The sequence below is a fragment of the Carassius carassius genome, chromosome 8 (assembly GCF_963082965.1).
Source record: "Carassius carassius chromosome 8, fCarCar2.1, whole genome shotgun sequence".
In the NCBI taxonomy this organism is placed as follows: domain Eukaryota; kingdom Metazoa; phylum Chordata; class Actinopteri; order Cypriniformes; family Cyprinidae; genus Carassius; species Carassius carassius.
The window spans coordinates 10337056-10461479 of NC_081762.1; the positions used below are offsets into that span (position 1 = coordinate 10337056).

The 124424-nt window shown below is 38.1% G+C and overlaps 2 protein-coding genes and 4 long non-coding RNA genes across 8 annotated transcripts in view; 2 read left to right on the top strand and 4 right to left on the bottom strand.

The window, feature by feature from the left end:
• Nucleotides 1-1472: 1472 nt before the first annotated feature.
• On the top strand, nt 1473-9210 carry mbpa (myelin basic protein a). The gene is made up of 6 exons (XM_059556063.1): nt 1473-1750; nt 2763-2867; nt 3933-3959; nt 4336-4356; nt 5729-5818; nt 7710-9210. Exons 1-6 carry the CDS (start codon nt 1631-1633, stop codon nt 7758-7760), a joined length of 414 nt encoding a protein of 137 aa, XP_059412046.1. The 5' UTR covers nt 1473-1630; the 3' UTR covers nt 7761-9210.
• Nucleotides 9211-22931: 13721 nt separating this feature from the next.
• znf516 (zinc finger protein 516) lies at nt 22932-60541 on the top strand. 3 transcript variants are annotated; one of them, XM_059556062.1, is made up of 6 exons: nt 22933-23198; nt 47048-48981; nt 51818-53053; nt 54939-55043; nt 57061-57124; nt 58345-58485. In XM_059556062.1, exons 2-6 carry the CDS (start codon nt 47274-47276, stop codon nt 58346-58348), a joined length of 3117 nt encoding a protein of 1038 aa, XP_059412045.1. In that variant the 5' UTR covers nt 22933-23198; nt 47048-47273; the 3' UTR covers nt 58349-58485. The 3 variants fall into 3 exon arrangements, with proteins under 3 accessions (XP_059412043.1, XP_059412045.1, XP_059412044.1); XM_059556060.1 differs by lacking the exon at nt 57061-57124 and having other exon boundaries at nt 22932-23198; nt 58345-60541; XM_059556061.1 differs by lacking the exons at nt 22933-23198; nt 57061-57124 and adding an exon at nt 26360-26650 and having other exon boundaries at nt 58345-60541.
• LOC132144696 (uncharacterized) lies at nt 33818-35124 on the bottom strand. Its single transcript, XR_009434379.1, has 2 exons — nt 34373-35124; nt 33818-34148 (listed from the first exon to the last, which is right to left on the bottom strand). It is a non-coding gene; the product is annotated as an uncharacterized LOC132144696 (long non-coding RNA).
• Nucleotides 60542-65803: 5262 nt separating the features above from the next.
• On the bottom strand, nt 65804-96269 carry LOC132144697 (uncharacterized). Its single transcript, XR_009434380.1, has 6 exons — nt 96108-96269; nt 95867-95920; nt 85895-85992; nt 82939-83008; nt 74694-74814; nt 65804-65854 (listed from the first exon to the last, which is right to left on the bottom strand). It is a non-coding gene; the product is annotated as an uncharacterized LOC132144697 (long non-coding RNA).
• Nucleotides 96270-107068: 10799 nt separating this feature from the next.
• Nucleotides 107069-108032, bottom strand: LOC132144698 (uncharacterized). Its single transcript, XR_009434381.1, has 2 exons — nt 107896-108032; nt 107069-107724 (listed from the first exon to the last, which is right to left on the bottom strand). It is a non-coding gene; the product is annotated as an uncharacterized LOC132144698 (long non-coding RNA).
• Nucleotides 108033-121840: 13808 nt separating this feature from the next.
• The window catches only part of LOC132144699 (uncharacterized), a 44078-nt gene continuing 41494 nt past the window's right edge, over nt 121841-124424 (bottom strand). Inside the window, exon 3 of the long non-coding RNA XR_009434382.1 lies at nt 121841-122483. This is a non-coding gene — a long non-coding RNA (uncharacterized LOC132144699). The remainder of the gene's footprint in view (nt 122484-124424) is intronic.

Here is a 124424-nt window from a genome sequence, read left to right on the forward strand (position 1 = left end):
CTTCGTCGTGATCCGCATACTTCTCGTTGTTTTGGGCTCTCTCCCATGTTTGTGTCCCACAAGATCACTTCAAGAATTGTATTGTTTGTCCCTGTGTGTCTTCCACCCCTTTCTGGGCAACAAAGCCTCTTGTCTTCAACACAAGGCCACTTGCAGTGCAACCTGCCCACTCTCTGCATTCCTGCACGGATCTCTTAAAGAGCAGTGGGAGGTGTGTAGATAGCCAGCCCTTCAGCCAACAGATGAGCTTCTGTGGACTGACCACAGTGAACAAACGCAAGCTTCTAGCTCCATTTATAGAGACTCAGGGTTTGCTATAAATTGAGACTGAGAGGCCAGGCTAGATTAGTTGAATATACATCCTGTGCTTTTTCATATATGCCTCGTTATTTTAGCTTATGCCTATTTGCTCAGTAGTATTGCTGGATCTCTAGCTTGACTGAATTTCCTCTACTAATGACCTTGTGGAAAACATCTTGAGGACAAGGGAAATTGCAGCCTCACATCTGGGTGGTAGCGAAGGAAAAGCCTTCCTTTATATGATTAGAATTTTAGATTTTTTGGCAACAGATAGAACAACAACAAAAAGAGAATACATTTTTCAAAATGAATGAGTAAATAATAAAAACTGCATATTTTACTATGAAACACAGTGGCCTTTGTTCTTTGGCCAAACTCGCAGCACAAACAACTGCCGATTGTTTTAAAAATGCAGGAAAAACAGCATGCTAAAGCCAACAGTATTTTTAGCAGCACACGGATTTGTCCGTGTGTTCATAACGTTTCTCTGAAAAGCACTGTGGGCACCATGCTGAGTATCACACACAGCGGTTGGTTAATGAATTGCGAAGTCATTGAAAATGAATTAATTTGTGGATATTTCAAGATGGAAAGGGAACAGAGCAAGCAGGCGAGTGCAGATTGCACTGTTTATCCGGGATACAAATCGCAAGACTTACTTACAAGATATCAATCCAAGAACTATCTCACAGCACTTTGAAATAAAATGTATCAATGAAATAATAGAAGGCGTGCCTCCTCAGCTGTCGCATGACATCATCAGGGTGTGTCTGTGTTGTTTAAACTTCTGAAGACGTTTCATTCATATGGTAAAGCACATGGCAACACATGTCTGAAGCTAACAATTCCAAACCCCTCACGTTGCAATATACCATATGTAATTTCTCAATGTAAACTATTTGTATAATGAACATGAGTCATCACAACAATGGTTTGATTGTGCTGAAGCCATTCTTCACAGCACTCTGCTTCTTTCTCATAGATAGGCCTTGTTGTGCTCGGCCTAAGTCTAGGCAGATGTGGACTAGAACAATAGCATCTCCTTTAATCAGAGAGCAGGGTAGTGACACCCTCCGCGGGCGCACAAGGGCTCGAAAGAATGCCTGGCACCAGCCCAGATTCACTGACGCTATTACAGACCCACCTCATCTCCCGTGATGCCATGCAATGGAGGGGACGACACCTTCAAAGGCCAGCCCTTCTTCCTTAGAAGCGCCGAAGACTATCGAGAAGGTTTGCAGAGTGTCCCCAGAGCGGACTTTGGATTGATTGGAGAAGGGCATTCGTGGGCCGTACAGACTGTAGACCACCAAACAGAACAACACTTAGAATGGCCACTGCAAGCACCTCTGGACAAAGTCCCTTCGGGCTGGGCAGGAAGAAGAGGTCCCCTGGTGTCCTGGATCAGATCAGCAGGTTCTTCGGAGGAGACAAAAAGAGAAAGGGAAAGGTGGGTCACTTTTTTTTTCCAAACATTTGCATGGTCAATGACAACTTCTTGCACAAACTTTCTTGGGGAAATAATTAGACTGAATTTCAGTGTAGTTTAGTTTTGGGATTTCTTTTGTTTTAGATTCATTTGGATGTGGTTTACAGACTCACAAAGACATAAATTCAATCTAAATTTGCACTGTGAATGGGCCGCCTGTTGTCATAGTCTGATAGTCTCAATTTACAACTGCATAATTTTTTTTTTACATTTTTCTCAGTTTTGGTTGATACACATGATGGCTAACAATTTAAACCCTAGTATTTGAGGTTCTTCATAAATACTGTAAAAATAATTTACCGTTTTTAAACAACATTTAAAACAGTTAATATGTATGTCAGCGAAATTAGAAATATTTTCCAGTCTTGTTACCAGATAAGCAAAAGCTTCCCCAAATTTCATTCCATGCAGCCATTAAACAAAGAATTTGGTCTTAAATCCTGCTGATATTGAACAAATAGCTAATTTGCTGATTCGAAATAATGTTCCTTCAAAGCTCAATGTTCAAAGCCTGTTCAGTCTGCTTTAGCAGCTTATTTTTATGAGATTTGTATTTGATTTTTTTTTCAATCGTGCCATGGCGTAATAGCACAAATGTTAAAACCAATGAATTCTCACAGCATTAGCTTTGGGTACAGCTGTTTGCAGTGCAAGTGATATCATTATAGGAGTTTGCTGTTCTGCTGGTAAAGTGTGATTCAGTTAAAACCTCTAGGCAGCACTTCATCTATTCACACTCCTGCTTCAAAGCATGTCAATTTAGGTGCAAAGGTAAATTTAGATAAGCATAATATTTTTTCCCATTCTTACCTCTTTGGTTCATTTGTGGTTAAATTTTGCCACAAAAATCTAAATCAAGTGGCATTGTAGTTAAATTGTGAATCTTTCATGATTGGATTTCCAGTCTGAGAGGCAGTCATGCTAATGTATGTTGCAACTTGACTCTAGACGTTTCTCTTTCATTTATTTGAAGGGCTCATTTCGTGGTCATCTATCCTCCTCTCCACAGAGACCCCACCACTCGTCAACCCGTCGTCGTGGAGACGTCAACCCTGTGGTGCATTTCTTCAGGAGCTTTGTAAGTATCCAAGTGTGCTGGCATGGATTTTTACATGTCTCAGACTTCAAAGAGTGATGTGAAACCAACAACTGCAACCCCAGAAAAGAAATCGAAGACATTTTCACACTTCCCTTTGTCCTCATCTTTAGCTCCCACTGATCCAAAGAGTTTGTTATCGCTCTCAATGCACAGAGCAGCAGGAAAACATGACCTCAATCAATCTATAGTATCAGGTCAAATATATCAGAAGAGCTTAAGCTTGCTTTTTTTAAACCAAACTTCACTGTGACAATTGAAACATAAGGCAAGCTTTGGTCTTAGACATGCCACATTGTGTCTGGTCATTTGTCCACAGGCCAAGTTTTTCGTCATGTTCAACATGCAGCCCATGTTTTCTTTGCTACAATAGTTCAGGCTTGTTTTTCTGTGAGACAGACAACATTACACACACTTATGTCACTAGTGTTAGATTCTCTGCTATGTAGTAAAGAATGAGTCACTCTTTGAAAGTCACTGTTTCAGATGAAAATTTGAGAATGTACTCTTGTACGTGACAGAGAAGTCGATCGTTCTCCTTTAACATCACCTTCACTTTTTTTATTTCGTGATGTAAGATGTGATGTGTAAATGTGGCAAAATCCACTTTTAGATGGCATGACCTCAAACCAAACCATGCCCACCCAACCCCCCCTCCCTTTAAAACACAAAATCTGTGGAAACTAGATAGTGAATAGTGTTAAAGTGTATAGTGTTAAAGTTTCCCCATTACACATGTCCTGAATAAAATATGTTTTTCTGGGAAACACTAATTGCATAGTTGTTTCTTAGGCTTGTTCATTAAAAAGATACAGTCTCTGCCTTCATTATTCATCTGAATTGCAAGGAAGCCTAACGACCGACCCCTGTAAACATCTTTAAAATGTAAAAGTCTTTGTTCAAGGATTGCTTATCTTGTTTGTATTATGCGGGATAACAAAATGTCTTGTTATAATACTCAGGCCTCTAAATTAAAAGCTGTGGCTCTGCTTTTTGAATTCTTAAAATGTTCTTTGACTAAAAGTTTTTTAATCTGTTTCCTCAAAGGTGTCCTCTCCTCGTCCCAAGTCGAGGGTAAGTCTAAAATCCTATTTTTCTACTGGCATGCATCTAATCCCATCATTTAAATTGCTCCTGATATATGCATTTTAAGTTATTTCAGGACAATTTGCTGCGATATTCTGCTGAAAAAGTGCTTCATTCAGGATATAAATGGTGACAGAGCAAGAATGTGACATTTTTAACACTCTATTAGGGCATTGCTACCTGATTACTATTAAGCATGGGGTTACAACCACCCTCCTAAATTAATATTACAGCTGTTTCCTAGCAGATAGAATAGATTTGAACCATAACCATTTTCTATGCACTCTTGTATCCAGCAATGAAATTGTACTTCCATCTAAGAAGAAAGTTAATTATTCTACATTCTTTTTTGTTTCATTTGCAGTGGAGAGAACTTTTGGGCCTGGTATGTCATTCATCTTTGATGTGATTCACGTTTGCATTCACAGACACTCTCATAAACGATCTGATTGGATGATTGCAGGACTTTTCCCTGTCCTATGTCTTGTTTCTAATAGATCTGTCACGTTTCTTAATCGTTTGTTCTCTTCTTTGTGAATTAACCAATGCATCGCTCTAATTACAGCTGCTGAACTTTTGGCTGTGCTTCATGAGAATGGGTCTATTTTACGATCCATTATCCAAATCTCCAGATTGATCACATTTTTAGTTGTATGGAGGGCTATGAAATTTAGGCCCATGCCATTTTTAGTGGAGTTAATAAGCATTATTGCATTGTGGTTTCAATTTGGCCACATTTAATGCTTTGAATATAATTATTGCACTTTTAACTCACAATCTCATAAGATTAAATATGCAAAACACATTTTGTAATGCAAAAATGCATGAAATAGGCATTACGTAAGAAATCTGTTGTAATTTCACTCTAATGTTTCATTTGATTATGAATTTACACAGCTTTTAGCTGTGCTATAGTACATGGAAGAGTGATCTTAAGCACTGAAATGATTAGAACATTACAAGAATTTTCATGTTTTTTGCTTGTTTTTCAGTTCTTTCTTTCTTTCTACTGTATATTTTTTGCCTTGATTTTTGCGCTCTTTCTTCTCTGATGGGATTTTTCCTGAACCAGAGCGACTCTCTGCTTCTTGATGACTTTGAGACAGCAAGGCTTTTTCTGAGTCACAGCCGGTAAAGCAGCTTTCTCTCTAGGGGTCTTGGAACTGTTCACCCCCCCCCCCCCCATAAACCCATATTCCAACCAATCTACTCCCTCCCCAGGTCTTGATTCACTGACTCACCAGCGCCCCCTGTGGTTCTGTCACATGTTGTTTAACTCCACAGGCTCCAATACATAAAGGCATGCAAAAAGCTGGCATGCAGCATTAGATGTATTTGGACATTAATAACTGACACACACACACACACACACACACAAAAAAAGGTATTCTTCTTTGGCTGGCAAAACTGTTTTGTGCTTTCTATGGTCGAGCCGTTGTGTAAATAACCCATGTTATGATTGTCCTCCTATGCTGCACTCTTGTCATCTCTAAATAACCCTCTCCTATAATACTTGATATGTGGCAAACATGTAACATTCTCTGTGCTACAGCCTCCTTTTGCACTCTTTATTCATAGATGTCAGTGCAGAGATGCACTTATGCATCACCAATCAAAACATATAGCACAGAATCTATACTGCAACATTTTAAACGCCAATTTATAATAAATTTGATATAATATCACAAATAAAATAGTTTATCATTAAACAGCGGTGGGCTGGTATCCTCTCTGTGTTCATAAACTGTATGTTTTAGGCATCCCCGTCAGCACGAGGCTCGGAGAGCATTAGATCGCCTCACAGACGCAGAAGGGAACAGAATACACTCTCCAGAATCTTCAACCTGGTGAGCCTAAAACAGCAGAAAAAGACTCTCTCAAAAGAATATCATACATATTTAAGATCTTTCTCTTTTTTTCTTTTTTTTTGGGCTTTTTAAAAAAGGTTATTCTCATTTAGACGCAATTACAGTTGATTGATGCACCTTTATGTAAATGCTTACAAAGAAAGCTATTTCAACATCGAGATGTAATTAAGGCTATTAAAAATGTTCGATAGTGGGATGTTGCATAGATTATTGCTTTGAAACCATCCAGAGCTCACTTTATGTGCTTGAAGAGGCATGTGAAAGTGAATGAGAATGTCCTTGATAAGACTATTGACTGCTTCTGTTTCTGACCCAGAGTCACCTTCTGTATGCAAGTCCAATAATATCTATCTCTCTCTAAAGTAATGACAACTATCCTGTCAGTGAGGGCTGTGCAGTCTTTCAGCAGTCACTGAAGCTCTTTTATTCAGTTAAGCTTTTCAAAATCAATATTTATTTAGGTTATAAAGAAGGCATCGGTTTCAATTTTACAGTCAAAGTTGAGTCTTCTATGCGCCCTAACCTTGCTTATGTTCAGTCAGACATTGAGAGTTTCATTGTAACATAAGCATTTTGAACTTTTGCCAGGTGCAGGGCATAAAGTATTCAAATCTCTTCATGTTGATTCTCACTGATTGCTAATAAGATTTGATTTTCAGAGGATTAAGGAAACATCACCTGCTTCTAAAAAGAATCGTTCACTTTGCAGTGAAAATTCTGCTACCATTTACTGATTCCCAAACCCGTACGGGTTTCTTTCATCCATGGAAAGCAAGGATGTTAATTATCATGTCTTAAGGTGCTTTTTTCCAAACAATAAAAGAGGATGGGGACCAAGACAAGAAAAGATAATATGAGGATCAAAAAAAAAAAATAATAATAATTTGCTTGATAGCCATTGTCACCATTCGTTTTTCATTATATGAAAACAATGTAAGTAACAAAATAGGTCACTGATAAAAATAGCTTTACAGGTTTGTAATGAAATGCTTGTATGTATTTTGATAAATAAACTACCATTCAAAAGTTGCTCACCTAGTATCATTCGATCAAAAATACCATAAAAGCAATAATATTGTGAAATGTTACAATTTAAAATAACCATTTTCTATTTTAATATTTTAAACATGTATTTTTTGCCTGTGATGACAATTATTATTATTATTAGCATTTATTTAAAATAGGAAACGTTTGTGTTTATAAATGTCACTTTTGAACATTTAAGGCATCCTTAAAGGCTAAATACAAATATTAAAAAAAACTTACTGACCCCAAACAACTAAATGGTAGTATATTTATATATGTACATTTTTGCAAGTATCTGGTCCATATAATTTTTAAACAGGTACTGTTTTTAGCTTTTCAATGTGACGTTTAAGCTGAATGACATTAATGTTCACATTTAGCTCAGATCATCTACCTCATCTGCCCTTTTGCCTAATTTTGTTTTCTCCCTTCTCTTCTGCACTTTTCACACGACAATCTCTCCTGAACAGAGGACACAGAGAACACAATCAAATCAGTCTGGCTTTCCACATCCATTGTGCTGTAGAGCTAGAACGCTGAGTGCTCAGATCACTCTTTTGGAAATGTAGCATAGCTTGCAATGGCTGATAACGCTCTTACAATATGGATGACTCAACATTGCCATTTTTGTTATTAAATTCTCGAGATTTGACATTGAACATTAAGGTCCTTCACCCATTCTGCTGATTCTCTGTGCTATTTCTGTGCAAGCTGCAGCAGTAATTCTTTTGTAATGTGTTTCAGAACTAACATTGATTTTGACCTTGCTTAATCAAGCACCAATGTTGAGAAGGTTACGGAATTGGCACGTTGATGACCATACTGGTTTTCTCTCCGATCTCAGGGAGAAAGCCGATCTCGCTCTCCACCCAAACGCTGGAGCACCATCTTCTGAGCCCATCTCCGCCCAGAAAAACGCAAAGATGGAAGAGGGTGAAACGGATGAAAAGCAAAAGCTTGAGAGGGAGGATCTCTGCCCTATAGATTCACAAGTCGCAGCGAGTTTAACAGACTAACATTGGCCATCTTCGCTTCCTAGATAGAGATACAATCCAAGTATCTGTTGTTACATGCCTTCAGGGTTTTATAAGCACGTGTTGACTGTATGTGTGCAAAACTGCTGCAATAGTTTTCAATGGTCAGGAGATGCAATAGTTTCTATATTGGAAGTCTCCCTCCAAAATTCAGTTCAAAAATGTTTAACAGGATCATCATCCCTCAGAAATGCAGATTAACCAAAAGGTTTGATTATTAGTCTTCATTGAGCAAACTAGACAGAGTATTTCTCTGTTTGAACCAATAAACATAAAAGTAAGATATAACTGGCATCGAGAACCATCACTGTATAATTCTGAATTTACCTCAGATGTATCTTACACAATGGGTTGCTTGTGTGCCATCCAGCATTTGATGCCTGACATTAGTCATTGTGCTATAGTGAAGAAGCCTCTCCATGTTTGAGATCAATGTTCAGCCTCAGTGTATTTGTGGATGTTTACATTAATTGTGGTCTTTGTGTTGTGTTATATATTGGTTATTTCCTTTGTACCAAGAACTATGTATATAGGATTCTATATAGGATTGTGTTTTGAGCAATTAAAAAAAAAAAGACGACCAGTTAACATTTAATATCTAATATTCAATTTGATTTATTTGAGTAATTATTTAGCTCTTTAATTAGAAACATGCCTTAAAAGTTGTTAATCAAAGACTAAAACATGATTTTGTGGACTAGGGAATAGATTCTAAGCATATCTGACGCTTGGATTGTATGCCCTCAGATGTTGCACTGCAGTTTTTGTGTTAAAACAGCCGGTAAATGTTGTCTGCGTCATTATGTCTGCAATTTTGATGTTATTTTAGAAAGGTCTCATGTAATTACCAGGGGTAGGATTAATATTTAAATAACAGACATGCAGAAATCTAAGACGAACAGTCAGTGGGAGCATAAAGGGTATGGAACCGGCGAGGAAAAGGAAAGAAACCTGAAAGTGTACGAGGGATAATGTGAGAAATGATAATTGAGGAATTCTGAAAGAGTACGGTGGAGTTTATTCAGCTGATTTATTTTTATGTTTTTTTTCTCTCTGTGATGTTTCTCTAGTGTCTTAATAATGTTCATCGTTTCATGTCTCATAGACTCTTCCTGTATGTACTGTTTCTGAAATATTGCTGAATAAACATTAGGTCACATATTCTCCCTGTCAGCGCTGGATTTGTCTCCAAAATGGTGCTAAATTTATATAATGCACAGATATTCTGAAGTGGCCAGGTGTTCTGATGTAATATCTTTAACCATCCCTTTATTTATAAAGTAACAAAAAAAATAAAGAATCGGAAATGTATGTAGTCTGTGTTTGATTGTGCATCTGTTCATCTCTTGAGGTTATCAAAAATCTTACTAAATGTGTTTGTGCATTTTGATTTTAGTTATTTATCTATTTACCTGTATTTGGATTGGACAGTTGGAAATGCATTTTTGTCTATTCATTTTTAGCAGAGGTGGGTAGTAACGAGTTACATTTACTTCGTTACATTTACTTGAGTAATTTTTTTGGGTAACTAATACTTTTCGGAGTAGCTATATTTAAAGATGGGTACTTTATACTCTTACTTGAGTAGATTTTTGGGGAAAAATCTGTACTTTTACTTCGTTACTGTGGGCGACGCTCCTCTCGTTACTTTATCTTAATGCAATAAATGTTATAAATGCTTCAGTTTATTCCAAACGCGCCGTCTACTTTTCTCTGGGCAATGAGCGATGCCCATTCGCGAATGATTCATTCTTTTGAGTCAATTCTGTTCAAAGGCTTGATCAAACCAATTGGCAAACGAGTGAATTGGTTCATGAATCAGTTTGAATGAGTCGTTCAGTTCCCTGCCGCACGCGCTGAGCGTCTGAAGTGGTTCACTCGGAGTTGTAACGTTTAAGAACAGAAAGAGCGTTGAAAACGTGGCTGGAACTGCACTGAATTGAAATCTGCAAAAGTTATTGTTTGCTAGCGATGGAGATCCTTATTAGATGAACACCGCGTGTGCTGTCTACTGTTTAACAGGTAATAACTTGGGCTACATTCGATTACAGTACACGATACCACTGTGACATTAGTTTGTTGTACGCGTGTGGCTTATAACAGAGGGGAGTCAAGTTGAATGCAGCTTCCAAAAGACAAAAAATAGCCGATTAAGATTTTATTAATTTTAATACAATCACACCGGTGCGAGTACGTTCAGCAAGTCATATCATCAGCAGCTAAATTCAGATCTGTGATCGCTTGCTGGCGCTTAGCCAGAGATAGATGCGTTTATACAGCACTGCGCATTATAACCAATCACACATGATTCTTTTGAGCTTATTAAAGCATTGGCCAATCAGAGGCGTTCAGATGAGTCATCGCTAAAATGCCGGTGCTTCCTTCACTCGCTCACTGACTGAATACCTCTTTCTGGCGAATTCTCTCGTCAGAAACAACAAAGTGCAGATGTGTGTACGAATCTTTAATTAAGATATTGATTTCACAGTGTTAACAGTTTCAGTGATTTTAATGGGAGTTTCTGAGAGTGATTGAAATCTAGACTGTCAGTGAAAATTATCTTTAATAATGTAAATGTTATTTGCTCTCTTTCTGAACAATGAAAGATTAGTAGCAATATTTATATCACATTAACTTTCAATGTTAAATTCACATTTAACATAAAGTCAGTCGTATTAAAAATATGTTATGGCATGACACCTATATCTGTTACTTAAGTAAACAGACAGGGTTTTATAATAAATTACATAAATTGGAGTAAAGGCTGATGAAATATATACATTTATACACGCACACATACATGACATACATTTTATCTATATATCTAAATAAAAATAGGCTCAGTATATATGACCCAAAGTAACTAGTAACTAACTACTTGAGTAGATTTTTTATCCGATACTCTTTTACTCTTACTCAAGTAACTATTCAAGACTAGTACTTTTACTTTTACTTGAGTAAATATTTCTAGAAGTACTTTTACTTTTACTTGAGTACAGTTTTTGGGTACTCTACCCACCTCTGATTTTTAGTCCACACACCAGATAACGATAAAATATTTATCTAGTTTGTCAATGCATAGTGTTCATCTGCATAGATTTCTGTAAAAATGAGGAGTCACACACACACAACAATTAAAATAGCTATAACATGACACAAAAACAGATCATTTTACGATTCTGGATCAAATTTGGTTTCTTTTATGTCTAACCAATAGTAAAAAATTACTTGGCTTTTTCTTTAAAGACAGTAAAATGTTTGTGTTAAACTTAAAACACTGAAATAATAAGAGGAGAGAAAGAAAATTGTTGATTTCGGAGATTCTCAGGATTCTCTCTGAAGTAGCCTAAATGTTAGCAGAGAAATTGCCATGACCTTTTCGTGTGCTCGACCTAGTCAATTGTGAATGAGATGGACAGATACTTGGTGATTTCTTTTAAAATAGGCCTTTTGAAAACTCACTGAAAATGCCTTTAGTTTCAGAGTGTACATATTAGCCTTAAAAATAAACCTGGACTGGCCAAGAATACTACTAATATTATTTGATATAAAGATATTGCTAATAATGCACATTGCTATCTTTATATTAATGTTCTAATAACATTAAGGAAACATTCTCTTGTTCTTGGAATGTTCCAAAATAAGAATGTTACTGTATGTTGTTTAAAATTAATTTGAAAGGACATTGCAAGGAACATTGTGCTAAATGCTGGAATACACTGCATGATTTTTCCCCGATTACTTTGCCCGATTTACAGTCTGGAGCAATAGCTGCCAAAAAATCAGAAGCACTCTGAAGATTGGAGCTGACACATTTCATAGAAAATCGCATAGTGTATGATGGTAACAGACTCTGATTATTTAGCTTCAGAATATGATTTCACCAAGTTGGAGGATAACATGTTTGATATTTTGAGTCAATTTTAAGAATACATATTGTTTTCATTGTCAAGCATCTCTTAGCAACAAGGCACATATTTCTACGAGAGATTGTTGAAATAGGAATAACTTGAAAGTCTGGTAATGTGTGATCCTCAGTCGTTTACTGTATGATGACCAGTTTATCCTCTGTCACTATTACAAAGTCGGTTAGTGTATGATGCCCAGTTTTTTTGTTAATCTGTTCACATTGGTGTAGTGTATTCCAACTTTAAAGGGACAGTTCACCCAAAATCAAAAATTCTGTCATTAATTACTTGTCCTTCGAGTAGTCTGCTGTCATTATCATGTGGTGCTGCGTAGAACATGCCTGTGCTGCGCCTTGTTTACATACAGAGGAATGCATGCAAATGCGTTGTGTTATAAAAATAATTGAATAAAGTTGATATTTTTGTTCTCTTTGTGCACAAAAAGTATTCTCGTAGCTTCATAACATAATGGTTGAATCTAGGATGTCACATGGACTATTTTAACGATGTCTTTACTACGTTTCTGTGCATTGACTGTGGTAGTGCCCTTGCTGTCTATGGAGGGTCAGAGATCTTTGGGATGGGATTTCATCAAAAATATGTTATTTGTGTAACAAGATGAACAAAGGTCTCATGGATTTGGAATGACATGAATGAGAGTAATTAATGACAGAATTTTTGGGTGCACTTTCACTTTTAAATCTCTCTGTTTTAGAATGTTTTGATACCAATAAATTAGTCAGCTGAGAATATCCATACTGCACTGAAAATAATAATAATAATAATAATAATGATGATGATGTTGGGAATTCACACTTCAGCAAAAAAAAAAAATATATATATATATATATATTTCTCACCGACACACAATCCAGACTTTCTACAAGAAAAGTGCTACGCAGCATGTCTTATCATAAAATTACCAATCAGCTTTAAAGGAATGATCCATAACTTTAATAAAAACATCAGAACAGTCGATATCGATCACTGTCTACAGCGCTGGTAAGATCATGTAACTATTTCTTTAAATTCAAAATAACATATTTCATGACTTCAAACACGCTCTTGAGATCTGGAGGGTTCACAAATGCACTTTTCTTTATACACCTCAGGACCTGTCACGGAGAATTCTTTGAACATGATCCCAACACATTTTCCTCGAAGTCCAAATAAAGAGTAAAACAACGGTAAAAGAGGAGGTTGTGTCACTAGTTGCTTTGAAGAAAAAATGTTTGATCTGTTTTTGGAATATCTACATCCCTGTAACACATGAATGCTCACATAAATCCATTATTCTGTAGCGCATGGCAACAGGTGTTTGATCATATTACTATAAACCGTGAAACACTGCCCTCCTTTGGTGTAATAATGAAGCGCACATTTAAAAAAAATTTTGCATTGGTCCTCTTTATTTATGGAGCACGGTACATTTACTTGATATTGGACTTGGACTTAATTTTTTTTTTACTCTCTACTATCTTAGCCACAAATATCCATTAGTTAGTTAGTTTGTTTGCCCAAGATTCCCAGCAGTTTAGGGGAATATTTACATTAAAAAATAGGTAGGCCTCAGCAGAATTCCAAGGGGGCTCAATATCATTTTAAATACGCTAAAGTGTTAAGACAAGTAGGGCTTTCATATAAGGCAAAAATCAAGATGTAAGGTATTGTTATTCATCAATTAATTCCTCAACAACTATATATTCTTCTTCTTTTATTTTTTTCCTTTTTTTTGTTGTTGTTGTTAAGAATGAGGGTTCCCACAGTCTTGGAAAACCTGATTGAACGAGTGAATTTTAAAGGTATCATGTTATTTATGTCTAGTTATGTCTAAATTAATATTTTATTAAATATTTTATCAGGTTGAAATTGTTATTTGTAAATGCATTAACTTGTAGACATACATACATACATATTACTCCATAAGTATTGGAGTAAAGTAAAGACAAAATTGTTCTGTTTGCTTTGGAGTCAAGAAATTTGTAAATATGATTAAAACTAAGGCATATGATGAGACAAAACTACAGAATGTCACAATTTATTATTTGGTGATTCAACACAAAGATGTTTTACCAGCTAAGAAGATCAGCACTTTTAGAGTTTCATCTCCCTATCTGATGAGCATAAGTATTGGAACAGTGTCCTCAGAGCTCTTTCTAAGTGTTCAGCTGTGTCCTGTTGCATTAATTCTTCAGGAAATGTGTCTTATCAGTTATATCTATTGCTTCTGCATTCTAACTCCTGCATTTGATGATGATACACACAAACCAAGATGAAGACGCGGAAGCCGACTCTGAAAGAAAAGCAAGTAATTTGGATGCTTAAAGAAAAGAGGAAGTCAATTAGAACTATAGGAAAAACAAAGGGCATGGAGAAATCAAGAGGTTGGAAACTACCAGCGACATCAGCAACCAACGATGACCTGGGGTGCATTTCCCAAAACCATAGTTGCTAACCTGTTAGCAACTTAGTTGGTTGGCAATGGGAAATTGCATTGCAACCAACAAAGTTGCTAACCTAGTTAGCAACCATGGTTTTGGGAAACGCACCCCTGATCGGTGAGAGACAAATCATAAAAAGCTGTGAAAATAAACCCTAAAATACATGTCTGTAAAATTACCAACAACCGAAAGCTGGGTGATGCTCTGTCAATCTACAGTTCGCAGGAGAATTTGACACAGAATTACAGAAGCTACACAGCAGGATGCAAACCTCTGATCAGCACCAAAAACAGAAAGGCAAGATTCTTCACAAATGTGAGCCAGTAGTTTTGAAACTAAGTTGATGGACCGATGAGACAAAGATTAACCTTTATCTAAGTCATTGGAAAGCAAAAGTGTGGAGTAAAAAGGGAACTGCAAATGATCCTAAGCATACAACCTCATCTGTAAAGCTTGGTGGAGGTGGTATCATGGCTGTCTTTAGAACAGGACCTCTTCATTTTAATGATAACTTAATGTATGATGGCAGTAGCAGAATGAATTTAGAAGGGTACAAAATATCTTGGCTACCAATTTTCAAGAACATGCCACCAAACTTATGAGAAAGCACTTCATATTGGATTCAGGACAATTACCCAAAACAGCCTGCCAGTTTAATCAAGGACTTTTTCTGGGCAAAGAAATCTAAAGTTTTAGATTGCCCAAATCAATCTCCAGATTTAAATTCCGATTTAAGATTAATTTCACCAGGAGACTAAAGACAGAAACTCCACCAAACAAGCAACAGTTGCAATTGGCTACACGGGAAGTCGTGGCCTAGTGGTTAGAGAGTTTGACTCCTAATCCTAGGGTTGTGGGTTTGAGTCTTGGGCTGGCAATACCATGACTTAGGTGTCCTTGAGCAAGGCACCAAACCCCCAACTGCTCCCCGGGTGCCGCAGCATAGATGGCTGCCCGCTGCTCCGGGTGTGTGTTCACTGCTGTGTGTGTGCACTTTGGATGGGTTAAATGCAGAGCACAAATTCTGAGTATGGGTCACCATACTTGGCTGAATGTCACGTCATTAAAGGCTGGGAAAAGCATTTCAAAGACCAAGAGTCCGGTTATGTCTATGGGTTGCAGACTCACTGCTCTGATTGCATGCAAGGGATCTGCAACTAAATATTAGCTTTTAATCTTTTACATCTGCCTTAAATTCAACTGTTCCAATACTTATGCCCACATCAAATAGTGGGATGAACTCTAAAAGTGCTGTCCTTTTTATTTGGCAAAACATGTATGTGTCGAAAGACCTAATAATAAAATGTGACAATCTGTAATTTTGTCGCATATTCTCATATTTGCAAATGTCTTGACTCCACAGCAGTGAAAGCAATTTTGTCTTCACTGTTCTAATACTTATGGAGGGTTCGTTGTGTATTATATATATATATATATAAGCAGGAGTACCAGAAATGTCTTAGCCTACATGGGGAGCTTTTGAATATTGTCTTGGAAAATGGGAGGCATCTGGATTAAAGATTGAGAAACACTGATGCACTAACTGTTTGTCACTTTATAAGGTGGGTATCGTGACTGCAATCAGCCCGTAGAGGGCACCAGCAGCTCTAACAGAAAAAGACAAGCTCTATTTTGATATTCAGGTCAATATCCTTAGCATCCCTTTTTTAATCACCCGACTAAGCAAGCTATCTATCATCTATCTATCTGTCTGTCTGTCTATCTATCTATCTATCTATCTATCTATCTATCTATCTATCTATCTATCTATCTATCTATCTATCTATCTATCTATCTGAACCTGCATAAAACAAAGCAGATGTTAGTAGTATTGCGGAGCAGACTGACAGAGCTGTTTCTTCTCCTCTGGGGGCCTGGATTGGTGATAGCACTGAGGATCTGCCACAGGGATGGGGGGGGGGGGGGGGGGGACTGTTGTCATGACACATCTCTCCCTAGTGGAGGAGGGGTTAAGCACTGAGGGATTTCCACCGAAGCAAGACTCCACACCAGCCCGACCATCTGCCCTCGCCCCTGCTATCTCTCTCCCTGTCTCTCAGCCCTCCCTTCCTTCTCTCATTCATCCTAGATTCTCCCTCCTCCCCAAACGTCCATCTCTGAAAGAGATTGGATTCGCTGGTTATTAGGCCAGTGTAGTTGTATTGCATTAGAATGTATTAGAAATTAGTTTCTGAATTAAAACTAAGAAGCTGATACTATCATTTTTCAAAGGTGAGAACAGCTGCAAATATACAGGTATATGACATCACACACACGTACTGTAATTTTGTTGGTGTAATGTGGTTAGGAGGGACATGTTCTTTTTAACCGCCAGCTTGCAGATGAACAAAACTGCCTGTTAGACAGCTGCTGTCCACTATCAGTCACCTGCGGGCAATGTTGCATTTGAAACTCTCTGCTATAGTCTAGCATCAGCTAAAACACAACTCAGTCAAAATTCGGAGAACGTTAGCTTCTTGATCTAATGTTCTAAGTTTCTTTCAAAGTTTTGTTCATGTTCAGCAATGCACACAAAATCTCTTTAGATATAAACTTCTGTTATCAATGGAATATTGTCCACATTTTTTTTTTTTAGTACATAAAGTTTAGTACAAAAAAAGGTGAAAACATTGCCATTTTGCAACCCTGTACCAGATCAGAAAATGTAAATAAATAACTAAATAAATGTGCGTAACGTTAATAGAATGTTCATTCAGAGTAACAAGGATATAATACATTTTCTGTGTTTTTAAAAAAATTAAACACTGCAAAAATTGATTGTAAAACTAATTGTACTAGCGATTTCTAGAATATTCTTTCTATATCATTTTTTATGAACTCAAATATTTTTTCAAATTTCCTGCAAACTAGACAAATACAATAATGGACACTGAACATAATGGATATTTCATTCAGAGAACATTCAGAAAGAATGTTTTCATAACTTAACTGGCTGGACTGGAACGTTTGCAAAACATTCTTAAAACATGTTTTTGTTTGCTGGGTTACATCTGTTTTGTTGTCCGAGCCACAAAGCCATCCATGCTACTTCAGGACACATAATAAAGCCCTTTCGGCCGCTAGCGGCTGACTCCAGCCCTGGTCCTGCTCTGAGGTAATATAAACATGGCAGACTAGCATTTTCTCTATAGCCTGACAGAACGAATCTATCAGCCATTATTAGGCAGAGCTGCTGAGCAGCCATGACAAGAAAACATAAACCTCTTTATTCTATTTTTATGCTGTTTTAATAGAATCGATATCCTGTCCCAAAACTAATTACAGGTACAAAGAGACACTGCCAGATGAAAGCACCTATGCTTTGATTGATGATGAGAGGCGAAATAAATGCGATTTGTGCAGTAATGGACGACGGAAGACTTTCTGCAGCATCTCTAAGTTCTGTTTGGGAGTGTCAGTCATTGAACAAGCCTAGAATTTTAGCCAGCGAGGATCCAGGCTATGAACACAAAGGCTCAAAGGTTCAATCACAAACGAGGAGGGGCCTTGGAGAGTTAGTGAGGTCATCTTCTCGCTCAGTGCCCTTGAGGCCCTTAACCTTAAGGTGCTCCAGGGAGACCATACCTACTGTCAGCGTGCACTAAATCTCTTTAAATAAAGTATATTCTTATAACCTAATGTGGTATCCATTATGTTGTAACAATGGAATATTTTCCAAATTATTTTTTATTTTAACATAAAATAAGAAAGAGATTAAAAATGAAAGAACAAAGGTGAAATATATATATATATATATATCTGCTCACCCTCATGTGATTCCAAACCTGTATCAGTTTCTTTCCCTACTATGGAAGTCAATGGGGACCAACAACTGTTTGGTTCTTCAAAATTCTTCAGAATATCTTCTCTTCAGCATCAGAAAGAAGCATATACAGGTTTCGTATGACATAAGGATGAGTAAATGATGACAGAATTTACATTTTTGTAAATTAGTAAGTAAATTTAACATAAATTAAAGGTATGTTTCTTTTGGGAATTGCTATATTTATATATTAACACATTTTGAACTTATACAAATTTAGAATGAGTTTTTCTTTGATATATATCTTTAAAGTGAACCTCATAGTCAGTGTTAGTCAACTCTATCTCTTTTCCTGACTTATTGTTTTGTTTTGTAGAATACATACATTTTTCTAAATACTTAAACTGTATTTTTTTATTTTTTATGATTATAACCATTTCCAAATAACTGAATATGTATTTCAATATAATTGATGACTAATGATGAAATTAATTCCACTAAAATTCCACTGAGTTACAGAAACATATGGCAAAGCTTATTTTTTCTCAATTCTCTTAAATCAAGCTGATCTGTGACGAAAATAACATAGACATATATTTAACTTTTTATAAATATTTAACATCCAACAACTGTTGTAGTGATTTATTATTATTATTACTATGCTTTATTTTATTCTGAAGAGGAATACATTTAAGAAAAGTCAAGAGACTTAAAGGCAATTAACAGAAATCTTCTGAACGTTTTAATGTTCTCAAGATATAATTTGTAAACCTTTTGGTGGAATTGGAATTCATAATGTATAATACTCCAACAAACAAAAAAACAAACAACAACAAAAAACTATTTCCACAACACAATGATATTAAATGTTTTAATTTTGCATCAGTATTCTAAAAGGCAAAATAAATAAAATTAAGTGATTAGAGTCCTAAAATTTCATCTGATGAAATGTTGGTTTTTGGTTTCATTATACCATTTGGTAGCTGTTATAATTAACCATTATACCGTTTGGAGAAAAATCAGCAGGAGTGATTTGTAAACATAACACTCAAATGAGAGAACTCACAGTGAGTTGACCACGGTGCACCTTAATTGTCTCAGGACTCAGCTCCGGGTTTGCCTCTTTTTGTCTGAATAGATTAGTCCCCAGGTCAAAGTTTGGCGGGCTCCCCTTCCCCCTCCCCGCCGTGAAATATTCACCACATTCTGCTGTTGTCAAAGCAACAGGCCTGACATTGCAAATCACAAAACAAGGGATTAAAGCAGAGGGGTTAAGTATATAACATGTGGGTTTGAACCAATGAGAAAACCAAACTGCATCTGCTGGCATGACCTATTTTTAGACTTCCTTTTCCTGCAACATTTTATACAAAACTATTCATATTGCGCTCGGTACGAGAGTAACTGAGGTCGCTGATAGGCTACTATGTATATGTCCCAGATTTAAAGTAGATGCTTCCTGTTTTACTACAGTGCCGAAAGGTTGCATCAGCTACTTATGAGTACTTTTCAGATGCAACGACTCAATTTAAGTTAGAAATGAGTCAGTTGAGCTTGTTGTTCTGTTGTCTCTATAAACTGCACAGTTCGAGGTGAACAGGAAAAGCATTCTGCACTTCTCTATGGAGCCTGTGAACTCTGACCTGCTGGAAGAATATTCACGTGCATCCACCCCCACTCTTCAAACTAACTCTCAGAGTCAAAGTTGTTCCGCTCGCACTGCGGTGGAAAACAACAGGTTGCTTCTTTCAGATCATTTCACATGTTCCATAACTAGGATGCAAAAGGATCTGTAGTGCAGAGCAGAATGCAAAGACTTTCTGGAGCAGAATGCAAACGCCGCAAGAAAAAAAAAGAGAAAGTGTTCTTTGTGAAGTGTTCAAAGTGTGTCTGCAATGCAAATGCACCCGGGATAAAACACAATGGGTCGCAGACAGACTAAATGTAAATGATTTTAAACATCTTTTAAACATACTCAGGCCCAACTGTAACCCTGCTGTTTGTGCTTCTGTTAAAATATTCCACTCAAGTCACAGAGCTTCATTGTTTTTCAGATGTGATAATTTATACTCATCCTTTCCTCTTGTGTCCAGACTCCTGTTTGTGAGGATTTGTGTGTGCCTGAGAGGAATTGAGGGGTGAAAGAGTTCAGAATTGCCCTTCCCCCACAACCAAAAAATCCATCGACTCTCACTCATGGAATTCCATCTCACAAACAAGCCCTTAAAAGGCCTTAACTAGCCTTCTACCATGCTACAATCCATCACACTCCCTAAGGTCGCAAAACTCTGGACTTTTGGTAGTACATATATGTGTGTGTGTTTTTGGTAGTACCTAGGATAGCAAAGTCCACTAAAGGAGGTACAGCTTTTCCACATCTGGCTCCCTTCCTGATGATGTTCGGGGTTCAGACACTCTCTCTCTGTTTAAATCTAGATTAAAGACTCATCTCTTTGGCCTAGCATTCAAATAATGCATCTCATAATCTTGTACTGCAGTTATATCTGATCAAATGCACATTATTATTCCTTAGCTTGGGTTGAACAAATCATTTTTGCTTGGTTGGAACAGCAGCTACGCTAACTATTTCTTTCTCTGTTTCTGTCACTATGAATTACACAAGCTTCAGTCTGGATCCAGCAGATGACCGAACACCTGAGAAGATCGACTGATGCTAACAGCTGCAGTCTTTAGTCTCCTTGTTAGTGCATCCACCTCCCACGCTGGAGACTGGGGTTCGAGGCCCATTGGAGCAATAGTGAGGTGTGGTGATGAGGACCTGGGAGAGAATGGTAATATTGGTGCCGTGACCCAGATGGGAGAGAAGTTAATGGGGATGTGTGTAACGGAGGCCAGTGGTAGGTGCTGTGCAGACCCAGGTCTGAGACGCACTCGGAACAAGAACGAGGTATGGCACTGAGGACCCAGGAGAGTGGGGTTATACAAGCATACTCATAAGATGATTAGAAAGGATGAAAGATGTATTTGAATTATTATAGAAAATGTGAGAAAAAAAGTTTAAAAACAAGCATTGTTAGGCTGACAGCTGTGCCGCTCCATAATTGCGCGAATGCGTTGATTAATGATCAGAGCTGTGGGCCAGAGGTAGTGTAGCTGGTGGTTAATGACAGGGTGAGTCTGGGATTAAATATGAGATGGGTAAATGGAGATGAGGGGGTCAGGTTACATGTCTTTTCAGACCTACTGTTCATACTGGAGCATTGTGAGCTGGGAAGAGGGGGAGGCACTGGGGCCCAGCGGCAGCCACAAGCGGCAGCTGTCACAGCCTCTGGTGAGAGCCGCTAATGAACACTTTTCACATAGGTGTCCTGCAACAGCTCCAGCTAAACAGCTACTGCATTATCCACTTCTGCATGGCAGGCCTTAAAGTTATGTAATGAAGGACTGAAATTATACAATGGTGATTATGTTTGACTACTGACTTTAGATTGCACTTTTTTTAAAGAGCAAGTGTGATGAATAGAAAAAGTATATATAGCAGCTGCTTGATGAAAAGAACACTATCATGTGTTCCTATCATGTGTTCCTGGGGAATCGAACCCCCCTACCAATTGAGCTACAGTAACACTTTATATGTTTCATTTTATATCTAAATATATGCAATATATAAGCATAACATATATTTTTAAATCTATACATTATACATATTACATTTTAAATTAAAATAACAATATAACTAATACCATTAAATGCAACTCCTGTATGAAATCTTGAATAGCATGCACGCATATTCATCATGTGCCAATAATGCAGTAAGAAAAATGTGTCAATGACAAATAATATCTGTGATTATAAACCCAGTTTAAACCAAAAGTTATTATAAGTGTGATGTATTTATGTCAGTTTTATAAAAGGGGCATTTTAGAGCATTTTCTACAACAAACAAACAAACAAAACATGGAAAGGTCAAGTAACTATTTTTTTTCTTTGCACCTTTTCACAGTTGAACACGACTAAATCATTTTTTTTACTCAGCTTGACCCGCACAAAATGTGCTTCTTTGTTAAAAATATATATATATTTTTAATTACTAATCTTGACACATGATGGTCTAAAGAGGTCACATGACAACAAAATGGCTTCCACCATGTTGGTTGAGACACTTTGATTTGCCAATTCATACTCCAAAACAAAACAGGTTCAGAAACAGGCTAATGAATAACACTGACTTTTAAATAAATAATATTAATTAATCATTAAAAATAAATTAATTTCATTTAAAACATTAAATAATTATTTTAAACAAATAATATTAAGCTTTTAATTAATTCGATTTTTTATTTTATTTTCTCCAGTTCCACTAGCTACATAAAACTTAGCTGTTGTGACTGTTGTGTCAGTTTTGTATTATTTATTTGTTTATTTACTTAGTAAAATAAAATATTTTAAATAACCGAACCTAACCTTAACCTGTTTGTCAAATGCACAGACACTATTTAACTGAACAGAGATGATATCACTGAATTCAATGATGAACTGCCTTTAACTATCATTTTGCATTATTGACACACTGTTTTCCTAATGAATGTTGTTCAGTTGCTTTGACTCAATGTATTTTGTTTAAAGCGCTATATAAATAAAGGTGACTTGACATGACTAAAAGATTCAGAGAAAATAAAAAACGAGCATCTCGTCCTTGACCCACATATATATATATATATATACATATATATATATATATATATATATATATATATATATATATACATACATACATATATATACACACATACATACATTTTTTTAAGATGCTTTAATTATAATCCTTAACTGGCAATCATCATACATTATCAGGTTATATGCCAACAGACAAGAGATTGTAGCGTTACAAACGCTCTCAACACCAGACTTCTGCATCACCCAACTTTATGCTGAACAAACAATAGTCAATGAAAGAGGGAGGAACCATTGGCGCTCCAGGTGTCGCACCAAACACACGGGGCACTTCGCTGTCGATCCGTCTCGATCTGGATCAACGTCGCTCGATGTCATCACATTGTTTCCTCGATCTACAAACCTAGGAGATCTGATCGCTTCGATTTGCGATTTCAGCGCTGAAGTCGTTTGGAAACAGCGGATGCCACTCAGTTCGTCATCCTCGCGGAGTGTCACCTTGCGTTTGTGCCGCTGCTCCACAACTTCATTACGTCATTCGTATGTACCGAGGTAAGTTTCGAATCGAATTCTGAGAAGGAATCGATCATTAACAGTAGGGTCGCTAAATCTTTTGTGTTGATATTAGTTCGCTACTTTGAAGGGAGATTGGACGGGGGAGATTTCGCTCGGGTTTGCTGTCGTGATGTGAATAGGCATTGTTTCAGCGCTGGTCTAAGTGAGATTAGATTAAGATTAGAGATCATTCTATTGGCAGCACACTTGAAACGATAGTCGCACACTCAGTGATAGCTTTCTTTAGTGTAGATAGCAGTACATAAAGCCTGTCGTGTCGCACTCACACATAACCTCTGCCATAACCCATTCTGTTTGTCCAAGCGCTATTTTTAGGAAGTTTTCTCTTCTGGAGAGATTTAACCATTGAACCATCTATAGAGATGGAAATCGGAAGGAATTTATTGATTCCTATTGTTCCGACCATTGCATAATTATATTAACGATCGAGTTGACTAACTTTTGAGGAAGAAATGTGCGGAAACAAGAATATCTTGTTATAGTCTACCACACTCAGTTTGTTTGTGATGATCATTTCAGATTTCTACATAACATGTAGGCCTAGTCTATAACAAATCAGAAATAAAGTCAACACATTTCAGGCAAAGGGTGTTTTTACATAGACTTTTAATGAGTTTTCACAGACTTTTTAAGAGGTGGGAATCCACTCTGTGTCTAACATAAAATTTATAAATATATAGGCTAAAACAAACAAAACGGGGGTAACAAATGATTGTTTAATTTATTTAGCCTATGCCTATATATAAAATAGCCTAGCCTATTATGATCGCCCCAGCAAGTGTTTGTGGTTTTAGTAAAACGAGACAGATTAAAGTGCTTTTGATTCACTAAAAAGAACCGGCTCATAAGAGTCATTTGTTTAGAAATCGTAATGCATTGGTTATGCTGTATGTTTTTCTTTTCTCTCCGCTATAAAGAACCGGCTCATCTTTTCTCTCCGCTATAAAGAACCGGCTCATTAAAGAATCGTTCGCTTGACATTCGAGCTACAGTGGTTGCGTTAGTACAGTATGTTTTTGATTCATTATAAAGAACCGACTCATAAGAGAATCATTTATTCTGGATTCGGACTATGCTGGCTGCTGTTTGTTTCGCGCTGTACATTCAGTAATGTTGGTATAAACAATACTTAACACAGTCAGAACAGCTGTGCTCCGAGAATACACGTCCAAGAATCCAGTGTCGTGAAAAGCATTCGGCCGGCCTAATAGTTAAATAGCACATATTCTTAAGAACCGTTTCTCATTTTCCAACTCTATTTGTGGGAATTCAGAAATGTAAAGCTTTTGAGCTGACATACAGAGGTGTCGTCTATGTTTTAACATAACTTTTACCAAATTTAGGCTATGTACTTGAATGTTTTCTTAACATTTAGATCTACAATCGACAAATATCGACCAGCAAAATTTCTTTTCTCACTAGGCTATTTATTATTGTTAATTTAACAGTAGCCACGTCATGCATTTGGTATCGTGTAGGCTACAAGTGATTTTTTTTTTGTTCTGATCGTAGCTTTAAACCCAAAACTCATCCAGGCTCAGGGAAACCGCTGTAAATTTAAATAAACTTGTTGATGAAGTGCAACACATGATCCATCACTGAAAACCAATTATTTTAGATGGAAAAAACATGCCATGCAATTAGCATTAAATTAGGTTATCAGCTATCTTCCATCATCCTATTGATTTTTTTTTCGACATGATTAGACATGATCTAATATTAGACATTTGTACGTTTTTTTTGGGTGCAATAGGCCAGGGGTTTTCAAACTGTGGGTCGCGACCCACTCGTGGGTCACGGAATGGAACAAGGTGGGTCGCACAAAGTCACTTGGCTGCAGCTAATTTTGCGTTTCAATGACACACAGACACTAACACAGTTCAGTCTAGGGCTGCACGAATGTGACGAGTGGGGCGGGGCCTAGTGCCATGGGAACAGAGCTAGGCCGGTGGAGTGATTGGGAAATGAGCAACACTCACCGGTCTCAAGAACCACGGAGGAGATCGGAAAGATACAAAAGAGGAGCGATGACAGTGAAGGACGAGAGAGGACCAGGCCTGGGTTTTATTTTGTGTTTGTTTTTTATTTGTGCACGGCAGTCATCCGAGAGGGGCTGTCGCGCTGTTTTGTGTTTATTTGGTTATTAAAACTTTGTTTGATTGTCCGCCGGTTCCCACCTCTTTCCACGAAGGAGTCATCGAGGCGGTGGGCTGGAGTGAGTTCGCCCCCCCCCCCCCCCCCCCCCCCGGCAACTCACTCCAGCCCACCACATCGAGCACCCTCGGCGGCAGACTCCTTCGCCCTGCTCGATGGCACTGCGGATTCACCCCAGCGGCGAAGGATCTTCGGCAGCGCGCCCCTCCTTCCTCCCTGGCTTCGGCACCAGTGTAAAACATTAAAATCTTCACAATCACAGGAAGAAGGAGGCGGGAACTGGGAACCCACTCATCACAACGATATAGCCCACCAACATTAATAATGAACTGCAATATCCTTAGTGTGATTTTCAAATTGCAATTAAGTCCGTGTGCGTTGCGTGTTTTGAAGGTCTCAGAGCAATGTCATTAAAAGGTTCAATCGGTCTTTTTTTACCTATTTCACAATTATTTTAATCTCCAAACTGTTTTAGATAGTTCTGCTTTGCTTCTTATGCTTTTCTAAAAAAGTGTTGGATTGTGCTCCGTTCTCGCCGACACACACGGAAGGATCATGAATGCAACAAAACACAGCAGCGCAGATCACACTTCACTGGAGTGAGCCTGCTTCACGTTTTTATGGACACTACATATTTTAACGCCAGTAAACAAAAATTAAAACTTGTAAATTTGTAGTGAAATTTTCAGTTGTACTCTAAAATAAAATGGTTATTTTTCTTAAATACTTAATTTCTGTCATAAAAATTTTAAGTAAGATTAGGTTTAAAGTAATTTCACTCGTTGTTTTTTTTTTTTTTTTAATATTTTGGTGGGTCGTGAAATATATTACACTTGTCTAGGTGGGTCGTGGAATGGAAAAGTTTGGGAACCACTGCAATAGGCTACACAATAGCGATCAATGGCTTCGGAATGGATTGTCAAATCTAAACGCAGTGTTATTTTGAGAGCTATTACAGTCTAGGGCGGGGCTTTGGTGCTTTACTTTTTTTGTTTTGTTCAGTTTTTTTTCCTCCCCTCTCCCTGAAAGCTTGTCGGATGCTTGTCAGTTCGCATTTAGCTTACCATTATCAAGGCTCAAAGCCTTTAGGACGACGGACTGCGATTTATAGGGAATTTTTGGATAACGGTCCTGTTGAATTGGGATCTTAACTATACGGAGATAAGGAATATGTGATTGAAGCATTTGCAAAGCAGCTGGGGATGTTCGTGCTTCCTAAAGAATGTGCATGGCTGATCTTCCACATGAGGACACTTGATTAATAAAAACATATGGTAAGGCGTTTTACAGCTAAAACGTAATCAAACGAAGTATTGTGTTTACCAATTATAGTTTGTTTCTGATCATACAGTATCTGATTCTGTAATAAACTTTGATAAGTAAACGACTATGTCCAGTTTCTACAAACATCTAAAATTCAGAAACTGGTTATAATCTTAAAGCAACTATTAAAGTGTTTTATTGCTACTAGCTCCTACGGTGTTAAGTTTGCATGCTTATTTACATATTAGGAAGGTTATTGTGCTCATTAGCTTGGATAAAAACTGTTAAACTGGTTTTATTGTTTTTTGATAATGATAGTGAGGAGAATGAAGGGGAGGAGGGTGATATGTGTGTGCATTATCACAACTGTCATAGTGCCAAGGAACATCTGCTCATGTGAAGCTGAAAGTTCATGTACCAGTCAAATAAGTTGAGGGAGGTTTTGTGGTAAATGACACAACAGGCATATGCATGGCTCTCTTGTTGGGTTATTAGGGGAATTTGCTGGCATAAGGGCTGTTGGGATGGCGTCAGCACACTAGTTAATACCCCTTTTCTTTGTGATGAGGGTCTGTTTCTGACTAAAATGAACGGGTTACTTTTGTGCTTTCTTTTGGGTGTAGGAGTGTAATCATTTTCTCGCATTGCTGGTTTATGTTGCAGATGTTATAGTAGGTTTCATGTAGATAGAAGTGGAGTATTTGTGGAGTTGTTTTGTCAGGGGACCTAAAATGGTGTTTAATTTGAAAAATGTATTAAACATGCATGCATCTACTGTGGCAGAGTCTGTCTTATTAGCCACAGCCGATGCTGCTCCAGAGGCGTCGACATGACTTCACAAAAGAAGGAGGACAACATCATGCACATGTAGTTTAACTCTAAAGGAACAAACGACATGTCTTTCTAAAAAAGTTAGTGTTGATATGTGAAAATTAACTTCTCAAAGTCCCAACTGCATACTTGACTGTGTTTACTAAGTTATTGGTTGTCAAGAGGCTGCCATGGGTTAAAAAAAAAAAGACACTGAACACTACAGTTATTCTTGTGTTATGTGCGATAGACAAAAAAAACCTTACCTTGCAGCAGTGGTGGGAGATATTTGCATGGGCCTTTTGCTAAAGTCACTTCCCTTTTATGTGCATCTGCTTACTGTGCTCAGCCTCAATGAAGCAAGTTGTTTACACAGCTTCGGTTCACGCACTACACACCTTTTTGACAGTGCAAATCAAACAAACTCCAGCACGTTCATTTGGGAATGAGTGAGTGGGTGTTGTACTGCTTTGAGTTGTGAAGAGACCTAAGCGACCTATGAAATCCCAGCCGTGACTTTTCTGAGATGTAAGGAAAAGTGATAAGATGTTCTGTGCTTGTTTTGTTCTTTGTTCATCAGAAAAGGGCCAGGGGCCTTAGGTTCAACTGTTTAAATGTCGAAAAATGTGGGATTTTCGGATTTCAAGACTTTTCTGTGAATGAGAATGGAATAAAGAGCCTTTTTAAAAATGTAAATTAGTTTAAAAGAGTGATTGTGGAATTGGAACCCAAGCTGTTTATTTAAAAATAACTGTTTGCCACATTCCTAAAAAACAGGGGGCTTTTTATTGGCATTGATGGTTCCACGAAGAACCTTTAACATAGTGGAAAATGATTAAATGATTAAAATTTGTAAATGTTTTTCACATTAGCACTTCTTTGACAGTACTTCTATGATCCCACTTTGGAAACTATATTTTTAAGAACACATGGAATATTTGCGTTGCACAAAAGGTTGCTTATAATTGAAAACATTCTTAGGATTATTAAAATGTACTTTATTCAAAAAACAAAAACCTAAAAAAAGTTCTTTAAGGAACTGTTCACAGAAAGTTTCTTTTAGGAACTAAAAATGGCTCTTCTATCGCATTGCTTCAAAAAACCCCTTTTGGAACCAATATTTTAAAGAGTGTCTACCTAGAATACACAGCATGGATATTTATGCATCTTTTCAAATATACCCGAAAGATTAAATAACACTACACCAGTATCTGGTCTTAATTTGACATACCCATTTGTGGCCAGACCATTTTCACTGTGTTTGAGGTTTATGGCTTGAACTTGTGTTGACCTTGCGAAGCTGACCCTGTTCGCCCCCTTAACATTCAACTACTGTATGACTTAACAAGCGTTTTCAATGTGTCCTCTTGCAACTCCTAATAGCTCAAGATCCGCTGGCTGGAGGAAGGGTCCATTAACATTATCAGTGGCTTTGAGTACAGGCAGTGGGGAGGCTAAAACAAAAGGCACAAGGGTGGCATTGTGAAGGATCAGCAGTAGATTACTGAAATTCTTTTTCCGTGGCCTGAATAAGCTTCTAGTTCCCCAATCTGGACACATGGGAAAAGCTTACATTTGCAACTGTAATATTTTAATGCCATTGTTATACTGAAGCAATTTGAGGCTGCTTAGCCATTAGTGTCATTTGGATTCAAAAGACGTAATAACGGGCATCGCAAATGTAAGATCCTTTTGGTGAAGTGTGTGCAATAATGTTTTATGATACATTCTGTTGATTATTAAAACACTCATAGTAGGGGAAATAGATTTTATGAGTTGACTTTATTGCTACAGTATGCGTAATGTGTATTATGGCATTTCACAAAGCTGTTAAATGTCTCATTGCTGCATCAATACCTCTCATTGTTCATTAAATCAAACATACATATACAGAAGTAGATGAGAGAGAGCTGGAGGATTTGGTCATGCATACAGTATGTCATCGACGGAAGTGCAGTTCTACCTGTTGTGGATTAATTTGAATAACTGTCTGTTTGATAAACAGCTGATTGTTGTACATTCAGTCTAATAGAATCATAATCAGGAAAATGGCTTCGAGGATATACACACAGGGTTCAATTTGAGAGACAAAGTCAATTTCCATTTATCCTCGGTAGGCAATAGTTCTGAAAGGAAATATCCATAATTTCCTGAATTCTCTCTATTGTGGTCTTAATCCAGCTTTGGTTTGAATTACAGAGAGCGAGTAAAATGAAAATGTGTGGTTGTTCCCTTAAAGGGATAATTTACACACAAATTTACGTTTGTTACTTACCTTCATGTCATTTAAAATCCACTTCTTTTTTTTCCTTTAGAATTCAGGCAGAATGTCTGAGCTTCTCTTTTCCACAATGAAAGCAAATGGAGACTGGGGTTGTCAAGCTCCCTAAAAAACAAAAAAGTAGTAGAAAAGCATTTTAAAAGTAGACACATGACTTGTGCACTATATTCTAAAACCATGGAAAAACTGTAATTTAAGTCAATTTTCACTAATAAAAACTGTTCATGAGAATGATGGTGTCCGTTCCTTTCCATTGTAAGGAAAAAGGCAGCTTGGATATTCTTCAATAAGTAACATATTTAAAGTGATAGTCAACTCAAAAATAAAAATTCTGTTATCAGTTACTCTTCATCATGATATTCCAAATCTGTATAGCTTCTTCTGTGGAGCACAAAATAATTTATTTTGAAAATTTATTTTGAAATATTATGATAATCCGATAGTTTTGGGACCCATTGATTTCCATAGTATGGACAAAACATGCCAAATAAGTAAATGGGTCCCCAAAATAATGGTTACCAACACTCTTCAAACATAGTCTTTTATGTTTCACAGAAGAAAGAAATGCATGAGAGTTTGGATTGACATGAGAGTGAGTAAATGATAACAGAACTATGAATTTTGGTTGGACGTTTACTTTGTCAAACAAGCTTGGAATGGCATAACAGTGAATACATTACATTTTTTTTGGGTGAATTGTCCCTTTAAGACGCTGTTTCTACACTAAATTACTTTTATTATTGGCATAATGTTGTCAATTTGATTCAGTTATAATAATCCTATTCTTCCTTTGAACAACAATTTACATATGAAGCACATTTACATGTTACATTACATGTTAGTATCGCGCCTAAGATACTAGCATTAGATTAAAAATGACATTTACACCAGTTGTCATAGAACCTGTCATGTTCAAGTTGTCAAGTTGTGCTAAGGCAGCTAAACGTGATTATTATGGCAAGTTTGACTACATCCTAACTGACAACACAGCTGAGATGACTAATGAGTTTGCAAATAAAAGAACCTAATGAGTTGCCAAATACTTGTTAATGCGCACCCTCTAGACAGACGAGCAGACACATGCTCTCATTGAGTGGTGTGTTATGTCTTCAGTGCTCCCCTGGCCATCTGATAGGGAGCTGGCACCACGGCCCAGCAGCTCCAACACGCGTGGTCAACATGTGGGTGGTAATCCTGCTATTAGGGTAATCTGCTCAACCCACCAATCAATAACGAGCACGCCCATCCTCCATCAGAGCCCTGTAACAGGCAAAATTAGGGCTGAAGAAAAATTATTTAATCACTGGGATTAAGTGCAGCTGAGGGGGAGGAGAGACTCCACATGAAGAGTTTAATTTGCTGAGTTAAGACGTCCAGTTTAAGAGTGAACAGATGCCATCTTAAATTGGTTGATTTTTATTTGATTATATACCTATTTGTTTTTTTTTGTTTTTTTTGATTAGGCAGTAAATGGTCCGTGTTTTATATTAAATACAGAGTAAATTGCATACAGTTTCTTCAGAAAGTCTTTGGATACTTAAACCAATAATTTAAAATGTAGGAATACCATTGCTTTATGCAACACAATTTTAAACCAAGTGCCGTTATTAAAGAAAGCACTTTTCAAGCTGAACATTTCATTAAATAATTATTTGGACATGTTCAGATTGTTTACTTGGTTAAGTTAAAAGTAAATTCTCAGTCATTTGTTTGCTGCTCGGTTTGATATTTAAATATAACATGCAATCAAATGAGTATTTTAATTAATTAAATTGAAGTGTACAATTTACGTACTGTATGTAGTATAAACAATATGGAAATAAAATTAATAAGTTTTATTTTATTTATTGATAGATTATAAATAGGCCTAATGTAATTATAAAATGTATTATTTTATTTATTTGTATGTTTGTGTGCTTGTTTGTTTCTAATTCCAAATGTCATTCCGCTTCATATTGGAGTAATTCTGTTTTGAGGCATTACACCTCAACTGGTATCGTAAGGTAAACTAACTGTACTTGTTTTTCCAGAGTGTTTAGTTGAGAATACATGTCCTAATATGTCTGTGTGTTGTTTTATATGTACGCAAACAAAAACTCTCTTGACTAGAAGTTATTCAAATAATGGCAGATCCTTTATCTTTTAACTTAGTAATGCTGACTAATCCACATCAGCCAGTATAGTGGAAAAACAGGCTGGTGATGTCATTACTGTAAATTGCTCGTGGTAATGCGAACAAATATGTTTTGAGCATAAAACCAGTTTTGGGATGATTGTCCAGAATTTGTTGTGTGTCTAGTGGAGTGCTTGGCACATGGGTGAGCTGGCAGCAGCGGGCAGAGAGAGAGACCGAGAGAGCTGAGCAGGGCACAGCTTTGGCACTAGAGAGCACAACAAGTGATGGCAGTGTGTATCTTCCTGTCCAACGTTCCAACAGGAACAGGTTGGTACTGTATACTGCACACATCCCTGTGTTTGACCATGACCTCACTGCCATCACGTCCAGCATATAGGAAGCAAAGTTTTTCTGAACCACTGCCACTGCCTTTGTCCTTTTAAAGGGATAGATTACTCGGGAGTCATATTTATTCACGGTTTATCCCCATGTTATGAAAGTAAATGGGGAATGCAGCTGTATAGCTCCAAAATGACAAAAAGCAACATAAAAAAATTCATAAACTAGCCTATATACATTGTCATTTATAGTGAAAATCCTTCTCAGTATGATTTTATGGTGCTTTTTTTTTTTTTTAAGACTCCAGCTGTCATTCACGGTCATAAAATGGAAAAGACCAGCCCAGATTTTCTTCATAAATGTATCTTTTGTGTTGAAAGATAGAATCAATGTGATTTGGGACAACATGATGTTGAATAAATGACAAATTTACAGTCAGTAAGATTTTCTTATTATTATTAAAGGGTTAGTTCACCTAAATATTAAAATTATGTCATTAATAACTCCGTTCATCTTCGGAACACAGTTTAAGATATTTTAGATTTAGTCCGAGAGCTTTCTGTCCCTCCTTTGAAAATGTATGTATGGTATACGGTCCATGTCCAGAAAGGTAAGAAAATCATCAACAAAGTAGTCCAAAGTAGTAACACGTCAATAGTGTCACTGCAGTGTTGTGAACGCGCTCACAACAGACCAGGAAGAGAAGACAATGCTGAATAGTCGTATTTTTGTTCTTTTTGGAACAAAATGTATTTTCAATGCTTCAACAAATTCTAACTGACCCTCTGATGTCACATGGACTACTTTGAAGATGTTTTTATTACCGTACATACATTTTCAATGGAGGGTGAGAAAGCTCTCGGACTAAATCTAAAATATCTTAAACTGTGTTCCGAAGATGAACGGAGGTCCTACAGGTTTGGAATGACATGAGGGTGAGTCATTAATGACATAATTTTCATTTTTGGCTGTTCTAACCCATTAAAGAGATTTACTATTTTTATTAAGCACTGATGCATTCAATTGATCAAAAGTGACAGTACGGACGTGTTACAAATTTTTTTTTTTTCAAACTAATGATTTACTCTCTGTTCCTTTCTACTCCTGAAAAGATGTCCACAAAAATAAAACCATTTTCAACAATAAAAAATGATTCTTGAGCATCAAATCTGCATATTAGAATGATTTCTAAAGAATCGTGTGACATCGCAAGGGATAAATTACATAAATATATGTTAAAATACAAAAAGGTTCCTTTACATTTTAATGGTATTTCACAATAAGACTTTTTTTGCTGTATTTTTTTAAACCTCTTAATGACTGTAACTTTAATTAGTAGCCTATAATTCTTCTTTTTGGGTGAACTGCCCCATTTTGCGGCTTTACCTCATTGCAGCATAACTAACCATATTAAACTAAGACCTGACCTTTCCAGACTATAGCAATGATGAAAGACTGATCATATGATACGATGAAAGGCCAAATTAGACTAGACCATACCAAACCAAACCTGGTTAAACCAGATCATTTTATACAATTAGAGCATAATACTTCTTCAAAGCACAGCACATCATCCATATCAGTGCCACACTAGACCAAACCTGATTATACTACTATAAGAACCAGACCAAAGCCTTTTATGACACTTTATTCAGTAGTGCATAATCACACAATGTCTAACAAATGTTCCATTTGAGATTACAGAAACAAGCCATTGTTGCCAGTGGCTGGAAACCACACAAACAACTCCACCCTTAGACAGAAATGGCCCTTTTTCTCTAGAGCTTTTAATTTAAACCAACACAGACCCAATCTTTACTGATAAAAGTACCCGGAATTTTAATCAAAGTTTCAGATACTAAGTTTATATTGTGTTTCTGGCTTTGATTAATTTTGTAAAAAACATCTAGGACAGGTTCTGCTATGTAAACTTGACTTGATAGTTTTGTTTTAGTTGTTTACTCTCACATGCGTCATTATTAGTGACAGCTGTAACAGAAACAACTAAACACAATGTTTAAATTAGTGTTTAAGGTTTTTTTTTTATAGTTTATTCTTAAAGTGATAATTCACTCAAAAATGAAAGTTAACGTTAAGCAAATGTTACACTTGTGTTCATCTAAACTTGAACGCACAACATTTTTTTAGCTGTTATGTTTTGTATCAACAACATTGGACCCTTTTGACTTTCATTGTCTGCACAAAAACAGCTGAAACATTCTTCAAATGATCTTTTTTTTTCAGCAGAAGAAAGTAGGTTGTAGTTACAGTCTTTGGTTTGAAGGAAAACATTAACAAGGTGTGCAGTTCTTCGCTTGATTTATGGAAAGTTTAAGCTCCAGCAAAGACAAACATTCAGATCGTCTGGGTTTTGCATTTCACCATCAGATGCTTTTATTTATTTTTGAGGGCACTTAAACTGATTACTTAAAAATTACATTGTCCTACCGGATCCTATCTATACAGTATTACACTATAGTGCTATGTATAACACTAAACTGCACCATCATACACTATATCTAATAGCTGTTGCTATTTAAAGCACAGCTGTTACTAAGTCAGCAGAACCTTATCAGAGGTTTGTAACTGAGGTATTTGTATACGAGGATCACATTGTTTTTTTTTCAAGGATTCCATCTTTTGTCAAAGCAGTGGTGCATTTGCTCTTCTCTTTACGCAGTGCACCCCTCTGTATTTTAGAAACTAGCTAATAGTCTCTCGTCTCTCTGGAGATGTCCCTGTTGTGCCTTTTTCCTGTGGACTGATTGCATGTGGATTTCAACTAATTGGATCCTGTGGATGTCAAGGCCTTGCTGCTGTAAATTATTCAGAGTCAGGTTTGTCTGTAAAACAACATGTAGAAAAGCACAGCACGTTATATCTTTGGTGTACTTTTTGTATTTAAAATAGCTAAATATTAGATGTAGATTAATCATTGCTTTAAAAGATTACGGTTGTATGAATGGGAAGGAAAAGTATTATTTCTTGGCAATATGAGTTGTGTGAATATTACATTGTTTCTTGCATATCTTGCAAAAGATTAAAGGTGGAATTTCCAGTGAGTGTTGCTAAAAGTGTTTTCAGTTTTATTCGAAACGATATCATTATGAATGTGACCCACTGGTTGTTCTACATATTACATCAGTTAGAAAATAACATTTCCAAAGAATGGTGCTAAAAAGTTAATGTGCCATTACATTTGAAAATAACGTAAACCTACCCTAAACGATAGTGGTAATAAAAGTAAGCACGAGACAAAAACACAGGCTGAGACAACCACGGCATTCTATCTTGTATCTACAGGTCTATAAGGGTTTTTTTTTTTTTATTGCACCCAAATGCAGTGTTGTACCAGGTGAGCTCCTGAGCAAGTTTACTATCTCAGAAAAGCCATGCATGTTATGCAAACATTAAATGTGTTGGTTTATGAATCATGTACTAAAGTGTTTTGAAGTCATAACAGTACTGTGCAAAGAAACGCACAAAAAAAGTATTTATTAATCAATATTATACCCTGTGATCACAATTTGTTTGAACAAGAATGAAAAGTCAATGGTGTTTCAGTGCCACTAGTGTTCATTTCATCTGGAAACTGTAGTGAATTGTATGTAGTAGTGCGTTTTTGGAGTCTGGTAAATAGAGGCACATTTTTCCAATGAGCCTAGGTTGGAAATATTAGCAAATTTCAGCTTCCCCAACAGCTGTTCCTCTGAAGAGCTCAGAGATTATTAATAGCTCAAGCTCAAGGGGTTTCGCTTATTGAGAAAAATAAAGCTACCATTCAGTGCCAAACCTCTCATATCCAATACAGTGCATCCCTTCTGTTCAGATTACTCAAGTAAGTTCTTAAAGTCTGAGTTTCTAATGCATTTTTGTAAGCACATACAAAACAAACAACACTCTCTTGTGTGTACAGCTATTGCAAAGTGTTGTACCTGAAATCAATATGTTGTTGTAAAAAGTGGAATCAAAACCCCTTGTTGTCTGGACAGCTGTAAGGAGATACAATAAGAAATTCAGTCAAACAAATTATTTTGGTGTATGAAGTTTAATGGACTAACAATTTACAGCATTCTACATACTAATGCATTTTTAACATTAAAGTTTATACTTTCATTTAATACATTAAGTAGTATTTCTAAATTAACATAATTTTTTTAAACCTAGAGCATTAACTGATGTTAGTATATACAACCTTATTTTTTTAATTTTAAGGAAATGACGGAAGTAATATATACTTAATTCCTTGACAACCCTCGTCACATGATTCAGTTTAAATTTATAATTCATCGTCGGTGCTGCTGGTCCCCTGAGATCAAAACTCTTCTACATCTGTTTTTTTTTTTTTTTATTGTGACAAGTGATAGTAGCACTGTTCTCCAACACTTCACCAAGTCTGTTTAAAGAGGGTCAGAAAGATCAGCTGAATGAAGTCTGTGGTCTGAAGAAGGACACTGGCAGCTTTAGTTCTCTTCCTTTGGGGTGACTGGGATTAAAGGGTGTAATCCACCTCATTTTGGCACCAGACGTCCAGCTGGACTGACCTCAAATCCCAGAGAGCCCGACATGACATATTCCTCAGTGAGGGGAACGCTCAACACCATTTTGATCAGACATGAGCCAAAAAAGCCCTTTACACAATAACTTGGTAGGCTATTGTTAAAGTTAAACTGTAGCAAATGACAAAAATAAGCCAATGGGAGAATCTGTAGAAAATGTCCAGATGATGTTTTACACCACAAGAATAAATACATAAACAAACATACTAACAAACAAATAGGAAACATGTATTTAGATGTTGCATGTAAGACTAAGCCAGCTTTGTCTATATGACATAACTCCCACAATTCTCAATAGCCTACTGCAAACTACTCAGAAATATCAATGCCATTACTGTAAAAATGTTACATTTAATTGTCAATTATAATTTTAAGGTAGAATTCTTCCAAGTAGAGATTATAATACTATTTGTTGTACTAAATTGAGTTTATTGTGATTAAAAAACTTTTAAGTTACTGCTTTATTTATATGATAATGTCACAGGGCAAAACAGGATACATATATCCATAAAACAGGATAATATATATGTCTATATATATTAGTGTTGTCAAATGATTAATCACATCCAAAATAAATGTTTTAGTTTACATGTATGTATGTATGTATGTGTATTGTGTATATTTATGATGTATATATAAATACACACGCAAGCATGTATATATTTCAGATTTTTTTATATATTAAATACATTTATAAATTATGAATAGAAATACAGACATGTAAATATATTCTGTATGTGTGTATTTATGACTACATAAGTATACACAAAACACATACAAATTATTACTCTTTGTATTTGATTAATCGTTTGACAGCACTGATCATGTTTTGTAGATCATGAATTGTAGTAAAATAATTGTAATTTTAGGGTTCAAATATGAGACAATAATATTATAAACTGAACTTATGAATGTATCACGTCAGTGAGTTTATAAAACCGTTTGTAAAACTGCTTTAGGCACTGTTTAATAAAACCAGACTACAGAGGGACTTGCCTGTTCCTTTACAGCAGATCGGTAACACTGAATGTATTGCTGCTGATTTCTCACAGATTGTGTTGGACTGTTGTCAGCAAGAGTGAAAAACTAAATCTTTTCTCTAGAGGGTGTGAGTTGGGCGTTCTCTCTGCCGATCCATCAAAATTCCAGCTATTGTTGCGCTCCAGTGGTTGCTCTATAAACAGGAAGTGAGACCTCTCATCAGAGCAAAGGCTTCCTGTTGTAATGACACCACACATACATACACATGTTATTCTCTCTGGTTACTTCTGTACTCTCTCACACACACACACACACACACACACTAGCCTTCTCCTCCCACTACCTCACACACACATATATGCACACATACCAGATGGGAGATGGGTGTGACGGGGAGTTTCATTAAAAAGAGACAGATCTTCTCTTACCAGAACAGGATCACGCAAAAGAAGAACAGAGAAGAGGGAGGGAAAGAGAGCGATCGAGATGGCTTTCATGGTGTTAGATTACCTGTCCTTCTCTGAACTAACCAGAGTGAGAGAAACCAGCCGTTTTAAGAAACTTGAGCTTGTTCAGAGACTGTGACGATGACCTTAAAGCATAGATTGATATTCCTTAATGTATTAAGCCCCTGATGCATAACATCAATACTGTAATTATATATATATATATATATATATATATATATATATATATATATATATATATATATATATAGAAAAAAATCTTAATGATTCTTTTTACTTCCAAACAACCCTAGTTAAAAATAAACATACTTAAATGTATTTGAAATACATTTATTTAATGCGAAGTATATACTACAAATACATTTTCATATTTATGTGCTTAATAAAATACCTTGCAATTGTACATTTAGTATACTAAACTGGTGTACTTAAAGTCTGCTTAATTGTAACAACTAATTTAATGCACTTTAATTGTGCGAAAGTAGTGCTGAAATCCAATTAAAGATATACTTAGTATATTTGTGCTAAAGTGGAACTGTATACTTCAGGTACACTTTAAATATTTAGCATTTAAAGGCCGATATTATTCAAAGATCATATATAATGAGTAAGCAAGTACTGACAAAACTGTACAGTGGCTTTTCCCCTGCACAGACGAGCACTAACTCACATTTTCTTCAGAAAATGTAAAAATGTATTTCCATTCATCTTTAAATACTTGCCACTTCTCATGGTTCTGGTATAATAAACAGTATTTGCAGGGTGAGAGTTATCGCAGTGTGAACTCAACATTAATAAATAAACAGCTGTAGAGACAATACTTTGAAGGCCATGAGAAAGACATCTGGCTGCCCTGCAAGCTCTAACTGAGCGACCGTGATCACATCTCTCACCAAGGACGCTATACTTACGAAGACCAGACGGTTCTTGGGAAGAGTGTCCCACTTGGGCTGCCATCAAGGTCAATAAAGCATACAGGCAGTGGAGGGATGAGCTGTGCTGTTTGAAAGTGTATATAACACAAAAAGTTATGAAATGTTGTACTTTTATAGCTTAATTCTGGATGCTTTCAACAGTTTTTTGACAGTTACATGAGTAAAGAAATAAAAATTTTCTATAAACCATCTAAGAAAAAGATTTTTGCTGTTCATTGCATTTTAATTAGAACTCTGCCAAATATGGGTCAAATCTAAGAGCAGCTCATCTGGTGCAGATCTGGCAACCCAAAGCCAGCCACTTAACCCTGAGTTGCCCCAGGGGGCTACCAAAGCCCCTATAGTCAACAATCGCTCCGGCTATAAACCCAGTGAAGAGGTTTAGGCTGCTCTGTGCCACAACATATGCTAGATGTAAAGATGAAACATTGAAATTGTTTACAGACCCACATTTGCAGCCTTTCTTTTTCTTTTTTTTGTCACATTTATTCATTTTACCTTCATTTGTTGAGAAAGTGTGCGCAAAAAAAGAAGGGAAGGGAGAGACAAAAAAGAGAGCGAGAAAGAGAGTCTTAGCTGGCCTTACCATGATAATCTAATCCCTGTTCAGAGAGCTTTTTTTAGAGAGCAAGTTAATGCCTTCAGATTATAGTTCAGCTGTAGACCACGCCAACCACACTAGTGTATCTGCAAGCCACTTACTGTCACTCTAATCAATTCTACAGTTACCAAAAGAAATAAATACATGTCTAAAGGGTTTTCATTGAATCAAAACTAAACCCATAAAATAAACTTGTTACGTAAAATAAACAAGAAAAAAACTATTTAAAAAAAAAGAAAACACTTTTTTTTCAGAATCATTTCTTATTCTAAACTTGCACTAAAATAAATAAACAAAAACTAACATAAAAATGAATAAATACTAGAAAACAAAATCATAAAACGTATTACATCTTTACCAAAACTTACGTTGAAACAGAACATTTAAATATAAAAACTAACTTGAATAATTTATGAAATCTATAATCATATTTTTTTTTATGTGATGTAAGCACTACTGTATATTCCAAGCCTTCTTAAACTATCCAGTAGTTTTGTGTGGGAAACACTTTGAGTCAGTGATTTTAACTCAGGAACCAGATTACTTTGCTTCATGAACAAATCATTAAGACCGGTTTGGAATGGATCAACTGATTGATGCTGATTCAAAAGAATGATTAATGATAATCAAATAATGATAGGCTGCTTCTTAATTTCAGATGAATACTTCCACTATGACTTCAGATTATAGTTCATGAATCATATAGACTTTTTATTTTGGTGTATCTTTGTCACTTTGAAGCTTGATGGGCCCCAGTCATCATTCACTTTCATTCTTTTAAAAAGAATGACCAGTATTCTTCAAAGTACATTCTTTGAATATAATTTTTAATTACATGAATTTGAGCAAATGATGACAGTTTCATATTAAGATTAGTCGATTTAGAGATTTTTCAAAATCAATGTTAATTTTAATTTAAAATTGGGACGTTGTTTGAAACTATCAAGTCATAATAGATTGCAGTCATATCATATAGACCAGACCTTTGTCTGTTTGAGTGTGTATGTGTGTGTTTCTTGGATGAGCTGTGTGGCCGCATAGGTGTTATGTCATACTGCCATCAGGAGTGCTGCAGAGGCTCGGCCTGATATTACATAAGCATTACTGCTGGTGTCCCTCTATCATCTCTCTATCACTGCTGTCACACACACACACACACACACACACACACACACACACACACACACACACACACACACACACACACAAAGGAATACATGCACACTTGCATGCTTTGGCTTGCACCCAAAAAAACACACATATATGCCCACCTGTGGACTCCTCTAGAAATATTTTCCTTTTATCCCAAAAACATTTATATGGGAATGTACAACTTTGACAGATCTGCATGAATTATGTACACTGTAATATTATAGAGTGACTTCATAAGAGTCACTTTGTTATACACAAAAATAAATTATATTCATAATCAGTATCTTTGTTTAAAAAAAAAAGGTCAGTCTAGCTGAATAGCAAAATTGCATTAGTACATTGGTGCTCCACATAAAAAGGCCTTTTCACGCTGAACACGAAAATTTAGCTCGATAACACTTTTGAATCTAAACAATGATTGCTATGGGGCTATGCACCAGGCACGATGATTCGTGGGGCGAAAAAGCAAGGATTTTTCATCCTGTGTGTCGATTATTCAAACATTAATATAGATTAAGAATATCTTTAATTATTAAAAACGTCTGTTGACCAAAAGGTCGGCTCCTTTTAATAACACAATTTAATAACAGTTTTAAAGTTGCTGCTAATCAGAAAGTGTCACATTTGTTGTATCAAACCTAATTTTCAATTCATACCATCATTCAGGATTTCCAGATTCTTTGCTCGGACATCAAGCACACTAGCAGGAAAATAATCCCTCGCTTTATTGCTTGTGTAACCGTGTTCTGGTTTTAGGGAGTGGTGTTCTGTAGCGACGGCGCTGGGAGGTCGTGGAGCCCTCGCACGTTTGCAGTCTCTACTGGAGAAACGCTGCTCTCATAATACTGATGTCCAACCAGTCTGAGGCCATTATCATTCCATTATACAGTTATGAGCTATGAATTCTGACTGAGCTTGGACAGAACTACTGCTTTGTGAAGAAGTCATTGCAGCGGTGTAATCGTATTAGTAGATGAGCATCACAAGTCAGTAACACACACATTGTGCTGCACTGTTGGTTTATGGTGTAAGATCGACATCAGCAGTGCCATTGTAGTCCATTTCAAAGCCTACAGCCCCTCTTGCTCAGCCTCTCGTGGTATTTTAGGATTTATCAAACACACACACACTGACATGCAACATGTTTGTTTGGCACGGATGCAACAATTAACATATGTGACAGTGCACACACATACTAGCACACACACATATGCACATAGGATTTTGGCTACCGGTTTACGATTCAAGCCAGGGCGTGTTAGAAAAAACATATGTGTCAGGGACTTGTTTAGCTCTGTCTTTCACATGAGGATATACACACTTTTTCTCTTTCTCTCACACACACACTGGCTCAGAGCAGAAGAGTAGTGTCCAGAGCATGGGGCGTTTGTGCTGAGCTGGACTAGCCGTCAGGTTGAATAAGCGAGCAGACAGTTGATTCGCCATAGCCATTCATCAGCCAGAGAAAAGAGAGGAGGGGAAAGAATGGAGCTTTCGCTCAGGGCTGTCTCTCTCAGATACGGGCCCGTGTATGTGCTGCTGTTTCTTTCCAATGAAAGCTGGCTGTCTTTGTGTGTGTTTTTGTTTTTACAGGCACATACTGTATGTTATTGCTTGCGTGTCTGTGGCGTGTGAACAGCGGATCCTGATTTTAAATGCGCTCGTAAGGATGTGATTTCACTTTTGTTAAGAATTTCCTCAAGCATATGGCTGCTTATCAATCATTGATCATTTAATTATGATTTAATTACTTCAGCAGTAATAAAAAGTACAGTGCTAATAAGGATAGATAACAATTGCATTAAGCATATTTGTTACAATATATACTGTAAAATTCCTCAAGGTAGCAAATAATATGCTTAATGTGGTAACATTAAATTAATTGTTTTTATTTAAAGTAAAATAGTAAAAAGTAAGATTAATTTACACTATTTTTCAAAAGTTTGGGGTCAGCTATTTTTTAAGATAAGTTTTTTTCTTTTTTTTTTCTTTTTTTAGATATTAAATACTTTAAACAGCAAGAATGCCCTAAAAGTGACAGTAAAACAATTTTACAAAAGTAGAAACATTTCTGGAGTTTCAAAGTCGTCATCGGATTAGATGAATTATACAGGATTTCCAGGAAGTGTGTCACATTCTTTAACGTTCCGCCTGTAAACAAAGATGCCGTGACACCAAACTCCCTCATGAAAGAAGAAAGCCGTCGTGTTTACAACTGTGACGACGAGTGCTTATCAGGATCAACTAAACGCTGGATTTTCAAAACTATGTGTAATATTAAAATTTGCAGCATAGAATCTTTAAAATACGTCCGAGAGTTTTACAGATGGGTCTGTTATTGTGGCAACATTTCCACACCCCGCAATGTGATGCTGAACGCATGAACTGTGATTGGTTGTTTGACATGTCGGTCAAACAGCCTCATGGGCAGGCCTTGGATTCCAAACCTTCAGCCGTCAGTCTGAAGGTCTGGCTACACGAGACTAAGGCAGGGGTAACAGCCACAGACGTGTCAGAGGAAGGTTCATCAGGAATCTCAAATGAACGTTGGCTGTAGCCCATCTGTGGAAACCACTAGAATCACAAACACCCAATCATAACCACTGTCAGTGACCATAACTAGTGGAAAAGGATGAAGTCTATATAGGGAAAGCATATTTTTGAAGAACTTGAGTTGTAAATCTTGTTTTATGCCCATGTAAGGTGGACAGGCTACAGTTAAGTAGTGTTCATTTCATAAACACTGTAGAACAAAGGAGCCCTTCACCCTGTGCAAGCTTTATCACTAAGCTTTACATTTCAGCTGAATAGAAACACTTGTGCCTTTTCTCCATTCGGTTTTTATCGTATGACCACATCTGTACTCACATTCCTCATTACACAGATTTTAACTTTGCTAGACGTGACATTTCGTGTAGCATGACCAACCAAGCCTGTTTCTTCTTGGCTCCTCTCGTTTCAAACCTGGGGGAATCACATCTCTGGAACACACCAGAATATTTTCCGTAATTTAACATGACAACGTTAGCCTCAGCACCTGCTATCGTGCTCACAATCGTAAACTTGCACCAGGGCCCCCCTTTTATTTCAGCCATAATCAGCAGTCCAGGGTACTAGGCAGGATCTACTCCAAAATGGGACCAGGAGGGACTTCCCTTTGTCTTCCCCAACCAGACATGCTTCAGACAGGCCTCTAGCGTAGGATGGACCCCTGCATTCAACAATGGCCGTGTTGGACTCCCCGCAGCTCAGAGGAGGTATAGACATGAGCTATTGTGACAGTTCTGGTGCGAGAGGCACAATGCAACTGTAGTTTGGGGGGATTTGAGATCCACCAAACTGTTAGGAAGGCCATAGAGACAATAAGGAGTTGTTGCAAAAATGATGGATAACAAGTGAATTTCATCACTGGTAATTGTGGTTTTGAAAAAAAAACAAGATACCATTTGTGCATTGAGTGGAAAACAAAAACTGATGTTAATTTATATTAAAGTTTTGGCTTGTTTCGTTTCGCTTGTTTTAGGACAAATAATGCATAAAAAATCTCATTGGTTGCAGTCGAACAAGTGATTAATCTGCCGTCCATCACATCACACTGAGAACAAAAGACAATCAAGCTCTTCTACCTTCTCTTGTCAGTATTGATGCATGTTAGTGGTTTGGTTACTGTCTCTGTGTATTTGGATAAAATGGACAATTTGGTTTAGGATTTGAGTGCACACACGCATACTGACGCACACACATACACAGAGCTCAATTTGAAAAATGCACTGATCCTGCATTGATGGAGCTGCAAGATGAGATGAACTGTCTGGGGATAAGTAGGTCAGCAGAGCTGAGGTAAGCCCTCCGAGAACAGCCATGTTTCAATAATAACCCCACTGCTGACGTGTGTATATGTATGTGTGTGTTTTGTGAAGTGTATGTCCTTACACATCTTCCAAACCTCTTGGTATCGTAGTTACGGCGATTTAATGCTCAGCTCATTGGTTTGCCAAACAGCAAAACACTATTCATTATCAGTTCAGCATGTTCAGTTCCGTTATTATGTGGTTAAGCACCTCATCCATTCCATTGTCATAGAGGCTACACTGTTTACACGCTACCCAACATACAAAATAAAATAATAAAAGGAAATAAACTAGATAAGTAGGTAAACATTGGATATAAGTTGAGATAAATGGATGATGGGGCCTCAAGGAAAACTTCCAATTTCCTAAACGTCGTCTCTTTAAATTTCTTACCTGGCATTTTTTTAGCGCAGCAAGTAAAAGATGAACTGTGGAGAGGCGAGTGCTTTTTGTGCCTTAGAATGTATGTGTTTGTGTGAAGGGAATGCAGGGCCAGTGGTGAAATGTAGTTGGTATATAATGGATTATTGATTGTTGGGAGAGAGAGAGAGAGGACTGGCCCTCAGGGTTCATCCCAACTGGCCCCTCTCTTGCCCAACACTGAATAGTCTCTTTACGCCTCAGCAGATACAAACACACACACACACACACGCGCAAGCACACAATGAATTAAGGCTTGTGAGCAGACAAACACTGTTCATACTGACTACGAGAGGGGACTAACTGAGACTTACTGTTGTCCTTCAGGCAAAGATTCATACAAACCCACACAAGATGGGCTGAAATATAAGGTGGATGGGGGCAAGTTGTCACACATACCTTAAAAAAAACCCTGAAACATTCCTAGTTATTGCCCAGGAAAAAATTAATACAGCTCTCTGAACACGTTGACCATCTTGTCACACTCTTTGGGGTTACAGTGGGAACCTGCCACTAAACTGCCTATTATAGGAAATTCAGCTAACTTTTATTCACTTTTAAGAGTAATTGATAATTATAAAACTCAAACTATTGTTTTGGTCTGAAAATATTTCAAAATAATAAACTGTATAAATTTGTAACATTTAAATTCTCAATATATGTTTAAGAGTATTAAACACATTTGTGACCCTGGACCACAAAACCAGTCATAAGGGTCAATTTCTTGAAAGCTGAATAAATAAGCTTGTTATGATAGGACTGAGATACAGCTATTTGGATATCTGGAATCTGAGGGGGCAGAAAGTCTAAATACTGAGAAAATCACCTTTAAAATTGTCCAAATTAAGTTCTTAGCAATGCATATTACTAATCAAAAAATAGGTTTTGATTAATATTAAGGTAGGAAATTTACAAAATATCTTCAAGGAACATGATCTTTACCTAAAATAAAAATGGATTATTTTGACCCATACAATGTATTTTGGTTTTGTGGTCCAGGGTCATATTTGTGTAACTGGACTTTAAACCCTATTATTACTGATATATTACCTCTTTTTACAGTACTCAGACGCCATCTCCACTGTGATTATAGTGTGTATTTATTTTAGCTACATTAACCAATTAGACAAACTAGATTAACAGATATGCTAACACATAGGCTGCACATGATAATGAACATTCAGTCAACATAAGCATTTTTGGAGAATGCAAAAAAAAAGAAAGGTTTTCTATGTTTAGATTCGATAGAAAACAAAACAGAATGGCAGGAAATCCTGATTCTGGACTGGGGTGTGTATGTTTTTGTGGATTTACAACAATTAATACCCTTCTTGTTCTAATATTGAGCAGTGTATTTACTGTATTTGCATTTATGCTCTTGTTAGAATAATCAGAAAGCATGTCGGATAAGTTAGTGTGTTTTTGTAATTCTTAAAGATTGTGCCATTTCCTCTGACTCTTAAATGAGGACATCAGCAGTCTCTTACTCTTTGTCCCTCTCCCACTCACTTGTAAATGGTGCAGAGCATAAAACCCAATGTACTATGTCCTCTGTATTCAGCTATGCAGTATGGATTCTGCCTTAAATGAATAGTTTTGACTGAACAAAAGACTGTCAGATGGCATTATATAAAAGGACTCTGTTAGCTGGGGGTTGTCTCAGACACTGGGCCCAAGTTCTTTCCATGTAACAGTTTTGTATCTCTACCACTTTTGTGTATAGCACTTTCTTCATAACAGCAATTTGAAACAAGAAAAAAAATGCATAGTGCCTTTCTTTTACTAATAACAGCTTGTTTGTTGCCATGGACTAATGGATTAATGAATAACTTTTATTTACTCATTTGCAAGTCTTGTGCTCAGCTTTGCTTCTGTTCTGTCTCTATTTCCTTTCAGGTGACCAGAATGAAGCAAACACTCAGCTTGTAAGATGATTCATGGGATAAAAAACTCCAGACATATTCCAGACAAAAGCAACCCTGTCAAGACAGAATTACCAACAATGACACTTTTGACAAAGAGAACTTTTACCCAGACCGAATGACTACAGGCGAGACAGACTTAATAGGATCTATTAATTTGGACAACAGATAGCAGCATAGTGGAATATTCAAGACTTGAAATGGAGGTGGAACGGCTGGACGTTGTAGAGGAAGAGTCCTTCTCAAAGGGTGGCCGAGACAACCCTGATGGCAGGAAGAGCAGAGGTCACACTTGTGAACTCTGTGGAAGAAGTTTTCCTTTCCTCAGCTCCTTGTCCCAACACATGAGAAAGCACACTGGGGAGAAACCATACAAGTGTCCTCACTGTGAGTACCGCTCAGCCCAGAAGGGTAGCTTAAAGGCCCACATTCGAAGCCACAAACTGGACGGCCTCAGCCAGGGCACCGGCGGTGAGGAGGAGGATGTGGATGAGGAAGGGGAAAAGGAAGGAGGGGTGCCAGAAGATCAAGGTGGTTGCTCCAGTCCGACTGAGAGTACCTCTGCCTGCAACAAGGTTGTGAGCGGTGAGGAGTTGACCAAAACGAGGAAGAAGGGTGGAAAGAAGGAAAGAACCTCTAGTGAGAATTGCAAACAGTCAGTGCAGTGCTCTCTGTGCAGGAAAAGATTGTCCAGTCAGGAAGAGCTTGAACAGCATAAGCAGGAGCTTCACAAGTTCTTCCGATGTGAACTGTGCCCTTATGAGACTTTGCAGGAGGACCAACTGCAGGCTCATGTTGAGAAGGTACATCCTATCGAGGAGGAATCAATCACCAAAGAAGTCTCTATCAGTGAGGAAGCCGATGGTAAAGGTGAGTTCCCATGTGAACAATGTGACCAGGTGTTCACACAAGCCTGGTTTCTGAAAACTCACAGGAAAAAGCATCAGAACAGTCTGGATCATGGGTGCCGAATCTGTGGACGCCGCTTTCGTGAGCCCTGGTTTCTACGTAGCCACATGAAGACCCACAACACCAAGGTAAAACCAAAGAGTGACACCTACCTTCCGGCTACTGTCAATGAGGTGGCGCAGGACGAATCCAACTTGGTGAACGAAGTGTGTCTGTATGAACTATGTGCCAAGTGTGGTAACTTCTTCCACAACCGCAAGAGCTTGCAGTTGCATGAACAGGTCCACAGAAATGTTGAGCAGCCTCCTAAAAATACCTTCTGCAGTGATAATGACTTCACATCTGTCACCAAGACAAGCTTCTTAGAATGCCTGAACTTGAAACCAGCAGGAAATGAAGAGAACCCCCCTGAGGGAACTCTAGGGAAAAGAATCCCGGAGCTTGATCCAGTAAGCAGCTACCAGTCTTGGCAACTGGCCACCAGAGGCAAAGTGGTGGAGGTATCGGAGAAGAACCTGGGTTGGGAAGAGAGGTTAGCCGATGCAGATGTGGCATACGACAGGGAAAAGGGCGAGTATGTCTTGCTAAGACAGGACAAGCGGAAGAAGTCACTTGATGCAATGGCGAGTATCCCAACCAAGAAACGGAGAGGGGCTGGGACCCAAGGCTCCAATACAGATCACCACAGCACTGAAGAAAGGAACGGCCAGGTCTCGACTGGTGAGCGAAGCCCAGAGAATCTGAGTGACACTGGGTACCGCCCTACTTCTCGCCCTAGCCGTAAGAATTCCCAGAAAACCTCAGAGTGCTTGGAGTGCGGAAAGGGCTTCCGCACACAGCAACAGATGGTGATCCACATGCTCATCAGACATGGTGGCTTGGGTGAAACCATTGGTGGAAATGGACTGTTCCGTAAAGCCGAGTCAAGCCCATCTAAAGCAGGCGAATCAGCAGGACTCTTCAGGGATCAAAAACAAGCAGGGTTCTTTGGGGACACAGGTAAGGACAGCGTCCTTATTTGGAATTTAAAGCAAGCTCAAAGTTTAAGCATAATCTCAGGAATGTGTTCTTAATGTTATAAACTTCAAACACCACATGATTGCATATCATAACCTCCGTTCGCACTACCACTCACAGTTTGTAAACAACAGACAGTATTATTCATGCAATGCTATGCAGATGCTTAACCTCTGACATAGTTTTTGCTTTCATGTTGAACAGCTAATGTTTAAATTCACTGAAAAGAATGTCATTTTATTTGAATCTGTATGCTACTATAAATCTACTTCACTGCAAAGATTAAATTTTTTTTATCCCTATTCAGCACCTGCCTACAGTACCATTTACAAGTGAACATACAGACCTTGATTAGTTGACACCTTGATTGTGTGTTCGATTTATTTTACTCATGCTTAATTAGCTATGTGGCTGTGCTCCAAAGAATATGTAAACAGGTAACTGGTACCTGATTGGAAATTATGCTACGATGATTAACAAAAAAAAATCACAAAATTTATAAGGAAATTTTTGTAATTTCATTTGAGCTTTTGTTGTTATTAATCCTACTCTTGTAGATATAATTTCCTGTGGAGTTCTAATCAAACACACTTGAACCAACAAATCGAGTTTTCGGGTTCACTTGATCACTACTGGAAGGTGTGGTAGACTAAAGGCAGATATACAGGAATAGGATATGAGAATGGCAGCCTTAACAGATACAGTATGATATACTGTTTCTGAAGTTAAACTTGCGGAGGACAGAGACACCTTGTGGACAAATGCTGCAGCATTTGACATGTTCAGTTGTATTGTAGTGTGTGTGCATAGCTTAACCAAAGTATTTGATTTTATTATGGCATTTGTTGACTTGGTTGTTTAATTAATGGAAACGTGGGCTTTGCTTCCAATTGAAAAATAACATTTTAATCTTTTTGCACAAAATAGCCAATAAGTATAGAACGTTTATGATTTTCATTTGTAGTAGCAGTTTATTTTATTTTTCTGCCTCTAAGCTTAAAACAAAAAATTACACTTGTTGAAAAGGACCTCAAGATATTTAATTCAGTTCCAATTACCAGTCCATGGATTCGGGTCAATTTTTTTTTTTTTTGTCTCTGTATCACTTGTTCATACCTCATACATTTGTTTTCTGTCATCTGATACCATATAACAATTCAGGTTACAGCCTGTAATAAGCTCATTGAAGCATGTTTTTAATTATCAAGGTGCAAAAGTAGGCTTTGAATTGTTAAATCTTTTGCTTGTGGCTGGAGCTGTCCAGGCCTCTTTGCATGATGCTATTTCTGGACTTCCTGTCTCCGGAAGACAACCGCTAAAGATTTGTGTCTTTTTTTTTCATTCTCCCCATCTAAGTGCAGACCTTTGGTTAAAAAGGTCTTTGTTTAAAAGAGTTTCAAAAATATGCCCCAATAGAGCACTGAATCTGTCCTGATAATTGATAATTCCTGTCATATTTAGTGGAATCATGGAGTGTTATATTATTCATCTATAACATAATACTTATAGTAGACCTGTAGTACTGAAAAAATTGCCCTCCATTACCACAAATTTAAGTAAAATAAAACTGCCTTAAACAAAAGATGCCCTCTTAGGGATTGACACAGATGAAATGTTTCAGAACAGATGTTTCACTGTGTAAGAGTTGAAACAGATGTCTACTCAATACTGATATTTTCATGTAGGAGTAAAGACTGTATAATGTTCTTCTACACTATCTATCTCCTCTCAGAGATTCATAGTAAGACCAAATCATTTTTAGAATATGATAGTTCCTCTTGTAGGTTTTCTACCGAAGGACAGAAAGAATTTAGGGAAGTAGACATGGCCATTATGTTTGTGTAAAGTTTATCTCAAAGGACCCCCATCCGCTCTCCGAATTGGATCAAAAATAACCTCAGAGAGGTTGGAATGAAGGCTGCACAGCAGCTAGTGTAAGCCACCAAATGCAATCCAGATGGCTTGAGAGAGAGAATAGAAATAGAGAGAGCTACTGAGAGATTGCAGACATGTTAAATGTAAACAAACATCTTGCTGACAGATGAGAAGAGGTAGTCCCAGGCAAAGTTCCCAGGCCCAGTAGCCTGTTGCTCCATTGTATTAGTGTTAAACAAACTGTGATTATGCTACCACTGTTAAAGTTTTTGACCTTATGTTAACTGTGCAGATGATCATTTGTAAGTGTTATACAATGCCATAGAGAGTTTTTAAATGTTGCATATTAAATTTTGCATTATTTTAAACAATTACATTGAATATGCTGTAGTTACATCAACATATACTTGTTACATCATTATATATATATATATATATATATATATATATTATTGATTTGGTGCTCAAGAAACATTTCTAACTATTATCAGTGTTGAAAAGTTGATAATACATTTTGGTGCTTATTTTAGTGGAAACCTCAAATTTGTCTGGATTCTTTGGTGAATAGAACACCCAAATAAATATTTATCTATTAAAATATCTTTTTAAACTCCCTTTATTGTTTCTTTTGATCAATTTAATGCATGCTTGCAGGGAAGTTCATTAAAATAACAGTACTGAGCCCAAACTTTTAGTGTTTGTGTTTAGTGTTTGTTTATTTTAAATCAATGTTCTGTCATTAACATAATCTAAATCTCCTGTACAGTATTAGTACGTGTACTGAAGTGAAACTAATAGTTATGTTGTGCCATCTTGTGGTGAAACTCCAAAACTGCTTTGAATTCCAGTGTTCATGCGAATTGTGTTGTTCTGATGGCTGGCTTTTGTTCAGAACATGTTATTGTTATGTAGTTCATATCCATATTTGTTGTTTTCACTACAGATAAAAAGCCATACACCTGTGAGCACTGTGACTTTTGCACCTCAGAGCCCTCGGCCATCGCTACCCATGCCCAAACGCATCATTTGGCAATCAGGAACTTGGGCCAGAGAAGTGATGCCTTAACCAGCTCACTCAGCCAAAGCCAACCTCACCAAATCAACCACTCGGGCTTCCCAAGGCTGAGAAATGCCCTGCTGCAGCAGCCCTATTGGCCCTACACTAGCTCAACTCACCTGGAGAGGGCAGCACTGAGCGATGCCGAGTCAAAGAATGAGGAGGAAAACATCAAGGGGTTGAAAGAAAGTAGCACCATGGATAAAACAGATGCTAATCTGCTTAATCTCGTCATGGAGGTGGATGACGAAAAAGAAGAGGTTTCTTCCATGTTATTGAAAAGTTTGGTTCGACACCAGTGTCCTTATTGCTCCTATGCAACACTCTATCCAGAAGTTCTCTGGATCCACCAACGAATTGCACATAAAGTTGACAGCACTACATTGGTGCCTAAGTGGGCCCCGAGAAACGGCCTCAAGGGGCCTAAATCACTTCTCGATTTCAAGAGACGCACTGGTCCACCTCCGTTTCTGGAAGGTAAGGACTGCCCTTCTGTGCCGCAGATGAGAACTTCACGAACGAGTCCACCTGATTGCAGCCCTGGAGGGATGAAGAAATCAAAACCTCTGACAAGTAGCGTAGAGTCCAGCTCCTCGCAAAGCAAGAGCTGGCACACAGCCACAGCACCAGGGGCATCATCTCACTCGTCCAAACACAAGACCAGCAAGTCCAGGACAGATGAGTTGGCAGGCAGTAAACACAAAGCAGGCGTCCATCAAAGCAGTTCCTCGCGGCCTAAGGCAAGTCCTCAGAAGACTGGAAACCCAAAGACAGGAAGCAGAGTGATGGAGAGTAGTCTGCTACCTCAAGAGGGACTTCATTTTATGCTCTCTAGCAAACACAAACTCTCAGATCAGAGGAGCTCCAAAGCCCATGCTCCTCAGACCCCCGGCAGGTCTGATTCTCAAGCTCAGGATACACCGTCCATTGCTGGGTACGACCCCTGGAGCAGACTTGTCTTGAGTGGCCCGTCCTCTCACTCCCAGTCCAAGAGACAGTCGATGACCAATGGTCCAGAACCTGTGACAGACATCCTGAGTTTCTTGAAGAACTGCAGTCCTCATGATTTAGCTGCTCTCTACAACCACTGGGGCTTCAACAGCACCATGGCAGAGCAAGCAGGTAAGAGGGTTTAATTCTGCATTGACATTCATAACCATTATTATGAGATGTTGATTTTATTTGTTTATTTTTATTCCCAACAAATTTAGCCCCAAAAGTATTTGGACAGAACCTTCAAAAATGTAAGATTTTCATCAATCAATCAATAGCATTTTTTGTTGAAATCTTTTGATTTGAAAGGGCTTTTGGTATGATGTTATCATCTATGCATTGATGAAACATTAGGCAAGTGAATATGGATTTGTGTCCCCAAATACTTTTTGGGGTCTCTCTATGATTTATTTTGAGCCTAATTTACTCTTTCCAATCTCAAAAATCTCAAAATGACTTAATTTTTCAAAATGTTGTAAAGCCTAAATTCACTTGTAGCATTCAAATGAACTGATTTCAGTTTTGAAGTCTTTTATTTTTATTTGATTTGACAAATTTATTTAGACAGAAGTTATCGGTTTATCGGTAGTTAGAATTTCACCAGGAACACTAACTTTACAGCGCATTTGTAGAAATAAACAGGTAAAGATTGACATGCAGGGAAATGCTTGTCAGGTCACAGTACTTGAATTATTCAGTGAAGGCACATTAACTGCATTTACTCCTGAGCTGAAATGACAATTGAGAACAGTGAGGGCTAAAATGGCATGTAGCACCCCACACATACACACACTGTTGTGCCAGCTTGTGCATACTCAAAGGTTAATGAAACTATTGAGTAATCTCTTCATCATCGTGTAACCTATGAAAGTGTGTAAAAACATTTCGGACAGCTATCGCTGAAAGGCATTGCGAGCTTTAAACATCAGGCTCGTAACGGCACGCTGGGCGCTCTCCGAGGGGTTACAGTGCCTCGATGCCACAAATATGCAAAACAGCACACTCAACGAGTGAATGAACGAAAGAGCAAGAGGAGTCAAATTAAGCCACCAGCTGCTTTGAAAAATATTTTCAAATGCTTTTTTTTCATTCCACTTCATTTAAGGACATTTTGCCAGGCGGTGGTCCAGTTGGCCGGCATCAGTGAGCGTAGTTCTGCGGAAAGACAGTGGAAATTTCTGTCAACTGTCTGGCCTGATATCATCAGTGCTCTCTTTAGCCCTTTGAGTCACATACAATAAAGTGACCTTTCCAATATTAGACTTTCCTTTTGTTTGTGCTGTCCGCTGCTTTTCCTGTTGCATCGCTCTGGTATGGTAATAACTCACGGACTCATGTTTACTAAACGTAGCCTTGCTTACTACTGCCACCAACACTTTCAGTCACAGCTCGGCGCTACAACAAAGCAGGGCCTGAGGGCTCGGAGCAGGTAGGACCACCAGTGCCAGGTGACGGACAGGAGCCAAAGGGACAGCATTTCAGCTCGTGCTCTTAAAGCACCCTAAGGGGAAATGAGATGCTGAGTGCTTCAGGTTCCACATCCGTTCCTGTTACTTCAGCGAGTCCTTCATCGACGCACACGTGTCCGAGCGATTCCCCCTGCATGGACGAGGGCTGACATAGCTAGAGCGACGGGCAGGAAAAGAGCAGCAAGAGCGAGAGGGAGGGAGACAAGGAGAGAGGGAGGAAGGGGAAAGCAGCACACCTGACATGTGACATGGTAGCGCAGATGGGGGCACATCACAGGGCAAGGCTTTTAATTCACAGTAATTTATGCGGTCACATGGGCCTGTGTTCATGTCAGGCTGTCAGAGATGCTCTCGAGATGCGGCGTGACAGCTCCCCATCCAAGCCCTGAAGGTAGTCTCCCATAATGACACATAAAACATACTAATGATGCTTCCTCTCTCTCCCTCCATCTCATAGCCACTCTTTCTGTTCCATGTAAGTTCGCCTACATGTTCTTCCTATTAATTTTAATTTCTCTTTCTTTGTTTGTGTGTGTGAACTGTAGGGTTGGCGAGGTCAGGGTCTCAGCAGGGGGAGTATGTTTGTCCAGTGTGCAGGAAGAGATTCAACCAGCCCAGCCATTACCGCACACATATGAGATCACACACAGGTGAGAAACACACACTAGAAACTTACATACACAAGCGCTGGACAGCAATTAACTGAATCTACTAACTGAACTTTTTTTCAAATGTAATTTTTTTTAATTGTATTTCACATTATCACATTATCATTGCAAATGTAATGAAAATTATATTAAAATATTAAAATAATATAATTCATCCTGTTTTGCATGTCACATTATATAAACGATGGTGAATATATTAAATATATTTTCTATAAATAAATTGTCATAACATACTATAATCCATATATTACTTAATCCAGTAATTTGCAGTATACTGCAAGTGCCTTTAATGTCACATTATATCAGGTATTTTTTTCATTTTTATGTGTTATTTTATTTGATCCTGTAAATATAATTACAAGTAAACTTATAAGATACTTTATGCAATATGTTACAGTGTTCTGCACTAAAATCATTTAAAATGTATTTAAAATAATTATTTATAAAAAGTGAAAAAAGTGAAATATTCACAAATACACCAAAAATGTATATTTTACTCATAATGTATAAGAAGCTGCTAAATGATTCCTATACATGCTCATCAAATATTAATTTTCATATATATTTAAATGTACATGCATGCAAGTGTGTGTATGTATAACGAGCAATCTCTCTCTGTCCTTGGACGAGACTTTCTTTTTTTCCGCTGCAAACATATTTGCGTGTGACTCTGACCTGTGAAAATTGTATACATTATTAATCAGATGTCACTTATGGAGCTGTAATTGTGCATGCTAATAAGCTCAGCAGTCACCAGTCCAGTGTTATATGCGTCAAATGCTCACTGAAAAAAGTGACAGTTTGCCCTTGTCTTCTCGTCAAACCACACACACACATACACACACCCACTCAATCAGGAGTCTTCATTTCATCACAGATAAGATTATATCCATCATTCATGTTTAACAACAAACTTTCATACAACATGATAAATCTGTGTGCCATTTTATGTTTGCATTATTTAGTTATGATGCATTGCAATTGTATAAAAAAAATTGAAGTGACCCTTGCTATGACTATTTACTAAATTTACCTCCTGGTTACAGGGGAGAAGTGCTACTGCACGTCATTAGCATGCACCATAGCAGCTTTTTAATAATATAAAGAGGTCATGTACCATTTGCAGTAGTCCAAATGAATAGGATTTCCTCCACTCTTTTAAACAGCGTGCACTTAACCGCTCAGATTATGACTAGGACTTGAGTTTTTTATTTTAAGAGTGTGTGAAGGTTGCACATGCTAGCCAGACTGATCCCCAGTGACAGAGGCCAAATGCTACATTTTATGGAGCTCCCTCTCTCTCTACGCACTTAGACTTACAATCAACGTCATCAGTGATTGCTCTCTTCAGTGTGAGCTTCCAAATGAAGCGGGGCAGGGGCCCCCGGCCTCCATTAGCATGCACACTAACTCTGTGTGTCACTTTAAATTGGTAGTTTCAGTTCACTGTCTGCCACGGCCACGCTAACTGGTGATGCTAATTCAAGGCCTTTATGGCTAATGCTCGATGAGCAAGTGGATTCTGGGTGTGCACCTTAGCGCCTTTAAAATGGATTCCTGCAATACTTCCTTTGAAAAAGACCTAAAAAGCATAAACATCATGAAAGTCAACCTGAAATGCATTAGCATCCTATTTTATTTCTGTAATATGATGCAAGTTCCAGTGAAAAAGGATAATATCATAATTTAATCATATATATTAGCCCAGTTGATTGGCCTTTATTTCATGTGGCTGTAGGGAAAAAATAAGAGGGCTTGGTGCAGCAATTTATTATATTTTGAAGTGATGTGCACTAAGGGGGCTTTCATAAATAGACCAAGAATGTGTGATTCAAAAGTTAATGGGGTAAATTTTGATTTCATGTTGATTTAAAAGTTTAATTTTTACTAGAATTATCTTTGTACCCTGCTTGGTAACCATAAAAGTGAACAAGTTCCAATTTATGCAACATTATAAACTTGATTACCTCTGTTTAACCCGGCCACCTTGCTCCCACAGTGATGTTTGAGTCCAATGGACTCATGGGAACTGGAGTCCATCCTCTACAGAAGCCCCCAAACAAGTATGTTTCACTTTTCGTTCGGTAGTTTGCATTATTTGTGTTTATCTTGTGTTGTTTTTTTTTCTGTCCTGTCAGTCATTTCTTCATCTTTATTCATTCTGTTATATGCAGTTTCTACCTGCCACCATTGTTAAAGTGCAGAAAGTTCTAGAAATAAACCAACGCTAGGGGATCAAATGGATCCTTAACAATCGAAGGGTTGCACATTGCTGCAGCAGGGAGGCCCATCCTTAATGAATTACCCCCTTTGCATGTGTTGCATATTACAAATGGCAAAAGCAGGCTGAGAGTAAAGGTCAAATTAAATTTGTGCCGCACTCTCTGTGATGTTCTGACAATAACCTTTAATGTAATTTGGTGGGTTCTGTTTTGGATCGGGGTTTCACTTTCTTCCCCTCTAGGGAACTACGGTGCCCCTGGATGAGTTCTTACTGTGCCGCAGACCTTATCAGGCAGCCAGCGCAACCCAGCCTCAGATAGTCCTGATTAATTGTGTCTGTCTTCATTTTTTTATGAGGCATGATTTATGATAATACCTCTCTTTCAGCCCCTCGGAATGACAATTATTTCCTAGTGGATAATTCATTCATTTTTCAAAAATAATAATATGGAGAAATTGAATGGCAGACTCATTTGTTTTGCCCAGGTGTGGGGGGATATTTTTACGCGATTGCACGAGGACAGCGTTGTACATCAGTCTAATTAAACGCTGAAACTGGGACTCTGACAATTATTCCAGTGTTGAGCCCGAAACAGACATGGGCAGAAGGAGAAACTAGGTCTGTGTGTGATTGTCAAGTTCGCCTCTCCTCTCAAAACTCGATTTGCACAGACTTTCGACATTTACCATCGGTGTGACGTCTTATTGCTCAGGGGAAGGTGGGGAAGGCAGGGAGGCAGAGATTCCTGTGTCTGTGAGTTTGTGTGTTTGTACGAACAGCTGACAGAAACAGAAAACAAAAGGCTGACGTCCCCTCGGGGGGAACAGTCAACCGTCTCCATATGGCATGTCATCAGCCCATCAATCATGCTGCACCCCTCCCCCCACCTTCCCAACCTGCCTCTGTTCTTTCCTCTTGAAACGGGAAGGCAGCGCTCTCAAAGCTAGCCCTCCAACATCACTGCCACGTCACCTCTCCTCTCTGGTTCCAGCCTCAGCTCCGCTCTCACCTTGGGGTCCAGGCTCTGACCCCATCTTGTTTTTTGTGTGTCTGTTTCAGGTGAGCGACCTTTCCAGTGCCGATACTGTCCTTACAGCGCCTCGCAGAAAGGTAACCTGAAGACCCATGTCCAGACTGTGCACCGTCTAACCTTCGACAACGCGCAGTACCCGGACAGGAGACTCCACCAAGCCCCTACCAATGAACACACGGACCCTTCCGGATCTCACTGAGCATGCCTACCTCCTCACGACCAGCTCAAATGAGGGCTGAAATCTATAAAAGTACAAATACAGCATTAGAGGAAGACTTAACAATGTATGGCATTGGATTTGTTCGTGTTTTTAGTGTAGTTGGACTTTCCATGTTTCCTTTTTATTTTCTCCCTACACAAAGCTCTAGATTGAACTAAAATGGGGGACACAAGTTTACACCTCCTATATCCAGAGACTTACGAAACACTTGAGGGCTAAAGCCTTGACAACACGAGGTCAGAGCTGATGGAGTAGGACAGTGAGCTGCGTTCTCAAACCCAAGGACTTCAGCTGATCCCCTAAACTTGAAATGCTGCCTCCGAGTTCCGCGATTGACTAGTTGTTAAAAACAAAATAGCCTTAGTGCGCAACGAGTGTAGTTTGTGTGTGTGTGTGCGTGTGTGTGCAATTGTTTTCCACATTCTACTTCTCAGGACTTGAGTTAGACGCAATTCCAAAGTCTGCATTTGTTCACACAAGTGTGTAACTGCAGGCAAAGGAGACATGCAGTGAAATTCATTACTTAGTTTTGTTGATTATAAGCATATATAATTGGTTGAGTGTGTTTTGTCACTGGTTGGGCAACACTTGGCACTATCATCAAAATATGTCCTGAACACCTTTTGTATTGTGTTAAACTTGGAATTTAAAGTATTTATGTAAGCGCAGCTGTAATGTTACATAGGTTTCCTTTTGCGTCGAGTGTCATATTCATAACCATCTCTATGAAGATTTTAAGGTAAAGACACATGCCATATTTTGCATTAGTGTCATCTGATTGGTCCAACAAAGTCAGAAATATTATTTGTGTCTGCGCTTACTTTTTTGATGTAGCCTACACAAGTTTTTTTCTTTTTTTTTCATCAAACATGTTTGCCTCAGTGGATTCTGAATAATAATATCCCCCCAAAAAAGAAGAAAACTTAATTCAATGGCGCATCAGGTTTCAAAGCCATGATAAAATGCTCAAGTTTTTGATGAAGGATCTATTTTCATCTTAACAAGTTGCTTGGAGTTGCAAGTTGTCTGTGTAATCATTTAAATTATTGCATAATAGAGAGACTAGTAATTAGCGCAAGACTAGATTGGGGGGATTTAGTGTTTTATAATGTTACTTATAAAGCTTTAGAATGCCATATTTTTTAGAGGTTGAAAACCTAAAAGCAAAGAAATTCTTGGCCATATATTTCTATGAATGTTGTATATGGTAATTAGGTATTTATGGAGATAGTCCTGAACAGCTGTGTACCTTAAATTCCATTTAGATATGTACAACAGTCAAAAATGAACATTTATCTAGAGCATTTATATTGCCTAAATCCTTGTGTTGGAAACTAAGCCAAGAAAACTGATCCTACATTGTGAATTTTGTTTTAGAAGAACCTCCAGTGTGAATTTGTGTTGATGCTCAGCAGTCAAACTGAAACATGTTGCAGGTTCTAAGCAGCAGCAGTGACCCAGGAACTGAGAGTTATTGCAAACGTGGTCCTATCACTGCTGCCCTTGAGCAAGGCACTTAACCCTTGGTCGCTCTATAGGGATTCCATGTTCCTGCAATTGAAGTCTTGGAAGTTGCAGTTGCATTGGATGAAATGTGACTGCTAATTGTAATTTACTAACAGCAAATCAACTTTTAAAATTTGTCCTAGGACACAAGAAATATGAATAGCTTTTCCTGTTAGCTTTTTAATGAATTTAAACCCCTTAAGTACTAGAGCAGAAGACCTAAGAAAACTAAATATAATTTTTTTGAATTCATTTGCAATTGGATTGTTTGTTTTCTTTCTTTATGTAACACTATTAATTTTGTGGTTTGAATAGAAGTAGTAGTTGAATGTATTTTGTGTGGTTAAAAGTTTTTTCTTCCCTCCACATATATTTTGTTCAATGAAGTACACAAAACCTGTTGACTGTCATCCTCAAATCATCTCCAACTCATACATTGTCCATTGTTGAAGTTTTGAATTAAACTTAAATTAAACTTTACCTTAAATTAAACTTTACCTTTGGTCTAAATGGTATTAATATTATTATAAATGGTGCTAATATTGACCTAGACCAATGTTTCCCAAGCAGGGCTACAGAATGATTAAGATGTTTAATTTGTAGACAAATCTGTGTTTTTTTGTTTTGTTTTTGTTTTTTCTTTCTAGGAATAATTTCTTAATTTGCAAAAATGTGTCCCATTTGAAGCATGTGGCTCCTCTGCTGGCTTTAAAGACTGATTATAGTGAGATGCAAAATCATTCACATTAAGTGGCTTACTTCGTTACTATATAGTAGGCAAAAAAAACAGTATGTGAAAAGCTAAGTATACAATTACTATGCGATTTTGGATGCTGTTATCGAATCAGTTGCGTAATGATTCAACGACTCACTCATAACACAGAACAACAGTTGGTGCAACAGAATGGTGCAACAGAAAGATTCACTGAAATTTGAAATGTTCAAATGCTTATAAGAAAACCTCTATAGCGGAAAGCTTCCTGTTACTCTATATACATTTTTGTTTATAGAGCAAAGTCGCACTTGCAATTTAGTAGTTTGAGTAGTAGTCTGAATACATTTCTGTTTTGACTACATAAAAAGGCTGGGGAAACATTGGTCTAGACAGTGTATTCATGCCCACTGTCATCCAAGATATTGCATTGCAGCATGGGGATACTGCATTCTACAGTAGGGATCCAGTGTAACCATATGTAAAGGTATTAAATATCTAAAACACACACATTAGCCAAATTATAATATGCCCTTAATTGCATTTTACTCAAACAGACATATCTCTTTCTCTCTCACCTCTCTCTGTCGTGTGTGTTCACTTACATTAGTACTGAGATCCTTTGCATTGAAATGGCTGCTAATTGCATTGATCTCCTCTTGTGCATGCATAGCTACTGCAGCTGCTCTGTGCTGTGACAAATGACTTGGGATTACACTGCTAAACAACTGCAGGAGTCTGTCTGATCTACTAGCCACACAATAGACCTCTGCCCAGAAACAAACCTCTGTGGTGCGCTGTTCAAGATCACAGTGGTATATGCAATTAAAAGTAAAAGGCAAGGTATGAGTTTAGGTTCTCATTAAAAAAAATTATAATTATTCAAGAAACTTGAATTGCACTGAGAGAGAGAATCACTTTTATTGCTCTTTCATAACTCAGGATACTAATGGAGTCCTTATTATTTCATTTACATTTCCCAAAAACCTCTTGTTTCAGCAAGAAAATGCTTCAACGTTAGTTATTTAAACATGTCTCCTTTGTTAGTTCCAGTTGTACTATCGAGAAATTAAACTGCCCCTGCAACAGGACTAAACGAATTGCTTTTGCTGGTGCAGTTAAAAAGGTAATTGGTCATTGGTAAAATCTGATTCATGCATTAAAAACTCAGTGCCTGTAATCAGACTAGATTTAAAGGGCAAGAGGCCAACCATCTTTGGGGCATTCAGATGGGATTGTGATCCACTTTACTGGGCACTTCTCTGAGGGTCAGAGACAAACCGTAGAGTTGTCACAGAAAAGCGAAGGATGCTGTCACAGTCATCAGAGGTGAGTAGAAAAGAAGTGCTTGTGTGTATTTGTGTGTGTGAGTGGGCCCCGATCGCCACACGACAAAAAGGCCAGAGAAAATTACAACACTTCAAGTGTTTCCGACACCCCGACAGTGTCTGCGGCGGGAAATATGTAAAAACGCTGCTAATCAAACGATCTGGAATTGCAAATGCCACAGCGAGGTTATGACCCAGAGCCTTGCTAATGGAGGGTTTAGGGCACCGGCGGAGCAGGTTGGAGTGACGGGTACCGCGGGGTTGAGAGCGCAGAGCGGACCCCTGGCGGACGACCTCTGCCTACAGGCCCCTCACTATGCTGACAGTAATGAATGGAGAGAGCTGTTTATGCATATCAACGATTATTTACAGCCAAACAGCTAAGAGAGCGAATGCTAGTCATCAGGGATGCAGACACTCTCTTCTGTTCGCCTCGCATCGCCATTGTCAAATGCGAAAGGCTGGCGGCCAAGAAAATGAAGTCTCTCGATGAGGAGGCTTTCAGTAATGGATGGAGTGATATTCTCCAAACACAAAATGTGCTGGCTAAAATGACAAAAATAAAGATATTTTAACTAAAAGACATTGAAAAGTCTGATTAACGTTTAAAATTTGATTCATATCTCATATGAATAAATAAACTGATTCTTTGAGTTACCTTAAAGTCACATGAGTACCACAGAACATAAATAGTGATTAGGGATGAACAGGTACATCAATAACAAATAACTTTTATTTATTTTTTTGTAATTGTTTTTTTAGTAACAATTAATCAGTGTTTATTCAATATTTTTTGTGCATGCTAATTTCCCCCATTTTTTTACCTTTACATTATGCTCAATCTAATCTCAATCTTTAAAAACACTAATAATGTGATGCCTAAATTAATTTGAACAATTTAAAACAACTGTCAATTTTTAGTGTTTTAATTTATTCAAATTAATATCAGCCATTTATCGGCTTAAATTGTTTTCAATTTTTAAAGAGTCCTTTATTTGTACCATCTAAAGCTCACCTAAAGTTCATTTTTAAAAACACTAATTATTTTTAACACTTTTAAATATAATCTTTAAGTAAATTTCAAAATGACTGTAAAATTCTATATAATGTAATGATTCTAAAATTCTTTTGTAGCATTTAAAATGTTTTTTAGTGCTTTATTTTTATTCATTTTGCTAAAAAAAATGTAACTGATACTTAACAGTTGATATATGTAGCTGGATTCTACAGCTTAAACTAATGCTAGGCTTTTGGCAGAAATCCTTCAGAAGTATAGCAATAGTAACCCATTCTGAACACTTTACTTCTAAAGCTGAACATATGAATCACTTTGTTTTCCTTAACATACTTAAACTAGAGTCAGGTACATATATAGGCTACCTTAAAGAAGAACAACCCCAATCTAACATATTAACCTGTCCTGTATATTTTCCGACAGCTAGCAGCCTTTGTCTTTTAGCATCATTGTCAAAGCTTTATGGCTCTGTGTGATTCGTGACTCATATCAGCAAAGGAGAGAATTAAACCATATCTAAAGTATGCTAATCAGAAGCTTTTCAGTAGGTCTGCACTCTCAAAAGTGCAAATGGTTCCCAGGACATCCAGTGACATTTAACATCGCCTTCACTAATTTGTGCTTAATAGGCAAAAAGTGATTAGCATTAACATTAAAGACATTTCATACATCCCCCTTCCCCATTAATTGTCTTTTTTTAACTGATACTTAACAGTTGATGTATGTAGCTGGATTCTACAGCTTAAACTAATGCTACGCTTTTGGCAGAAATCCTTCAGAAGTATACCAAGAGTACCAGTATAGTCTGTTTTGTGACAAAAGGACAAAATAGCAAAGAGAAACAGAACATTTTAAAGAAGCTGTTTAAAGTAAATCCTGTAATACAGGGCCCGGGATATCAGTCAGGCGCTCTTAATAAACCATCCAGTGTACGACTAAAGCGACTAGTGTGGGATTAGTCAAAAGAGAGCTAATTCTACAGCTCTTCCAGTTTGCCCAACAGATTCATGTGTCATTTGGTCATCTAGACCAGTTAAAATGAATGGACCAGCGAGGTTATGAACATTCTCATGGACCATTTATAACTCTCATGTCCTCTTCTGTCAACGGTAGTCTCTAAGCTGATGGCACAAAGATCTCTAACAATGTCCTAGAACTGATGTTCTCAAAGTCAGAGTGGTGTAAGGACAATGGTTCAATCACTTCACCTTCAACACAAACAACTCTTCAACCTTCTCTACACTCATGGGAAATGGGCAGCGCCAATGATGACGGACAGTCCAATCTTCCAACCAGACACCTCTAAGAAGGACATGACTCTGGCCCACTACCTTTGGCCCAGCCAGAGCTGAAGGTGATAAATGTATATTGGCAAAGTGTCTGTGCCAATGCTATTAGCCTGAAGGCTTAAACTCCTGTATAATTTTCTTTAGGGACTTCTTTATAGGCAGAGCCCGCAGTATTGGCAACTGTGATAGGAAGACTTGACTCTCCAAGACCAAGTGGAGTGGAATTTCTGATTAGGCCTCTTCCCATGCATTGAGCCAGTAATGAGCGAGAAGAAGAATGAAAGCTCTCTAAACAAACAGTGACGTTAACAATAGCATAAGTAGAAGTGCTGATGTGTTTAATTAGATATTTAGAAGACAAATGATGAATGGCCTTTGGCAATTCACAGTGACCGTCTTAGAAGCAGGTTGCCCACCACTAGTGACCAAAAAGAAGTGCAAAACTGTTTTCAAACATGTTTCCAGAACACTTCCAACCCTGTCAATCATTGGTCAACAAACAGATAGCCACGCCCCCAAACTAACGCCATTGATCGAGCTAGTGTTGCTATGTCAGGGTGGTAGGCTTCTTAAACGGAGCATTTTTTTTTTTTCATAAAACAACACCCATTAATTTTGCATTTTATACAATATATAAATATATATATATATATATATATATATATATATATATATATTAAGACTAAGCATCGTTATATAGCCTATACTATAATATATTAACTCTCTATATATTTTATATATATTTTAAGGTGTGTAAAATGTAGGCTACTTAACATTCAAGGTCTAGTGCTTTTACGTGCCTTCGACTTATTCCCACCCCCCTTCTCTTTTACAAGGAACAGTAAAAGACTTTGTCAGTCCTTAGATAAATACCCGCAAAAAGAAGAAGAGAAAAAAACCCGAGTAATTTGAGTCTTTTGTAATACACTTGACAATCATGCTGGAATCTTTCACCCCAGAAATGCTAATTACTCACAGCGGGAAACAGTTATGGAGAAGGGCGCAGGAGTTTAATGTATTCCAGTGTTGCCGTAAAGCCGACAAAGCGGAGCATTTGCGTGCCTCTCCTTTGCCCAAATACCTTAAGCCAAATGCTGAAGGATTATTGTTAATGGGGAGAACCTTTAATGAACCAAGAGTGACTTTATGAAGGTGAACTGAACCTACGGCTATATAACGACCATCATTGTACTTGAGTTTTTACACGGTTGTCCTCCGCGGATTAAAAGCTCCGTAATGACGTACATTACATTGCAAAGCTGAAGTTTATGAAACAAACATGACTCTCCAACTTCTTAAAACATTATTCCAGTCCAAGTATGTTCTAAGTAAAGGGATATCAAATTTATAAATAGAAAAACTCTCAAAGAAACGTTATGTTAAGACTTACCGCGAAACTTTTCTATAACGGTAGCCTACTTCTAAGTGCTCGTACTGGATCTGGCGAGCACACAGCTTGGCTTATTCTAGACAGAGAAATTGGATAAAATTAATATAAAACAATCATGTCAAACTGTATTGAAATCTTTCAATACAAATGCTATTATTTTTGTATAGAGTGACATTCCCTCAAAATGAGCCAGCAGCGCCTTATCGACAGTTATTGATGCGACCAGCAGATGGCGCGCTGCGGTAAGCAGAGAGCCCTGGAGCGGCTTAAATCTGAGGGCTGGAGGTATTTTCAGACAATACTTCCTCCAGAAAATTTAGGTAAGCAATCGTTGTGCAGTTTGCAGAAAAGCACCAACAAGATTATTATTATTATTATTATTATTATTATTCATTCACGGTTTACATTTAATTTACTGTATGAAATTTGCTGATTATTGAGACATTTAGTGATGGACAGAATTGGCGGACAGCCATGTTTGTCATCGCCTCTAAATGTGTTTATTTAAAAATGTATTTCCTATAGAATGTCCCTTTATCTATCCATCTGTCTTATCCCTCTTATTTAAATCAAACCTAGCTTTCTCATCTTTCCAGCCCCCCTTTCCCTCCCTTCTCCACCGCAGCGGACGGGAGAAACAGCCCGAGTGGGCGGCGTGTCAGATCGGCTGTGCGTCAGCGTGTCAGGACCCAGCTCACTGGCAGTGTCAGTCAGACATGGGTTTAACAGACATGGATCATAGACGGCCCTGCCAGCTAGAGAAGACCGCGAGTTCTAGCGCTCAGGGCTCAGGGAGTAGATACCGTTACAGGGGCATATGTTCTTTGGCAGCCCAGTCAACTCAGACACTCGCCCTCTCTCTTGTTGACTCAGCCAGCTGGTGGTGGAAGAGATGGGCAGCCGGATGATTAGAATGACAGGCATCTCGCTCTGTGAAAGGCAGACTGAGAGTCCAGGGCCTCACACACGCACACAAACACACCCTCGCGGACTCATGTAAACCTAGAGCGAGCAAAAGGGGGAGACAGAGAGGATGAGAGAAAGAAAGGGACAGAGGGGCAGAGGCCTCACACATAGCAGAAGCTACGCAAATACAGAGCTTAACAGCGGGTCAGGGGAGCGGGCGAAGAACAAGGAGAGACGGAGTCCTCACATGCCCCTTTTCATCAAGATTCGATGTGACGGCTCTTGAAGACATTCCTGTTTTTGGTATTACAAACACTCCAAATGTGTAGCTCAATACACTTCCTGCTATGTATTGTCAGCAAATATCACACAATAAATTTATATCACTAAGTAAGTAAGCCATTTGTGTCAACTAAAAGCTGGCCCGTTCTCCCGTCGCTCTGATAATAGGCACTGTAATTGATCCTGCATCGGGTTATTGATGTCTGGATCAATTAGCTTTAAACTGGCTATGTTCGAGGTATTCATTTTAGGAAACAATCTGCCTTTATAATACTGCACATTAATCATTAGTAAATGCCACTTAACACAAGGTTAATTACACTCTTAACGACTCTCATAACCATTTTGAAGCTGAGAGCTCTTGTATGTGTAATTTGCTCGTCATAATCTCAAGCATAGTACATTTTAAGTGGCTGATTGATGGACAGGAAATAGAATCTGCCCATCGTTTTAAAAGATAATAGAACACCTTATACAAGGAGGTCAGACTGCGGGAACAGACGGCAGGTAAAAGAGGGAGTTCACGCTCACGCTAAAATGTAAGTTTTCAGGTTTCAATTTGGAAATGTCAGAGGTAAAATTGAAGCCAGGGAACTTTTTCGTCACTCATTCCTAAACTCACAGTCATGGAAAATCTGGATGTTGGGGATATCTTATGAAATGGTGGTTTTCAGGTCTGGAAATTTCTATAGTTATAAACAGTTTTCTAAATATGACATGTTATATATATATATTTCATGACTAGAAGGCAGCCATAATGAAGCTTAATCTCTGAGTGAGTCATTCTTGCAAGTTGGATCTTTTAATTGCCCAAACCAGTTCACAGGTGATTCATCAATGAATCACCATGAATCAAAATAATTTAAGACCCCCCCCCCCCCCCACCTCCCCACCAAGCCAGGCATAAAAAAAAATCAATGCTGTTGTTCAGCCTAAAACTTGTTCAATATGAGCATAAAGCATGTTTGATTTGTGAGTGAATTATTCTTTTGTGTCAGTTCAGGCCAATAAATCAGTCAAACTGATTCACAAATTATTCAAAACGATTCATTAGTGGATCAGTCTGAATCAAAGTGATTTATTAAAAATGTATTCATAAATAAGTGAAGTGAAGTTAAGTGTGGCCAAGTATGGTGACCCATACTCGGAATATGTGCTCTGCATTTAACTTATTCAAGTGCACACACACAAACACATAATGAACACACCCGGAGCAGGTAAATAATAATTCATAATAAATAAATAAATAATAATCACAAATTAATGTATTGGAAAACATGGAAACCCCAGGCTTTTTCCAGGCCTGGAAAAAAACCTGCTCTGCAGATCTAGCCTTTGTTGAGCATATAACTGGCAGAAAAGTTTGACTTCTGAGCAAATAATTTTTTTTAACCTCTTTTTTTTAATCAACCAGACTTAATGATTCATGATCCATTCCATCTGAATTAAAAAATATATTGAAAAAACACCAGAAATGACTGGAAAGGTCCTGTACTATAGAATAAATGAATCAATCCTGAGTGACCAAAATTCAATCAGCATTGATAGCAACTTGGCACATTACTATAGAATGTGCCATCAGAGGTGTGGCTTATTCAATCAGAATCAAAATTATTTGTAAACATGTTATAGACCATGTAACAGACCTCGCGTTTACTTTAGCTTTAGTAAGGTCACAGCTCACACACATCCATCTCGTGATCTGAAGATTTATACACTTTGCTCATTGACTGTGGCATTGTTTCAGCTCGACCCAACTTCTGCTGGCTTCAGATGAAAATTATCGATTTAAAGTCTGTTTACAGTGGATTTCATTTGTTTGGAAGCGTGAAAGCTGTTAATGCATTGTAATATCAGCATAAACAGGAAACGCTACCTCGCACGTCGTAACCCTGTTTCACTACTGTTCCAGGGGCCGCTAATGGCAGCGCAGAGTTAATCTGAAAAATATGTCCATGAATCAAAAGTAGATTGATCGACTCCTTCATTTGAGCAACATATTACAAGGGCATGGTGAGTCTGTGTACGGTTCACTTCCAGATTAACTACCTTTTTAAAAGGTGCAACCGCGGTCCATCTCTCCAGGGTAAAACTGAAGATTGGCAAAAGGACAAATGAATTCTGGTAACCTTGATATTCTGGCGGATTCAAGAAACACACTTGCATTCCTAGCATTTACCCCCCCCCCACGCCTCCTCGTTCTCTTTCATGCACACACTGACACACACAATTCAGGCCAGCGTTCGCACCTTGCACGTTTTCATTATGCGAGGCTAAGTGGGCGGCACGCTAGTCCTCCCCCTCGCACTCGCTGCCATCTTTATATGATATTTTGGGTAATAATCACTGCTATCAGGCCATCCTCTCTCTCTTTGTTTCATTTCCTGTTCATCGGCAGGCACACCGCCTCTCTCCACTCATCCCTCTTCACAGCTTTGTGTAGCACGGGGCCTTTACAATAGAGAGGCGAGGCAGAGGAGGCGTGCGGTTGGCACAGCGTGTCATTAACTCTTTACTGTTGCTACAGAGCCAGACAGCAATCTGAATTACTGCACACGATTACATTAGGCCCCTCTCCGTAGCCTAACAGTATTTATTAACATGTCCCTCCCTGTCACCTATCAACAGGTACTTAAAGGCCTTTCACCTCGTGGAGCACTTAGCTGTAAGAGGAACACCTGTGTTAATGTGTCACTCCCAAGCTATTTCTGCGAGTTAAAAGGCAGCTATTGTGTCGAATGATAGCGCACGACCCATCTGTAACAATGGAGAAAAGCAGGTGTACGAGCCGTTGCTGTGATAGACCAACAAAACTGGTTACAGTAAGATGTAATGGATAATTGCTTCATTTAAATGGTGTTGTGAAATGATCAAGGGAACTTCAGGCTCTGAAGTGCCACTCTTTAGAGCTGAATGCAAAATTGTTGTAAATATTAGTATATGGAATGGTAATGTACTACAGGCATTATCTCAACATAAGCATTGAACTAAAGGGGGCTTGAATTAGCAAAAAAAACTGTTGCCTCAGTTGTCATCATACAAAAGTGCAATTGACCAATCAGAATCAAGTATTCCAGAGGTGAAGGTCATTCGTTGTGCAGTTCTCAATACCATCAGCACTAATTTTTGTAAGGTATACTTTGTATGCAAACTGTTCAAAGGTCATGCAGAGAATCTTTCTCTACTTAATAATAAATGTGTTTATTCATTTATTCTGAATAAATAAGAAGAGCATTGTACTGCCGGGTCTTTATCTGATGATTTTTTAATCACCAGTGCTGGAAAATGTCAGTAGGTCTAAAACAAAAAGAAATATTTCAAATGTACATAGGGAATGTGAGAATGGTTTTGAAATATTTCAGCTGGCCCCGCATCGTTTGCCATTTTCACCTTCTTGGGCTTGTCAAGATTGGCAGCATTAAAACAAATGACCAAACAAGCCATGTGGAGGAGAGAAATTTGACAGACAGGAACTGATTTCCACTCCATACTACGATTTAGACATTTTACAGGTTTTCACACTCCAGATTATAATTGTGCTCTGCTGTAAAACATTTTACTGGCTAGATCTTGCTATGATCAAAATTACTGTTTGTTTGACAGGAGGAGTGTTCAGGAAACCTGTCTGAAAATTTCATTATTTTTCTATTTAGATTGGTAACACCAGCATAAAAATCACACTCTTTAAAATTAGAATTTACCTGCTGGATTTTCAATGTGGTCTCAGGCTTTTGAATCCCATTTACTATCTGTAACTGAAGCTGTATTTTTAAAAAAATAAATAAAACAAACCCTGAAATTATTCTAAAGATGTGACTCGCTCTCTTCAGTCTGCGAGAGAAAGAAAAGAGACTCGTTCATTTATGATATGCACCATGTAATACAGAAATGCTTCAAACTGAAAGGTGAAAAGCAAACAAGGCATATTGCGAACAATAAAACACCCTGCCTGCAGACCATAGGTGAATATACATGTCTTGAGAACAAAAAAAGCAAGAGATTTTGGTGTGAACACCAACACCATTTTTTGGCATTCTACATGTGTGAATTGTCTGTCCTATCTGCTCGTCTCGAGGGACAACAGGACAGGTGGCCATCATAACCGAAACAGATGCTGAAGTGAAGCAGTGCTGATGAGATTCTCTGGCTACTGAGAGAAAAGGGAAGTGGAGATGAAGTCAGCACTTTTGTTTTACTTCATACACGGTCAAGGCCGCCATGTTGAGGCACGTGTAAACTCTGGTTCCCCTGTGACAAAACGAGAAAAATAGCTCTCGGCAAAATGCACACTTCTTTTTTTCCCCTCTTGGAAGAAGGGATTTGGTTTTTTGTCTGTTTAACATATGACGGTGTTTCTCCAGCATAAAAGGCTGTTTCTGAGAGGAGTTATGAGAGGAGGCAATACTGAATAGATCGTTTGCACCATAAAATGTCTCCTTTGTTTGAATGGAAGGCTAACAACAATGCAAAGCAAAACAGAACAAAGTGAGGTATTTTCTCCCTCTGATGAGGAGAGGGATTGTACTGCATAAAAAAAAGATTTCTATAGCAACGCAGGATTCAGAATCTTAAAGTCTTATTTTTCTGCATACAGCAGAACTTGATTACACAATGAAAGGTGTTAATTTAAGAGATGCTAACAATCCTTTCATTCAACAGTTGCGATTCAGATGATCTATATCTCTTTTGAGCTAGGCATTTGAATTGCATGAAACAAAAGAGATACACAATAGTGTATGATGTCGCATAGACTAATAGGATTTATTTTCAAAAGAACAAAAAGCACAGGGACACTCGTTTCAGAAGAACATTATGTGTGGAAATAAAGAAAAGGGGCCGGACTACAATACGTAATCGCTCGTGAAAAATGTGTAAACGTTAGGCCTGTCGCGATTATTTACATACATTGCGATTTCAGATGTTAACTCGATTCACATATTGGCATTCAAAATATGGGAATTTTATATGTGTGTCATGCAAAGAGCTTCAGATTCAATTTTGTATTATAATTATAATTGGATGTTACAATGGTAAAACCAACAAACATGACAGAGAGTAAGAGATGTAATGATCTGAGAAAAACAACAACAAAAAACAACTATTATTTAAAAAATAAATTGATAAATGAAGACTCACTGGAGATTAACTGATTAACTGCACTGCTATAAATTAATGAGTAGTGAAATTGATTTAATCAGAACAGATATAAATTACTTAGGCAATATATTGATTATGCATCTGTACTTCTCAATATAATAATGACTATTATTTTTTATTTTTATCATTATATATTTATTATTTATATATACATATTAAATAATTATGAATTAATTTAACCAAATGTCAATGTAAAGCATAAATATTATTTAAATGGTATGTTAAAAAATCATTAACATAACGTTATTATTTTAAATGATATTATAGGAAATGCTTTATTTGTTTTTATAAATTATATTACTTTCATATCATCGGAGACTGTGCCATTCTTGCTTACAAAGCCTTTAAAGAAATCATATTTTATTAATGCTTCCAGCATGACTAAAATAATTTTTTGTACGCCAATAAAATGCTCGCGAAAATTTCATAATTGCACCAGCCACAGCAGCTCTGAGTTCTCCTGCATTGTTTTCTATCAGCGTACAGTGTTGTTTTGCAGCTTTACTGGGGTGTAGTCTGTGCTGATTAATTAGGAGAGCTGTAGGCTGGCGTTGGAGAGGAATGCAGCCGAGGTGATGAATATTAGTGTCTTCTCTAGTGTTAAGTTTGAATTAATCATCTCACGGCTGGCGAGCAGAGCCACAGTCCAGCGGCTTTACTGCTACAGTCCCACAAAGAGAATGTATTGCATCAGTCCAGCATGCTACACTGCACCCCTAAATGTTTGCTTCCCTCTTTTCCTTTTTCGGACAAAAGGCAAGAAACGGCAGAGAATACAGCGATGGGGAGAGACGCAGAGGGCCACACAAGAGGAATAGCTTGGAGACGCTCTTCACAGTTTATCATCTCGCTTGGCTTTCAGAGGATTGTTAGAGGGGAAACTGAGATCAGGAGCCTTCTAGCCACGAATGTCCAATTTGGAGGCCGCTGCTTGTACGTACTGATGACTACAAAATACTAGCAGCTGTTCTCACACCATTTGCTCCCTATTGGCTTTTTCCCGCTCACGCTACTCTTCCCTGTCTCTCTCTCTCTCTCTCCCCTCCAGCGCTCTGCGGTGATAGATAGACATATGTCTGCGACACCAAAGTGCCTATCTGGCCCTGGTGTGTCAGCTCACCTTTATCAAAGCATGCACAGGTATATCCAGCTGCCATGGCTCATTACACCACCGCAGCGTGCTTGAAATGTTTGAGCTGCTTCTGTCGCACCCCTCCCTCTACATCCCTCCCCCCAACCCATCACCCCTGCGCTCTACTAACTTTGTAGCACCCGAGCTAAAGGAGACAATTGAACGAAGGCCATTAGACAGCAGCAGAGGAAAAAATGGGCGCCGGTGAGTGATGGATGTTAGCACAGCCGCTCTGGCTGAGGGCAGGTGATCGGCGCTAACGAGGGAGCCATCAGGCCCCGTTCTGACAGATGGGGACGTGGCGGCTAATATTGGCAGACGATTGACAGCGAGCGCGGTGATTAGCGTCGCTTAAAGCCCCCCCCCCCCCCTTACCTCTCACAGCCTGCCCCTCCTTGCACGGAGACTGACCGCTGGATGACACCAGCTGATTGTATTGATGGAGGGACAAAAGGGCAGAACAGTACAGAGTTTTCTCTGGGAAAATTTGTGCTAGATTACGTGCCAGATGATTGTTTAAAATGTCACTTGTGCATTTTTTTTTCTTTTTACATTCCAAAAGTGTAAAAGCTTTAGTATTTTAATATTATTTATTCAAATTTTTAATCTGTGTCTAAAATATAAATTTATCATAAACTACATATATTTGTAAGATGTAAAATGTAAAAATAATGATAATAAAACAATTATAATGTAAAATAAAATAATTTTAAAAAAGAGCACAAAGTAAACTTTCAAACATGAAGTTTAAAAAAAGGAAAATATACATGCACATAATTTATTTAAAAAAAATATTTCAATATTTTAATTGTGTGTAATTAATTTATTCGTTTATATGTTTTAGTATTTTTTTTAAATGTTTAATTTGTACATTCAGAGATGTAGCATTTAAACTTTTACCAACAATAAAAAAACAACATTTTAAAGATTTTATTTGCACATACTAAATGTGCAAATCAAATATTTAAAATGTAAAATATATATTTTTTTTATTTGTATTTTTTCTAACTAAATAAAGTAAATGTTTCTAAATTAATATATAAATATTAAAAAACAATGCTGTTTAATATAACTTTAGGTGAATTATAACATACAACATCTCTAAATATGTAAAGACTGAAAACTTTTTCCCAAATTCTATCTCTAAAATATTTTCAAAACTCACTTTTCCTGATCCTTGCCATGTGTTTTTGCAGTCCATCCATTACCCTCATGTGCTAGGCTACCAAAACTCCTTTACTCATCCGATTATCCATCCATCCATCACCCGCTCTCCAAAATTGTATCAAAACAATGAGGCAATAATGATCTAAACCCTCTGTTAGTGTGGTGGACCCACTACAATGAGACCGGCGCTATACCGTTCATGGCCTGCGGACACGCAGATCTATAATAAATCCTTCAGCACTAGTGTGCTGTTCCGTAGGAGCTGGTTCACCTTGTTAAGAGCTAACAAACAGCCTTGGGCCTCCTGGTTAGCTGCACAACTCCATTAGTCATCTGATGAAGAGCCCATGTCTGATACCAGCACAACAGCAAGACAACCACTCCATCTTTACCTGCAAGAGAAGGCTTCAGTTATGGCCCTGCTAAAGCACTTTTCTATGGTTAGCATTTCACATGTAAAGTATGAATACATCGCAAGAGCTAACAACATCTATTATGTTAAAATCCTAAAACGTCAGTGCATTGAACTTTTCACTAGAAGGGAGCTATGAATAAATCATTATGACAATGAAAACAAAAATGACGCTACATTTCCAGTCTAATTTGTACAAACAAAAAAGTACTAACAGTGTTTTGGACATGGTAGTATACCAAGTTAATATCGGAGTGTGCAACTAAGCAGCACTTTGTGAGGCTACAAGATGAATTTTATTGAACTGAAGCCCTGGCGCTATTTTGTTGGTCAGTGAATCAGTCTAAACTATTTACGCTCTGATCTGTGGTGCCTCATAATGGGGCAGATACCTTAATCCAGTCGTATTTGTCTCTTTTAGTTTGAGGCAGATAGGATGACATTGACTTGGAAACGGCCTCTGAAAATGCCAGACATGGAGCCATTTTGGGTTCGGATCAATGGCATAATCTGGTGCCTTGGAGACTGTGAACTTCCTCTTGCTTGTATGGGTCAAAGGGGAAGACAAACAGAAAGCATTTCAGTTTTAAAACCTATATACTCTCTATACAAATCACATACGCTTATAAGAGAGAATGCACATTGTATGTCATAATTTCCAATTAAACTCAGTTCAAGTTGAAAGTCTTTGTGGCGAAGAGGAAGGAAATGTCATTTCTTTCCAATGGCTACTGGAAATGTTTAATATGGTATTCGGTAAGAACTGGTGGTCACATAGTTTTAAAGAAGGCCAATAGGACCTGATACTGCATGGATGCCTGTATTAGTATTTATCTCTTCTTATAAAGCAATAAGCAATGAGGCCGTATTACAATCATTTTTACCTCCGGTACCTCCCTTAACTGTGGTAAAAAAAATCATGAATTATAATAATAAACATTTCTTCCACCAAGTGCTTTAGCCAAAATGGGTAGTTTTTGGCAGCAACTTGATGCATTAAAGATGACTTGTTAAGAAAAAAAGACCGAGTTATCTTAAAAATGACTGATAAATTGGCAGAACATAAATTCTTTTTTTAACTACAGACTTCAGTTCACAACAAAAATATCCATCCATCCATCCATCCATCTTCTACCGCTTATCCGGGGCCGGGTCGCGGGGGCAGCAGTCTAAGCAGAGAACCCCAGACTTCCCTCTCCCTAGACACTTCCTCCAGCTCTTCTGGGGGGACACCGAGGCGTTCCCAGGCCAGCCGGGAGACATAGTCTCTCCAGCGTGTCCTAGGTCTCCCCCGGGGTCTCCTCCCAGTGGGATGTGCCCGGAACACCTTCCCGGGAAGGCGTCCAGGAGGCATCCGGAACAGATGCCCGAGCCACCTCAGCTGACCCCTCTCGATGTGGAGGAGCAGCAGCTCTACTCTGAGCTCCTCCCGGGTGACTGAGCTTCTCACCCTATCTCTAAGGGATCGCCCAGCCACCCTGCGGAGAAAGCACATTTCGGCCGCCTGTATCCGGGATCTTGTCCTTTCGGTCATGACCCAAAGCTCATGACCATAGGTGAGAGTAGGAACGTAGATTGACCGGTAAATCGAGAGCTTCGCCTTGCGGCTCAGCTCTTTCTTCACCACGACAGACCGGTACATCGACCGCATTACTGCAGAAGCTGCACCGATCCGTCTGTCAATCTCCCGTTCCATCCTTCCCTCACTCGTGAACAAGACCCCAAGATACTTAAACTCCTCCACTTGAGGCAGGAACTCTCCACCAACCTGAAGTGGGCAAGCCACCCTTTTCCGACTGAGGACCATGGCCTCGGATTTGGAGGTGCTGATTCTCATCCCAGCCGCTTCACACTCGGCTGCAAACCGTCCCAGTGCATGCTGAAGGTCCTGGCCTGATGAGGCCAACACGACAACATCATCCGCAAAGAGCAGAGACGAAATCGTGTTGTCACCAAACCTGACCCCCTTCGGCCCCTGGCTGCGCCTAGAAATTCTGTCCATAAAAATCATGAACAGAACCGGCGACAAAGGGCAGCCCTGCCGGAGTCCAACACGCACCGGGAACAAGTCTGACTTACAGCTGGCAATACGAACCAAGCTCCTGCTCCGTTCGTACAGGGACCGGATAGCCCTTAGCAAAGGGCCCCGGACCCCATACTCCCGGAGAACCCTCCACAGGCCGCCGCGAGGGACACAGTCGAATGCCTTCTCCAAATCCACAAAGCACATGTGGACTGGTTGGGCATACTCCCATTAACCCTCCAGCACCCTGTAGAGGGTATAGAGCTGGTCCAGTGTTCCACGGCCTGGACGAAAACCACACTGTTCCTCCTGAATCCGAGGTTCTACTATCGGCCGGATTCTCCTCTCCAGTACCCTGGCATAGACTTTCCCAGGGAGGCTGAGAAGTGTGATCCCCCTGTAGTTGGAACACACCCTCCGGTCCCCCTTCTTAAAAAGAGGGACCACCACCCCGGTCTGCCATCCCAGAGGCACCGTCCCCGACTGCCACGCGATGCTGCAGAGGCGTGTCAGCCAAGACAGCCCCACAACATCCAGAGACTTGAGGTACTCAGGGCGGATCTCATCCACCCCCGGTGCCTTGCCACCGAGGAGTTTCTTGACTACCTCGGTGACTTCAGCTTGGGTTATGGACGAGTCCACATCTGAGCCCTCAGCCTCTGCTTCCTCAATGGAAGACGTGACACCGGGATTGAGGAGATCCTCGAAGTATTCCTTCCACCGTCCAACGACATCCCCAGTTGAGGTCAACAGCTCCCCACCTCTACTGTAAACAGCGTTGGTAGGGCACTGCTTCCCTCTCCTGAGGCGCCGGACGGTTTGCCAGAATCTCTTCGAGGCTGACCGATAGTCCTTCTCCATGGCCTCACCGAACTCCTCCCAGGCCCGAGTTTTTGCCTCCACAACCACCCGGGCTGTAGTCCGCTTGGCCTGCCGGTACCTGTCAGCTGCCTCTGGAGTCCCACAAGCCAACCAGGCCCGATAGGACTCCTTCTTCAGCTTGACGGCATCCCTTACTTCCGGTGTCCACCACCGGGTTCGGGGATTGCCGCCTCGACAGGCACCGGAAACCTTACGGCCACAGCTCCGAGCGGCCGCTTCGACAATGGAGGTGGAGAACATGGTCCACTCGGACTCAATATCTCCAGCCTCCCTCGGGATCCAGTCGAAGCTCTGCCGGAGGTGGGAGTTGAAGATCTCTCTGACAGGAGACTCGGCCAAACGTTCCCAGCAGACCCTCACAGTACGTTTGGGTCTGCCGAGTCTGTCCAGCTTCCTCCCCCGCCATCGGATCCAACTCACCACCAGGTGGTGATCGGTTGACAGCTCCGCCCCTCTCTTCACCCGAGTGTCCAAGACATACGGCCGGAGGTCGGATGAAACGACCACAAAGTCGATCATCGACCTACGGCCTAGGGTGTCCTGGTGCCACGTGTACTGATGGACACCCTTATGCTTGAACATGGTGTTCGTTATGGACAAGCTGTAACTAGCACAGAAGTCCAATAACTGAACACCGCTCGGGTTCAGATCAGGGGGGCCGTTCCTCCCAATCACGCCCCTCCAGGTGTCACTGTCGTTGCCCACGTGGGCGTTGAAGTCCCCCAGTAAAACGACGGAGTCCCCAGTCGGAGCACTTTCCAGCACCCCTCCCAGAGACTCCAAGAAGGCTGGGTACTCTGCATTGCCGTTCGGCCCGTAGGCACAAACGACAGTGAGAGACCTATCCCCGACCCAAAGGCGCAGGGAAGCGACCCTCTCGTTCACCGGGGTAAACTCCAACACATGGCAGCTGAGCTGGGGGGCTATAAGCAAACCCACACCAGCCCGCCGCCTCTCACCATGGGCAACTCCAGAGTGGTGAAGAGTCCATCCTCTCTCGAGGAGTGTGGTACCAGAGCCCAAGCTGTGCGTAGAGGTGAGTCCGACTATCGCTAGTCGGAACCTCTCTACCTCACGCACAATCTCGGGCTCCTTCCCCGCCAGTGAGGTGACGTTCCACGTCCCTAGAGCTAGTTTCCGTGTCCAGGGATCGGGCTGTTGAGGCCCCCGCCTTCGACTGCCACCCGATTGTCTAAGCACCGGCCCCTTACGGTCCCTCCTGTAGGTGGTGAGCCCACGGGAAGGCGGCCCCACGTCGCTCCTTCGGGCTGAGCCCGGCCGGACCCCGTGGGGGGAGGCCCGGCCACCAGGCGCTCGCATACGAGCCCCAACCCCGGGCCTGGCTCCAGGGTGGGGCCCCGGCTGCGCCATACCGGGCGACGTCACGGTCCTTTGATTTATTCTTCTCATAAGGGGTTTTGAACCGCTCTTAGTCTGACCCGTCGCCTAGGACCTGTTTGCCTTGGGAGACCCTACCAGGGGCATATAGCCCCGGACAACATAGCTCCTAGGGTCATTCGGGTACTCAAACCCCTCCACCACGTTAAGGTGGCAGTTCAAGGAGGGGAACAAAAATATTATTTCAATATTATTATAATATGTAGTTTTATATGCCATTACTTTGACATTTGGGGGAATATTGTGGGTCTAGCTATCTTCAGATTCAAGTAATTCACAAAATATTTAATATCTGTGAAGCTAAACATATGATAAAATCATATCAAAAATCATAATCAAAATCAGATCGCAATTGTGTTTATCTGCCTTATATGGCAGTTTAATACAACTTATCCAGTTAAAATACAGAAAACTATCAGTTTTAAAAAAAATATCTATAAAATTTTATTCTTTATGTGTTACAGATTATCATTTAACAGGTGGTTTCTGACCGAAGCGTCTTACTAACTGCATGAACGTTAAGCAACAGTCACCTTACTTATTTGTTTTAGAAGAAATACATCTGTTGAGACTGGCTTTAATTAAAATATTGCGTATTTAATCATGTTACATGAAATGCTGATGATCATCTATTGCTCAGCTGTGTTTATAGAAACATTCTGTGGGTGGAGAATAAAAGGGCTTTAAGTTTTAGCTTCACCTCTCTTTCTCTCAGGGCTTTAATTGGGATGTGTGCAGGCTGACATTCAAATGCTGCGTGGGTGATTTGAGGCGAAGAGTATGATATCACCTTCTCACAAACACACACTAAGAGACGGAGCAAGAGAGGCTGCAGGCGCTCCAGTGGACAGCGGCTCTCATAAATCCAGCTGTGTGTGATTTGTGCTAAAGCATTGTTATGAAACTCAGTTCGTGGAAATAGAGGACAGCGTTGAGAAAAAAAAGGAAAGAGAAAATACGACACAGAAATCAAAGATATCCATCAAATTAACACATCAATTGCTTGATTGTAATCTCCCCAGCACTGCACCGCAAACACTTGCTCTGCCACCGACGGGCACAGAGCTGTGATTTATCAATGCAAAGCTAATAGCATCAATATGAATCTAACTAAAAATCAATATTTCATTACTAAATTGTTGGAGGGAATGAAGAGGGATGAGAGGGGTGGGATGGTTCTCCTGGGTGAGAGCATCTGGAGTTCATTGTGACACGATGAGTGATGCGTGACTCTGGGGCGCTGGGAGAGGACACGGGGAGGACAGCAGGCCGGAGTCCTACCACAGCCATGATGCTGCGTCTCAGACTTACCCTGCGCTGTCTCCATCATACCTTTCTGTTCCCTTTGCCTCTTTATCACTCTTCTTTTATTACTGCATTGACTCACATTGAAAATAATGAAAATAATCAAATTGGTGTAGGGTGCTTTCTCTTTTACTTTCTTCTAAACCTGATTTTATCCTCCCAAACATGATCTCATATGTGTCTTGTATAGTGTGGTTCTATCTAGGGGTGACTTACACTTAGTTGAGGGGGCTTCTTGATGCTTTAAGTGGTATAAAACATGACCAAATAAAAAAAAAAAAGATTTTTATTTTTTATTTTTTTACAAGTACATTTTTAAGTGCAAAATAGAGATAGAGAGATTTTAGTTTTTGCCCGAAATTTTGTATTTAATGAACAAATCTTTTCAGATTACTAAAGTTATCAGTTATTTTTGAGAGAAGTTAATTTTGGAGCATTCCTTTTTTACACACACACACACACACACACACACGCACGCACGCACGCACGCACGCACGCACACACACACACACATTATATTTATGTATAAGATGTTTCTGAAAAAATTAAAGAAAAATCAAACATCAGTTTTTTTTAAACGTCTGGATCATGCAAATATGCATTTTTATGTTTGGGTAGACACTGAAAAAGATCAACATTCAGCGAGATCTAATCATCACGCTTTTGACTTTTATTCTGCACCACCAAAACGCCACACTTGTGCAATGTTCAACTTGGTTCAGAGGATTCGGCTTTAACCAAGGCTAAAAGTTTAAATATTAACATAATATGAATGAAAATTATGCCAGCATTTATGCATCACTAATGTTTACTTTTTATCTTGTATTTTCTGTTGAAGACAAAAGGAGTTTTATTTCAGAAAGCACCAAAAAAGTATCCTTTAAATTTAAAGACAAATCTGCCTTTCTCTAGCAAAGTTTCTTCATCTTTACCAGTAAAAGAGAGCACCACTATGCAACTGTATCAAGGTGCACAAATATTTAAGGGTTCACCTTGAAGATTCTGTCAGTACGGTGATATTCTGCATTTATGAACATGAAGATCACCCTGATTTCACACATCCTTTTTTTTCTCTCACTCTCTGTTGCTCTACAGTATGTTCTACACTCGCTGATTGCACCTCAGGATTTTTTTTTCAGATATTAAAGTGTTTGCAGTCAGTATTGAATCACTGGAGAATCCTCTTTTTACTCTGTTTTGCTGCCTGCGTTTTCTTCTCTGCACCGCTGCAAAGTGTTAATACAGAAAGATCTGAGACTGGAAGCCCGGCCTTAGAACTCTCCTTTCAATTCAACGCTAATGATCAGACGCTCTGATACACGCACGATTAGCCATAGCGTATGAAATGGTAGGCAGAAGCCTCTTTGCCCCTCGTTGCTTCCCTATGAACCATAGCAGCATCTATTTTGCCATTCCTCCACTCTTCAAACGCCAAACATTTAGACTATTTACCATTTAAATGATCGCCGTTTTTTTATCTAGCAGCCTGTGAGAGTGCTTTCGACATGCACAGATTGACATGCCTATGTTTTTAATGCCTCGGGGCAAACCCTCTGGAGTTTAAAACCAACAGACTTTCTGCTAGTGCTGAGAAAACAGCATTTGATCTCTGAAGGAGCAGCAGCCACACTAATGATGATATGCAAGCGCTAGCTAACTTTTCGCAGGGAGGAAGAAGAAGAAGAGAGAGAGTGAAGAAGAAAAAACGCAAAGTATGACAACTCCCAAAGGTGAGATCCGTGCCAATGATTTGTTTGCTCTTCCTTCAAGGCTTCAAGAATTCGTTTATTTTTCCTGATATATTTCCATCCTATTAATTCATCTCTTTTTAAGGTCAAGTTTGCACTAATATCTCCAAAATAAATGTCCCAGAAGATTGATGAATATTGCATTTAGAGAGCGCAGAGTTTTAAGAGACAGCTGTAGGAAGAGGCAGGGACGTGATGTTGAGTTATCCCAGTCGAGATGTTAGCTTGCTAAAGCTGTGATCGGTATTGTATCACACAGTCTACACCAGAGACGAGCCAAACCCCATGCCGACTGCCGTAATTATTAGCTGCAAACGGACTCAGCTTGAGCACTATTAGAGCGGATTAACAAAAGTTCCAGCTATAATTATTAAAGGTGCAAAAGCAGGTGTTTAGGAACCGAATTAACGGAGGAGGAACTGCAGCACTGCTGAGAGCACATCAGGATGAAGAGGGAGGGGGGGACCAAAAAATAAACTTCGTTAAAAATCTGTAAATTTGTTCTCTGACTTTTTGTCTATTTTTCAGATTGCCGGGACATGCTCTATTGTCGCCAGTTTTAACACGTGATCCAACAGCACATGGGATGAGGGGATCTGTTGGAAACAAATCACCAGGGGAACGCTTCCGTGTTTCACAGCAGATGTTTGTTCATAGGCGGACTGGAGAAGTGTGGCCATTTCCCAAAGGACAGGCAGGAAGTGGTGAGGTTTGGGGTGTTAGAAAAAAGGAGGAAAGATGCTCTTACCGGTGTTTGGTAAACGGATTTATAATTTGCATTTATTATTCTCGTTCCCTCTGAATTTTCCTTTTCGTCCCTAAGGAAATAACCAGAAAAACAACTCTAATGACAACAATACGCAGGCTATTACACTTTCTTTTCTAAGTTTGCAAATCAAATTCCCATCATTGTCAGCAGTGAGGGTGGGGTATCAGACACTGCTCAAGTGGAAAAATGTGGTGTTGTTGCCCCTTGTTTGCATATTGTGAATATCTGCAGACTACGGTTCAAATGTTCGGCTGGTCTATTGAAAAATGATTACAATTTATAATAACTTTTCTATTTTAATATATTTTAAAATGTCATTCATCCTTGTGATGGCAATGCTACATTTCCAGCAGCCACATATCACATGGTCCATCAGAAATCATTCTAATATGCTGATTTGGTGCTGAAGAAACATTTCTTATAATTATCAATGTTGAAAACAGTTGAGCTTCTTCAGAATTCATTGATGAATAGAAATAGTTCAAAAGAACAACAATTAGGCTACATGATACATTCTTTTTTAATTTTATAAATGTCTTTACTGTTACTTTTGATCAATGTAATTGGTCCTAACTAATTCCATTTCTTACAATAAATAAATCAATAAATACAAATCTTACTGATTTCAAATGGTAGTATGAGTATTCACATACAATCTAATATTGTTGGCAACACAGAACAGTTATCTAACTTGATACATACAACATAGCCAATATTGTATAAGACAAACTGGGCAAAATATTATAATATCTCACATTTTGTTCACAAATTGAAAGACAGAAATGTCACATATTTAATTCTATCCTTAATATTTTTCGTATTGTAATTAAGGCCCAAATGCAACCTATTTTAAGACATTTTTCACTCAAATTTAAGGCCAAATTCTGAAAATATTTCTACTCTAAGGAGACTCCAACACCGCTTTCCAAATAAGATGCTTATTGGCTTTTAAATAATGAATGGCAAACATGAGAATGTTAGAATGTGCAAAACAAAAAGAAAAGAGGCAATCCAGCAACACACTTTTTAAATTCTGACTCGGTGCTGTTTCTTCCCTGTAGCAGGGACAGAAAAGAGAACCGACAATTAATGAGAGCTGGCTGTACACAAGAATCATTCCTGACGATCTTCAAACACTGGTATCAGTGCAATCAAATGCTGAATTTGACAATAGGCTGTATTAATAATATAAAACAAAGTATGAAAACACACCCATAGTCCTTTTAGAAAGCTAAACGAGGGACCTTGACCCTGGGGGCCACCTGGAACACCAGGGCAAAGGAGGCCTTCTGTGCTTATAGCCCCCTCTCTGCCCTCCTTTGGCAGGTAAACAGACAAGGGCCTCACCCACAGGCTGTAGGCTATTTACATTCACGCTAAGGGAACGGATGCCCTGACGGATGTCAGTTCATGCACCCCACAATCATGGGCACACCTGCCTGGGCATAAACACCAAAACAAGGGTCACCACTGCGAGTCTGATGGGGGTAAGACCCTTGGCTTTACCAAGACCACAGATCCCAATCTGGTGTATGTATGGACGGCACTGTCAACAAACGGATCCCCTGTCTTGGCACTAAAAGAGATATCAGCTGCTGTCCTCAGTGACTTTAACTGGCATGTAAGAAGCTAAAGGGCAGAAAATGCAGAAGACTGGTCCGGCACCCGCACAAGTATGTCCAAACGCCATTACACGCCGTTTCCAAACGGGTCCTGACCTCTAGCTCCGGGGCAAACAGGCCGGGTTGAGGTTATTCATTTCGAGTCTGTGTCTCCTCCACCATCTTCACTTACACATAAGGAGTGCTGGCTTGTTTACCACTGCCCCGGTCTCGCCTGCCAGGGACCGTTCTAATCACATTACCAATTTTACATTAGCAATTTTACCTCGTACGTCTCACATAATGGCCGACACATATCGTAGATCTTGATTTCTGCAGGAAGCATTTAGAGCGAAGCTTCATCTCCTGAGATCTGACCATTTGTACTTGACCCTTTCGTGGGGCACAGTGATGTATTTTAGTATGCTAAACAGCTCTTTTTGAAAGTCACATGTCGACTTGCCTCCACTAACCCCCAGGGACCACCGTGAGCTGTCGTTATATGTGCGTTTGTAAAGTTTTATGGGCTTTATAAGCAATGACCAACTGTGAAAACAAACTTTTCAGATGAAGCTCCAGATTTGGACCGCTCCCAACGAGACGGCAAACCGATCATTTTTCCTCTCCGGTGCCTTCCAACATCTCGTTCTTATTTTGGCATTGCACGTCCTCCTCTGTGCGGAGTAGAGGAAAGGAGAGGAGAGGAGAGGAGGTGAGAGAACGAACACAGGAGAGAAACCGACAGAGAGAGGGAGCGTCTCGAAGCACAATCGATCTTTGTTGAACAAACTCCTAGCAGATGGCGCTGTGTGTTGGTGACACATTGCCACCCACACTGCTGACTGACTCACTGTTTGCCACGTTTGTGATAAATCACTAAGCTCGAACGATACTGTACCGTAAACATCATTCGGCTCGACACAAACAAGCTCCGATCTGATCCTTCATTCAATCTGTTTGATGGTGAAGTAAATACATATCAATCAAAATCGTCCTTCCATACCTGAACATTTCTTAGTTTCATGAATTGGTCTCACATAGGGCTGCCGCTTGTAACCACACATTTAGTGGGTTGCTCTTGTCCCTTAAACAAAAATAGAAACAAGTGAGTCAATTGCTGATATGCATTAAACGTATAGAGCTATAAAAATGATGGCAAATGGCATGGAACAGATTATTTGTTCTTAATTGAATGAGTTATGTCTGCTTTACTGTTAGCAAATGTGAGCAGTTTGAAACTCTAAGATAAACCTGTGAAGCAGAAAGGCTCAGTAAAAATAGCATAAAGTCAAATATAAAATTAACATCACAGAGAAAGAAAAAACGATACTAACCATGCCGCCTTCTTGGAGTTACAACATTGCTGAGTTTGCAATGAGACACTGATGTAAAATCTGTAAAGCAGAAAGTCTTGATTTACTCTTCATCGGATCTATAAACAAAAGTGAAATGAAAGAGATTTAATTAGTGATTTCAAATATCCTATGGGCAGTCACAAACACCATACAGTTTTACAGTACATATGTGAATATCACACAAAAAAATTTAAATTTAACCTGGGGCAAAGCGTAAGCAGTAAACTATGCTAACCATGGCACAGTCCTTCATTCCCAACATTAATTGTCCTGTTGTATAAAACTTTATTAACATATAACATTTTTAAGGAGGAGAATTTGTGCTGGAGTTGAATGAACGGACTATTCCACAGAGACTGAAAATCTTCAGTGGCTCTATCTCTGATGATTATCAGCTATTAGCTGCTTTTGGCTGGATATTCTCCTGAGGTCTGCTTCTGCTGAGCGCTGGGTTGCACCACTCTCTCCTTATCATGTCTGTCCACCTGTCACACTTGGCCCTTCTGTCCACTCCCTGCCGCGTTAACTGTTAAACACACACTCACACACACATTACTCACTCATCTAATCAATCACTTTAAAATGCAAGCCTTTTACATGTATGAAAAAATAAATAAATGCACGCACACACAAGGGCACACACACCCACAGTCTACCCACCAAATTGTGCCATGTGCCCTCTTGTGTTAGTAAGCTAAGTGGGTGTTGAATGTGACAAATAAATGATACATAAACAGATAAATAAAATTATAATAATCTTAATAAAATAAAAAAATCTATAAATTTTTCCTAACTTAATAATGATAATAATTTGTTCACATTTGCCCCCCCCCAGGCAGAAAATGTAATTTGTTAATCAGTGAATTTTAAAATACTACCTTAAAAAACATAATAATAATAATAATAATAATAATACATTGAAAAAAATCTAATATTAAAGAAATAGGGTACCAAAAGCACATTTCAGCGAATCAAAACTATCACTGAGGCCTCCAGAAAAAGACACAAACAAAAAAGGTACATGCCCAGCAAAAAGGTCTTTGACATCCTCAAGGAAACGAAAAATAACAGTCAAAACCTTGTGCACATCCACTAATATGAATAATCTCTCAAATTAATGCGTATAATGCTTAAAAACTCAGTCCGACCTTCACCAGGCAAAGGTCATCTCGCAAAGGCCCAGTGGACACGGATCGTGTGCCAAGCCAACGCGTTTATTCTTGCATTTCACATGCGCTATCAAAAGGCAGAAGGATGCAGGAAACCTCCAGACTCTTGCCTTGACAGAGTTAAAACTGCAGGTCGCCCTCATGCGATCACATAGAGACCAGAACTGCTGTGACAGGTTTTCTCCTCGTGCTCTTTCTCAGTGCTGTTCCATAAAAGCTCATGCGCTTTGACGCTAATGTTTTTCCGAAGCCCTCCCTTAACAATGTTGAAATAAAGTCCTTCCCCTAAGGAGACACTGGCATTAGAGTCAAGCCAAGTCGTGATAGTGCCACCACCGCGGCACCAGTTTATTCGCAAGCGCTTGCTGCCGCTATTGACTCGGCGGATTAGCACGCCACGCCTGAGCCCCCCTCGGCCCCCACCGCCAGGATCCATGAGAACAGAATGGGGTCAGAGGCGCGTTAGGGCAGAACACACTTAGATGCACCAGATTAGATTATTTGAAGCCCTTTGCCGAGCTCTCGTCTTGACAACAAATATCCCCGGGCCACTCGGAGATGGTCACTGGGCGACTGCTCGCGACGTGGCAAAAACAATGTGTTGATTTTGATCTAGCGTTGAACTGCTCCCTCTGTCCATAGCGGTTATGTAAATAAACGTGTCATTCGGGAGGTTAAAGCTAATTTCAGACCCTCCATTTTAGATTATGTCAAAGAAAGAGGAGCAGAAAAACACGCTTGTGACCTTTCGGCTAAGGCTGTCTGTGTGGCTAATTTACAAGTGCTGTGTTAAAGTCCGGGGTCAGGCATTTTAAATGGCCGAGCATTCTTTCCATTGCTTGTTTCATTAAACAAAAAAAGAAGAAGAAAAAAAGCATTGTGGGCTTCGGGACGCGCAACTCTCCGGATCTGACCTCTACATCACAGAGGCATGCTCTGTTAAATTAGTTTGATGTGTTGCCCTGAGCACATGTAGCATTTAGTCTATTGTCCACTTTCACCTCACAGCTTTCGCTTTTAACCCTTTGCATTTAATAACAGGGTCCTAGTGGAAATCTACATCTCAGAACGATGGACTGGGTTGCTGAGCGAGAGAGCAGGGTTTCTAATCCAGAGCCGGCCAAATGTGGGTTTTGTCTTCCCTTTAATCTCCTCATCCATTCTTTCACCCCCCCCCTTCTTTGTTGTTCTCATCAGAAAGCAAGATTTGCATTGCTCTTGTGTCCTATCGTATCTCTTTTGTTCTCGCTCTCTCTCCTGATTTGACTGGATTGTGGAAGAGAGATGATTGTGTAGCCTCAGGTAAGATTTTGTAGCTTTACATATCAAAGTCACTAAATATCTTTTCTCTCACACACGGGTGTAAAGGGAGGGGGCTTGTCGAGGGGGGGGGGGGAGTTCCAAGCCAAGTTTTTTTACGGGGGATTGTTTGCTTTAGCATGTGAGGAGAACAAATCCAGCGAAACAAAAGGGATTACGGAGCAGTGTCGCTGTTGTGTTATTTATCTATCCCGCTTCTTTCTCTTTTTTTCCAGGGCGATGCGTCAATGTCAGGAGAATCAACGTGCAGGCGCTCAGTAAACACGGGAAACTAAACAAGGTGTTTGTAAATGGCAGAAAATGGGGCTGATCTCTCAACTCTTTCTCTTTTGTGCGCTAACATCGCCGTCTTTCCCTCTTACTGCTGAGGAAAATACATAGCCGGCACGATTTATCATCTATACATAATGTAATATCGCATGAGCTTCAATGGCTCAATCAGTTATGTTATTTCAAGATGAAACTGTTAAATAATAACGCCTTATAAAATATCTATACAATTTCGGATTCATTTTCCATATTGAGAATCAATCAACAAACAATGTCCTTTGAATTAATTTTTCAAGAGCCTTAAAGCTCAAGTGAGGAACGAAAATCGAGATGGATGTACAAATTCAAATGATAAAAAAAGTTATATTTTAGATTTTAGTAGAGAAAACAAATAGTTTCTGTAGCTAACTTTGACAAATAATTACACGCAATGCTTCTCATTCTAAAAGCATTTCCTTTAAATTATTTTGGGCTCTATTCATTCCATTTGCAGTTGTTTAATTTCCAGGCCCTCGGGACTTGTCTATGATGTAAAGATTGTGAGGGCTACAAAACATAATGCTATTGATTTGCCTGTGAATCGGGAGGACAGCGACCATGCTGCAATCTAGGGCAATGTCAGAGCATGTGTGCATACCACATCAGAGCTCTGTGGAGAGGACATGACAACGTTTTGATACGGTCATCATGTTCTCATGCCTGATGCCCTGTAATTCCTCTGTGACAGAGCCGAGACATAATGGGATCCATATGGGGCTGCTAGAGACCGCCAGATTAGCACTGGAGATAGACAGGACCAAGAAAGGTCCAGCCGCATGGCTCTATCAAACCAGCATCAGTGTCATGCCTGCAGCCCGTTCACTGACTGTCTGATACATGTGTCACTAAAACAGCAAGCACTTTCTCAAACTGACAAGTTTTAATGTGATTGGTTGACAACTATGTTACTTCTAAAGACCAAAGCATACTTCGTTCGTAGAGTCAAAAGCATAGTCTTTCAAAGTATGCTCAATTTAATAGCGTGTGCGAATGCAGGCGGTCGACATGGCATTACTCCGGTATTATGTTGTTGTTGTTTTCTCTCTTTAGTTGTGTTTTCTACTGTGAAACAACGTTGCGGGTCAGTGCTGCCACCTTGTGGAACAACTGAATAGTGCAAAAAAAAAGCCAATGCATCGAAACAAACTCTGATATGGTTGAATAGATTATTATATTAAATTAAATAATATTATATTATATCCACACAGCAGGATTATATTACGTATAATTACATAAAATAATTACTAATACTAACATTATTTTTATTTATTTAGTTCCACAACTTACCTCACATTCAAATATAGCTATTTTACTTTTAAACTGCTCAGTTTTTATAATCAGAAGCGACACAGCTAACATACTGGTGGTTCATGTACTTTTGAAAACTATTGATTCTCTGTAATTTCATCATCTCTGTTTATAGTAAAGTACCAAAGATTCCAACTGGAGCTGCATCTGCAGCCCATAAAAAGTCACTTGGATGTGCCTCTCAGCCCTCACAAACTAGCCTGTGATTTTCGATGGAGAAAGCATGGGGGGAAAAGAAGAAAGAGCACACGTCTGGTTGCTGTCTTGTTCATGTCACTCTGAAAGTGTCAGTGCTCGGCATGCTGGGATGTGTAGTCCCCTGGGCCCGCGCAGGGCGCATGTAGCTTCTAATTGGACCTGTTAGGGTCAGCAATTAGTGTACAGCCATCAAGAGCTGCACGACAGCTTCTCCTTTCATGGTACTGCCAGTCCCTCAGTGAAGACAGACATGTCCAGAAGGCCTAAAGAGAGAGACAGAAAGAGTATATGAATCCAGAGCAACACATGGAGTTTGGGGGAGTAGGACAGCTGCAGGCTTTTTTTTATGTGTTTGTGATAGAGGGACAGAACTTAATGGGACGTGTTCATTGCCCAGGGCTCAAAAAGTTAAATCCATCTGTTATTTTTTATTTTTTTTTGGATGCTTGAACCAACTGCAGCTCCTCTAACAAAGGCCACTTTGTAGAACTTCTTCAACTGCAGCCCCTGCTGTAACACTGTGCTCCCTTTGTTAAACGCACAGTGATTAATCTGGTAAACAAAGGTGTTTTGCCCAACCATCAGGTGGCAGTCAGGAGCAGTTTGAGGTATGGCCTAGCCCCAGTTTCCACGGCGACCCTCAGAAAGCCAGTGCTGAGGTAGCAATGGCCTCCAGTCACCATATTATGGACTTAATAAAATCAGCTGTACTGAGCTGTGCTACTTTTGCCATTACTGTGAGCTAAATGTTTTCAGTTCTATTTCAGTCAAGTAAATGTTCTGACGTTTGATTTTAAAATAAAATGTACATTACCGAAGAGGACATTTTTTTTAGATTAACTCTTTGACTTCTGACTCTGTCCAAAACAACATTCAAAAGCACTCGATACAGCATACATATTTGTAGTATTTCTGCTATTATCATTAAAATGTAAAAAAAAAAAAAATAATAATAATAATTAACAGAAACCAGGAGTGCGTATGCATTAAAATAATGATCCACACTTCAGTGAAACCTCAAATTCAGAGGTTTCATCAACTGTGTGATTTTAAAAAAATATATATGATTCTATATAAGTCTATATCTTGCTTATTATATTTTTTCCTGCATTTTAATATGAATATGAGCTAGATTATTTTAATATAATAATACAAAAAAATAAATGCTAGGTTCCAGTTCCAGTTCCATTGTGTCAACACACATTTTTTAAGAAGCATTTTGACCAGGACATGAACGTCATGGAAAAGTTCATTTATTTCAGTAATTCAACTCAAATTGTGAAAGTCGTGTATTAAATAAACTTAATGCACAAAGACTGAAGTAGTTTAAGCCTTTGGTTCTTTTAATTGTGATGATTTTGACTCACATTTAACAAAAACCCACCAATTCACTATCTCAACAAATTAGAATATGGTGACATGCCAATCAGCTAATCAAATCAAAACACCTGCAAAGGTTTCTTGAGCCTTCAAAATGGTCTCTCAGTTTGGTTCGCTAGACTACTGATCTGACAGTTCTCCAGAAGACAATCATTGACACCCTTCACAAGGAGCCATAAACATTCATTGCCAAAGAAGCTGGCTGTTCACAGAGTGCTGTATCCAAGCATGTTAACAGAAAGTTGAGTGGAAGGAAAAAGTGTGGAATAAAAAGATGCACAACCAACTGAGTGAAATGCAGCTTTATGAGGATTGTCAAGCAAAATCAATTCAAGATTTTGAGTGAACTTCACAAGGAATGGACTGAGGCTGGGGTCAAGGCATCAAGAGCAACCATAAAGGAATTTGGCTACAGTTGTCGTATTCCTCTTGTTAAGACACTCCTGAGGCGTCTTACCTGGGCTGAGGAGAACAAGAACTGGACTGTTGCCCAGTGGTCCAAAGTCCTATTTTCAGATGAGAACAAGTTTTGTATTTCATTTGGAAACCAAGGTCCTAGAGTCTGGAGGAAGGGTGGAGAAGCTCATAGCCCAAGTTGCTTGAAGTCCAGTTTTAAGTTCCCACAGTCTGTGATGATTTGGGGTGCAATGTCATCTGCTGGTGTTGGTTCATTGTGTTTTTTGGAAACCAAAGTCTCTGCACCCGTTTATCAAGATTTGTGGAGATGTTTCTTTCTGCTGACCAGCTTTTTGGAGATGCTATTTCATTTTCCAGCAGGATTTGGCACCTGTCCACACTGCCAAAAGCACCAAAAGTTGGTTAAATGACCATGGTGTTGGTGTGCTTGACTGGCCAGCAAACTCATCAGACCTGAACCCCACAAAAAAATTTATGGGGTATTGTCAAGAGGAAAATGAGAAACAAGAGACCAAGCAATGCAGATGAGCTGAAGGCAACTGTCAAAGAAACCTGGGCTTCCAGACCAACTCAGCAGTGCCACAAACTGATCACATCCATGCCACGCCGAATTGAGGCAGTAATTAAAGCAAAAGGAGCCCCTACCAAGTATTGAGTACATGTACTGTAATACTTTCCAGAACGCCAACAATTCACAATTTTTTTTTTATTGGTCTTATAAAGTATTCTAATTTGCTGAGATAGTGAATTGGTGGGTTTTTGTTAAATGTGAGCCAAAATCATCACAATTAAAAGAACCAAAGACATAAACTACAGTACTTCAGTCTGTGTGCATTGAATTTATTTAAAACACAAGTTTCACAATTTGAGTTGAATTACTGAAATAAATGACTTTTCCACGACATTCATATTTATAAGTGTGTATAAGCACCTGTATAAGTGTGTGTTTGTGTGTGCAAATTGAAAAGCACTTTATAAATACAATTAAAATGAAATAAATATAATAAAAAAAAAATCAACCTGTTCTCCATGAGCTGTCCGAACCCCCATCCAAACCTGACCTGAGGGCCAAAGGCATTTTTGTGGAGATGGTTGTCATGGTAACAGAAACATTTCTTACAATTCTTTCTTTTCCTTTTTGTCTCATTTTTTACCACCCACAATCATTGCTTTGAATGCGCTGACTGATTTAGCTGTGATCCATAGACAATATTCAGGGAGATGAGCACAGCAGGACCAGGCAAGGTTTTGATAATTAAAAGCAATGCTGACTTCGCCATATGAACCTTGTGTGACCAATGGGGCTTATGTTGTGAATGAAATGGAAGTCATATATCAGCGTGATAGTCCTGTGTGATGGATTTTTACAAACACTTCATGAAGAACTCAAGCTATCTGAACTGAACTGAATGCACTTAGTCTTCATCTCGTCTTTTCTGCATCCTGCTGGAAAGACAATATAAAAAAAAAGCATAATAACTCAACACAAAGTTGAGTGGCTCAACTTGACGACAGTCCACAGCTACTCCTGCGCAAATCATTTTGGACATTTAGCAAAACTGTTGCACATGTTTTTAAACAAAAGCTGAAATAACTTGTCACACACCCCCACACTCCTACACTCCCAGCATGCAATGCAAAGGACTACCTGACCTCCTGCCGTTGCCTGGGAGCCGAGTCACCCACACAGCTGGTGTGTGTGTATGTGCGTGCATTTGCGTGCGCAAAATACTGGCACTGGCCCAGGATAAAGTTATCTGATACTGCACTGCCCCCACATCCATGAACAACAGTGAAGAACAAGAGAGAGGAGAGATGTGGCAGGCCTCCTCCGCAGGGAAAGAGAGAAAAAGAGACTGAGAGAGACACAGATGGAGACAGAGTGAGATCTGTCAAGAGTTTGAGTGTTGAGACTGTAGAAATTCTATAAATGTATGAAGAGGATTCAAAAGTATTTGATTCAAAACTCGTATGCATTGTTATGCTTGACTCCTGATGTACTGGTTCACAAATAGTAATGGCAAACAAGTACTGCACACGTCTAGACAACCCACACATACTTCAGGGGGAAAAACTAATCAAAATAGTTTCACATTTTAAGTTGTACTGCTTGTGTCCACTGTTTTAAAGGGACAATTTATATAGAAATTAAAATTCTAATTTACATATAATCATTTATCCACCTCCATGACATTCCAGTACAGACTGGAAAAAAAAGGTGTTCACTGAAAAACGGACTCTCAATTCTCATTTGCACTACCACATATTCTAAAACATATCATATTACACTCCTTTACGAGATATATATTTAGTTTTTAGCGATATACTAACAGATCTACATTTTTATTGTAGATTTTGGGGTCTCTCATGCTGACAAAAGGCCATTGCACACTGAGTCCGCAATTCTCATCCGAAATTTTTGCATGTAAAAAAATAAATATGACCTGACATTATGTCAATATTATCAATATTTCCTCTTTAAAAGATAAAAAGATCGAGGAAATATTGGGATCATCCAAGAGATCGGACAACAAAAATTCTCACAAGACTCCATTTTGTATTGATCTGCAATTTTTTATTTTTGCATGATCAATTAATGGATTAATTAATACTCATTTGACTTAGTGTGCAAGGTTTCTGTGCGTGATTAACCTTTAGGATGTAGAATATGACTCAGTGTGCAAAGACCTTTAGGCTGCATTTATTTAATCAAATATTGGGACATTACGGTTTAAAATAACTTTTATTTATCTTTTTTTTTTTTATATTTTATTTTGACCTTTTTAAGAGCTTGAAAGCTTTTTGGTCACCATTTACTGTCACCGTCAAAAAAAAAAAAAAAAAAAAAAAAAAAAAAAAGCAGCATGAACATTCCACTAAACATCTTATCTTGTGTTCTTTGGAAGAAAGTCATACAGGTTTGGAAAAAAATTGGAATTTACACTGAACTAGCCCTTTACCTAAAAATAGGCACCTTTGTACAATACAAACTCCTTTAAAATGAACTTCAACAAACTAATGCATGTTTTTTTCAAGCAAATATGATTAGCTGAACTGCACATATCCTGCTGAGAGATGACAAAGAGATTTTTCTTTTCAGCAAACTCACAGGTGTAAGCCACTTTTCAGAGGCAGCGCACTGTCTCTTTTTCCCTGTCTGTAAGGCAGCAAGTGTTTTTAAGTAGAGTAAGCATACTTTGGCAGAATTTGGCTGAATAATATTGTTCTCAAACTCAGGTGAAGTTGTGCAGTTCACTTCAGATGTTGGCTCTATAATTGCTATTATTACTCTTATGACTATTGCAGATCCAACAATAGAACATTGTGCTAGCAACACCAAAGTCATAGATTTGATTTCTAGGCAACATTATTAATGTTAACTAAAACTAAAGCTAGTTTAATAAAAATAGTTTTTGGTAACTGAAATAAAGTGGAATAAAAAATATTGGATAAAAAAAGGGGGAAAAAATGTTTTGCCTTGCCAAATAATTGGATTAAAAAGTTTAATTTGAAGTACAGGTACTAATATTGCTGAAACTGAAACTGAAATAAAAATACAGTTAATAATACAGTTGACAAAAGCACATATCAAAATCACACACACACACAAAAAAAATATTACAATATATAAATAATATTAAAATACCACTAAAATGTATGCCTTGAATACAATGTTAGTCACTTAAAAAAAAATGCAGAATTCACATTTGACACATATAAGCATCTATACTGCACTATTACTGCTGACATATGCTTTCAGTGAAATATTTTATAAACCTAGTTTGACACATCACACACTCTTCACTGCGGCCGCCCACTGTAAACAGTCTAGAAGCGCGGCTGATCGCACCTGGGTAAGACAGTGTGTTACTGTAGAGTTGCAGTAGTCAATACATATAATCACCTGGAGAAAGAGACGAGAAGACAAGAGGAAGAGGTCTGAGACAACTGCATCCACAGCCAACTTTGTGTATATGTGTTTGTGTGAGGGAGTGTGTAAGAGACAGAGAGTTTAATTGTCCCCTGCTTGTCCTAATTTGACACACGCTGGCATGTGTGGGTGAGTCTTGTGTGTGCGCACTACAAGTTACCGTTCACTCCTCACTTCCCTGCAGTCTTCCCATAAGCCCCTGTGTACGAGCGCTGACTGACACACCTTACAGGCCTAATGGAGGGCTGGCAGAAGAAGATGGCAGCTCTCAGAGACGGCCAGGGGGATCTGCCGCAGGCAAACACAGCTTCATACACCACCCTCCGAGGAAGTGAGAGAGACAGAAATAAATACATCAGCTCTACCGCTCCACGTAAACAGTCAAACAGGCAGGCTACACACTTTCCTGGTCTCTTTCGCACACACACAAATGCTCGCTGTAGTGCTGGCGAAGTCTGTAGCAATAAAAACACGATGTAGAGAGTTCCGAATGCTTCCACTGAAGAAAAGACAGTTCTGGTCAGTAAAAAATGACTTCAGACTGGGACCCAAGAAGTATTTTTTTTTTCTCTTTTGGGGAAATCAAACCAAAATGCATTGCATACGTTTATCAAACATAGACCTTGTAATTCTTAATCAAAATGTCTTCTCACTAGTGCTTAATGACAGACTTTTCCAATCGTTGAGTCTGCTTAAACCTGCCTCCTTTCTTACGGTTGACTGCAAGCTTGCATTCCTGCCTCCATCCAATCAACAACTGAAATATATAACCGATATAGAAGTCTCCACCCTATTTTTTTGTCTATATGCCATTTTACACAGACGTCACAATAAAGAGGCAAAGATCTTCCACTTGCGACTTTAAATATGTAGACGTCTTGTTTCAAAAGGAAATCACAAGAAAGAAAACTGCACTTGTCAAACCATTTATTGGGGTCTGGACCATTTCTTGGATGTGCGAGATCCAAATACAGTGAGAGTACACTAACTCAACACTAAAACAAATGAGATTAATAACCCACTCCACCATATGGACCATTTCCTTATATCAAGGATTTGTAATACGTTCTTTAGCACAGTTACTACAACAGCTCTCTGGTGACCTCTACTACTCGAATCAGTTTCATGATGTAAAGTACCTGTAGTGGTTAGAAAAACTGGCCCAATTTCTATATTTGTTTAATCTTTGTATCTAATAGCACATTACATTACATTTTTTATGATGAGGACTGTCTCTATGGAGCAAGTTAGGGGTTACTTTGTTCAAGGGCACAAAGGTGGCCTCTCACAAATCGTGGCGTCTGTAGTCCAAACCGACCAATTGTCTGGTTTTCAACCCAGATTTCTTTATTTCTTTATCTTTGACCTTCATAACTGAGGCTTTCAAGGCTCTTTGAAGAAATAGTTCACCTAAAATATAAAAATTCTGTCATCACTTATAATATATAATTTCAAACCTGTACAATTTTCTTTCTTCTGCAGATCAGAATTTGAACAGCTGTTTATACAGAAGTCAATGGGGTCCAAATTCTTGAATTTTCAAAAAAAGCTAACAAACAAAAACACAACAAAACATAAACGTAGTATAATAGTAATCCACACAACTCCAAGGCTTAATTCAAGTCTTCGGAAACAAAAATTTAAGTGGTTATTTCACTCTCAAATCAAATAAAATCACAGTATAAAGAGCCTAAATCAAATAGGACATCAGCTGCATCAAACCTCATTGGTTCTTGCATGTTACATGAATTAACACCATGACATCATGGAACCAATGTTACTGTTTTGTCATCATATTTGATTTTAGCTATACACACCTAAATTGATCAATGATTTGGTTTGAGATAAATGCACAGACACAAACCGCTAGGCTATAAATCCAACTCAGTTCGGATTGTTTAATCACTAAAGCACACTATCCCTAATTAGGAAGGAATTGTCTGCATTTACACGGCGATATAAGATATGTCTGGTTGCAAATCAAACATAAAGAAATGTTGGCATGTTCAGTTTTACGGTCAGTGCGCATTATGCCCTGAGAGGGTTGGGTTTAATTGTAGCAGAGGCAGGTATATTAAAGAATAATAGAATGAGAGAGGGATCGGTGTGTTTAAGATTTGCCGACACCTCGGGACAGTCATGCACTAACTACACATCTCCTTTTTCTCCTGTTCCCTCACCGTATTGATCGGTCTGTCTGTTCTTAATGGTCCTGTTAAACACAGTCACTGGCCACTTTAGTGTGGCGAGGCCCACTTAGCAATAAAGCTCTCGGAGCTCTCTTTAAAACCGCCGCTGAGCCAGGAGAGAAGCTCAGGGTCACTTGGACAGAGGAGCTCTGATTTTATCTCACACCTGGTTTGAATGGAAACGGGGACAGGTGTGGAAACAGTGTTTCTCAGCGCAGTCGGTGTCGGGTTAAGTGGATTAGGAGGGCATTTGAGGTTCTGAGAAATTCTGTCTTGTTTTTGTGCTCTTGTATGCATTCCCTCACATTTTAGTGCACATGCACGCACGCACACACGCACACACACACACACACACACACACACACACACACACATACACACACAAACACACACAAAAATCAATCAGAGCTGCCTTTGACTGACGTATTGATCGGGTTGCATCTAAACTCTCCCTCTTTCTCCTCTGATTTCTTGCTTTTTGTCTATCTCTCTGTGTCCTTAATTATCTTGAATTTGTAAATTATCATGTAAATTATCTTGAATTTTGAGGAGGACAGAGCTGTTAGTTCAAGCACTTCAATGATGAATCACTGAGACAGAATCACACTTCGCTTTAATATCTCGATAGTCTCTCATAAACAGCAGTTCAATCCCATAGACTCCAAATTCATGGAAAGAAAAAGCCTGAACAGGATATCCATAGAAAAGACAACATTTAATTGAACTTTTTGTAAGTGCAAAAAGTGCCAAAGTCCACAAGTGCAAAATAAAATAATTTTATGATCAGTACGGTTTTTTCTAAGATTTGAAAGAAGTCTCTTATGCTCACCAAGGCTGCATTAATTTAATCAAAAATCAATTAAAAACTGTAATATTGTAAAATATTCTTACAATTTCAAATACCTATTTTACATTTTAATTTATTTTAAAATGTAATTTATTTCTGTGATGTCAAAGCTGAATTTTCAGCATCATTACTCTAGTCTTCAGTGTCACATGATCCTTCAGAAAGCATTCTAAAATGCTGATTTGCTGCTAGATAAACATTCCTTATTAATGATGATTTCTGTGGAAACTGTTACTTTATTTAGTATTTTTTATGAATAAAAAATTTTCATATTATCATATTATCAATCATCTTCACTGATTAAAAAAATCTTACTGACCCCAAACATTTAAATGGTAGTATACGTATATCAATATGCATTTACAATAGGAGAAACATCTGAAACAAAGTGCAAGCTTAAAGGAAACATAACTGAAACCTCCATTACATCTCCTCAGCCATGAAAGAGCAAGACAATTTTCCTCTGGGAATGATGTAATATTGTTTAACGTCTTTCAGAAAGGTTTCACTTCGGTTTGTTGCTTTGCAAATAATCAGACGTGTCATATGAATGTAGTCTGTAGGGCAAACGACATCATTGCCCATTTCAGAAAGCAGATCTTGACCATGCCCTGGAGGACCGAAAAGGCAGCCAATCAGGAAACGGAGCAAAACTCAACTCAACAATTGTACATACAAAAGGACAAGATAATTCCACTGCAAAAGCGAGCATGTTTCTAAAGATCTCTTTCTCCAGAGCCAAATCTCCTCATCTGGCAGGATGGTAGCTCAGTACACTTCATCTCAGTAGAGAGAGAAAATCAGAGAGCGAGACAAAGAAAGAGAGCGTGACTGCAAATTGCGCAAAGAAGGGGAAATCGGGGGAAAGAGAGAACATGTTCTGAAGCAAACAACTGTGTTTGCAGTACATTTAGAACAATGCTCTTATGGGACGCCGAGTCGTTATTAAACGGAGTTGTCTTTTATTAGTTGAATGATATGAAACATGACAAAACAGCTACTCAGAGAGGATCTGCGATTCATACACTCCCACTGGGATTTCTATATAGGCCATGAGCTCTCCTTTCTCCCATTTAGAGGAGAGAGAAAGAGAACGAAAGAGAGATCCAAGAACAAACGGAGTGCAAGAAAAGAGGATAGAGGGAGCCTGAACGAGAGTGGGCAAATGAACTAGAGAACAGATCCAAAAAAGAAAGAAAGAAAAAAATGGGACATAAAGTGAGGAGAGACGATGAGAGACTGCACACTGTTAAATATACTGACTATGTTTTAGGCATATTTTTTGTTATAGAATTTATATAATGTTAATTTACCAACCTGCCTGAACTAACTGCTTTGTAATTTTAAATATACAGATGAACTGATACCGCCATAAATGATGCTTTTAAATTTCAAATAAATGCTGTTCTTGTGAACTTTCTATTCATCAAAAAATCCTGCAAAAAATAAAATAAATAAATATCATGGTTTCCATAAAAAATATTAAGCAGCAGAACTGTTTTCAACACTGGTTATAAAAATAAATGTTTCTTGAGATCTAAATCAGCATATTAAAATGATTTCTGAAGGACCATATGACAGTTATTTTACACACAGTAATAATATTACACAACATCCCTGTTTTAACCGTATTTTTGAACAAATAAATGCAGCATTGATGAGCATAAAAGACTTATTTGAAAAATCTACCAACCAAAACTTTTTAACAATAATGTACATGCATCCCAAATGTAAGAAACATAACTAAGAAAAGCCTTACGTATCACATTTAATTTGGTGCGTAATAATTTAAAGCTTCAAATATGTATTCACTTGTTAAATATAAAATTGTTTTACCGTTAACCAATTAACAGGTTTTTTTAATTAAGCACATTTACATTATCTTTCCAATAAAATTACTAAAAATGTGTTACAGTGACAGCAAACAGAGCAGAATACTAATATAGGAATAGGAGAATATATTCATAATAGCAAGAAAGCATCACAATCCTACAGATACTTGTCTAGGTGGAACAGATGAGACAGAAAGAGAAAGTAAATGTATGTTAGTAAAACTCTCCGGTGTGTATTAATAGTAAGACTCCTGGACTGGAGTCCCATGAGCGCAGGTTTCAAGCGACAACGCTGAGGCGATATAGGACTCAGGGCAGACTCTAAAGCAACACAATCCCATAATAAGTCCGGTGAGGTGTTACCCTGGTGACGAGTGCATGTGTGCCTCCTTTACGTGCTGAAAACCAAACAGGCATTACGCTGCTGCTCATATTATAATATGTTGCATATAATATGCTGCTAAATGAATAAATGCATCACAGGGAATCACTGAGCTACAGTCTTAACTAATAGGCCATTATAATTATTTATGCTGACTACTTCAATTTAGAATTACATATAATGGTTCATTTTGTACAATTAATTACATATATATATATATATAAAAAGCATAATATAATTTAATCCCACTAAGCTTCAGACAACATATTACAGGCAACGCACCTTTCTAAACTACACACAACTTCTTAACTTGGGGCATTTTAGGATACCAACAAAGCATTGATTTTTAACACTTTTCGTCTATTCAATCTCTTATATGTCTGCCACAATAATGTTGTGTCTTCTCAGTGAATATTGGCATGTGAGTATTGCATGGCTCTGATCACCACATCTGGGTTTATTCTATAATAATAATAACAACCGAAGGACTGTACATTATGCCTTACATAAATTGAGCTTTCATTATATTAAATTATTATTGAAACCTCAAATGACTCTGACAACAAGACAAAACCAAAAATCTATGAAAAGGCTTTGTCTAAATGATGCTTTCTGACAAACACTTTCATTGCATGAAACTTGAATGGATAGTCACCGCAGGCCAGTCATATGACGGTCACACAACAATGCAGACAACCTGACTTTTGCCGATATTGACAGATTTGGCAATATAAGTCATAGTGGAGTATACAATGTTGTGTCTCGGTTTAAATGTCTGTAATGATTGTGTTTAACACTGACGACAATGAAAACATGAGCAAGATGTTTACTGACAATTTCTGAAATGAACAGTGTTGCTTTAATTATTAATTAAAGTGAAGCAGCGACTGTGTGTGTGTGTGTGTGTGTGTGTGTGTGTGTGTGTGTGTGTGTGTGTGTGTGTGTGTGTGTGCTATTGTTCCCAGCAGTATGACAGGATCAATAAGCTCCGGATAATGATGTTGTCAGTAAATGATCAGACCATCTCCGGGGCACACACAGCAAACACCATTAGTGACAATGACTGCAAACAACATCCTTTTGTATGTAAGTGTACGTGTATGATATATGCACAATGAACAGTTCACAGAAATGCACCGTTGAGTGTTTGAACACATCACTGCACTGGTGTAAGCAGTGTGATGGTTAGTTACTTAAAGGAATTATTCATCCAAAAATGAGAATTTGCTGACAATGTACTCACCCCTAGGCCATCTAAGATGTAAATGAGTTTGTTGTTTTGTTTTTTTTCATCAGAATACATTTGGAAAAATTTCGCATTATCTCATTCGAGTCCACCGACATATTTAGAATAATTTTGGACTGTTTTCACATGTAAAACATTGTTTATATGTGGATATTTCTCTCTTAAATTAAGACGAGATTACTTTTTCACTGGAGAAAAAAAAATATTTATCATGAATTCGTATTTTAGTCTGAAGCAATGGTTTAAAGTTAAAAACATATCAATGATGAATTTGTATATTAAAAACATGCAGCATTTCAATTTACAATACGTTAACTGATGGACTAGAGCCGTGTTGTTTACTTGCGAGTTATTGTGATGTTTTTATCAGCTCCTTAGACTTTCATTCTGACGGCACCCATTCACTGTAGAGGATCCATTGGTGAATCTAATGCTACATTTCTCAAAATCTGTTCTGATGAAGAAAAAAATCATATACATCTTGGATGGTCTGAGGGTGAGTAAGTTTTCAGCAAATTTTCGCTATTGTAAACTTCTAGCAGAGTTTTTTTGGTAAAATTTGTGTCCAATTTTTTATATTCTAGTAAAAGTTTTATAAAAGCGACCTTTATAAAAGACCCTGCTGTGCAGAAGGACACACAAATGCAGCTTTGGAAACACAAACGCAGCTCCTCTTAATGACAGATATTTGAAGATTTCATTCAGAAATATATTAATTCTAATGGCACTACAAAGGTCCCAATAAATAAACAAACAGGTGCGTTACAATAATGTATTACAATGTGCTGTAAGTTTGAGTATACTGTATGTGTCTCCTCCATCTTTCTCTGTTGGGCCATACACTAATGCAGATATACGCTTACTGTATGTCCTCGATGTAGTGATGTATGCTTGTCTGCTGACAGTAGATATCTGTGGTAGTAATAAAGGTAGCCTGATTCACAGAATAATTACCATATGCAAATGCGGCTGATTTCAGTGCCAGTCTTTTATAGATGGCTGAGTGGAGCTGTTCATCAAAGAGAGAGAGAGAGAGAGAGAGAGAGAGAGAGAGAGAGAGAGAGAGAGAGAGAGATTTTTTTATTTTAACAATACTTTATAACAAATATAATTCACCACACAATTAAATTACAATATACATTTTTAAAGAAAACAAATACAACTAACAGAAAACAGAGCACATTATAACACCAAATTTCCTCAAAAGAAGCATGTTTATAGTATCCATATGTTTATAATATTTAAATTTAAAATTAAATTAAATGTATGCATTTAACAGACGCTTTAATCCAAAACGACTTACAGTGCATTCAGGCTATCAATTTTTACCTATCATGTGTTCCCGGGGAATCGAACCCCCAACCTTGCGCTTGCTTACTTGCTTGCTAACGCAGTGCTCTACCAGCTGAGCTACAGGAACACTACATTTAAAATCTTTTAAATTTTAAATATTTAAAATCTATCCATATCTATCAGAGAGAGAGAGAAAGAGAGAGAGAGAGAGGGAGGAGGTGGCGTTATTTACTTTTTAAACTATTTAGGATGAATGGACGCAGAAAAGTCTACTAAAATTATATTTAGTACTACTTCAAGAAAGATTAAGAAAAAACTAATTTTATTTTTTACTATGCTATTTTTCCTTTTTAATAGTACTATTATTAACAGTGATTACTATTTATATTCATATTAATATGAAGTTTTGTTCTTTGCACTATGATTATTATAAATGTATTACAATATAATACAACATAAAGCACATTTAAAAACATCCAAAGTTGACCAAAGAGCTGTACAAATAATTATATTAATACTAACAATAATATAAACAAACTAAATTTGATATCTTTTGTTATTGTTATTAATACTCATGGTTACACTAATTGAGTTTTTTATATAATATAATTATTATTAATATAATAATAATAATAATAATAATAATAAACAGACCTGGGCAATGTCTCATGATTATAAAACCATTAAATTCAGTTAAATGATGGTACATTCTGAACACTCGCGGATTTACCAAATCAACCCCACTGCGGTGAGTTTGGTTTGATCCGGTCCCGTAGAGTGGTAAACGACACGAGGGCTGTTTCAATCCTCATCACTGAGCTGTTAATTAAAACTCCCTGATATACTGACCAGCGCTCCATGTCTCCTTCCTGACAGGAGCCCTCCTCCCCCTCTCCGTTTCCATGAATTAGGAAGGAAATGGATCATTTTGATTCTTTTGTTCTATTCAGGAACACAAAGTGCCAAATGTGAATACCATAAAACTGGGAATTACAAAAGGCAAGGGATCTCTTTTTTACTTTAACATTCATTATTTATTTATTTTCAAATTTTGAGGCTTTAAGGAACCGATTTATTCAGACAGGACAGAGTGGATTCAGCCCTTGAGCTTGCGCACTACAACTGCAGCACTCTGCAAATCTCTCTCATTTTCAAAGTCTCTTTTTGTCTCGTACTCTCTGGAACGGAGAGGGTTATTGCAAGTGTTGCCAAAGGTTGCGTGACAGATGCCAATGTCGCCCACCGTGACAAACATGTAACACTCTGAATGCCTTTTCCTGTCCCCTGATAGAGCAGCTCTCACCTCTCATAGAGGCAGACTGCACAAACTCAATCACGCATCACGTTCTTCCCCTTCCCTCATCAGTCTCTTCTACTTTCTGTCTGTATCTCCTCATCTTTTTATTTCTGTTACCTCCTCTATTTCTCTTCTTTAACTGCCCTCTAGACATGCTCCTGCTCAGATGAGAAAGATTTCTCATGAGGGACCTTATTAAAAAAGGCCTAGGTCTGTTCTGCTGAGAGGTTCAAGCGCAGCTAGCCAAGCATGCAAAGCCAATAGAGAAAGGCACAAATGCCAGACAACACTTTGCAAATGATAGTCGGCAGTAATATAACAGAGAGCACAAACAAAGAAAATAGAGAGATGTCAGGAGAGCTGAGGTATATGAACAAGTATGTATTTTTTGTTTCTAATTACTTCTATTCAAAAATACCTATTTTGTTTTCTTAATTTAAAAGGGTCACCAAAAATTAAAAACTGTCATGTCCTCACAATTATATTGTTCCAAACCCATACGTATTTCTTTCTTCTGTCCTGAATATCCTGAAGCTTGATGAAATTGAAACTAAACTGCAAAAAGCATCTCTTTCTGAAAGTTACAGTATGTTTTCATTTACAGTTTACAATTAACTCCTAAAAGATCAATGACAATTTCATTCCTCATCTGAAACTTTTCCGAAGCTTCATGCACATTCACATAGGTCAATTTTAAATTAATTTACTTCTAAAAAATAAAATCCTTAAAAAAAAAAAAAAAAAAAAGGTTGCATGATAATTGCAGGTTGAAAAATAATGTTATTTTAGTATCACCAAGATTTGTGTTAATATTTTGCATTCAATTTTTTTTTACGTTTTAATTTTACTTAAAGTTTTAGCGATTTTGTCATTTTTATTAGTTTTTTTATGAATTTGTATCTCAGTTTAAGTACATCATTCAACTTAATGATAATAAGAAATGTTGCCTTGGTGTATGTATAAAATCTGGTGTTTTCTCCTCTTTGGTCTTATGTCAACTCATGCACCAAATAAGCTAGAACTGGCACTAGGCTTCCTCAAAAAAAATAATAATAAAAAAAAAGGACCCGGGGGCATGATGCCCTGATCCCATAAAACTGTTTGTGGAGGTGAACTGTTTTTGATAAATCACTTTCATAAAAAAAAAAAAAAGTTCATTACCTACAAATGAAGGACACCTCTGATTCCATAGGTCATTATGCACAAGTCTGCCATAGCTACTGTCCTACAATTCAAATAGAAAGTGTAAAGGAGAAGAACAGATAAAGAAAGAAAGATAATGTCACAGATAGACAAAGAGACAAAGATCGAGGAGTATAGCGGAAGTTTGCTCTTGTGTCTGCTCTTGAAGAGGATGTGTCACATTTGACAGCCTGCCGCAGAGAGCGTGAGCTCATCTCTCCTGACAGCTCGGCGTTCCCGTCCTCTTCCTCAGGTGCTACAGATGGAAAGCCTGAAAGAACTGAGACGACTTACAAGACAGTTTGGAATGGAGCATCAATATTTCATCACAACTGCGTTTACACTCGCAAACAAACAAAAAAGATTGCATGTGGAACTTTCCTGCGGCGCTCCCTCCTCTCCGTCTTTGTGAGCTTTTCTTTCTTGTCTGAACATTTGCTTTCAGACAGGTATGGGATTTTGAATAAAAACTGATAATACCTTTTGTTTGGTATAAAGTTTGAGCAAGCAGTAGTAAAAGTATGTCGTGGAAATAAAATAAATATATGCACCTATAAAAATAGAGTGATTTACGGTGCTTTCACAGTCTAGTCTGCAAGAGAATGCAGCTAGTAATAAAAAAAGGAATCGTTGTAAATCTTCCTAACTTTGATTACATCATTAGAAATTCATTTCTCATTCACAAACATGTGATCTTAAATTTAGCCCCAAACAATTCCTTTACCAGTAATATTCAGCAGTAACATTCATCTGAATAAGTATGCCATCTAATAGCATACGTTACCCATCCACATTCGCAGTTTCATTCATTGATATTCATTACAGGACAAAAGGCAAGCATGAAGTAAATACATGTGATCAGTCAGCGCTTTGCTTATTCACTTCTCATGGGATCATAACCTGCACACACAGGCCCAGAGCCTTGAGGCTGTTCTATTAGAAGAGACACGCCATCACGTCTCCAACTGCGAGTCTGATAAATATCCCCTCTGACTTCTGAAGACATCATCTCTCTTTTTTTAATGATAATCAAGCAAATGCACTTCCCTGCTCAGGATGAGCAGCCAGGGTCTATCTGAGCGAGCACCGACTGAACAAACTCCCCGGCGACACGTTGTCACGAACATGCACTTTCCTTAAGTTGCCACAAAAATCTTTCTTTGAATCCGTGTTTGTTTGGCTTTGAATTTGCTCTGGCGTTTATCACAGAGATACGGAGGAGCGGGGAGGGGAGACGGGAGTCTTAAAACCACAACGTTGAAGCCGTGATCCCCAACAGTCTGTTGCTGAAGAAAGACATCGAGGCCCGTCGGAGAGGAATTAGGAGAATGTATAAACGAGTTGTTTGTTGCCTGTGTTTTGGAGCGTTCCGCTCCGCTTTCGTCGTAAAGCTTTGAAGGTGGTGAACATCTTTTTGAAGAGTGAAATCGAGTGTGTTTGTTTTACATTCGGTTGAGGTGTCTGTATCGCGTGGGCTTCAGATCCCTCCTGGTGCGTGTGTGTGTGAACCTGTAAGAAAATGTGCACAATCACACATTATTCCGCATACAAACTACACAAACAACATCTACACTACTTTCTTGCAGACTTTCTAACTCTCAAAAAACATCATGTTAAATCTTCAGAAACCTTAAAGGTATGGTTCACTCAAAGATGAAAATAGTACCTGTCATTATTTACTCACCTTTTTTCTTTTGTGGAACACAAGGAGACATTCTGCAGAACATCTGAGCTGCTGTTGAAAGTGGATGGTGATTTTAAATGTCAGGCACCAACAAATAAATAAATAAATAAATATGTGAAAAACCTGTAAAAAAAAAAAAAAAAAAAAAAGTACACAAATCACACATAATTCCATTTACAAAACCCATTAACAACAGCTTTACTTATTTTGTGTGGACTTTTTAGCTTTAACTTTTGCAACACATCATTTTTCATCTTAAGAAACCCTAAGGACTGACCCTTTTCACAAGACTGTGACCGCGTTTAACAGTCATTAGCATCATAAATCCTCAAAAGTTTTTTTTTTTTTTAATGTATGTACACTTATAACACTATACATTGTATTGTATAACCTTTGCATCAAATTACAAAAAAAGAAAAAAAAAGTAGTTAACGCTATTGTGAGAGTGTTTCTAATGCATTGTCTATGGGAGGGAATGGTTCAATTTGAGAATGTATAGTTCACTTAAAACAGCTAGTCCTGTCATCATATACTTACCGTGGCATCCAAACCTTCTGTGGTGAATAAAAGGAGAAATTTAGCAAAATGTCTGAGCTGCTGATTTTGTATTTAGACACAGTGAAAGTGAAAAGCGGTTTTAAATAGCAAACACCAAAAAGGAAAAAAGCACCGTAAAGGTTGTGAACCTATAAGAAAATATGCACAATTACACAATTTCACCAACAAACTATAATGCTCACAATTGTACAAATAAATAAATACTCATCTGTTTATGTGAATAACAAAAGGAAAAGCCATTTGTTTGAGGTAATCTTCAATTCAAAAATTGAAAAAAGAGAAGCGCCATGAAAGTTAGTGATATGCCATATGATAAATAGGTGAGTAAATGATGACAGTACTTTAATTTTATGATCATATTACATTTATTTTAATGGTCATATTACCCAATTTTACAGTCTCTGCACTGGCTACCTATTAAGTTCCGTATCAGTTACAAATAAATTATTACTAACCTACAAGGCCCTTAATGGTTTAGCTCCTGCTTACCTAACTAGTCTTCTACCACGCTACAATCCATCACGCTCCCTAAGGTCACAAAACGCTGGAATTTTGGTAGTTCCTACAATAGCAAAGTCCACTAAAGGAGGTAGTTTTTTCGCATTTGGCTCCCAAACTCTGGAATAGCCTTCCTGATAATGTTCGGGGTTCAGACACCCTCTCTCGGTTCAAATCTAGATTAAAGACTCTCTTTGGTCAAGCATTCAAAAAATGCATCTCATAATCTTGTACTGCTGTTATAGACTATCTGATCAAATGCACATTGTTATTCATTAGCTTGGGTTAAAGAAATCATTTTTGCTTGGTTGGAACAGCAGCTATGCTAATTATGTCTCTATTTGTGTTTTTTTTTTTTTTCTGTTTCTTTTCAAGCTTCAGTCTGGATCCAGCCCTTACAAAGACCTGAGATGACCAAACACCTGAGAAGAGATGATGCAAACCCCTCAGAGGACTTCAGATGATGCCAACCCTGAAACAACATAAACTACCAAATCTTGCTACAAGTTTGATTGCAACATAATCACTGCTGCTTGATTACATCATTACATCATTAACTGAATTTGACTGTACATTTCTGCCATATGTACATCAGTTTGACATGGTCACCACTGATTAGCTACTACTAAAATATATTGTGGAACGTAATTTTCTGTAAGCTGCCTTGCATCGATTCGTATAATGAAAAACGTTATACAAATAAACTTGAATTTAATTTTAGGGTGAAATTCTCCCTTGATATCAAGTACAACTGCACATTTGCTAGTGGAAGACACACGCCTTACTCTGAGTGGTGAACATCAGTTTTACTGAGGTTGCAGATGCAAATGCTGAAATTGTCAAGTGTCACAAAACTCACATATACATCAAAGTCATCTCTCAATCTTTAATTATCTCTCTTTCTCACACACGCACATTTTCTGCACTAACACAGTACTTTTCATCATGTTTTGTCAGATAGGGAAGACACATTATTTAAACACTTGACCCTCTGTCTTTAGTCATTTAATGCCAGAGAGTATACCTCCAAATCAACATGCTGTCATTATGTTGTTCCACTTCAAGAATCTAGACAAGCAACTTTCTATTTAAAATGAAAAAAAAAAAGAAAAAAAAAACAGCATGCAGGTTCAGTCCACCATAAGGGTGAGTAAATCATGTCAGGATGTTAATTTTTGGGTGAACTAATCCTTCAAATCTGGCCCCAGAGTTGGATGTCTTAAACATAAGCTGTAGCTTTGTTTCCCCCGGCCACACCTGACTTCTTGCTTCCTGTTGAGTGAAATCAAGATAGGAAGTCAGGCGGGAATGTCCTGCTCTGATCTCTCAACATTCAACTGGTGCTTTTCCAAACTTTAAAAAGATCCTTTCCTCCCTCGTCTTTAGACGCTGGAAAGTGACAGTGGTTTTGAAGGAGTCGAAGCCGTCTTGATTTTAGTTATCCAGACCTTATGAAGATCTTCACTAATGATTGAAAGTAGACAAGGAGAAGGAGATCATTTTTAAGAGCTTGGACTAGAGCCAAATAGCTACATCAAGCCGTTTAACAGCCATTCATTCTAACGCCAAAGTCAGGCGGGTCTTAGAATCTCTATCGAGAACATTAATCTGCAGACTGAAGGAGAAACGGACAACCAGTGCATGTTGAAGAGGGACAGGCTATATATTCGTCCTATATCTACTCATCACTTTCATCTCATGGCCATTGAAACAGCCATCTCTGAGCTTTTCTCTGTGTTAATCCTCCTCATGCTGCCCGAATGCCCGCTGCCCCTCGTCTAACCTCCCGTCCATGGCACTTTGATGGTTCTCCAACTCAGTCTCTCATCCACGGAGTTCTACAGACTGGTTCTGACTCATCGTCCCTCTGTACAATCTGTCTGCTCCTGCCATCTCTCTTCCGGCTCACAATTATTATTATTTTTTTATGCAGCTTTTATCTGCTTTCTTTCTTTCAGCCACATTATTTCCCCATTTAATGCGCCTGCATGCTGGCCATCATTGGGGATGGTGAGTGTGTGTGTGTGTGTGTGTGTTGGCCAGGCAGCTGCAAAAGGCGTCAGCTCAGAGAGCTGACAAGATGTGACAGCTCTGGATATCTCTCACTGGCACTGACAGTTGACAGATGGATACCACTCACACACTGTAAGGAATAAAAGAAAGAGAGAGAGACAGACAGAAGCCCTGAGGTTGATTCTCTAGCATTACTCTCTGTTCATAGGGCCAATGTTTGATTGAGTGCTGCAGAGAATAATAAACCTTCTCTAGCTAATACTGTGCCCGAGCTTCTTTCTTATTCCCTCTACCTGGTCTCTATCAGACCCTCTCTTTTTATATTGCTAGAATGACATGTGCATACTTGTATAGAATATAATAAACATTGCACTGTAAATCAAAATAAAATAATTTCTGCATTTATTTATGAGGGATCATATGATTACGGTAGATTACAAAACTATTCAATTTCATTATTTAAAAGTCTTGACAATAAAAAAAAAAAAAGATTTCAAACTCTACAAGGAAAATGTGGCACTTGAGGGTTAAAGAAGTAGTTCACCCAAAAATGACACTTTTTTTGTATTATTTACTCATCTTATTTAAATGTGTATTATTACTATTCTGTGCAAAAAATCTTACTGTAAGTACTCTAAGGTGCAAAACTAACAACAGCCAACATTTACATAGCATTTTTAAATATATAGATGAATATATCTACATATTTGTACACATTTTTAATATGTCTAGTTTTATAAATTACATTTATGATTAAAAGGAATTAGCAATAAACAATAGGAAATTTATGTTAACCTATATTAATAATCACTATAAATATACAGCAATCCATAATTCTACTTTGTTTTTAGAAATATAAGATTTCTTGCCAGCCTGTATGTGGGTTGTCACTGTATCTAACAGCTGAAAAATTGAAATGTGACAGTATCTGAATTTTTCTGAAATTCCCATTTAACCATGCCACTCTAAGCTGTTCTGGCTTAGCTGTTGATGTCATGGGACAAGAAAGAAATTATAAATAAAATGTTTCATAACATGAATTGAAAAATAAAACATACTGATTTTACAAAATGAGTCAGAGAGACTAGCTACTATTTTGTCATGTGTTTCAACTCAAGGAACTTCAAATGAGAAATGAAAGTTTACCAGTGAGTTCTCTGATGACAAATGGAATGTTTATCTGGGTAGATACATATCTACCTTATTCCTAAATGCAGAAGTAAGCCTATGGATGAGACTTCCGGTTCATTAATCGGTTCAATAGGCAAATAATGAGAAAAATATCAACGTGCAGTAAACGGAAAAAAAAAAAGTTTGCTTTACAGACTAGTGTGTTCATAATTAAGATAATACACTCAAATAATATGGTAAGACCATAGACTGTATTAAAACACGGACGTAGTGTCCATGATGTCACACATTGATAAGAGCGTTTTTGAAGGGCGGAGGTGGCCGTCACCATCTTGGCAGCGCATCACTCCCATATAATCGAAAATTGGCAAAAAGGCGGGAGCTGGCTGCTGAAACCACGCCCACCTAGCTCAATGGCGTTGACAACAGCGGCAATCCACCTGTCACTCAAGAGGCCACGCCGTTAATTATGCAGAACTTTAAGACTTAATATAATTTAAACGGATGTGTTAAAAAATATTCACCCCCCTCACAGTTGTCACGAAGGTCAAAATTTGCTATATAGACCAAAAACTAAAATGTTGTACTGGCTGTAAAAAAACAAACAAACAAAAAAAAAAACAATTCTGCTGTAAAGTTGGGCATTTTAACATGGGGAGTCTATGAGATTTACTCCCTTTTGAAGCCAGACTCCAGCGGCCAGTCGATGAATTGCAGTTTTATTCACTTCCGTGTTGGTTTCAAGAGAGGGAGCGGAAGGATGCCATTTTTATGCTAAGCATAAAGTTCTGAGAATTATTTCTGTTTATTGCAGCTTCCCTTGACACTTCCTACTCACTGGTTCCTGAAGTTTTGGATGATCGAGAGATGGGTTTGTATACAAATTGCACGGCGCATGCAAAATCACTGTCATCATCACACACTTCCGGCAGAACAAACTGGCTGCTTGAGCTCCTAATTTTGACTTAAAATAACAGCTTAAATTTTATTGGACAAACATGGAGTTAGGTAGCCTGAGCATGTTAGCCTACTTTTAAAAGAAAGTATAACTAGCATCAAGTTTTGACCTAAACTGTGAAATCTGCCACACTAAATTTCAGTGTTTATAAAATGATTCTAAAAGTCATTAAGTTTACTGCGGTTTCTTGCTGTTTCAGCTGATATTTTCTCTGCACTGCCATCTGTCATTTTGGAGAAAAGTGCAACATGCTTCTTGAATGCAGTGAGCTGTAAAGTGGCAAACAAAATTATACATTATAAAGTCTGTACTTGCAGACTTAAACATTTTGATATATAGACTACATTATAACATAAAACCAAGATACTACCTAAAGACCAAAAAAAGCCCAAAAATTTAAGTTTACATGCTTGATGTATCAGCAATCCATTGTAGTCCTTATGTTATAGTTTAGATGGAAAACAGATCATTCTATACAAAATTAACAGATTGTTATTAAGGAAAATAAAAATAATTTTACAAATGAAAACAAGACAAATAATAGCTGTTACAAAATTGGTAGGGACTATTCTGTAATCATGCTCTTCTTTATTTTTCTACCCCTTTTGTTTTTCTAAAATGGTCTCTGTGAGCCTGACAGCTTTAACGTACAGTCAAATATGTGATCTAATGCAGGGTAAAGGCTGGTTAATGCCCTTAAAACAACATATTTCATTGGCACACAACAGATGTCCTTATGGCAACATGATTGTATTCTCACATATGACATGAGTGACAAATCTTGGCTATCTGTGCGGTAGGTTTGGCTCATCTGCTTGCTTGCAGACTCTTACAAAAATCTCCCTCTCTCCCTCTCTGATTTAAATGAGGCACTGTTTCAATGTTAGCTTGGAGCCATTGAGCCAAAGACATATTGCCATCAAACGCTGCCATCACTGGCCTGTCACCCCCTGTCTGTCAACTGTTACTTAGCAACAGCAGAACACGAGAGAGAGGCTAATTTGAGCCATCCTGAATCCATCTGCTTCTGATTTCAGCTGCAAAAAAAAAAAAAAAACATTACTTCCACCCCAGTCAGTGGTCATAGTCATCGCAGAGATGTGCTGAGGAACGTTAACACGCCAGTGAACAGAGATGGGATTTTTTTAAGGCTGTGGTAAAGGCTAACAGTTTAACGAGAAAGAGACACATTAGAGATGGGGAGGATCAGATAACGAGTATAAATGAAGAGCAGAGAGACGATGTTGGGCCAGATAAAAGAAGAAAACAAAAAGGAACGAATGATAATTAGAGAAAATTGATTTTGGAAATTCATCCAATGAGGGAGATCTATCGGCCCCATTACTATGCAAAGAGAAGAACAGGAAAATAATGGTACAAGCATTTGCGAAAAAAGAGATAACAGACAAAAAAAAAAAAAGAATAAGGAAAGGAAGGCTTCTGTTTTACCAAAGAGCTCCATTTTCTTTCCTCCAGCAGGCTCACAGTGTGGATGAATGCCAGAGAATCTGCCCCATGGGCCCGGCAGTCTGTCGCTCTGCTCCAGATAGTGGGAGAAGAGAGCTGTGCTAAACTACACTGATCTACACCACTCTAAACAACTCCACACCACTCTTTCTGTGGCACTGAACACCAATCAAAAATGGTCTGTATATCACTCTGTACCATTCCTCCGAAACCTATATTTCTGTCTGATTCTCTCCATGCAGCTCTAAATCACTCTGTGTTGCTCTACACAGCTGTACATGTGGCTCTTCTGGCTGGAGAGGCCAGGATTATTTAGATGTCGTGTTCAGGGAAATTAGACACTTTTTGGGCCTAATCCCCCTTTAAAATGTTGGTCGGGCAATCTATGAACGTTTCTAAAACATGTTAAAGGGATAGTTCACCCTAAAAAAGAAAATGCTGTCATCATTTAATCACGCTCATGGCATTTGAAATCTGTTTTTGAGAATACAAAGTGGATTATTCTGTGGCTTGTGTGCTATATTCCAAGCCTTCTTTTCAACCTTGTTCACCGCTAAAAATGATGATGCCCTTGCAAGGGACCCCATTCCTAAAATATTAAGGCAGCTATATATTTTCATGCATAAGAAAACATTAATTACTACTACTACTAATAATAATAATTATAAACATAATACATTCTTATTTTATTTTCTCTTATGTATTTTACCCAAGAGTTCCTGCTGTTGAAAATCTGAAGAAATAAAATGTGTTATTGTTATTATTACTATTGCTAGTAGTTAAAATTGTTAGTTCTAAAATTGAATTACATTATCATATATATTCTACATTTATTTTTTTATTACTGTTCACCATTAAAAGTACTGTTAAAAATCTGAGGCCGGATACACAAAACATTCTTAAGAATAAAATTCTTCTTAACTGCCAATTTCTTCTTATTTTCTAATTTAAGAAAAAAGATAAGAATATTTTGTATTCCCCAATAAATCAATAAACCCCAATAAAAAGTTATCATCTTTTTTCTTAAGATTGTTCTGAAGACAAAACCTAAGAAGAATTCAAATTCTTGAAAAGAATCTTCTTAAAAATCACCTTAAATAGCTTCTTAAATTTAGGACAGCCCCAGACTTGTCTTAAATCCCAAACAATAATAATCATTTAATTAATTTATTGGGTTACTTCAAATTAATTGTTATATTTAAGCATTACAACAACAGCTACATATAAAACATAGGGGGACTAGGGATGTGCATGGGTTTTCTGAAGGGACAGCGATGACTGTTAATGTAAACATGATCGCTCATGTTTAGCCTGTGTATGACGCTGCTTTTTGCTGACTTCAAAACTCATTAGCAACTCTAAAACGAGTCAGATAGGGAGCTGTAATTGAACCCGTTAATTTGAGCTTATAAATACATAATCTTTGGCAGTATTCAGCTCATATGAATGCAGGACGCATTTACTGTAGAAGCGCGGACTCAAATACCGGAAACGTTCACTCAGAGAGCGCAAAAACAGCACAAATTGAATGAAAAGTATCTCTGCAGCTTGAGACAGACTGTTTTAAAATTAACTTTTCAAAAACAGGCCGCATTAAAAACGTGAAGCTGAGCTCCAGTCAAAGTTGCGACAAAAATATAGGCTCAAAAATAGAAAATAGAGTCCCAATTCGCCTACTTATACTACGACCTAAAAGTATGTACTTTTTTGTGAGGAAAAAGTACATACTTTTGAGTGTGTAGCAAAAGAGTATGCACGTTCTGGGACATACTTCGATGACGTCATGCAACGTGAACGACAACGGGGTTGCCTAGTTACGCACACCACAACTGTTGACGTTTCATTCATTCTTGTATGTCCAATAAAATTTTATTTACTATTCCCATCTTTTTTTCTTATAGTTTTGTTTCACAATACATTTTACAATGTGTTCTTCTACCAAGTTGAGGAGTTAAGAAGCAGGGCGGCGTCGTCGTAGAACCAAACGAAGGTCGTTTGTGAGGCGGCTGGTTCTGACATTCATGTGCAATGTGTGTAACGAAAGCTACTTATTTTAATAAAGCTGAGGGCGCATCTCCGCTGCTGCATCCGGCTGCCATGTTTACATCACCGCAAAGCCATCGCAAAGCTCCTCCCTCCCGCACGCAATGGGTTGTGGGCAATATTAGCACTTAGAGTGTGCATTGATCTGCACTTCGAATTCTAACCGGAAATAGTAGACCATCCGGGTATCTTTGGAATACTCTTTTCAACATACTACGATTTGGGACGTATAATAACGGCTGTTATTTTCTTCTTAAGAAAAAAAATTAAGATGTTCTTAAGAATATATTTGAGAACTTATTAAGAATTTTTCAAGAATTGCACTTAAGAACATTCTTACGAACATCGTGGAATTTATCTTAAGAAATTTCTTAATTTATTTCTTAAGAAGATTTTCGTGAATCCGGCCCCTGAACTCTCTCTTCTCTCGATAAATATAAAAAACTATAATGTCAATAGAATAAAATACATGCAATCAATTATGATTTACAAACAGTATCTAAAATAAAATGGTGATACTGTCATATTTGGTACACATTTACTTATGCTATTCATTTATTTATTTACTTGATTACTAACAATTATTATTAATATTTATGAAAAGTTTTAATGATACAAAAAACTATTATATTTGTGTTCAGTTTTTTTTCTTTTTTGGCCTAGAACTTGCCTTGAGGATAAAAAAAAATAAAAAACCTAACAAAGATGCCCCTTGTTATAACAATCATCAGACCATGTTGATGCTGTGAAGATACCTTGAACTTGAAGTTTTGAGTAAAACTTCCATGTACTGATGGTTCTGACAGACGTTCGTGTGTAGATGGCAGTATTAAGGTCGGCTGTGTTGCAAAGCAATCAGAGAGTTTTGACGGGTGGGGTCCTCAGGAGGTGACAGCGTTGTTTGATAACTTCAGTCATTCCACTCTGCCTCAGGGTGACAAACCGCCAGAGATACGAATCGCTGAGCGAAGGGTTAATATCATGTCTGCTTTAGATTATGAAGACATCCAGAGGCACAGAGGAAGAGGAGGAGATCCGCCGTAGAGGAAATTAGAGATTGACACATGACAATGACCTTACAGGGCCATGCTGAGATATCATCGCATCTTCAGTTGGGATGGTAGGGCATGGATTATGATTATGCTCGATGGAGTCTTTGATTTACTCTCTCTCTCTTTCTAAATATATATTCCCGTCTCTCTCTTTATTTCCATCTCTCTCGCTCTCTTCTAATCACACAGGTGACACTCTGATAAAATTCAGCTCACAGTGCTGGAGGCAACATAGCAACACATGCTCTCACACACACACACACACACACACACACACACACACATACGCCTGAGACTCTGTTTGTTCCTGGGGTAGAGCTCACTGTTAAATACATCTCTTTGTTACCTCATAACTCAACCCCCTTGTGCATTGCTGTAAGTTAATTAACATGAATGAATACATCAAGTACGAATATTCACAGCCTCAATTATGCAGCTAATACCCCTTCATAAAAAAAAAAAAATCAAAAAAAAAAGAAAAGTTTTTTGAAAAAATTCAAAAAGAATCTAAAGAGAACTTTAAAATGGATTATAATTTTTTCGGATGTGCTTTAGAAATGTATATATAGTTTTTAAATAGTCATTTAAATTCAAATAACAGTTTACCCAAAAGTGAAAATTTATTTTCAAATTTGTAAGTGAACATTGTATAGTTGTAGAAATTGATATCTCTCCATATATTTGTAAAAAAAAAAGCTATTTAATTCATTAATATGAAATAATTCACCCAAAAGTGAAAATATATTTTCACATTCATAAGTGAAGCACTGATGTCTGACCTACAAATTAATCATTTGTCATTTTAAGGAACTAGCTGCTAGTTCAAGAATCTGATTCGTTTTTTCAATTAAAATCAATGAATCAGGAGACTCAGCATGACTTTGAATATATTATCACTTAAAGCATATGGACAGCTTTTGCCCATGCATACATATATTCTTCTTCTTCTTTCATTCTAAAGCTTTTGAAGTTCCCCATTGAAAAAGAGCGACAATTACATTATTCAAAATATCTGCTTGTACTCCACTGAACACAGAACGTCGTACAGGTTTTGGAACCACATGACAGTGAATAAAATGAAGTCTCACTCTCTTATGACCGAACGGGAGGTAGAAAGGATAGGAGTGTTCAATCAAACGAGGTATGAGAGAATGACTAGCTGTCCACTGCCACATATTTGGTTCTCCAGTATTGTGCTGGTTTCAGATTGCTGCGTTTAATCATGTCTGCAGATCCATTTGATATCAAAGCTGCACCCTCGGGCTTCCCAGAGCGCCATGGAGTCCAAATGTTTTCCTTTTATCCCACCCCATTTCCTGTCACCTGAAATGGCTTCTTTCATGTGTGAAAACAGAACGAGAGAGCAGGGTCTCCCGGGAGACCAGCCATTGTGACATCACTGTCTCCAGGTATTGGCAGCTGATGTGGCATCCATGTACACCTGTCAATCACAGAGAGTGGGTGCAGATGGGCCACACTAATGCAGAAACTCCATTCGCATGAAAAATAAGAGAGAGAGTGTAGCTGTGTGTGACTGCAATGTAAAAACCGACAGTTAAATCAAGTGAATCATGATGAAAGAATTTACTTGACTAGTTAATATTTGCATATGTGTTTTTGGTTGAGTATCATATTTAATACATTAGGCTTTTACGGTCCGAATAGTATGATATAGTCAGAATATGGAGAAGAAAAAATTAAAAAAATAAAAAGTTGCTGATACTTATATGGCAAAAAAGTAAGATTCTTATAGCTTGTAATTATATATAAATAATGACTCGTTCTCGAGTCAAGAACCGGTTGCATCGGTTTTCGGATCACCAGTAGTTCTTTCGGACAGTTCGATTCAATAAACCGGTTGAAGAAAACGGTTCACCGGTTCTTTTGCACTCGACGTAATGGCGTCATTTGCGATGATTGCCCTTGATTCAAGCCTTCGGTTTACCCGCGCTCATAACACTAGCACAGAATCAGTTCAGATTCAATCACCAAAAGAATCATTTCGGTTCAGACGCTCTTGTGTGTCGGTCTGCTTCACGCTGAATCACACATGTGCAGTATCATCAGCTCCTCGGTTCTCGAATCGGACGCGTCTGACAGAAACGGTTCTTGACTCATGAACGAGTCATTATCTGGCTCGGCTCAATGTTCATCTTCAATTCAGAAGAGTTGTTCAGTTCAGTCAGTGTACTGTTTGAGTAAATGAATTGGTGAACTGGTTCAAGAAGATCCGGTTACATCGATTGATTCGTTCGCGAACCGGATATCACAAACTGCTGTTTTGAACTCTCTCACAACAGACACGAAAGAGAAGACAATGCTGAATAAAATCGTAGTTTTTGCTATTTTTGGACCAAAATGTATTTTCGATGCTTCAAAAAATTCTAACTGACCCTCTGATGTCACATGTACTACTTTGATGATGTTTTTCTTACCTTTCTGGACATGGACAGTATACCGTAGTTTCAATGGAGGGACTGAGAGCTCTCGGACTAAATCTAAAATAACTTAAACTGTGTTCTGAAGATAAACGGAGGTCTCACGGGTTTGGAACGACATAAGGGTGAGATATTAATGACAATTTTGATTATTGGGTGAACTAACCCTTTAAGAAATCATTGTAATATGCTGATTATTATTAGAATGATCAATTCTAATTGCACCAGTCACTTTGTTCAGCATTGGTCTACTCACTACCTCATTCACCATGGAACTGATGTCATTCTACCACCTCATCAGTCAGTTTAAATAAAATAACTGCTCTTGAGCCCTTTGTCACTTTAATCAGACTAAATAAGCTTCTTTTTTTTGCACTAAAAATCATTTTATATGCACTGTTTGTTCACTTCACTGGTTTGCACATATCTGCCATTTACCTTGCACTGCTTTATTTAATTAACTTTATTTTTATTTATATTATATGTATTCTTTACATTCCCTTATTGTATAGTTGTATCTTATATTTTATATTGGATCCAGACTTTTAGCTTCTACTGTTAGTGTTATCTGTATGCACCGGGGGTCTGAGAGTAATGCAATTTCGATTCTATGTATGCATGTACTGTACATGTGGAAGAATTGACAATAAAGCAGACTTGACAATGCTGGCAACAGCTGTGCTGCCAAATATGTTTTTTGGAAACTACAATACTTTTTTCAGGATTCTTTGAGGAATAAAAGCTAGAAAGAACAGAATTTATTCAAAATATAAATATTTTCTAACAATGTAAATCTTTGCTTTCATTTATCAATTTAACACATCTTGCTGAATAAAACTTCTGAATGCTAGTGTATATTGTTAGAAAAGATTTCTATTTTACATAAATGATAAATAAATTATTATTTTACTTTTTCTACTTTTTATTCAAAGAATCCTGAAAAAAGTATCACAGGTTTCAAAAAAACATTAAGCAGCACAACAGTTTTCAGCACTGATAATAAATCTGCATATTAGAATGATTTCTGAAGGATCATGTGACACTGAAGAGTAATGATGCTGAAAATTCAGCTTTGCATCACAGTTATAAATGAGATTTTAATGTATATTAAAATAGAAAAACATTATTTTACATCATAATAATATTTCACAATATTTAATTTTTTCCTGTATTTTTGATCAAATAAATGCAGCTTTGATGAGCATAAGAAACTCCTTTAAAAAAACATTCTGAGACCAAATCTGAATGGTACTGTACACACACACACACACACACACACACACATAGATTATCACGTTAACCAAAGTTGCTTCAGTCCAGTAAGTGTTCACCTTAAAATATTACAAACACTATAAAAGTTATTATATTTCTTTATAAAAATCTGAAATTATTGTGCAGCATGCATGCATAAATAAATAAACAAATAAAAAAAAAATGTTTGAACTGAAGTGGGAAATTTTTAGATCTTAAAAAAAGTATATACGCTTTATACTTTATAAGTACAAATTATTAATCAGATGACAGAAGCCATGTAGTCAGTTATGTACAACAGATTTTTCAGCAAAGATGTTAATTTGAAGGCCTTCAAAATATCTGTATCAAATATGACAAAGTTGGTCTTATAGGGTTAACATGTTTACTGAATGCTTAATTTATGTATAATATTTACTTATGAAGAATTTAAATAAATTTAAAATATATTTAAAATATTTTATATTTAAAATATATTTAAAATATATTTAAAATATATTTAAAATGAATTTAAAATAAAAGCAGCCCCCAAATGCACAAGATAATAATCTTAAACTTAAAAAAAATAAATAAAATAAAAATTATAATTTAGCCAAAGGTATATTAAAGGGACAAGACATGTTTGTAGTGGACAGTGATGTTTCATAGACCCGATTAGCAAGGACGAACATAATTTAATCAAGACAAAAATAATGTATCCAACATTTTAAGCGAGCAGCAGTAGACATTGGCAATTTACCCTCTTGTCAGAACAGGGCATATAAACTCACACATTGTTAGCTCTGCGTCTCATTTACTCACTACAATTGACTGGAAAGGACATCCTGGCGTCCCCAGGGGGATGCCAACACTAAGTGGCATCTCTGGACGGCCACACCTCACTGAAGAACTTCCGATGTGCTGTCTGACTGGAGTTAAGGTGAAGCGTCACTGGGCCCGAGCGCACCTGGGGGCATGGAGGCAGTTGTGGAGTACAGAAAGAGCAGCACTCATTATGCAGTGGCAAACATGCTGTCACTCATCTCCCGTTCCCCACACACTCAGCTGTTGCGTGTTACTTCTCCTTCACTTCTTCTCCCTCGTTACTTGACCTTTAGAGCGCACATGAGGGAGAGAGAGAGAGAAGCCCGCTGCGTAGACGGCCGCGCAGCTGTGGAGAGCAGGAGAAAACTCAACTGGATTCAGAGAGAGAGAAAATAAAACGTTTATGAAGGTTAAAGAGGGATTCCTTCACCTGTGTAAACAGCATTTATTTATACAACATGTAATAAAAATAAATATGTACAGCAACTGATATTGCTGCTGTTATTGTTACCACAGACAACAACAACAACAACAACAACAACAGTTATTATTAATAGTCAAGACTAATAATAGTATATTAATTATTAACATATTTTAGTGTTAGTATATTTAACATTTGTTTATTAACGAGTATTCAAATAATTATAAAATGTATAATATTAACTAGAAATAAAATTATTATAAAATGCATAATTATAAAATACTATTATTTTAAATAAATTACACAAACTTAATTAATTTAGAAATAATTGTGTACTGCTACAACAACAACAATCATTATCAAGACTAATAGTATTAAATATTTATTATTAATATTACTGTAGTTAATATAAATTTTTTTATACTAATACAAGCATATTTTATTTAGTTATAATGAATAAATGAACACATATGTAAAAAAAATTATATTAAAAACAAAACCGTAAACTGAAAATATTATTATACATAAATTTACCTCAAAAGTGAATTTTTGCTACTGCCAGTACAAACAAAAACAACATTTATAATGATTACTATACTTTATATTAATAGTATTATAAGTTAAATAATGGTATTTTTTATATATATATTTTTAATATTTGATTTTAAAAATAAAAAAACAGACAAAACAAATAATAATATTATATTATTTTAATTATTAAATCATATATATATATACAGTACAGACCAAAAGTTTGGACACACCTTCTCATTCAAAGAGTTTTCTTTATTTTCATGACTATGAAAATTGTAGAGTCACACTGAAGGCATCAAAACTATGAATTAACACATGTGGAATAATATACATCATAAAAAAGTGTGAAACAACTGAAAATATGTCATATTCTAGGTTCTTCAAAGTAGCCACCTTTTGCTTTGATTACTGCTTTGCACACTCTTGACATTCTCTTGATGAGCTTCAAGAGGTAGTCACCTGAAATGGTCTTCCAACAGTCTTGAAGGAGTTCCCCGAGAGATGCTTAGCACTTGTTGGCCCTTTTGCCTTCTGTCTGCGGTCCAGCTCACCCCTTAACCATCTCGATTGGGTTCAGGTCCGGTGACTGTGGAGGCCAGGTCATCTGGCGCAGCACCCCATCACTCTCCTTCTTGGTCAATATGACTCTACAATTTTCATAGTCTTGAAAATAAAGAAAACTCTTTGAATGAGAAGGTGTGTCCAAACATTTGGTCTGTACTGTATATATACTTAATTAGTATCAATATTATTCAAATTATAATTAAAATAAATCGAAAAACATTGAGATTTAAAAACAATAATATTAAAAGGGTATTATTTTAAATGAATTATGCACAGACAAATCTCAAAAGTGCATTTTACACAGTATTGTGTTTTGACAATGCGAAATGAGAACTAAAACTGCTGCAAGCATATAAGTTTACTGGCTTTGGAGAACATAACAATGTCAAAAATGTGCGATTATGAAAAAACACTATCCTAAAAAACCCATTGAAAACTTTTGACCTGCAAATTGTTTTGTTTCGTTTAAAATTATGCATTTAGCAGACGCTTTTATCCAAAGCGACTTACAGTGCATCGGAATCGAACCCCCAACCTTGCGCTTGATAACACAATGCTCTACCAATTGAGCTACAGGAACACTATGTTTCAGGTAACATCTGACGATTTCACCCCTGATTTTAGCTCAGTAGTGCCACCTGTGTTGCCCAATAGTATACAGCCACGGGTGGAACTGATGGTGAAGCTCTCTACATGGCCACTGCAAGCATTCGTTTTCAGAGGAGAAACAGAAGAGGTCCCACTCCTTTCTGTTCCCCCAAACTTTAAAAACCTTTTTCCTCTCCTCTGCTCT

Excerpts from the sequence above, each read along its gene's own strand:
- mbpa (XM_059556063.1), top strand. The coding sequence starts at position 1,631 with ATGGCCACTGCAAGCACCTCTGGACAAAGTCCCTTCGGGCTGGGCAGG. Across the intron at positions 2,868-3,932 it reads TGCATTTCTTCAGGAGCTTT|GTGTCCTCTCCTCGTCCCAA; the intron begins GTAAGTATCCAA and ends GTTTCCTCAAAG. Across the intron at positions 4,357-5,728 it reads GGAGAGAACTTTTGGGCCTG|GCATCCCCGTCAGCACGAGG; the intron begins GTATGTCATTCA and ends TGTATGTTTTAG.
- znf516 (XM_059556060.1), top strand. The coding sequence starts at position 47,274 with ATGGAGGTGGAACGGCTGGACGTTGTAGAGGAAGAGTCCTTCTCAAAG. Across the intron at positions 48,982-51,817 it reads AGGGTTCTTTGGGGACACAG|ATAAAAAGCCATACACCTGT; the intron begins GTAAGGACAGCG and ends TTTTCACTACAG. Across the intron at positions 55,044-58,344 it reads ACATATGAGATCACACACAG|GTGAGCGACCTTTCCAGTGC; the intron begins GTGAGAAACACA and ends TGTCTGTTTCAG.